At 47.9% G+C, this 133,031-nt stretch overlaps 33 protein-coding genes across 33 annotated transcripts; 19 read left to right on the top strand and 14 right to left on the bottom strand.

Moving 5' to 3' along the window:
- Positions 1-15,737: 15,737 nt before the first annotated feature.
- EI90DRAFT_2242868 (uncharacterized protein) lies at positions 15,738-16,495 on the top strand. Its single transcript, XM_039052745.1, has one exon. The coding sequence runs from the start codon at positions 15,876-15,878 to the stop codon at positions 16,362-16,364; it is 489 nt and encodes a 162-aa protein (XP_038911767.1). The 5' UTR covers positions 15,738-15,875; the 3' UTR covers positions 16,365-16,495.
- Positions 16,241-17,656, top strand: EI90DRAFT_2242646 (uncharacterized protein). Its single transcript, XM_039052744.1, has 3 exons — positions 16,241-16,606; positions 16,667-17,371; positions 17,430-17,656. Exons 1-2 carry the CDS (start codon positions 16,495-16,497, stop codon positions 17,218-17,220), a joined length of 666 nt encoding a protein of 221 aa, XP_038911766.1. The 5' UTR covers positions 16,241-16,494; the 3' UTR covers positions 17,221-17,371; positions 17,430-17,656.
- A 59-nt stretch (positions 17,657-17,715) lies between these two features.
- EI90DRAFT_3129676 (saccharopine dehydrogenase) lies at positions 17,716-20,290 on the bottom strand (the record flags this gene model as incomplete). The annotated part of the gene is made up of 10 exons (XM_039064233.1): positions 17,716-17,940; positions 17,968-18,241; positions 18,296-18,459; positions 18,522-18,734; positions 18,788-19,134; positions 19,187-19,286; positions 19,346-19,713; positions 19,746-19,972; positions 20,028-20,208; positions 20,263-20,290. The coding sequence occupies 10 exons, from the start codon at positions 20,288-20,290 to the stop codon at positions 17,716-17,718; spliced, it is 2,127 nt and encodes a 708-aa protein (XP_038911765.1).
- Positions 20,291-22,537: 2,247 nt separating this feature from the next.
- EI90DRAFT_2976883 (uncharacterized protein) lies at positions 22,538-26,790 on the bottom strand (the record flags this gene model as incomplete). The annotated part of the gene is made up of 26 exons (XM_039055895.1): positions 22,538-22,826; positions 22,885-22,966; positions 23,018-23,124; positions 23,203-23,343; positions 23,399-23,447; positions 23,519-23,629; positions 23,700-23,729; positions 23,792-23,825; positions 23,914-24,100; positions 24,181-24,373; positions 24,435-24,474; positions 24,530-24,604; positions 24,668-24,717; positions 24,779-24,799; positions 24,852-24,951; positions 25,014-25,143; positions 25,207-25,392; positions 25,447-25,508; positions 25,558-25,571; positions 25,630-25,713; positions 25,768-25,921; positions 25,980-26,056; positions 26,117-26,176; positions 26,238-26,276; positions 26,331-26,574; positions 26,642-26,790. 26 exons carry the CDS (start codon positions 26,788-26,790, stop codon positions 22,711-22,713), a joined length of 2,535 nt encoding a protein of 844 aa, XP_038911764.1. The 3' UTR covers positions 22,538-22,710.
- A 1,588-nt stretch (positions 26,791-28,378) lies between these two features.
- On the bottom strand, positions 28,379-29,901 carry EI90DRAFT_2976880 (proliferating cell nuclear antigen, N-terminal domain-containing protein). Its single transcript, XM_039055894.1, has 6 exons — positions 29,822-29,901; positions 29,725-29,732; positions 29,620-29,664; positions 29,326-29,539; positions 28,639-29,273; positions 28,379-28,583 (listed from the first exon to the last, which is right to left on the bottom strand). Exons 1-6 carry the CDS (start codon positions 29,871-29,873, stop codon positions 28,518-28,520), a joined length of 1,020 nt encoding a protein of 339 aa, XP_038911763.1. The 5' UTR covers positions 29,874-29,901; the 3' UTR covers positions 28,379-28,517.
- Positions 29,902-30,063: 162 nt separating this feature from the next.
- On the top strand, positions 30,064-33,336 carry EI90DRAFT_3129673 (nuclear pore protein 84/107; the record flags this gene model as incomplete). Its single annotated transcript, XM_039064232.1, has 15 exons — positions 30,064-30,332; positions 30,418-30,544; positions 30,604-30,831; positions 30,888-31,035; positions 31,091-31,212; positions 31,261-31,601; positions 31,655-31,777; positions 31,845-31,965; positions 32,022-32,106; positions 32,158-32,282; positions 32,334-32,499; positions 32,563-32,783; positions 32,844-32,928; positions 32,985-33,090; positions 33,159-33,336. The coding sequence occupies 15 exons, from the start codon at positions 30,064-30,066 to the stop codon at positions 33,334-33,336; spliced, it is 2,445 nt and encodes an 814-aa protein (XP_038911762.1).
- Positions 33,337-34,896: 1,560 nt separating this feature from the next.
- EI90DRAFT_3074843 (uncharacterized protein) lies at positions 34,897-35,786 on the top strand. Its single transcript, XM_039061528.1, has one exon. The coding sequence runs from the start codon at positions 34,901-34,903 to the stop codon at positions 35,408-35,410; it is 510 nt and encodes a 169-aa protein (XP_038911761.1). The 5' UTR covers positions 34,897-34,900; the 3' UTR covers positions 35,411-35,786.
- A 1,788-nt stretch (positions 35,787-37,574) lies between these two features.
- On the top strand, positions 37,575-39,537 carry EI90DRAFT_3019461 (uncharacterized protein; the record flags this gene model as incomplete). Its single annotated transcript, XM_039057371.1, has 4 exons — positions 37,575-37,916; positions 38,122-38,193; positions 38,255-38,266; positions 38,488-39,537. The coding sequence occupies 4 exons, from the start codon at positions 37,575-37,577 to the stop codon at positions 39,535-39,537; spliced, it is 1,476 nt and encodes a 491-aa protein (XP_038911760.1).
- A 1,385-nt stretch (positions 39,538-40,922) lies between these two features.
- Positions 40,923-41,687, bottom strand: EI90DRAFT_3129671 (uncharacterized protein; the record flags this gene model as incomplete). The annotated part of the gene is made up of 1 exon (XM_039064231.1): positions 40,923-41,687. One exon carries the CDS (start codon positions 41,685-41,687, stop codon positions 40,923-40,925), a length of 765 nt encoding a protein of 254 aa, XP_038911759.1.
- A 150-nt stretch (positions 41,688-41,837) lies between these two features.
- On the bottom strand, positions 41,838-43,498 carry EI90DRAFT_3240386 (uncharacterized protein). The gene is made up of 7 exons (XM_039066531.1): positions 43,388-43,498; positions 43,007-43,305; positions 42,757-42,948; positions 42,659-42,695; positions 42,550-42,606; positions 42,427-42,488; positions 41,838-42,370 (listed from the first exon to the last, which is right to left on the bottom strand). The coding sequence occupies exons 1-7, from the start codon at positions 43,401-43,403 to the stop codon at positions 42,287-42,289; spliced, it is 747 nt and encodes a 248-aa protein (XP_038911758.1). The 5' UTR covers positions 43,404-43,498; the 3' UTR covers positions 41,838-42,286.
- A 2,146-nt stretch (positions 43,499-45,644) lies between these two features.
- Positions 45,645-46,214, top strand: EI90DRAFT_2241513 (uncharacterized protein). The gene has a single exon (XM_039052743.1). The coding sequence runs from the start codon at positions 45,804-45,806 to the stop codon at positions 46,101-46,103; it is 300 nt and encodes a 99-aa protein (XP_038911757.1). The 5' UTR covers positions 45,645-45,803; the 3' UTR covers positions 46,104-46,214.
- Positions 46,215-46,936: 722 nt separating this feature from the next.
- EI90DRAFT_3000385 (DHS-like NAD/FAD-binding domain-containing protein) lies at positions 46,937-48,523 on the bottom strand. Its single transcript, XM_039056312.1, has 7 exons — positions 48,026-48,523; positions 47,829-47,969; positions 47,679-47,771; positions 47,558-47,616; positions 47,434-47,505; positions 47,238-47,378; positions 46,937-47,186 (listed from the first exon to the last, which is right to left on the bottom strand). The coding sequence occupies exons 1-7, from the start codon at positions 48,500-48,502 to the stop codon at positions 47,084-47,086; spliced, it is 1,086 nt and encodes a 361-aa protein (XP_038911756.1). The 5' UTR covers positions 48,503-48,523; the 3' UTR covers positions 46,937-47,083.
- Positions 48,524-48,637: 114 nt separating this feature from the next.
- Positions 48,638-49,793, top strand: EI90DRAFT_3074827 (uncharacterized protein). The gene is made up of 3 exons (XM_039061527.1): positions 48,638-49,494; positions 49,547-49,605; positions 49,655-49,793. Exons 1-2 carry the CDS (start codon positions 48,850-48,852, stop codon positions 49,568-49,570), a joined length of 669 nt encoding a protein of 222 aa, XP_038911755.1. The 5' UTR covers positions 48,638-48,849; the 3' UTR covers positions 49,571-49,605; positions 49,655-49,793.
- A 659-nt stretch (positions 49,794-50,452) lies between these two features.
- Positions 50,453-50,918, bottom strand: EI90DRAFT_2934228 (microsomal signal peptidase subunit; the record flags this gene model as incomplete). Its single annotated transcript, XM_039055104.1, has 4 exons — positions 50,453-50,542; positions 50,599-50,685; positions 50,769-50,828; positions 50,880-50,918. 4 exons carry the CDS (start codon positions 50,916-50,918, stop codon positions 50,453-50,455), a joined length of 276 nt encoding a protein of 91 aa, XP_038911754.1.
- Positions 50,919-52,025: 1,107 nt separating this feature from the next.
- Positions 52,026-53,875, top strand: EI90DRAFT_2241433 (uncharacterized protein). Its single transcript, XM_039052742.1, has 7 exons — positions 52,026-52,169; positions 52,220-52,361; positions 52,416-52,446; positions 52,504-52,533; positions 52,592-53,362; positions 53,418-53,526; positions 53,577-53,875. Exons 1-6 carry the CDS (start codon positions 52,133-52,135, stop codon positions 53,424-53,426), a joined length of 1,020 nt encoding a protein of 339 aa, XP_038911753.1. The 5' UTR covers positions 52,026-52,132; the 3' UTR covers positions 53,427-53,526; positions 53,577-53,875.
- A 1,769-nt stretch (positions 53,876-55,644) lies between these two features.
- On the bottom strand, positions 55,645-56,975 carry EI90DRAFT_3129665 (uncharacterized protein; the record flags this gene model as incomplete). Its single annotated transcript, XM_039064230.1, has 4 exons — positions 55,645-55,844; positions 55,918-56,184; positions 56,304-56,567; positions 56,642-56,975. 4 exons carry the CDS (start codon positions 56,973-56,975, stop codon positions 55,645-55,647), a joined length of 1,065 nt encoding a protein of 354 aa, XP_038911752.1.
- A 98-nt stretch (positions 56,976-57,073) lies between these two features.
- EI90DRAFT_3074822 (uncharacterized protein) lies at positions 57,074-58,640 on the bottom strand. The gene is made up of 5 exons (XM_039061526.1): positions 58,276-58,640; positions 58,060-58,218; positions 57,863-57,996; positions 57,379-57,803; positions 57,074-57,327 (listed from the first exon to the last, which is right to left on the bottom strand). Exons 1-5 carry the CDS (start codon positions 58,457-58,459, stop codon positions 57,291-57,293), a joined length of 939 nt encoding a protein of 312 aa, XP_038911751.1. The 5' UTR covers positions 58,460-58,640; the 3' UTR covers positions 57,074-57,290.
- Positions 58,641-59,261: 621 nt separating this feature from the next.
- EI90DRAFT_3019455 (uncharacterized protein) lies at positions 59,262-61,851 on the bottom strand (the record flags this gene model as incomplete). Its single annotated transcript, XM_039057370.1, has 14 exons — positions 59,262-59,557; positions 59,617-59,663; positions 59,723-60,200; positions 60,257-60,354; positions 60,423-60,489; positions 60,544-60,602; positions 60,658-60,710; positions 60,766-60,859; positions 60,941-60,969; positions 61,152-61,279; positions 61,351-61,429; positions 61,487-61,555; positions 61,605-61,710; positions 61,766-61,851. The coding sequence occupies 14 exons, from the start codon at positions 61,849-61,851 to the stop codon at positions 59,262-59,264; spliced, it is 1,689 nt and encodes a 562-aa protein (XP_038911750.1).
- Positions 61,852-62,190: 339 nt separating this feature from the next.
- EI90DRAFT_3146796 (magnesium-dependent phosphatase-1) lies at positions 62,191-63,270 on the top strand (the record flags this gene model as incomplete). The annotated part of the gene is made up of 6 exons (XM_039065458.1): positions 62,191-62,237; positions 62,502-62,609; positions 62,670-62,776; positions 62,879-62,940; positions 63,001-63,046; positions 63,152-63,270. The coding sequence occupies 6 exons, from the start codon at positions 62,191-62,193 to the stop codon at positions 63,268-63,270; spliced, it is 489 nt and encodes a 162-aa protein (XP_038911749.1).
- A 916-nt stretch (positions 63,271-64,186) lies between these two features.
- EI90DRAFT_2241045 (uncharacterized protein) lies at positions 64,187-65,008 on the top strand. Its single transcript, XM_039052741.1, has 3 exons — positions 64,187-64,358; positions 64,421-64,542; positions 64,595-65,008. Exons 2-3 carry the CDS (start codon positions 64,435-64,437, stop codon positions 64,955-64,957), a joined length of 471 nt encoding a protein of 156 aa, XP_038911748.1. The 5' UTR covers positions 64,187-64,358; positions 64,421-64,434; the 3' UTR covers positions 64,958-65,008.
- A 3,024-nt stretch (positions 65,009-68,032) lies between these two features.
- Positions 68,033-68,757, top strand: EI90DRAFT_3074802 (uncharacterized protein). Its single transcript, XM_039061525.1, has 3 exons — positions 68,033-68,126; positions 68,207-68,308; positions 68,365-68,757. The coding sequence occupies exons 1-3, from the start codon at positions 68,037-68,039 to the stop codon at positions 68,689-68,691; spliced, it is 519 nt and encodes a 172-aa protein (XP_038911747.1). The 5' UTR covers positions 68,033-68,036; the 3' UTR covers positions 68,692-68,757.
- Positions 68,758-72,138: 3,381 nt separating this feature from the next.
- On the top strand, positions 72,139-74,430 carry EI90DRAFT_2934123 (sugar transporter; the record flags this gene model as incomplete). The annotated part of the gene is made up of 10 exons (XM_039055102.1): positions 72,139-72,218; positions 72,291-72,301; positions 72,366-72,442; positions 72,633-72,711; positions 72,789-72,902; positions 72,956-73,108; positions 73,174-73,264; positions 73,315-73,564; positions 73,623-74,049; positions 74,111-74,430. The coding sequence occupies 10 exons, from the start codon at positions 72,139-72,141 to the stop codon at positions 74,428-74,430; spliced, it is 1,602 nt and encodes a 533-aa protein (XP_038911746.1).
- Positions 74,431-75,230: 800 nt separating this feature from the next.
- On the top strand, positions 75,231-76,966 carry EI90DRAFT_3129660 (uncharacterized protein; the record flags this gene model as incomplete). The annotated part of the gene is made up of 6 exons (XM_039064229.1): positions 75,231-75,471; positions 75,521-75,853; positions 75,900-76,033; positions 76,109-76,198; positions 76,261-76,485; positions 76,538-76,966. 6 exons carry the CDS (start codon positions 75,231-75,233, stop codon positions 76,964-76,966), a joined length of 1,452 nt encoding a protein of 483 aa, XP_038911745.1.
- Positions 76,967-80,377: 3,411 nt separating this feature from the next.
- On the bottom strand, positions 80,378-83,170 carry EI90DRAFT_3129657 (uncharacterized protein; the record flags this gene model as incomplete). Its single annotated transcript, XM_039064228.1, has 11 exons — positions 80,378-80,728; positions 80,792-80,973; positions 81,041-81,449; positions 81,495-81,793; positions 81,847-81,933; positions 81,971-82,033; positions 82,079-82,280; positions 82,337-82,519; positions 82,568-82,609; positions 82,658-82,796; positions 82,851-83,170. 11 exons carry the CDS (start codon positions 83,168-83,170, stop codon positions 80,378-80,380), a joined length of 2,277 nt encoding a protein of 758 aa, XP_038911744.1.
- Positions 83,171-90,195: 7,025 nt separating this feature from the next.
- EI90DRAFT_3129656 (uncharacterized protein) lies at positions 90,196-92,657 on the top strand (the record flags this gene model as incomplete). Its single annotated transcript, XM_039064227.1, has 11 exons — positions 90,196-90,285; positions 90,342-90,432; positions 90,490-90,881; positions 90,948-91,081; positions 91,130-91,298; positions 91,355-91,412; positions 91,464-91,806; positions 91,840-92,027; positions 92,082-92,357; positions 92,409-92,463; positions 92,513-92,657. The coding sequence occupies 11 exons, from the start codon at positions 90,196-90,198 to the stop codon at positions 92,655-92,657; spliced, it is 1,941 nt and encodes a 646-aa protein (XP_038911743.1).
- A 1,400-nt stretch (positions 92,658-94,057) lies between these two features.
- On the bottom strand, positions 94,058-96,102 carry EI90DRAFT_3281949 (uncharacterized protein). The gene is made up of 8 exons (XM_039066865.1): positions 95,596-96,102; positions 95,435-95,549; positions 95,190-95,378; positions 94,977-95,128; positions 94,851-94,952; positions 94,723-94,795; positions 94,488-94,673; positions 94,058-94,438 (listed from the first exon to the last, which is right to left on the bottom strand). The coding sequence occupies exons 1-8, from the start codon at positions 95,645-95,647 to the stop codon at positions 94,078-94,080; spliced, it is 1,230 nt and encodes a 409-aa protein (XP_038911742.1). The 5' UTR covers positions 95,648-96,102; the 3' UTR covers positions 94,058-94,077.
- Positions 96,103-96,193: 91 nt separating this feature from the next.
- On the top strand, positions 96,194-98,057 carry EI90DRAFT_3000371 (eukaryotic and archaeal DNA primase, large subunit-domain-containing protein). The gene is made up of 7 exons (XM_039056311.1): positions 96,194-96,324; positions 96,383-96,453; positions 96,506-96,692; positions 96,750-96,969; positions 97,022-97,423; positions 97,470-97,621; positions 97,673-98,057. Exons 1-7 carry the CDS (start codon positions 96,236-96,238, stop codon positions 98,022-98,024), a joined length of 1,473 nt encoding a protein of 490 aa, XP_038911741.1. The 5' UTR covers positions 96,194-96,235; the 3' UTR covers positions 98,025-98,057.
- Positions 97,899-103,117, bottom strand: EI90DRAFT_3074788 (ER-golgi trafficking TRAPP I complex 85 kDa subunit-domain-containing protein). Its single transcript, XM_039061524.1, has 17 exons — positions 102,744-103,117; positions 102,385-102,663; positions 102,183-102,336; positions 101,824-102,127; positions 101,212-101,769; positions 101,000-101,150; positions 100,812-100,948; positions 100,543-100,756; positions 100,323-100,492; positions 99,880-100,270; positions 99,680-99,831; positions 99,499-99,627; positions 99,358-99,443; positions 99,090-99,288; positions 98,620-99,044; positions 98,471-98,563; positions 97,899-98,413 (listed from the first exon to the last, which is right to left on the bottom strand). The coding sequence occupies exons 1-17, from the start codon at positions 103,060-103,062 to the stop codon at positions 98,155-98,157; spliced, it is 4,020 nt and encodes a 1,339-aa protein (XP_038911740.1). The 5' UTR covers positions 103,063-103,117; the 3' UTR covers positions 97,899-98,154.
- Positions 103,118-104,114: 997 nt separating this feature from the next.
- On the top strand, positions 104,115-105,351 carry EI90DRAFT_3074784 (fatty acid elongase). The gene is made up of 5 exons (XM_039061523.1): positions 104,115-104,482; positions 104,606-104,696; positions 104,748-104,821; positions 104,875-105,031; positions 105,120-105,351. The coding sequence occupies exons 1-5, from the start codon at positions 104,159-104,161 to the stop codon at positions 105,338-105,340; spliced, it is 867 nt and encodes a 288-aa protein (XP_038911739.1). The 5' UTR covers positions 104,115-104,158; the 3' UTR covers positions 105,341-105,351.
- A 938-nt stretch (positions 105,352-106,289) lies between these two features.
- EI90DRAFT_2976855 (gamma-glutamyltransferase 1) lies at positions 106,290-109,222 on the bottom strand. The gene is made up of 12 exons (XM_039055893.1): positions 108,726-109,222; positions 108,564-108,677; positions 108,365-108,508; positions 108,236-108,289; positions 107,963-108,178; positions 107,701-107,906; positions 107,507-107,647; positions 107,360-107,445; positions 107,212-107,290; positions 107,128-107,145; positions 106,864-107,068; positions 106,290-106,805 (listed from the first exon to the last, which is right to left on the bottom strand). The coding sequence occupies exons 1-12, from the start codon at positions 108,979-108,981 to the stop codon at positions 106,549-106,551; spliced, it is 1,776 nt and encodes a 591-aa protein (XP_038911738.1). The 5' UTR covers positions 108,982-109,222; the 3' UTR covers positions 106,290-106,548.
- Positions 109,223-110,288: 1,066 nt separating this feature from the next.
- EI90DRAFT_3074776 (uncharacterized protein) lies at positions 110,289-110,942 on the top strand. Its single transcript, XM_039061522.1, has 2 exons — positions 110,289-110,482; positions 110,561-110,942. Exons 1-2 carry the CDS (start codon positions 110,320-110,322, stop codon positions 110,851-110,853), a joined length of 456 nt encoding a protein of 151 aa, XP_038911737.1. The 5' UTR covers positions 110,289-110,319; the 3' UTR covers positions 110,854-110,942.
- A 506-nt stretch (positions 110,943-111,448) lies between these two features.
- EI90DRAFT_3281945 (PTR2-domain-containing protein) lies at positions 111,449-113,952 on the top strand (the record flags this gene model as incomplete). Its single annotated transcript, XM_039066864.1, has 5 exons — positions 111,449-111,726; positions 111,811-112,035; positions 112,184-112,270; positions 112,345-112,658; positions 112,727-113,952. The coding sequence occupies exons 1-5, from the start codon at positions 111,719-111,721 to the stop codon at positions 113,950-113,952; spliced, it is 1,860 nt and encodes a 619-aa protein (XP_038911736.1). The 5' UTR covers positions 111,449-111,718.
- Positions 113,953-117,551: 3,599 nt separating this feature from the next.
- Positions 117,552-119,749, top strand: EI90DRAFT_3019442 (uncharacterized protein; the record flags this gene model as incomplete). Its single annotated transcript, XM_039057369.1, has 6 exons — positions 117,552-118,018; positions 118,074-118,273; positions 118,325-118,713; positions 118,790-119,374; positions 119,421-119,502; positions 119,589-119,749. 6 exons carry the CDS (start codon positions 117,552-117,554, stop codon positions 119,747-119,749), a joined length of 1,884 nt encoding a protein of 627 aa, XP_038911735.1.
- Between the last annotated feature and the right edge of the window lie 13,282 nt (positions 119,750-133,031).

Here is a 133,031-nt window from a genome sequence, read left to right as displayed (position 1 = left end):
AATTGAAAAGAGGGGGTGGTGACCATCGAGAGGTACCGAGGTGATTGCGGAATACGGGAGCTCCGAGGTTAGTGAAGAAGGAGCAGAGGTAGACCGGAGGGATCGGAGGGAGTGGAGGTCGATGGCCGGGGATGGATATGACATGTTCGGACACCTTCGTTCCAATTCGGACCCCCTTTGTTTCCTTGTGCTTTCGCCCTCTCCATTATATATATCGGCACTTGTACATACTTGTTTGAGGCCTTTAGTCCGAAATCGACCTGAAATGCCCCCAAGAGACTTCCCCTCTGCTAGATCCGAAATTAGGGACCCCCAGGACAACCAGCAATGGCACAGCGCTCTGCCTGAGTCGCTGAGGCCGAGGTCCTTCCACACTAAGTCTCCAATTCCCCTCTGGAATCATCCGCCCTCGCCCAGTTCTAACAGGTCCTGCCATTCACGGGCCCGCCCTCGCTGTAACTATATATACTTAACTTGTACATAGGTTACACCTCAGTGATAAAATCGACTAGAGTTGATCCCCCTTTAGTTCTCGTTGCCAGTAAGTAAATTAGGGCATGGACATGTAACTTGGCACAGCACTCCTGGTCTGAGTCGCTGAGGCTGAAGCCCTCCGCCATGGAGACAACTCCTTCATCTCATTCCGGTCTCTAACAGGCACAGGGCATGTGCAGGAAGCGCAACAGCTGGGTGTGGGTGTGGGTGCAGGTGCGAGTGCGGGTGTGGATGCAGGTATGGGCTAGGTCAGGGTGTATGCCCTGACAGACTAGAATCAGATTGTATTACCTAGAAGCGTGAAGCTAAAGGTAATGTACATATTGTAAGTTACAATAGTAAAGGAAATAGTAATAAAGGAATGTTATAACTAACCTCAGTCTCAGCTAATATGCATGAAGAACTGAGGGAAAAGAAATGAATTCAAAATGAATGAATATATCCGTGGCCTGGCACGGGTTAGTCCAAAATAATATAAAAGAGGTGTTGTGATTGAGTAGTCACATGGAGGATTCTGGGCAAGTTGCTCTCCCAGAATGTTCCCACGCCAATGCAGGAATGTGGCTGTTCAGGTTAACTCTGTTGGAGTACCCTCATAGCACATGGTTCCCCCAACAAAAAATATTGGAAATGGCGAGTCACCGGAGATATCCGGGACATATGTGGAGGATAGTGGAGGATGTGACTAAGCACTTGCATAAATGCCGCACATAGTAAGCCCTGGATTGCCGATGCATAGTATAAATATGGGTGCTTTAGCACCATATGTTCTTTAGTTACAGTTTCTCTTCTCATTTCTATATTACATCTGGGTTGCAAGTGAACCACTGAAGCGGGTTGCCATATATGGAATGCCGCATTTACAACAGGTTATGAGCCCAGCCTGTGTCATATCCATCCATGGCCATCATCCTCCACTACCTCTGGTCCTTCCAGATTACCTCCACTCCTTTGTCACTAACCTCGGAGCCTCCATATTCTGTAATCACCTCTGACTCCCTCAATGGTGACCACCCCCTCAATCCAATATATTACCTACACCTCCCTAAGTACAGAGTCCCAAAGGCCTCCGGACAGCTCCAACATCTGCTAGCACACTCTTGCCTCCACTGGGCAATTCACTTGCTTCCCCTGCAAGCCTACCTTCAGACCGATGTCAGGGGACGGCTCACGGGTCCCTGTGACCCCCCCACAACCTAAAGGGACACAGCCCTGTCCAGGGCACACTGCTGTGGGTAAGAAGGTGAGAAGGAAGCTAACTTCTCGCCTTCCCACAGTGGCCCAATATAATTGAAAACTTCCGGAGATATCCGGAAGTCACATGAGGCCCAAGACCCGGGGCCTGGGGCATCTGGCCACATGGAGCGTCCGGCACAGGGCATGTGCAGGGGGTGCAACAGCCGGGTGTGTGTGCGGATGTGGGTGCAAGTGTGGGTGCAAGTGCAAGTGTGGGCTAGGTCAGGGTGTATGCCCTGACAGCCGATCCCTCCTTTCCGTTTCTGGGTTATAGCCATCACTCCGCTAAACCTGTAACCCGACTTGTTGGTAATACAGTTGAAACCGTGATAGGCCATACCTGAGATAACCCATAACCTGCCATAACCCATAGGAATTTCTGGGAACCACTACGGTTCCTATCAAAAACCAGACCCTAACCCATAAACCTGCCATCCCCCATAACCCATAACATGAATGGGGATTTTTATATTGAAATTTGATCTGTAACCCATAGTATGTGACATGTAAATGTTTAGTGACAGTTAATAATCATGGAATGACACAGAAAAAGAGGGTATCCTTAATAGGAGAAATAGGATGAGTATTGTGGAACTGGTAAACAACCCATCAGAGGTCATCCACATCTTGTGTGCAGCAGGCGACTCAGAAACGATAGAGTAGCGTGGTGATGACCCCGACAAATGTTGATCTGATGATGAAATCTTAAATGCCATGTCCAAGGCCTGGAGAAACAAGGAAATGGACAGCATGGTGGAAGGGGACTGTGAGTTGATGATCCTGATGACGATATGCCAATTGTCTCATGTCAAGAAGCCCAGTTTGGATGTGAGACTCACCACCAAGCCCAATCATCACTCTGGAGCAGCACACTTGATTCCTTGTTGCATAGAGGAGCTCAATAGACATTTATGTATATACATGAATTGACCCAATCCATTGCAGAGCGAATTTCTGGCAATATTGAGATACCCCATAACCCATACTAGGATCCGGGAACGCAAGGGTATGGGTTATCATGGTTTCAACTGTATTCAGTCAGCTAACATGTAACTCCGTTAGCTCTGCACTTGGTCCCATCATTCATGGGCCCACCCCCCATGTAACTATATATACATAACTTGTAGATAGGTTACACCCTAGTGATAAAATCGACTAGAGTTTCCCTCTTTCAAGTTCTAGTTGCAAGTAAATTAGGGCACAGACATGTAACTAGGCACAGCGCTCCTGGTCTAAGTCGCTGAGGCTGAAGCCCTCTGCCATGGAGACATTTCCTTCGTCTTGCATCTGGTCTCTGACAGCCTGGGTCTAACCAGAATACTCAATCACTGCATCTGTCACTTATGTAATATGTGGAAACTGCATATAACTCCCTGGGACAGTGCTGAAAGTAATGACCTCAGCATTTCCCTTGTACTCCGGAACCAGAATGCTCGGAATCGGAATGAATGTTGACGATTCAGATCTGGCCGATGGACCAATCACATGTTTGAACCTGAAGATCAATTACCATATCAATTTCCCTGACTTCCCATGCAATTAACCCAGAAGGAGAAGGAATGGATGGACATTCTCATGGGGGAGGGAGCAAGGATGAAGATGGGGGATATTTGATGCAGGGGGAAAGAGAGGCCAATATGTTGAAGGAGGATACCGGCATCCCAGCCGAGAGAATAATAGGGAGGGCCCCAAAATGGAAACAGGAGAGGATGGGATGGATCTTGGATGCTTCAAGTTAGGGCAGGACCCTTCCCAATCAAGGAACCCATGGAGTATGTGACTCATAAAGTAAATAAGCTATACACACGGTCTCAGTCTCAAACAAGAGAACTAATTTATTGTTCCTTTACCTATACACCCGGTCTGTAAATACAGTCAGAACTCGCATACAAGGAATAAAGTAAATAAAAGGATATCACCTCAGTCTCGAACAAGAGAACTGAGGGGGTGTGAAAATTTTCCGCACACAGTGTGTTTTATACACCTAGCGCTAATATCGCTTATAGCGACTGCCTGCTATAACCAGCAATGAAGAGGACATCAAGACAAAAGGTATATACGATATCCTCAATTGATATCGCATCAGTAAAGAAAATATTAGCATGGACATTGATATTCCAATAACTCAAGGGGGAATATTGGAAATGGCGAGTCACCGGAGATATCCGGGACATATGTGGAGGATAATGTGGAGGATGTGACTAAGTGCCTGCATAAATGCCACACATAGTAAGCTCCGGATTGCTGATGCATAGTATAAATATGGGTGCTTTAGCACCATATGTTCTTTAGTTACAGTTTCTCTTCTCATTTCTATATGGCATCTGGGTTGCAAGTGAACCACTGAAGCGGGTTGCCATATATGGAACCAAGGGGTGTCGGTTTCTTGAATCCTGTACCTCATGTCCAATTTTAGGAATTGGCGCATATGAGAGCACCCTCCCCCCCCATTTAATTCAATCGGTATTTGCCATTACACCGATTACCATGGCAAGCATTACCCAATCAGGCCTTCATCCGAATTCCAGGTCACTGATTTTGAGGCAGAGGGACTCAAAGCAGTCTGGAATGGCCATCATACAGCAAACAGAGCAGAGATGAGATGGAGGAAACAACTTCTGGCTCATTTTAACATCTCAGATGCACATAGCTCACAAGTTGCACTAAGGTCTGTGATTCTAATGGAGTCCTCTGCTGTATGATGGTCCCTACTGATCAATTAGAACTTCAAGATCTACAGACCTTGAGGCACAGTCTAAATTGTCTCAATGGGTACCCAAAGAGGATGTCGAAAATATGGTCCCAAATGACATGCAACCCTCCCCCAATCCTGGCTCCCCCACTCTGAACAATAGCCTTCCTCCACCTTTGACACCTGCTAATTCCCTGAATGCCCCTGCTTCACAAATTACCGTGGAAGAAATCGCAACCATTGTTCAATGTCATGGGACTGGTTGTGAAAGAGTTTGGGTTTGTACATCTGTCATGTGCCTTCAAAGTATCTTTAACATTCTCCTTAGTTTCACCAAGCATGTCAAGGGCTCGGCTCATACATTCCTCCTGGATGGAGTTGTGGGTCACATGAGATTGTTTGCACCAATAAGTGCATAAAAAAGCATTGAATTCTCTTAGTTAAATGTAGCATATGAATTGATCTAAAATGGTATCCGAAAATAAGATTGGACAGCAGTTGTGCCACCCCCCCCCCTCCAACCTGGGGTTCAGCAATGGCCAAATCGACACCCCTTGTATGTGTCACAGCCGTGCATTCCGGCCCATCAGCCACCCGTCCCAATGCCGCCTGAGCCCATTCCCACTACGCGAGCGTGAGCGTGAGCCCCGACCTCAGCCCTATCCTCCCTGAGGACTCCCTGCTCACTCCCCTGCTTGCCCCTAGGCTCCCCTGCACCTGGCCGACTCCCCCACAGCCACACCAACCTCCCCGCCCCAAGTCCGCCTCCAGCACCGTGCCCAGCGCAACTCCTCTACTCCGCCCACTTGGCCCCTACAGGGCCACTACCATTCCCGCGCCCGACTCCGGCCCAACTCCGAGTCCAGTGCTGCTACAATACCATCACCGCTATCGCAGCCCTACACTCCTTCCTTTATTTATCTGTTATTGTTTGTTTTTACCTTCGGTCATTGCCAGCCACTGTGCGGCCAACCCCGCTCTTTGTCCCCTTTTGCTTCCGGACCCTTCGGCCTTCGGCCCAGGTCCGCTTCCATTCATTCTTTCCCCATATATATATCCTGTATGCTACTTTATTGTACCTTAGCTCTAATATCAATGTGACCACGACCCCTAAGTCCTGACCCCAACAAGGCAACCCCAGTGAGTCTGAAATGAGGGCCAAGAGACAGCTAGGGGGCACAGCACTCCCTTTAGAGTTGCTGAGGCCAAATGCCCTACCCTCGGGCCTTGTTCGAGGCATTGCGGCCATCGCGGCCATCGCGGCCATCGCGGCCCGCATCGGCGACCTTCGGTGCCGACCCCGGACCAGTGTCTAACAGTATGGAACGCTGTCAGGGCACGCTGCCACCTCCTTTCCTTTTGCCTCATCCTCTCATTCTCTCTTCTTTCCTTCTTCTCTTTTTCTTTTTCTATCTTTATACAGACGACCTCTCTTTCTTTCCTACACTTGTAGCACGGACGCGTCCAACACTGAGCACCCTGTAGGGGCACCGCAACGCCGGACACGCTGCACACTCCTACTTGTATCTCCCCTCCAACACTCGGGATCGACCGCGGACCCACCCGCAGTAACCCGGCTTCGTCTGAGGGTGACGTGGCACCTCCATGTGACCCGTTCACACATGTATATAAACTAAGCCGAAGCAGGACCGAAGAAGTAACCTTCTTCTCATTTCCCGCTTCAGGCAAGTACCCTAGTTCAGTCTAGCTTCCCACCCTAATAACAATACATTTCCCGCTTCAGCCTAAGAAGCCACACAGGGACGTAAGCCTGAGTGAGGGCTGCCCACTATATGGTCTCACCACCCCGCCACCATCCGGGCCGCTAGCGCCGAGTGCTACGCCACTACCCCTGCCTTCCTCAAGCCATCCCTGACAAACGCCACGTTTACAACAAAAAATACTCATGTAGCACATTGGGTGTTTGTTGGGATGCAGTATAAGTGCCATTTATACCATGCAAAATGGATTTGCAGTCCCATTGTAACAGGGTGCCCAAGCATTGAGATGCATTGCAACCAGTGTTGGCATTGACACAATCAGACCACCAATCAGACCATTTGTGGTCTGATTGTGCTTCTGACAAGGGTCCATTGTCTCAAAGTCCGAAATACGGAAATAGCCGGTTTCCAACCAGACAAGGAATAACCCGAGCCTCATGTGATCACTTTGCGGCTATTTCCGCGAAACTCGTTGCCGACACTGCCGACATTGAACTAGCGAGGTCCCAGCTTCAGCTGACAGACAACTGATGGGACAATTCGGACCATGGGAAAGACGTTGTCTACTGAATCAGACCTTCGGACTTCGGACCATGCGACCATTTGGGACCATGTCTGCCCAACACTGATTGCAACTAGAGTGCTTGCGTTGCTTCGCAAAAACCCGCCCAGCATGTACACATTATTACAGAATCAAGAAAGGAATTTGTATTACAAAATGTAATTAAGGCTTTGAGACAGGTGAAACTGAAGCTGATTTGGATCATTTTATAGCCCAACTCCAACAGACAGAGGAAATGTTGCATCGGCAGCATGCAATTGAAATAACGAACAAACGGAGGATCTCGGGAGAAGAGGTGTGGGCAGCAACAGGCAAGGATATGCACAGGTTCGTGATGTGGTGGCGGGGGATTATGGGTGGGAGAAATGAAGCGGTAGCCCAAACGACTCAGGGATCAAGCTCGATGGAGCAGGTATGCGGAGACGTACCATCGAGTATTTAGGAAGCGCGTGTCAGAGACCAGACTCGAGACGAAAGAATGTCTCCGTAACGGAGGGCTTCGGCCTCAGCGACTTCTGCCAAGAGCGCTGTGCCTAGTGACATGTCCGTGCCCTAACTTACTGACTGGCAATTAGAACCTAGGGGGTAACTCTAGTTGATTTTTCTACTGGGGCGTAACCTATGTACAAGTGGGATATATATATGGTTACAGCGGAGACGGTTCCGCAATTGGCGGAGCCGAACGGAGCGGAGCTAACGGGGTTTAACCATTAGCCGACTGAATATTACCGACGAGTCGGTTCACGGGGTTAGCGGAAAGGCAGGCGATAACCCAGAAACGGAAAGGAGGGATAGGCCCGAAGGTGGGCTCTGCAGGGCAGGCGAGTGTATTGCCCAACGGAGGCGGGGGTGCGCTAGCGGACGTCGGAGCTGTCCGGAAGTCTTCGGGGCTCCGTACTTAGGGAGGCGTAGGTAATAAATTGAAATCAGGGGGTGGTGACCATCGAGGGGTACCGAGAGGATTGCGGAATAACGGGGGCTCCGAGGTTAGTGAGGGAGGAGTGGAGTTGGAATGGAGGGATCGGAGGGACCGGAAGTCGATGGCCGGGGATGGATATGACAGCGCAGAAGGAACTGCGGAACCCATAGATGTGTCCAGTTTCCATGAGGGACAGCTGCGAGCATATAGTATCATTTGGCTGAAAAGAAGAGCCACGAATGATTTTGATAGGAGAAGGTGGCACTGGGAAATCACGAGTGATACATCCAGTGATGGAGTATTCCAAACACATAACGCTGCAGATATGTAAGATTGCAGTGGGAGCTTACACAGGGATAGCAGCGAGTTTTATTGGTGGTAAGACGCTGCATGTCCTTTTTGAATTAAGTGTGCAGGGAGTAAGGATGCCAAGTGGGCGGAAGATTGAGGAGCTTCCACAAGCATGGTAGCCAATGGAATATCCAATTATCGACGAGTTTTCGATGGTGTCATGAACGCTATTTGCACAAATGTCCATGATTCTGGGGCTAATCCGTCAGCATAATAAGCAACAACGAAATCTCAGGGAGGGTTGGGTGTCATCATCTGTGGGGATTTCCATCAATTCAAAGCAGTAGGACAAGTGGAGGCGCACCACTTTACTGCAGTAGTTTGCTTAACACAAGGTCGAAACGTCAAAGAGGATTGGCACTTGTCATGGAACTGGCAGTTGATTGCAAAGTGATAATCACGACGAACATCAGCACCGACATGGATATCGCGAACAGAGCAAGGGGCGAATCTTGGCAGATCAATGTGAAGTCATGCCTGAAAGGTGGGAAGAAATGAAGGTCTGAGCTGCATGTTGGTCAGTATGAATTGATTCTGCGGACCAAACATTGAAGACCTCAGCGCTAACACGATCCCATTGTTCCCGGTAACAAGCACATTTGAACTGTTCACACAGAAGCTAGGGTGAAGTTCAATGTAAGGTCGGTTGAGGTTCCGACCTTGGTGTTGACTCCTGCTATCCTCAAGCTGTCAGGAATTAGGCAGTATAGAGCTGTAATTTCGACAGGGGAGGAGAAGAGTGAAAACCTGTTTCACCCTTCCCCGCAATTTATATACATTGTTTACATCGAGAAATAAAGAGTAATAAACAATGAATAAAGAAAGCGTGCACAGCACGCATCACCACACATCCATTCCCTACATTCAACCTCGACAAGTGACATTGTCGGACTTAGCACAGAGACTACAAGGGCAAACATTCAACACTTATGAGATGGTAACGTGAAAGCAACGTGATGAGGAGAAGAAGTAACCGATATAACCGATAAGTGTGCGAGAAAATATTCACACGTTTTCAGCGTCAGAAGTTACGTAATTGTGGGCTGGGGAAGTGACTCTGTGTCAGGGCACATACCCTGACTTAGCCCGGACCCGGACCCGCATCCGGACCTGCTCCACTTCCCATGCACTTCCCATGCACTTCCCGCGCCGCACGCTCCGTGCGCCGCATGATCCGACCCCGGATCCCACCTCATGTGACTTCCGGGTATCCCCGGAAGTTTTCGCCATATTGGGGCCACTGTGGGAAAGTGAGAAGTTAACCTTCTTCTCACTTTCTTACCCACAGTAGGCAAGTGTATCTACTTGCCCCTTTGTTTATATCACTTTCTTACCCACAGTAGTTGTGCCTTGAGACTAGGCTGTTTACAGTTAGGTTGTGGGTTGTAGAGAGAGGGGTCATGGGGACCCGGGGTCCATCCCCTGACACTCTGCTGTGCAGGTAACGTGTCGCAACGGATATCACGTGACGTTACCGATCTCCGACATCGGTAATACATACCCCCTTCTGACACATGACACCACCTCGAAAAGAGAGGGCTAACGTTGGCCATAACAGAAGCACACACACACACACACACACACCCTAGCACCCTACCACTCACCTACTAACATATCCAACCCCCAACCATGGCCAAACGTCAAATTTCGGACCCAGGAGGGACACCCGAAAGCCACCCGATGCCGACACACCAAACGCCCAACAACTGGCCGAACCTCAATGCCATACAGCTCTCTCTCCACAGCCAAGCAGACATAGTAATGGAGACTGACACCCTCTGGCATAGAACAGACCCCACAGAAGACAACTACCAAACCATCGGCAACGTCACTGAAATGATGCGGGACACACTAGACAGGCTCGCCATCATCAGAGACACAGGTATATGGAACCACCTGCACTACTTCAAGAGCTGGCTCCAGGAGATACTGGCACTGGACACTGAGAACACGAAACCGGGTGCAGCTGAGTCCAACCCTAATAACCTCACCATATTAAACGACATACTCTCAGAACTAACACAAAGAGTCCATACACTAGAACTAGGACAAAGCGCACACCACACCGCACCGCCCATTGCCCTGCCCAGAGACCCAGAGACAGCAGCCACTCCCATGTCGGCACCCAAAACAACATGGGCGAGCGTGGCAGCCAGACCCCCCCGACTGCCCATCCCAGCTGACCTGGTCAACCAAAACAACATGACACCGCGCTCAACTGAACCCACCTCAACAGTGGACCCAAGGTGCCTTATCATCCAGGTGAACCCCCCGATCAAACTAGAAGACCGCCTGAGCGGCATCGTAACATGAGAGAAAATCAACAATCTCCTAGAGAAGAAAAACATCCCACACTACCTGAGAGTTATGGCCATTGGCTACTCGGTAGCAGGTAACATCAAAATTACAACAGCCCCGACATGCAAAGCCTCCGACCTCATCGCCTTCGGACATGAGATGGCAGCCACAATCACCCAGAACGAGGTAACATCTGTATTGCCAGATGTGGAACACTACCGTGTCAAGATCAACAAAATCTCGACACACAACAATGATGACCCAATTTCCTCAGGAATGGTGCACGAGGAACTTTCCACCTATGTGCCACAGTACAATGGCCTGAAGCACTGGAGACTTCCAAAGTGGCTTGGCTCAGATGAGACTATCCACGCTAAGAACCATGCCTCAATCGTTATTGATTTCTCTAACAAAAAAGACAGAGACACCTTTCTTAACCTTAGAACGGTCTACCTATTCAACTCCAGATGCACCATCACACCATATGAAGACTGCATACAAGTACACACATGTAGCAAATGCGGTATGCTGTCCCACCACACCGCTGTATGCAAACAAACCAGATGCCTGAAATGCGGTGCAAAAGACCACAAAACCACAGACCACCCGGAGGACAACAACCTTCACTGCATCAATTGCAAGGGCAACCACAATAGCACACATAAAGAATGCAAGGCCAGAAGAAGCCGCATGGGACTCCCCCCAACCCCGAAACGCGCGCCCACACCTCAGCCCCGAGTGCCTGCAGCCCAAGTGGAGAAACAGACAAAAAGGAAAGGCAAAAGTAAGCAAAAACAACCTACCCCTCAGTCCGTGCCAGATGAAGCCCCAGACCTTGGCCTATCGGACCAAGACCTAAGCAACATCTTGAGTCAACAACAATCCCCGGAGGCCCAAAGAGCCTCAGTGGTGAAGATGGTAAGCGCAAGGGCAAGGGGAGGCGTAGCATCAATTCCCCCCATCAGAATCTCCAGACCAAAACCCAATCCTACCAACCACCAGATGGAAATCGAACCGTTGAGCCAACCTGAAGGGCCACCTCAATGATTCGACAACCTAAACTACCAGCGACATTGACAGTGTGCAGCCTAAATGTCAACCGCTCCAACGCAGCCACCCAGGCCGCCATGCACAACATCTCCAAGTGGAGAAAACCCGCAATTGACATCCTTCTATTACAAGAGCCCTGGTGGCATAAAGTAAATGACATACACATTCCAGTCGCCTTCAAGGGGTGGCAAACCATCCTCCCCAAACAACCCATCGCTGAAGGCTATAGGCCTAGAACTATGGTGTACTTCTGACAGGGAGCGAACATAGAGCTAACACTGAGGAACGACCTAGCATCGGACCTCGACTACATGATATTAGATGTGAAGAGAAATGGTGCAATGCAACAACCAGTAAGACTCATCAACATATACAACCAAAAACCACTTGCTGCAAACCAAACAAAAGAATACACAGTGGACAGACTGGCAGAAACTATGATGGACGCGGATATTCCATCCATCCTCACAGGTGACTGGAACATCCAACACCCAGACTGGGATGACCACGTCAACGCACCATGCCCCAGAACCCTGGACACTCTGGAATGGCTAGAAGGTGGCACATATACACTCTACAATGAACCTTATGTTCCAACCTGGGAAGACAACAACGGCCACTCATCCGTGATTGACCTAACCTTTGCCAACCTGGCAGCCAGTGGGGCCGGGGCCATCTCTGGACACTACATCGACACGGAAATTGGCTGCCTCTCAGACCACCATGCTACAATCTTCCAAATCGGCCCCCCCAGGGAGATGGTCATAAACCCCTGCGAATCTAAACTAAACTGGAAGCACGCAAATGAGGAGGACTTCACTAAAGCACTAGTAGAAGAAATAACGCATGAAAACCAAAAAGTAGAAAGCCTAAAGGGCAACCTACTAAACATAAACCGACGCACAGCAACTCCCGAGGAACTTGAAGAAGCCACGGCAACCATCCACAAACTAGTGGAAAGTGCTGCAGCAAAATCCATCCCTCTCAGACAACCCAGCAAGGCCTCAAAACCCTGGTGGAATGAGGACCTAACTAAAATGTACTGTGAACTAAGATCAACCAGAGAATCACTAAAAGGATGGGTGAAAGACTTCAACCGTCCATCAGTATACCTCGCAGACAAAGTAAAATCCCTGCATAAAGATATACGCACACATATCAGAAAAGCAAAACAGGAACACTATCGTAAGCTCACAGAAGAAGCCAACCCGAGCAACTTGTGGGACTTCCGAAAGTGGACTAAATGCCAAAGAACATATATTTCACCCCCAATCATGAGCGATAAAAACCACCCGGCAGTAAACCACAAAGACAAATGCAATATACTACATGAAAACCTCTTCCCCCAACCACCCCAATTACCTGACGCCCCAGAAATCAACCTCACCCCCTCCAATGAGGATATGGAGTATGTCAGTGTAACCAAAAGAGAAGTCTGCGTTGCCATATTCACAGCCGCCCAACTCAATGCACCAGGTATATCAGGCCTGACGGGCCGAGCATGGCAATGGGCATGGCAAACAATGGAAAATGAGATCTACCACCTCCTGAGACTATGTGCCGACTCAGGATACCACCCCAAAATATGGAGAACCGCCATCACGGTAGCCCTGCAGAAACCCAACAGGGACTATGCACTCCCCCAATCCTATAGACTCATCCAGCTTCTAGAGGTCTCAGGCAAAGCCTTGGAAAGAGTTCAAGCATGCAGACTAGCCTTCCTAGCCGCGAAACACCAGCTATTCCCCAACACCCAGTATGGTGGCCTACCTGGAAGATCAGCGCAGGATGCTCTACTCATGATCACACATGACATAGAGGCCACATGGAACCATGACAAAGTGGTATCAATGCTTACCTTTGACATAACCGGGTTCTTCGACTTCATCCCCCATACACACCTCATCGACACCATGAGGAAACACCACATCCCCATTCCCATAGTCAAATGGACCCACAGTTTCCTAACAGACAGAAAGGTGGCCATCTGTCTCGACGGTAAACGTGACAAACTCAAACCGATCACAACAGGCGTCCCACAAGGATCATGCGTCTCCCCAATCCTCGCCGCATTCTTCACCTCCCCGTTGTGCAGAGCAGTAGCAGAGGAGACCATGGAAAAGCTGGCTGCAGACCCAGAGCTAAGCCCGCAACTCAACAAGGGACTAATAAAACTATCGCCGCTAACACTATATGTAGACGACGGCTCACTGGCAGCATCAGCTCCATCAAGAGCCGAAGCATCAAAAGTAGTTCAGCTGGCATTCACAGCAGCCCACGGCTGGCTGAGGAGGAGAGGACTCAAAACCGACCAAGTAAAGAACGATTTGATGCACTTCACCAAATCCAGGACTGGCAGAAATGCAGGCCCCGGCCCATCGATTGGCACCATACCCACGAATGAGGAAGGCACAACCAGAACGATAAACCCCTCCAGCCTAATGAGATACTTAGGCATCTGGTTTGACCCACAACTCAAGTTCACCGAGCACGTAAAGAAAACAGCTGTGAAGGCCGCAAGCGCGGCACAGGCACTGAGAATGCTGGGAAACTCAGAGAGAGGAATACACCAAACACATCTGCGCCAGATGTATATAGGGGCCGTCCTCCCAATCGCCCTCTACGGGCTCCCTGTTTTCTGGCGCTCCAGACCCGGACTCATACTAAAGACTTTGTCCACCTTACAGAACAAGTGCCTCAGAATGCTAACTGGAGCATTCCGCACAACCAGCATCAACGCCATGGAAATAGAAGCATCCATCCCTCCCATTGACCTATACCTAGATTACAGGATGGAAATGGAGGCCACCAGACTCGCCCGCCTCCCCGATGACCACCCAGTCATCAATAGACTGTACCCACACCAAAGAAGATGCACCACCCCCTCCACCCCACCACCCCTCCCAGTCTTCGACCCCAGCAAAAGACACAAGGCGGACCCGAAAAAACGATTTTCCACCTGCATAACCCGGATCGCCAACAACATCATCTCAGGGACAGAAAGGATCAACCCCCTCCTTGAAAGCCCCTGGGCCATCTCCGAACACGACATCTCCGAACGCATACAACTCTTTACCCCACCCAATAAACCCGGCGACTCAGTAAAACAGGAATGGGCCAATGACCACTCGGCATTCACCACTGAATGCGAAGACGACCCAGACCTCCTCTTCGTATACTCGGACGGCTCCCGATACAAAGAAGATGGAAGGATCAAAACCGGCTACGGCACAGTAGGATATACCTGCGGAAAAGTCATATTCGAGGAAAAAGGTGCCATGGGAGAATACGTGGAGGCCTACGACGCGGAAATGATGGGCCTAAAGACGGCCGCAGACAATATCAGACGAGCAATGGATGACGGTAACGTCACCAAAAAACCCACACACATTGTCATATACGCAGATAACACAGGGGCACTGAAACGCGTATTCCAAGGCAAACCACACAAAGCACAGGAGACGGCGAGAGAATTCAGGAAAACAGTATGCAAAATACTAACCGAATTCGAAGACGTCAAAATCGCGCTGCACTGGTGCCCAGGCCACTTCGGGATACCAGGCAACGAGAGAGCGGACCAACTAGCCAAGGAAGGTGCCCGCCTAAGCCCAGCCCGGCCAAAATTCAAATCCCTATCTTACGTGGAAAGCCTACGCAAGAGAGAGATGAACGAAGAATGGACGCACCGATGGGTGAACGCCCCAAACCCCCCGAGGTCAGGTTTCTACGAAGCGAACCAGTTCGCACCAAAACTCAAGCCCACCAAACGATTCCGCAACCTCGACAGAAAAACCTTCAGCCGAGTCCTCCAATTCCGAACAGGACACGCCCATATAGGCGAATACTATCACCGATTCGGCATCACAACGGAGAGTAGTGATTGCCAGTGCGGCAAACCCAGACAAACGAGGACCCACATCCTTGCGGAATGCCCCCGAACGAGCAGACACAGGCACCTACTAGGACGCGGCAACCAGACCAGGTTCAGAACCCTCGTAGGCAGAGTGAAAGGCGTAGAGAGACTCTCGTCCTTCATCAAAAAGTCCAGAACAGGCGACAAGCCCAGATCCGACAATCGACCCAGGGAAAACATTGCGACTCCTGAGATAAGGGACGCAGGTTAGACCAGGAAGCGCAACGGACTCAGTAAGGAAACACGGCACAGCTGGAGAATGGAGATGGATGAAGGGAAGAGGCGATCGAGGTACTGAGGCGGGCAGGGTGAACAGACGGACGAGGGGATGAGAGCGTCAAAATTTTTCTTTCTTTTTATCTCTATTATCAACAACACGACAACACCCACAGATACCACAAACCCCGAGGATCACTATCACCCGACGATACCACCCAGACTACCCACACACTATGTATAGAAAGTCCCTCATGTACGCCACGGTGTACCGATGGGACAGCCGCACTGCCACGTCATCACGAGGCCGCGGGGTATTAAGATAGATTTATCATCATCATCATCATACCCCCTTCTGAAGCGCAGTACCCTTCCATCTCACCCCCCATCTGAGCACCCCTTTCTTCATACTTTTCGAGTCCATGTCCAGGATCGACCAGCCCATTCTCGTCGGTGCAGAGGACCCAGAATATTACGCAGAGCTTCTCTTCAAGATTTGGAGAAACAACCCAAATCGGCGCCTGTCCGATGAAACACTTTGTTCAGACATCTCCGGTGTTCGGGGTATCGATAAGAACCTCTCCGGGCGCCTACGGACACTTCTCGATGTAGTCGCCGCTATCTCACTCCCTACACGAGGAAACGTTTCCGCTACGATGGCCTGCGTAAAGGACCATCAAGGCACTCTAGAAACGCAGGTATACATCGCTTTCAACCACGAAGATGATGACGCAGCCAGTAGTTGTCCTGATCACCTACGGTCCATCTTTGATATGCTTTCTCAAATCCCCTACAAGCCACTCGGAACAGACGGCTCCCCGAATGACATCTCGAAGGAGTTAGATGGGAGCTTAACCAGAGTCTGCAGAGCCATTCACAACTACTCATTCCGACATTCGGAGGTACATTGAACAGGACAAGGTTGAATTCGAAGCGGAGCAGCGTTCCACGTTGTTAGGGTTCCTTCGGCATGTGGAGTTGATTATCAAGGCCGTCGTCAATGCACAAGCAACGAAGCAACTTTCCCCCGATGCTATACGCATGCTTCTAAGAATCTATTGGCTCTGGACGCACAATGACCTTCTTCCCAAAGACGGGCTTGCCGACGATGCGGTTACATTGCTTGACTACGCGGATACGTGGCTGACTGAAAGTGCGTGATATGACACCGAGATGGTCTCACTCTCACCTGAATCTACATCTCTTTTTTTAGAACGCGGCATACATGTCAAGCTTCGGCGTTGGGCGGTGAAGATCATGTCGTTCGTGATCTCGGCCAACAGGCTCGTTATTTTGACCCAGTCGCACCACCTCCGCAAAATTATAGAAGGGAAATTCGCAATTCAACCCCTCCCACGTCCAACCACGACTCCGTATCGTTGCAATTTTTCTTCAGAGAACGTACGAGTGGCTCTGGACGCCACGCTGGCCGGAACCACATACTGTACTGCGGAGTGGAATGAGCAGCGCGAATCGTTCATTGCGCGGCTTCGGAATGGGCTGAAGGATTCTGTGGACCGCTTGAAACCCACAGTCCATGCCGAGCTAGCCATGATCATGGCAATGTTTAAGGGCGAAGTCCAGCAAGTCTTACCCTACATTGGGGTTTCTAAACTTTCCTGCATTATGTGTACCCACTATATCCAGGCCTTCAATGATGTTACGGGGCAAAAGATCGTTGTCAAATGTACACATGGGAAAGCCTACCCTGGGTGGTTCTGGCCTAATCTTCCTCCCGTGACGGAGAAGTTCGTGAAGCCTTTTTAGGACTTATCAGACAGCAGCTCCAGAGTGACTTCAAGCTGCATGTATTAACCACTAGAGGGCGACTCAGTTCCGATAGCACCGTGGGATCTGGCGCTCCGGAACTGGAATTATCTGCCACTATGGATGAGATTGAAGAACTCGGCAATCGTGTGTACGTGGTAGTTGCTCATTCCACTACAGTAGTACCATCTCATTGTGTTCCATGATAGGTGATCAGAGGCATGTGCATAATTTTGCAAATGACTGTACCTGACACCGAAGTCAAGAGCTGGGGGACGCATCCAAACCGAACACCTCGGATTCCATGCCCCAAGTACGTGTGGTATTGAAAATCCCCTAAACGAAACAAATTGCTGGTTGTGGTGACGACTCTAATGCAACAATTACAAACACATAGGGATTGGTATCTTAATATGACGAAGCAGGCTAAATTTCCGTCCAAATCACATACAACCAAGCCTTTCCTTTTTCCTACCGCTTATCCAAACCTAGTGCTCACAACACACATTCAATCATAGTGATGCCTTCTTCCTCCAATTTCAGACGCAGAGGATGGCATATTTCTTTCGTGTAAGGCACCAGGATACCTGGGGTATTGATACTACCATCAAGGATAGCCTGGACGGCAATACCGCAGGGAACGCCAACGAGCCGTGACATAGCCGAGTCACCTCCAATGAGGGGCGAGCCGTACTCTTCCAGTGTCGAAGTGATAGTTTCCTGGTTTTGAGACAGTCAGACATGCACGGTGCGCAGGTGGGATGCAAATGCCTTCTTTCCACTCTTCCATTCAACAACAAATTTGTGTTGTAACATGACCAGATCCGTCTCGCCTGGCTTGAACTTCATAAGACCTTCCAATCGACCACATAGAGTGTCGAGAAGATTAACAGGGGATCCTTTTGGAATGACCTTCTCCGTCCTCGAAAGAAGGCCAATCCACCTCAGACCCGAGATGATGCGGGAAGCCTCAGCTTCAGATGGGAACCCCACGATTTGGCGAATGTGCTCAACAAGGGCACTGACGATGACCCAGATTGGGGAATGGATTTAAACGAAGGGTGAAATCACTCACGACTCGTCCGACGCTCGCGCACCGCTCGCGAGTTGTGTGGCCTCCATAAAGGAAATACCATCCTTCAACCAACCCTTAGCCTTATCATCAAGCCAACCAAGCTTGACTAACGTTGCCACAAACTCAGGGAATCCCTGGTAACGTAGAGTTCCACGGATAACAGTCTGGGCCTCCGGAATATTGTACCACCCCGGAATGGTGTCGAGTCTCGGTTAGGGTAACCTACGAAAGCGTACGCTGGGGAAATGTAGTACGGTTTGGCATGCTTCATGAGCTCGGAGCCAGGGATTCTGGTTACCTGACCATCTTGATAAAACGATGCATTGTTAAGAAGCGCCAACAAGACCCCACGAGATGACCAGGAAAATTTGTAACCCAGTGGGTTGTGAGAAGCGGGCGCACTAGGAAGGCCGCCACAGAAGGACAAGAACTCCACAACCTGCAAATATAGTCAGTGCAGTAGAGAAATCGAGGCCAAATGGCTAGTCACACCTTGCCCCCCTTCTCGTGGACTTCATCGATGGTCTTCACAGCATACAAATGGTCGATACCAGGGTCTAAACCAATCTCGTTCATGACCACAACGCCTGCCTTCTTGGCCTCTTCATCAAGCTCACGCATCGCAGGACTGACATAGCTGGTGGTGACGACGTGGGTCCTACCCTTGATAGCGGCTTTGATGACGGCAGCATGGTACATGTAAGGGATGAGTGATATCACAACGTCGTACTTGGCCACCTCCGCTTCCAGCGCACTGGTGTTATTCACATCGAGAGAGATGGCAGTCGTGCGAGGCAAATCCGCGGCGAGGCTTTCTGCTGAAGCAAGAGTTCGGCAGGCTGCAAGACGGACATTGTGAGCTTCTCGAAAGCAAACCAGTAATGCAATTACCGATAGTGAGCTGATTGATGGGTCCACGCACGATGTACTCTGCGGCTGGCTTCGCAACGAAACCACTGCCCAGTAGAAGAATCTTCTTCGGAATTGTTCCCTGGGCGACAACACCACCAAGTACCGGCCTAATGTCCTTGCCTTCTTCTAGCAAGGTACGAGTGAATTTGGGAGGATGAAGGCTGACTTGTGAACCTCCTGAGTCCAGTATCTGCAGTTGGGTACATCTCGGATTGGGACTTTAAGGTCTCGGGCATTATCTTTAGTGGCAACAACAAATCCAATTTGGCCCGAGGGATAAGTGGGAATGGTGGTGAACGCGTACTCAGTCACCGGAAAAATAGTCTTTGTGGAAACGTTGATCTCCTTGATGAAAGGCAAGTGAAGCCACTGGCATTCCCCTTGAGTCGATATAGAGCCTCCGTCACGCAAGGCGTCATGCAGAAGCTGAAAATATGGTTTTTCGAAAAGAGCCTGGGCAGGACCAACGGGATCGGACGAATCGGTGATAATAACATCATATGACTCTGTATTTTCCTGAGAAAGGCGAATCCGTCACCAACGTGAACTGTGACTCGTTTATCCTCCAGCAAGGAGGACATATGAGGAAGATATTGCTTGGAGACCCGAATAACAGCTTCATCGATGTCACACAACACGACGTGCTGGACAGTGGAGTGCTTAAGCACCTCCCGAACGACACCACCATCGCCACCACCAATGACAAGAACTTTGTTAGGGTTAGGGTGAGATGCAAGTGGTATGTGCGCGATCATCTCTTGATAACTGATAGCATGGTAATGAGCATAGTTCTGTCATCTGAATCGATCGTGTCACATACGAGAATTCATCGCGCTCGGTACATTGAATAACACCATCGAGAACGAGGACGTTTCCGTACGTCTCTGACTCGAACACAAGCACATCTTGGAATTTGGATCTCTCAACATGGAGGATCTTTCGGACTTTTAAGCTCATCGCCTGCCCTGGCCATTGAGCCGAAATTTCCCTGAACCAGCCATCTAGAATAAGGGTCAGCAAATATATCCTCACCTCCCCTAGAATAATAGATTCACCTGTGATTGAAGGATGAGTGAGGACCATGACGAACGAAGGGGTTCCCTTGGTGGTAGAAGTGATGAGATGGAAGGTTTTTTTTTAAAAAAGTAAGCGATCAGGGAAATAAATTACTGCAATCGACGAACTTGCGGAATTTTCCGCGCTGCCCCGCATCATCAGCGGAAGCTCTGATCACTATCGCCGCCGTCATAAATGGCGCAGATCAAGTACTTTCTCCCAGCTTGTAGCCTATGTGAGAGATTGATGGCTATAGAGGTCATGCAGTTCGCTGTTCGAGTGTATTAGAATGGTAGACTGGCGATGTTCTCGCCCAGTCCGCCGTGCGCGTATGCGTGAACTAAGATACATGATCATGATATTCTCGCTGGTATATAAACGAGTGTACGATAACGGATACAATAAAAGAAGGGAAAAACTCTGACTCACCTCAGTTCGCTGTGCGTGAACTGAGGAGAAGTACGTCGAGTGGAAAATTGGTGTTTTATAGTCAGACGCTATGAATGCGCACTGACTTGCAGCGAGTATTCCAAGAAAGGAAACAAAGTGATTATGAGCGCCGCAAGATGTACTCAACATCAACAAACATGAGTCGGCCTCAGCGTACGCTACGATCCCAAGAATTCTAATAGAGTGCATGTGCATGTGGCCCTCAACGCCAAATTCAAGTTGCATTACAGTCCTCAAACAGTCAAACTTAAGCCTGACATAGCAGTACTAGATATCCCTACCGCCTTTTGCTTTTTCAGCTGAGGCTCATTGCATGATGGATATTCCTAACTTCATACGCCACAGTACCTCAGATAAAAGCGCTCAGAGTGCTCAGTGCGAGTATCTTCTCCATGTAAAAACGAACAACATATCGGTCTTGTTCACCATCTTGCGGAATGGGGGGATTTTTGTTCATCAACACATGCAACATATTGGAATACGCAGAGCCCCATATAAACCATAAGATCAGGAATGGCATTGGGCCACAGGTTGGTTCTTGCAGGCTGCAAATGCACATCTGTAGAGTGTTGATGTGCCGACTGCGCTGAGCAAAGCCAGGAGACTAAAGTTCGGCTTCCATTTCCTCATTCTATTCCGGGGGGGCCTTGCTCAAAATTTTCAACTTCCGCGGTTTCTTTGACGCGGACTATCCTTCGAATTGGCGGAGTTGACCCACAAAACAATTAGTCAACGTTAGATTACACAGCGAGTCAAGGCATTTCCAGACATCACAGGGTTTCGCCAACCCGGCTAGTCAAGCAGCTCAGGGAAGACTTGGGCGAACGGGAGCGTGAAGTCGAGCTAGAGCGCGATGTCTAAAGCACGATGTCAAGCGTAGATATAAGTGTGTAAACCTCTATGTACAATCTGTTGGGTCGAGACTTACCTAGAGCGCAATGTCCAGCGTAGTTTAGCATCGCACTCAGGTAGTCTTTACCGTGACCCTTTTATTATCTAACTGTGTGAACAACAAACGTGAAACTGAAGGTGAAACTAGCGCCTCTGGTGCTCTGTACGACTAAGGATTCGCCACTCGGCAACGCTTAATTTGCCTGCAGCTCTGCTTCCTTGTCCTCGTGTGGCGTCGGGCTGCCACATCAACATGGGCTACCCTATTGGAGGCATTTTTAACCAACAAAATTAAAATTGTTAACTGCTATGGTTGCTGACTTTATTGATACCATGCCCGCTTCGAAGCCACAAGAGCTACCAACGAGTTGTGCCCCGTAATTCCACAAAGGGTATGTTTTTTCTTGTCGATCCAATGACACGGATCCAGCGATGTTTCACCATCTCGCAGATGCCCGAGCGATCCCGCACCGCCTTTCACCACAGAATACTCATGACACTGTGTTTTCCGCAGATCCGATGGGTGCAAAAATGGGTTGAGCAACCTTTGCGATTGTGCGATGTTTCGCATATTGTCTGAACAAGGGGGAGTCTCCGCTAATTGATAATCAAGCTCAAAGATCGGGCTTCAATTACCCGATGCGACACTGGTTCACGGACACGCAGTGCTGACGCACAGACACGTTGCGTTAAGTCCCAATGACGGGCGAATGTTACGTTAATGTTAATTACACTGGCCGGGGTGCCGGGCCCGATTAATACCCTTCACGGCACTTGCAAATCATTGTCATTAACGCCCAGCACATGTGTCCATAGTAGCCATCGATGGGCAGCGTGGCGCGGAGCGGGACATGATCACCAGCCGAATCTTTGGTAATATATTAAAACGCCACTTTCCAAATTTAGGCAGCTTATCTCATTCACACAACTCCAGACACGACTGGGTGAAACCCAACACAAGTTGAATCCTTATTGGACCAGTCCCGGTGCAAATACATGTTAGTACATCTGCAAGGCTCAATTTCGTTTACAAGCGGACAGCAGTGGCGTGATCCCGAACCAGAAAGTGTCCAATATCTCTCATAGTGCCTCAGGCCTGGAATGCGCTAGATGTAGATGGGCAACGTGGGATTGAGTCCTCGCCAATCGAACGAATCGTCGCTAGTGAGTTCACGCTCATCGGCCAGGAAATCAAGTGGTGCGGTGACGAGGTGTCCTCTCACTAAACAAGTGCAGCTCGCGTCAGGTCAAAAGGACTATAGGGAAAACGGGACACTCACCTTCAGCAAGCCGATTCTTAATCTCATACAAACTCAACGAGTCGTTCGCAACGTGGCAGGGCTGAATCTTGGGCAAGTAATTCTAAAAACAGTTGAACGTTAAATGAAAAATTCCCCAGGCAGACAGACACACCTTGAGCTGCTCCCAAGTTCGGACTTGGTTAGTAGGCACCGGTCTGAAAATATCGTGGAAAATCTCTGCATTCTTCTGGGCAATGCCGGTCCATTGGGAATAGAATTCTGAGTGAAACAACAATATGATTGGAGGATGAAGTGTTGGTGTCAATCTGCTTAAGATCGCGCACGAGGCAATCGTACCGTCATCTAAAGGATCAATGACAAATTCGTTGTAGGGGTGTTGGGACTCGTCCTTTTGGGGAATTGGAGTTGGTCTCATGAAGAGCGTAACGGGATCATTCGGACCGTTGCATTCTTGGGGTTCAATCAGTCCAAGATGTTCTGGAGAATGCATTTATCAGTAGGAGCGCATGCTGCCGAGGTGGAATTAACTCACTCCTGAACAGCTTCCTGCGTAGAGTCGCTGCAAATCGGCTTGCCATGTACTGGGAAGTGGCGCCAAGAAGTCAAGTCACCGCTGAAACTTGGGTTCCCGTGAATCTACCACTCCACTCACATGTTGACCGTCCATCCTAGATGGAATCAGATCCGTATCTTCAACAACAAGGCAAATCTCTGAATCTCCATTACCCTTCTGAGAACGTTCGTTGAGATTTGCAGATCCCAGCTGTGCATTACCCAAAGTCAGATGGATGAGCACGACATAATGACGGAGTTGTGTGAAGTGGAAGACACACAATGACACGCCTATCATCGACGATCAAAAGCTGGACGATATCATATAATCAGAGATGATGTCCGAATAAAGTCACCTCAACCCATCACTAACCTTCGTATGGATATAGAGAAGCTCTGAAACATAACTACGAGAAAGAACGACCAATGTTAGCCGATCACCACACGGGTAAAAGAAAAGAAATTAGAAAAGATGAAACATTGCAAAAATCTTACGCATTCCGTTCTTCTTCTGCTGTCCCAAGCCATTGCTCCCGTCTTAAATCAGTAACGTCCAGCTGAACATGCCGGTTAACACTATCCGAAACGGCCGTATCCGCCCGAGGTGCACCGCTTTGGAACCTGGCGATAGTCTCCTGAGCCTCTTCAACAGTAGGCGGGACTCGAATTTCTTTGATTTCATCTATTATCAGTGAATCCGTTCCATTAATTACCCACCCGCAAAACTTGCGACAAATTTAGACCCGTGCTCGCCTTTCGGACCCTGTGAGACCATTTGACCCACAGCATCGAAGTCCGCCTGCTGCGGTGCCACGGACCTAATCTTAACCTTGTACTCCGGTTGTCCCTCGCGAGGTCCGAGCCAGAGTCTAGCTAAGGCAACCTGGGCATCATCAAACGTGACCCTGCTATTTCTCTCCATTTCTGAGATAAATTGCTGAGAGTTATTGATCCTCTGGATATTGTATTGAGCAACCCTCACAAACGCGAAGGAATGAAAGTGGAATCGATCTCACGTCATAGGTACGAAGATGATAGAAGCTAATATAGTCAGACCTGGAACACAACAGGATTAGTGATAGAACCTAAAAATATGCAACTAAGAGCTCACGGTTCGAATCCAGCCTTCTTGATCTCTTCGAGGATCGAATGGCCTCCACGATTGATAGTCCGATATTGCGCAGCCCTAGCACAAGATTACGAAAGGTAGGGGGAAATACTTGTCAAATTGAACACATCAGGGACTTACAGGATTGTTTTGATTGACGTAGTGTCGACAGGTCCGGTAAAAGACGGAACCTTAATGGTTCAAACCATCGTCAAGAAGACTTACGTGGCAGAGAGTCACGAGCCTTCTCACCTCGGGGAACACGACAATTACCTGAAAATTCCTAACATCAACAAAGCCAGAAATCGTTGTTTTCGCCACTCACTCGGAACTTGCGACCTTCCTTTGCAGCCGACACGATCCGGTTGACAAGCGCCTCTGCAATACGATTCTTAACAGGGCCGTGATCCCCCGTGTTCGAAATGCTACGAGAGAAACCGCGCGCCACCATAAAACAAGTCCTTTAGGGATAATCTGCTCAACGTACAAGAATTGATTCTCTGTCCATACCGACAAACGGAAATTCAGCAAACACCGCACACGCTGAGTATCGCCCTCAAACCGATAAAACGCACCAATATAGATAAAGTGATTGGCCTCATTGATGAGCTCAATATCTATCGCCCATACCCATCAACACTGGTTGGTGTCCAAAATAAAACTAAAACAAACACACTCACAAGCGTTTTGAATAGAATGTTCCGTAAGAGTCCCCATGCTCCAATCGCAAACACTTCGCACAACTTGAACATCACACGTTCCGTGGGGCCCATGTCCTTCTTCCGGCTCTGGAGGAGCGTCTTCTCCGAGCCAGCGTTGTTTGTAGTGACGGCCTCTTGCGAGCCAGGCGTCCCTAAACGGGTGTCCTGCAGATTGGGTGATTCTAGAGAAAAAGGGAGAACAGAAGGCATGAGACCTACTAGCAACTGGCTCATCTGATGCAGCATCGAGAGCATGCGGCAGCGATAGCCACTCGAATCGGCTGGGTATGTTTCAGATCCAGGCTGTGGTACAATCTAGGATTCACACACCTATCATCCTTGTACTAAACCACGCACAATCCGATGAGTTCCGGCAACTCCAAGACGAATCACTGAAATCACCTTTCGTTCCTTAACTTCATTCCACCTTTCAATAAAATGCTGACTAATATCCAAAACAGCTGGTCCCATCAAAGTCATATGGACCTGGATTCAAAAGTCAGCACTTATCCTGGATGCAGCGGCAAACATCAACCCTACATCTTGCCAAGGCATGCGAGGTTGTTCCAGGACGGAGATAGTATTGCTAACGTAGTGATCCACATCTTTGAAATCTGCGACACGAGCATCGTTGTAATCTTGTCCCGGGAAGAGTGTCTTGTACATCTCAGTAGGGTGGGCATCTGCCAGAGGACTGGGAGAGAACCAAAGCTTATTATGAGGCCGTTGTGCGAGGATATGGATTGACTTACTGAGAGGTAGTATCCCAGCGTCCGAAGCAGATATCGAGACCACCAATACAAGCACGTCTATTGTCGACTACGACGACCTAACCAGCAATAGATAGTGAGATGGCTTAATTTAACCTCCTTCATTGTCCCAATCTTACTTTCTCGTGATGACTCCAGAATTCTACATCATCCATGGTGCCGATATGGTCCGGGTGCCTCTGGAAACAGGTAGGGAAAAGAAAAGCTTAATGTAAATCTCCAAGCCAACTGAAGACGCACCATGACCGCGATATTCTGGTGAAGGTCCTCCAGTGCATGCTTTATCACGATCAACCTCGACTTCAAGCTCCGTAATTCAGACTCGGGACCGACCTTGGTATGTTTAGAACTCATTGACATAGTCGGAACGACCTCCTTATAAACGACGATATGAATTTTAACGCCCTCCCGAGCCTTCCTTAATAAAAGTCTATCGACTCTCCACTCAGGATAATACGCAGGTGGTCGACGAAGATATAATTCTGGGGAAAGCCACCAATCCAAAATGAAAATGCATTCCCTAGCTGAGGCGAGAATTTCAGATAAGGCCCAGAAATAATCATGACCTGCGATATGCCTATAAGGGAATTACCAAGACAAAGTCGTTCGTTAGTTTGGGGAGATCGAGAAGGACTCGAGGGCACCATTTCACGCAGTTATTGCTGCGCTGTTTGGCGAAACTTTGGAAGCGATGATTATCCATGATCTCGGCACGAACGCGATCGCGTTCTTTCTCATGGGCTTCATTGTGGCGGTCTTGGAAAAAAGTTGAGCAAGTGAACTTTATTCGCATGGAACAATGGAACCACTTACGGCTAGGGTTCAGTAGACCTGTTGGCACATATTCAGTTAAGTACAGCATCCACTATGGAGTGAGGAACTGGAACACTGAACCTTTGACTGGTGTAAAATTGGCAACACAAGTCGTTTAAGAAATACAAATATAGAATCATCGGCAATGGTCAGCAGATCAGCGCTGCGCTACTCACTTTCTGAGAGAGTTCGTTTGCCTCCTTCACGAAGGCGGGGCTCCTGTAAATGTGATAAGGTAAGTTATTTAAAGATCCTAAGACAAGGACCGCCCCACCAAATTTTTATGGTCCTCGACAAGATCGTGAATCTTGGTTGTATGCTCTTTGAGCTCATCCTTGAGCTTGTTGAAGAATGACATCGGAACAGCTCTTTGGTTGCAATCGTTTCAGATGTCGCAATCGATCGATTAAGCCGTGAGACGAGTCCTTTGTATCCGCTTCATGTGTATTGATGCAACGTTCGATGCTCTGAGAACCCCAATTAATCGAGAGCCATTTGTAACCCTCAGCTTTTCATACCGGGGTACCCCATATCTATAACGGAGACACCGCTTATCACTCAGCCAGTAGCAATGAGTTAAAATATCAACAAAGAGGGCCCAATCCTTGCTAATGATGCCCTGTCTTCCAGTCCCATTAAACCAGATGAACCACTAGGACCCCGAATGCAGGCATGCGGAGCCACGTTGCGAGCTACCTTGAAATCAAACTCGTGACGACCCTCGTGGGAGGCTTCTTTCGTGTCCTGTCATCAAAGACGGGCAGGACAACACATTCCCTTGACAGGCAGGCTCTCGACTCGAGCCTGCGGACCTTTCATACGATAAACCTACGAACACCTTGAGGCTCCTCATTTTTTGCCCATCTTCCCAGGCTTACAGCGTATGCTGAGATTGGTGATTAATTTCTTCCACTTGTCTAGATATTTCGACCTTTGCAGCGCCTAACTTTTCCACGCTACCCTTGATAGATATGATATTCGGTTCCTACTCTCGTCTCTTCCGACAGTATCAAATGGTATTGGATGGGAAGATCGGCCCGTGGGTTTCCAGGAGATATTCTACATGTCTCCCATGGATGTTGACGTATGCTAGCCTGTTGGGATTGGGATTCTCAGCACTTATCGACAACCTTCACCCCAAAGGGCCTCCGAAGGGACCGTTTTCAAACGAAATAGGAAGGGCTCGTGTGCTATCGAAATCGCTGAGGTCGAACGTCCCCAGGCCCCCGACGCCTGGACAGACAACGCCGAAGAAGAAGCCGGTAGTGACCCCGCTTCCTGCGATGGTCTCCGCCTACACAACCTGATCTCTGCCAGCCCGACGGACTTGCATATTGCACATCATGCGAACCTCGCTCGATTCCCCAGTCCACCTGACTGGAAATGCGCATTCTCGCCAATGACAGCGCTAACCCTAGGTTTGCGTTCCTAAGGGGAAGGTGGAAAGTGGCTTGGGAGAGGTTCAAGTGAGAAGCTGCTACTGTGAAAGTAATGGCGCCAGGGACTCAGTCTAACTGGCCTATGAGACTATGACTCTGATTGATCACCGCTGCTGTAAATGCTAAATTCGTGTGCAACGCCAGTCGAGAATATTATTAAATTGAGAATCGGAACATGAGCGGGATATACGGATACAAGAAACATTTCGAACCAGATAAACTACGGCCTGTCGTTGAATGTAAAATAATCTCATTTTCGCGAACGGGTCTAGTCGTCGCCAATCTTGGGAGCAAGATAGTACTGAATGGTCCCTTGCTCGAATTCATAGGATACCTGCGAATGAACGCGTTAAGTTGCGGGAACATTGAACATTCAGATGGACGCATACCAGCAGAGGGACGTCAGCACTCATTTTAAGCTCCACCAAGCTCGTAAGCCCGGTACTTTTCGCGAAGTTAACGAGATATTTGAGTGAGAAGCTCAATGAGACAGCCTGGGCAACAGAGATGGATACAACATCTTCATCTTCGGCTGTTTTTGTCTTTTTTGCTTTTCCACTGGACGCATCTCCCTTCCGCTTGCGTTTCTTCGAGCTCTCCTCTTCCTCTTCTCGCTCCGATGCAGGTTCTTCCTCTTCCTCCGCCCTCGATGGCTTTCGCTCCTCATCGCCTCCCTTTGTCGAACCACCTTCATCATCTTCCATCTCTTCATCTTCCCCCTTTTCCTTCTTCACTTTGTTCTCTTTCGAAGAAGAACCATTTTTTGCGTATCGTCCCGACCCACCATCTGTAGGCTTAAGAAGAACACTCCCATTGGCGATATCACCTTCGGAGTTGAAGCGGATGCCCTCTTTGGTTACTTCGATCCGAACGGATTCCCCTAGTTGCGACAGTTCTCGGCAAATACGCTGGAATTCACCAGCCGGCATGGATACCTTGGCATCGTACTCTGTGTCTGGTATACCGAGAGTATCAGTATCGATGTCCATAAGTTTCATTTCGTATTCTGCCACGCGATCCGTGTCTAATGGAAGGTCTGAGCAGCTGAGAGGATGGAGACGGGGTCATTGATTTACTTTTGGCTTCGAATTTGAGAAGAAGGACATCTGCATTGTCATCTGCCCTTAGAGTGACTTCGTCATCATCTTTCGCGCACTTGAGGACTTTAGTCAAGGACCCGAGATTGACACCTAGAGGCATGGCGTGGTCACAGCGGTACTGCTTGAAACCATCTTTTTGTAGTTTCACCGCAACAAGAGCAACATGTGAGTTATCCATAGCTTGGAGGTTCTTTAATCGAGATGGTATAATTAGTTATCGCACTCCGTGGCGAAAGCGAGTCCATGCGTCATTGGTCGAGATACACCCACCAGGCCTTCGTCATTGCACTCGAAGTTCGCGTCAGTGACTAGTTCCTACAAAGGAAAAAAGGCATTTGTGATGTGGATGGGAATATGCGAAAGAGAGACGCGTACTTTAGCGGCTGTGAACGTGGTACGACGCGACGCGATAAGTTGATAAAAAACGGCGCGTGAGATTGATGTCCAGCGTGAGGTTGTTGCTAAAACCGACCTTCAAGAACTTTTTTGATGACGTTGGCGGCCTCTAATTTTGCTTCAAACATGCTAGCGTCGAATGGTATATGGACAGAGCGTTAGGCAGGTGACCAGCCTCTTAACAGAGCGTAGAGTCAGACAGCAAGGCCACCAAAGAGTCAATTTGCTTCCGGCTATCCACAAGCCTTTCAATTTCATCCTTGAGTCTCGTCGTCCGTCCTCAGCTACAACAGACACTCCCTTGTTTTCCCATTAGCGATGAACACTGCATTGCGAAGCGGGGGGGATAACGCCGCAACGCTATTCGCCCAGTCTCTGCAGTTGTTTAAACCTTCCGCGACACTTGCTCAAGAGGATGATCCTATGTTAGACATCTCCGATGGTCTCGCAGCAAGATTCCGTCAAGTATGTGAGGATCGAATGGTAGAACTGAGTGGACCCAGTGTTGCGCCTCTTTCATCGGTGAATAGCCAAAAACTCTGGGCATTAGAAAAGGACACATGGGATCTAGTCGGAGACCTGTATCTGTATGTAGAACGCGTCGGCCAGCTCATGTGATTCTGCGCATCACTCGCTGATGACGCCCCATTTCACGACTACGTATCTCTTTAGCTCCCGCGCGTCGCCACTGATTGATGGCCTGACTCCGCATGACGTTATCACGAAAAATCCATACACCCCAGAAACTGCCTTGATTCGACAATGCATGGACTGTTCTCAAACCTTAAACGAACTTCTCGTAAGGGAACCAGTCCAGTTTCTGTGTGTCTTACCTACGTGGACTGATGGTGCGAACAGATTGCTCGAAATTGGCTTCAACGGAATGCCCCGCCTCCCGTTCCCCCTGAGCGTCGAAAAAGTTACTGGAGATTCACAAAACTCGAGCTTATGCATCAATTACGCTCCAAAGGTGCACCTTCGCATCGTCAACCAATACGGGGGTTGGTTAAAGAACTCGACCCTGATGCCGTGACTCGCTCCGCTATTCATGGTGCGGAGCCCTCCGTCCTGGAGCCTAAAGATGCCGTATGCACCCTACCCGGTCGTTTGACATCGTTCGTTAATGGAATTTATCATCCTAGGAATTCGAGAAAGCACTTTCACAGCGCCTATATACATATATCAGGGCCGGAGATATCGAGACTGCTATTGATATCTGTAAGGTCGTGGATCAACCATGGAGGAGCGCGGCCATGCGTGGTGCACATTCTTTTTCATGGCAGTTCTTGGGTATGCGTCAATCGGCAACGATCTTGCCGCCGTTGTGACCTAGATTGCTTTTTAGAAACTAGTGCGGAAGAACCTGATGATACCGCCATGGATGAGGATGCGGCCCTTATGGAAGGCTGCAGGGGGAATATACGCCGAAAGCTGTGGAGAAAGTCGTGTCAGACGGCGGCGAGATCTGTGCGTACAAATCAGTTTTTCTGCCACCGGGACTCAACACCTTCAAAGTCCACCCTTCCGTCTACTTCTCGTACTCTATTAGCCGCTTTAGCCCCATCATTAGCCACTCTTCCTACACTTTTGCCGGCTTTACGTACATGGGAGGATCATCTTTGGGCCCGAGTTTCCGCTTTGCTTGAGGAGAGAGTGGACGCTTTATTAGGGCATTACCAGAGCTTCTGGATAAAACTTGATGAATCAGGTTGGAATACACCTCGGTCCGACCAATTGGAGGAAGACGACAACACTAGCATGTATTCTGCAGCCCACGATGAGTTCAGCGAGGAATCTTTCCGTCATGACATTCATTCTTCGTTGGCTGAAATGAAGAACATCAGCTTGCATGATCAGTGGGTGCCATACGAGGCTTATATCCGTCTGCAACTCAATCAACCTTAACCAGGTTTGATTACCGTAACCATTTTCACCGTGCGCAATATAGTATCATCATGGAGGACACGGACAGATTATTCACCGAAATTTCCGAAGAATTAAGGAACAATCCGTCTCTTGATCTCCCGCCAAGGTAAGTCTTGCGTCCTTGATTTTGCAGGCTCAGGCTCAGTCAGAAACGTGATTGAATGTCACAACAGTGATCTCCACCAGACACTAAGATTTTTCGCCCATATATGCCTTTTCTTGAGGCATATTGGCCGACGAACTCCGCCTGAGGCCACTGACGTCATCATTCAAACTTACATTGCCCAATTGGAGGTGAGTTCGAGGTAAATACCAATGTATCGCCCAGTCGCACCCACGGTCTTCCATAGGCTCAAGAACGCGGTGACCTTGTAGCCCTGTATGTTGGGGCTCTCGGAGACAATGCAATCCAGCGCTACGCCCTTTATCTTTCCAGTATGCCTCTGACCTTGGACTTGCATTCTACTTAACAAACGCCATAAATAGACCTTCCGATCGAGCTGACGAAGCACGACCGATACCTCGCCCTGAATCGTGCTAAGGACCATGGCCTTGATATAGAAGCTGTTGCATTCTCCACTGCCGGTTTGGTAGCCCAGCAAGCTCTGGAGGTATGCTGTATCAGAGCAAGTGTTGGCGTGTGCCATTGAGACCCTTCATAGAATCTGCCAGCCAACACAAATGTGCTACCACCCGTACAAGATTCAAGCATACACATCAACCCAATTGAGCTTACGCTGTGCCGATCTATTGAATGGCTGACGTTCCATCAAAGTAATTTTGAACACGCATTGAGACAAACTAACGCAATCCTCCGGTACTTGCTTGGTGAGTCGTGCATCGGTGTTCCGACTCTGCAGCCAGTGACAGCCGAGTCTCCTTTGCCCACAGGCTCGGGACGTCTTTCGGTTGCCCGCGATCTGCTTATCAGCTTGCCATCGCATGTGACGAGCCACGCGGTATCTTTTGATATCGAAGGGGTTGAACTCGTGCACTTTAGGCGATTCTTCGAGGTGTGGGATGGGTGGTCGGATCTTGGGGTGGTTAGAAACTCGGAACCACAAGACCCTGCGCAGAAGTTCGAGGCTCTCGAATGGAAAAAGCTCTATTCGGTACGGGCATCTGCCATCTCGTGGACTTTTCCGTTCCTTTTACCCTCATGTGATGTGCAGGCTACGTTGGATCGCGTCCGGGAACTAGCCGAAGGTCTATTCACTTCTGGCTGGCTTGGTCACATGGAGGAGGATCAAATCGAAGGTCAGTGCGCAGGTCGTGACATGCTTCCGGCCTTCATTCGCACAAACCACTGGTAGATGAAAGAAGAGAACTCGAATGTGCGCGCATACGGCAAATTTTCATCCCAGAGCTTGTGCTGCGGCTCCATCAAGAGCTCTTCATCTCACGACGCCTCTTCCCTGGGTGAGCATCATCATCGCATGAACTCCGTGACCGCGTTCTTAAATGCCAAACGTGATCGTTTCACACAGAAACCTCAAACACATTTTGCGGCTGACAACTGTTGTAGCTGATGACCGGTACGTGTTGTATCGGGATTTCATAACACCCGATAGGAACCGGTTGCCGGAATACCTTGCTACGGTCCGAGAGGCAAGCCTAGCTGCCCTTGAAGGGGGCAGCAAAGATCCATTCGCGATCATCTCCTAAAGGATCATGATCGGGGTCATTTGATTTATACCACGCAGCCCTACATTCGGAATGCTAGCCGGTCGTGGGTGGGATCATATGTCCTCCAATCAATCTGATATTGCAAAAACTTGTGCTCGGCACAAATTGAAAGTTCTCTCCGTGCCCATGCGACCCTCACACACGCGTTTGATATTTATTGAAATGTTTGCCGCTCATTACCCTCCATCTGCACACATGAGGCGTTGTTTACATACACGGGTGGATAGATACTCAGGTATTTGCATTTGTGGTCAATCCTCGACGACCCTGTCAGATGTTTGCGATACCCTGGAAAGACTTCGGAGAATTCGCTATCCGCGGCTGAGACGTAATCATTCACAGCTGAAGGTCCTAGTGCATCCATGGGTCTTGCAGTGCTGATCCAACTACCGATGCTTTGTACCGCAAAAAGTTCACTTTGAACCCAGAAATTGGTTATCAGCACCGGTTTGCTCCAAGCGATCGCTCACAGTGATCTATTTCGCCGTGTTCGGCCAATCATGCCCCTTGAAGATCGATTTTCCTCGTGCAGGAATAAGTCTTTCATTGACATCAAAAAAGGGTTTTCGTATGATTGCAATAAAGATCACCAATTGCTTTATGGAAAGGGGGGGGGGGGGGGAAGAGGGGATTAAGTAAATGCTGCGTCGTCCCCGCGACATGATATGTAAATGTTGCTGCTACAATAATTACCTTGACGCAGTCTGTGACGTTCATCGCATCAGGTGCTGGCTATGCGAGGGGGAGGATGACTAATTTGATTCTAACTGAGACGTGGTGGTGTGACCTAAATCACCGCCTCCTCATTCCCATCGACCCTTTATGTACATAACATGGATAAAGGCAGGAGAAAATATGTACCCCAACATGAGCTGCCAGTTTCAGTTTGGGTCGATTTCACCAATTCGAAGGGGTACCTAACAGCGGTTTGTAATTGTCCCAGCATACTGGTTCTCTGTCAGGTCAACCTAATCGGGGTGGTCATGGTGCAACCGGCAGGCTGGCACCGCATTCCTTTCTTTGACTGTCAAAGTCCGTTCTTGCTCTCCCGCGGCCCGGTTGTTGACCCTGTTATGGACAGTGACCACTGATTATGATATGATGTCGACCTAATCACACAACCCACGCGTGATATCCATCATACGAAGGGGGGGCGCTAATGCGTTGGTAATTTCTCGATCAGATCAATTGAGACAATTACAATAGTTGACGCTTACATATAGCCTTCGCTCCGGTTCGAACTTCCGGAAATTTCATATCACCCTTGGAAGCCATTTGCACAGGAGAATTTTTTTCCTATTCAGCAGCGAACTGACGAGGGTACATAACAATGAAACATAATCCTAAGGAAATCGGATCTGGTTCAATGACATTGTATTATAGGAGCGGGATTTACAGAAAGGGGCATCAAAGTGAATAACACTTGAACAAAAAAAAGGGAGTCCCGACCGATCTAAATCTATTCGTTGTCTTGGCAACATCGGGCCTTCCTCCTCTGGCTTGAGCATCCGCGCACTACCAACGATGATTTTGCATGCAGGAGATGGCTGGCCTCGTGTCGGCCGCGATGCATGCAATCTCACACGTACACCTGACCCTTATCCTCTATCTTTCGCGGCTTCGTGCAATGTTGCATGTGCAACCTCGAACGAATTGCCAACCGGGCGGCAGCGGCGCGCTCGCTACAAAGCAGCCAGTCACGGCACAACATGTGCATTTTTGCAGGCTCAGCGGCTTTGTGCGAGGCTACCCCCGCCGCCTAGATAGGATGGTCCCACGCGTTGTACACTTGAGACACACACGTCGTGCCCGCCCACAACATGGCATACAAGGAGTGCGACTCCCTCCAAATACCTGGGATCCGTGTGAATTCGAAACGCTACCCTTCGCCCAACCGACCGTGTTTCTTGTTATCAGACAAAACTCCTTTATTGAGATGCTCAATTATGCAACGCGAAGGGATCAATGTGGTCCAGTTGCCAGGCAGACCCCTCGGTTACTAATGAAGCTAATAACGCTCTTGATGCGGGTCGCCATCCTCGCGCGCGCATAATGCTTCAGTGAACCGTCTCGTTGATCCAGGAAGCGTCTATCATGCTGTTCGGCGTCCTAACGCGCCGCGCGGGTCTTGCCTTGATGACACGACTTGTGAGTGAGGAGACGCTTTGCATGCGGCTAGCGGGGCTATGCAGATTGCTCGTAATGGCACTAGAAGGGATCTATCATGCGTGATCTGGTCACAGCCTGACACAGATTGTTACCGATCGCAGATCGATATGGGTTTGTGCTTTCAGCTGAGACCCGTTTGGCTCTGGTCGAATGTCGTTGGTGAAATGGAAAATTGCGGGGCTGAGTACGGGCCGCTGAGACTATTAGAGATAGAAATACAGTCCTTTCTAGGTACATGTGGCATCGAGGCTCCGCACTTTTGTTGTTTAATGATTTAATGAAACCGTATTACGCCGAGTCGAACTCGCTTCCGAGATACATGCACAGGGTGCATGGCTGAAGGGCCAATTAGTCATGGTCGATGGTGCGGGGGTGAGCTGCGCAGCGGACGCGGCCCCTGAGTTACACGAACTGGTCTGGGACCGCGTCGGTCTACGCATGTCGATGGTTGATCTTCCGATCCAAATGAGTCGGTGGTTTATGCATACATGTGGCTGCATGCATAGGTAGACACGTAAGGATGTGAAAGCGAGTGCCGACGCAAGATGTGGCATTGTCAATCAACCACATTTGGGGGTGCCAAAATAAAATAAAATGCCGACCCTGCTGTGAGATAGATGTAGCGCCACTTTCGGGTCAAGTAGCGTGGGTAAACGTATGGCGAGCGTGTGTATGACTTGGATTGGGGTGTGTGGCGGAAACCGGGTCTGGAAAAACTTGTCACAAATTTTCTGAGACGCGATGGCGGACAGGATAGTACGTGGTGCGTTGCCTTCCTCGGGGCTGGATTGGCGGGGCGGACAACAGAAGTTTATAGATCCAGCTGGATCGTATACAGCCGCATCAGTAGATGAGACATTTATTGCTCATTGTTGGAGAAATCTTAATTATGATTATACTGGTTTGCGATTGACATCAAGGAGTTGCGAATGGGAGCCGCCAAACGATAGAGAATTGTGCGCTGTCCTATGTGCGATTTCCGTGTGATGCTACGTTGATTGTCATCTTGCGTGTGGATCAATTCCTGATCTATTGCTGTATATATCGGTTGCTCTTGAAATAGTCCGTGTCTTCTGTGTACTGCTGTGACTGGCAGGGCGATGTAAGTTGAGGGGAATATTCTCTGGACCATGGCTCTTTGAAGGAGAGAACGTTTCGCCGTACGCTTCTTTCGCTTTGAACAGGTCCAAGTGGCGGAAAACGTTGGCTGGTGAATTGAGGGCATGAATGGGTACTCAACAAAGGCTGACACATACACGGGTTTCAACATATTAAACTGCAATATACAGTCCATTCATGCTGAGACTTCCCTCATCGTGCGTCCATAATTATTCTCATGTAGACGCTTGTGGTTGCTGAGGTATCTCCTGCCAATGGGCCTAATTTGCAGTTGCCTCTTTGAGAAAAATTAAAATTAAAATATCCTTTTACTCGATCTCCCAATGAATTGCGTGTATTTGTAATTGAAACAAATATTTGCAGATACATAATTCAAAACTAAATTTCCCTATTTAGCTGTAGGATTTGAAGACGCCCGTCTGGCGTGTCCTTATAGTTCTAGACAAGTTGCAGGCGACTCTTACCACGAACAGCTGCAGTCCTTCACCTACTCTCTCTGTCAGATCGTGCCCTTCTACAGTAACTGCTGCTAGTTCTTCCGTTGGTTCCCCAACTGCAGTCTGAAAAGCCGCTTTGTTCCTCGTTTCGCTTTCGCTTTCTCCCATCACCCCCTTAGTTGACTCAAAGGCTGGATTTTGCTGCTACACACACCCACTCCCACGTAGCGTAGCGGGCTCTTGCCTCGTACCTAGCTGGGTTTCATAATCGTCATTCACATTAGCGGCGCTCCTTTGGTTAGCGTCCCGACGCTTCGCTCTGCCTCAGTAAGTCGTTCTTTGCAGAACGCGTTTGGAATGGACCTTGAAGCCTGATTAGTCTTCGAAAGGTATTTATAGTTGATAACACTCCAGGCCCCAGGGACTAACCTATCTCGACCCTCAAGCAAATCCTTTCCCTGTCAATTACTCATACCCAACTCGGCTCCATCAATGACAACCCAGCCTGGTGGTTCCCGCCAACCAACTCGGGGGCGACCTCGCAGAACTTCCTTCGGTGCGGGTCAGAGGTCCGACTCACGCGGTTTCGCAGCCTCATCCAGCGCACACTATGACACGCGAGACGCGAGCAATGCCAAACGATATCCCTCAGAGTATGAGGACTGGGATGTGACCGATGACGGACGCTCCATAGAGAGCGATGGTCCCCGCGAACCTGGGAGTGCCAAGGATGGCCAGAGCGTACTAAATCTTAGTCAAGGGCCTCGTCCGCGGCGCACGCGGACCCTGATGACATCGCAGCAACTTACCATTCTTCATGCCCTGTTGGCTCAGGTGAGTAAATGAAAATTCACGTCGAAATTTCGTGTCCTGCTTCTCTGGTCTTATCTTGTATTACAATTGGAACCCTACCTTGTATAACTCCGGGCATATTCTCCGTTTTCGCTTATGCCTTGTGGTCCTCATTCAATTTTTTTTATCTCACAAATGCAATAAGACGGAGTTACTAAAGCGCTCTCACGTTTTTCCTGCTTTGTAGACTCGATTCCCAACGACAGCTCAACGAGAAGAGGCCGCTCGTCAAACTGTGTTGACCCCGCGAAAAGTTCAAGTACGTCAATTCTCATATGCGACCGTGCTATTAGTTCATGGTACTCATTTCTAATGTTTAGGTTTGGTTCCAGGTAAGGGTCTTGGAATCCTTTGGGTTTTTGAATGTGGCGAATTCATGTTTTCCGTCTTATTTCCATTTCCTCATGATCAGAACCAGCGCCAGAAACAAGTTGAGTATCAGCCTACTCCCCTTTTTACTCCTGTAATTGAAGCTTTTGCCTTTACTAACGAACTCAATTACAAATTCCAAAATCTTTTCCGCTGTTCCGTATTTTTCTTTCCTTCTCTGCAGAATGAAGCTTTGAAAAGAGCACAGAACATGTATGCCACTGCACCACTACAAGGAGATGATGGGCCTTCTAGCCCGATGCAGTACGCGCAGGAGGTTCACGCCCCCCACTCAGTAGACTCACGAAGCGGGATTCAAATGGCACATGCACCTGGGATATCGTTACATCAGCGACCCCATCAATACTCGTCCCAATCTCGCTACCACGCTGCTCCGTCTGGTCCTCCAGATACTCGTGGGGCGGTGGACTCTTCGAGTGCAGAGAATCGCACAAAGGCATGGATGGCACAGCAGCACGACCAGCATATTCACCGGCAACATTTTCAGCATTTTCAGCATCAACAGCAACCGCAGCCTGTGTTCCACCGCGACCGTGAAGCTGGTTCGAGACGTGTGGCAACGCCTCCCGCCGCTCCGCGCCATCACATCCCGCCGAGGGAGCATCCCATCATCATCATCACATTGGTACATCTTCGAGCGGTCGCGGTGGGAGCGGTGGATCTCACTACGTTATGGACGCTGATCCCCCGTGGTCGCCCGCGGACAATCAGCCTTTTGATGACGCTCCACAATCCGCAGAATCTTACCGCCTTCGTTCCATTCGTTCTTCGGGCCCTCGTCCTGGTGGTAATCAAGCTTTTCCGGATGATCACCCTAAGGAGGAGCTCAGATTGCCGCCTATCCTCAACTTTAGCGTTGGTAGACCAACTTCCCCTACCGGGAGAAGTGGGCTCAGCGGAAGAGATGCGCCTAGGCAGAGACCTGCGATACCCCCTCCTACAACTCTTGAGCCTGAACCCATCTGGGAGAGGAATCCTGCCTACTCAAGCAGTGCAAGAGCTGGTTTGTCATCAGTTCTGTACGGAGGAGCCGTCCCTCGATCAGAACATAGATCTGCGAGCCCTGCCACGTATGAACAACGCCCTGATACACACAATATTCCCCACCACGAACGACTTCACGGGTTCCTCTTCAGGGGCTGCTGCGTGCGACATCCAACTCTCCAGTTCCGGTCGTTCTACCTTCATCTTCTCGTGGTGGTGGGGGTCGTAGCGCGGTGGTGGCGACGCCTTCTCCTCCTCGTCATGCGCCCGCACCTTCACCGCCTGGTTCGGGGAGCAGAGGTTGGTCCTTTTGGAGGTTTGGCCGTGGCTCAAACTCACCCCAGCGTGAAGCTCAGGTCCATTCTTCACATCGTTAAACCCATCCCATTCGCATTTCATGTCCCGGCAATGTTCATTCGTTCGCTTGACGACGAGGCTGGACCACATCAGTCATTTCTTACGAGGTTGGGAGGGCAATGGAGTGTCTCTCTGACTGTTGGCACGGCCTTTTTTCCCTTAGCGCCGCCCTGATTTATTCGTTTGTCTTATTTAGATACCCTTTGACCCAACTTCGTCTTGGTTTTGACCATCCCATGTTTCTTATTCCTCAATTACGCGCGTCTTCATCCTCATTTTTCACATCGTCGCTGCATTTACTCAACCTCAAGGTTCGTTCACCATAATTGACCTCGTAACAGTCCATGTTCAATCTTGATCTCCGACATCCGTATACTGGATCCTACACTATTTCTTCTCCCTAATCTGATTCGTCATGTTCAATCCAATCCAATCACATCTCCAAGATTCTACATTACATCGCATAGTACCATTCTCCAACACATCATTGCATTTCTTTCTTTTCTTCTCTCATGCATGTCACAATCTGAGACAACGGTAGAAGCTATATGCGCCAATTTGGGATCTACATTTTTCTCTCACAAGCATGTAACTACGCAATCAATGCTGCGCCTAATACAATTCAGAACCCATCATGCATGCAATTGTCGCCCGTAATCCTGCCTGTCGCCGCTGGAGTCGGTGAGCGGTAACCAAGGAAACGTTCGCGTTCGCAACTGTCGACGCGTGCAGGCAATGACGCATTATTTGTTCTCTTCATCAAGGAGGTGTCCTGATTAGGCGTCGGCCCAACGCGTCGTCGAGCAGATGAAACGGTGCGATTTGGAGAAGCCTCTACTGCTCGGGTTATCTCAGTAAGTACCGTGAAGCGCGTTAGACCTCAGCGGTCGCGCGCAGTCCGGGTTTCATGTCCTCATTGCTCTGTTGACTGTAGGGCTATGTTGTTGGGGATAATATAATCATGATACTTGAGTGGTTGTGCAGGTGTGACAATAATGAATCAAATGCCTCCATTCATTCTTTGATCATGGGTGGGATGGTTTGTTGTAGGAGTCAGGCGAATTGGGGGAATAAAGGGGGATTCCGAAAAATGGGTCAAAGCACTAGTGCATTGTTGGGCTCGTGGTCAGACAACTGCTCTAATTCATGGTTTCACTCCTGACACGCAACGAACATCTGCGTACCTCCTAAGTGTGTGACTCTGGATGTGAGAGATCTGCAGAAAGCAAAAAGCCCGTCCCAGCCTCTATGATTCTGTTACAGGGCTGTGTTAGCATGCTTGCGACGACGGATGAGACGGGCTTTTAGTGCTTGCTCCTTGACCGCTGAGGGATCCGGGGAAGGGAGTGGCAGAGTTGTCACTGCAACATGCGTGCGAGTCGCTGTGATGTTAGAGTCCAGAACAGCAGCGTCCGCAAATTTCCGCTTTCGAAGCAGAGATTCTGTGTTTGTGAGCGAGGGACGAGTGCAGATAGCGGACTTGCTCCTTTGCACGCCGAGTATTGTCGTATGATTAGGAGTAAGGCCGCGGGAAAGGATGCGGGAACCAGAGAAGCCTGAAGTGGTGATGAGCGGGGGAGGGAGTACCGCAACAGATGAAAGGGTACAGCTAGGCTCCTGATTAAGACGAGCAAGCGAACGTTGTCTAAAGAAGTCTGTTGCTTCTGTTACAACCTGGTGAGAAGATGTTGAACATGGAGTAAGGGGAGCATTATTGGCAAGTCCCTCAATGCCATCCCTGGGTAAAGATGCATTTGGGACTATTAATGGTTGTGAGTGGCTAAGCGAAGGATTGTTGGTTGTCCCCGGAGCTTCAGAATCTCCATGGCCAACTTGGGATTTTTCACGTATACGCGTAGCAGCGTTCCTTAGAGACAATAAGGCAGGAGGAGGTTCAGGGAATTCATACGCTAGTGAGGAGTGGGGCGGTGAAGATAGGGGCACAACAGACCGTAGAATTGAACGCTCCATTTGGGGGTCTACTTCAGTAGCCCGTCGTACCTCATCTTCGCCGCAAGTCATGTTGCTTTTCAATTCTTCGTTAATTTGGTGAGAGTCATCGTTACTAACAGTTTTCTGCACTGGATCAGCGAAATGTGGTAAAGCATCATCTGAACAGTCATCAAATTGCTGGGACGAGAAGCTTATCGGCGACCCAATATTGTGGTATCTAGAGGGACGAACCCCAGATCTCTCTCTTCTGCTTCCGAATACGTAACCCCCCGGAGAAGTTGAATGACGCTGCCTGAAACCTGGCGATTGCATATTGTTGCTCCCCCCCCTTGACAAGCTCCTGGTTTGGCGTCGCAATGGGCTCGTACTGTGCCGAGATTGGCCTCTTCTCGAAACTGAAACCAATCCTCTGGGTGACGCAGAATGGTTGTATGAATGCGATCCGTCCTTGCGAGACGCCCCATCTGACGGGTGGCTCTCGCCGGGGAGGGAAACACTGTGGACTGATTCTGGTGCGCTTGAAAATTGGGTTGGTAATCGCACAGGAGATCCATGCCCCAACATATCATACGGAGATTGGAGGCTTCTCCGTTGGGGCTCCGGATGCACCTGCAATTGCCCTTCATTGCCCCGGGAGGAGCTAGGGGCTGTTGAGCTCGAGGGGGAACTTAGCGATGATGGATCCAAAGCGCCTGAACGCTGATTCTTCCATCTTGTTGGGGGACTGATGACAGGGAGATAGTTTCATCATACTGAGGGAGTAGCTGGATTCAGTCAGACTGATATAATGGGAGGTTCTGGCTGTTACCTGAACATAGCGGTCATAAGCAGTGAGCTCCTTAAATGGCGAACGGAGATAGGAATATAGTTCTGAACATGAAGTCGTAAGGTGAAATATCCATTTTAAAAATTTAAATGTTTGAGATCTAACCATGAGCAAAATGCTCCGCATTATGAACTGCTGCACCTGGCGTGTAGGATTTTCCACCTGGAGCATAAATTTATTAAGAAGAGGGCCGAGAGATCATTCCGGTACTTACTGAGGTCCAAGAATTCTGCAAGTGCACGAACTGCAGGCTGAGGGTGCAACAGTGGTCATCTTGACTGAGATGAGCGACTATCAAACAGAACCACTCGCCTCTGATCGAATATCTAGTCGACGAAGAAGTGAAAGAACGAACTGGGTAAAAAACTCGACGTCCAAATTCGGCCATATCCGTAATTCTCGACGAATGAAGGCAGTAGCACGGCTCTGTAATTCGTCGGACGATGCTATTTGAGATGGCGTGGGATAAGGCCTGAATTTGGTAAACGCATTCGACGCAATGTGCTGAAAAGAAATACAGGATTATGACAATCGCAAATAATTATGAAGTGCAATGACTTACTTTGGCAAATAATCGATTACGATATACATGCCTTCTTCGCTCAATAGCTCGCCCAAGTTCATCTCGAGTGTTTTCCAAGTCCTGGCGTGTGGATGATGCTACACCCCACGACACTTCGGTTCGGCGACGTCGACGGAACTGTGTTGTGTCAGAACCGCGTGGCGTGTGGGAAGTTTGGGGTGAGGGTGATCTGCGCAGAGGCGGGAGGAAATGTTTCTGGTAGTCAAACTTTGACCGGATTCCATGTATGATGTATGGCCCTATCTCGGCGGTACACAGAGGGCAGCGTCGTGACTGTTCTGTGCCGCATTAATGCGTGCCAAAATCGAAAACAATCGCAACGCTATCTTAAAGTATACCCGCGCGAGACATGGTACTCACTCAGCCATATCATCATGCACTCATAACAAATGCGTCGTGGGAGCACAACAGGAGGGCCTTGTCTATGATTCTTTGCAGGCAGATGGTACAGTGTTCCTCGCTGGAGTCATCGCTTCCCACAGGCTCGTACTCAGCCGTTCCTCTGTTTGTGGTTGCGCTTCCCATGGCTGGCTTCATCTCTCGCAAAGGCCATGTGTGCATCCCGTCTGCACCCATCATAGCTAGTTTCAAGATTGAGAAAAATTTAGGTACCCAATCACGTGCCAAGTTTGTTGTTTCGGACGCCGACCGTGCATTCTGTGCCACATATGAAGGGAAAAAAATGGACTGCAGAAAATCGCTCAACAGCTTAGGGAGGTTCTCGACAGTGCTATAAATCCTGAAGCACAACCGGGAAAAAGCTGTACTACACCTTTCATCGGATTAACGGATTCTGGTTTGTGCCGCAGCCTTGAGCATTGCTTGAACCAACTAGCCTGGGAATTATCCCCACTCAACGCTGAAAAGTCCATGAGGATGCACACAGGGGGGAGAAAGTACTTGAACTCTTGGAACTGTCAGCTTATGCGTATTACTCTTCGCGTTACCAGAAGATTGAAAACTAACCATTGCTTACTGAACAGGCGCATCCTGACTCTCAGTTCTTGTCTCCGAGGCTTAAGTAACACTATACATTAGCTCAGTTCCAGTGCTGGACTTCTGTACACGTCTCAACAACTGCGCAAAAGCGTTTTCTTAAGGTTGCAATCCCTCTTCCGGGAAAATGCTTGGAGCCTTGTTTCGTGTGAATTCAATGGATCCAAAAGTGATCCATAATGCTACACGATAATCCCTCTCTTCGAAGAGAAAGCAGCTCTCTGCCAAAAATCCCGAGTTGCTCATTGCAATTGCTGGCTCATGACTTGATACGATTTCTTGAGGTAATTTGGCCGCAAGAAGTCCACCCTCCTTTTTTTGGTTAGTGCATACATGAGATTCCAGAATTTACGATGAAGTCATTCTCGAACGATTGGACAACGTCATCGTGGACTTTCGCAACGGACTTACATACTGATCTTCTTGCCTATCCGACTTTCACGGTCTGAAGTGCTCTTGTGAGGAAGACACTTGAGCTCTAGGCTTGTTTCGACAGCCACATGTTCGCCGTTATGTGACCAAGTTATCGCATGAAATACATCCAAGTCTAGAACAATTGGGGTCTGTTGTTATTGAGTTTACAGAAAAAGTATGATTTCAAGATATCTATAATCTCGTAATTCATCCAAGAGGCTCATTCATTTCAGGTGTTCCTACCATACAGCAAGTTATTGGTGAGATCTGGTCCCTCACAGCTTCGCGCAGCAACAAGCAGCCGATGGGCTTCATACCTTTTCTATCGTCGCAGTGTTTTTTGCTGGCGTGGCCGCGTCCACCCTTCAGTTCAGTGCGGCAGGTCCGCTCCACAATACACCACACCGATAGGGCTGTTATTCCCAGGTGATAAGACCGTGGCGCAGTAAGAAGTTAGTTTTCTTTGGACATGCTCTCTTCTGTTCACTGTTGCATCTGCATCAATAGCCTGATTTCATCTCGTTGGCGATTAGCCACTTATAGAAGTCCTGACTCACGTATATCAATACAATTGCCAACACACCCTTACTGCTATTGGTGTGCAAAGTTCTCTCCTTTTCTGGCGGCCTAGTGTGCTTTTCCTTTAGTGCATATGCAGGGACGTTCATTCCAATTGCGATCACGGCTATCGGCGGGATTACAGCATCCTACTATGTTGCTGGAAATATTCACTTTCTCGCATACACGGAGCCCGATGGTGCATTGACTTATGGCCGCCCGACCGTTCGTCAGACTCCCAAGCCTTCGGGCCTGGATCTCTCCTCTCATAGATGGAAGGCGTTTGTTGCTCCTCTCCCGGGGATTGCAGAACGGTTTATTAGCACGCCACGGGTGCCCATGATCCTTCCAACCACCCGTGAACCGGCAACTCCTGCTGATGAACTACAAAGACGGCAATCCAGTCCACACAGTGCAACCCAACGGGAAGACTCCCACACACCTAGAGCACAACATCCGTTATTTCCACAGTAGGGACTTTAGGCCTGGGCAGGATCCCAGCTTCTACTACTTTAGGCCTAGGTGCCGATCGGTCTGAAAGCACTGCGCCCGGCCACTTCTTGCGTAAAAATGTTGCATACGTTGAAATGCTGTGTCAGTTACACCAGTTAAAGGTCCTAAGAAAGTACATCTCATGGGCGCTTCTTAGACTTCGGCCCCAAGGGCCCGTTTCTAGCGACCTCCACGGATCAAACCGTTGTTATATGGCTCGTTAGCGATTCTTCTTCTCCCTTAGAAGTCACCACACCGTCGTGGCTTCATTTGCCAAATTGCTTGGTCGAGAAAAGAGAGCCATGTTACAATCCGGATGAATACAATACTCACTGGACTCTGGGGCATCCATATCGGCCCCTCTGCCTTGTGCTGTCTATGTTTAATTACTGAGCTCGGTGAAAATACAAAGACGGGTCAACTACTCCGAACCATCAACCGCCCACGGGACATCAAGCAAGTGGCCTGGTTAAGACGGTTTTCTTACTGCCGAGGGAATAAAAATCCACCGCTTGGTGCAAGATTTTTTGCCCTTATCTGCTTGGTTGTGATCCGACATCCTGCCAGGAACATAAACTCGACGCATGATTTTGAATGTTCACACTTTTGCTATTAATGTGCAACGAGTCTCACACAATGCACTCGATGGCCATGAAGCTGGAATGTCCAAGACGGACACCCGCATCTTGAGTAAGCTCGTGGCTGGGAGTATTTTGCTTTCCCATTACTCATTTTCTTTAGTATTCAACTTCAAATAGAGTAGTGAGTGACTGGAAGTCGCAGTCGTCAATACAGTATTTGGCTCAGCGCGGTATACGTCGATTCATTCAGATCCCTACTTTCAGAGACATCAAGGATATCGATGTATCACCGGCCGGAATATTACAAACTGCGGTACGCAGGACAACCTTAGGTACTAGGGTATGTCTATTACTTGCGGTACCGGGCGGCCAGGGCGTCGACCCACCAATTGAGGCAAGGGGTGCGCTTATCGTTTATATACGGTGACTGTGATTTGAGACGACAACTGAAATGGCGGTTTCAGCGTCGGGGTGTCGTGCTTGAGGCGGGGGCCGGCGACGGGTGCTTGGAGCGTGTTATCGGTTAACTTCTCAACACATCACACATAAGTCGAGTATTCTCATGTCTCAAATTCTAGTCTTGCCCCCAACTATTTCGAATTGACAATCTCAAAATGGAGACGCTTGAGGATCCCTCTTGAACTCGTATCACCCTCCCAGTTATGTTGGCCTTCAAGACCGGGCATTCTTCGGTGGCACAATGAGGGATGGTGGAGGACCACAGATTGTGGTGATCGCAGGCAAAAGGTATCGAGTTTGCCTACAATGACCCATCAAGCCCGACCTAATATCCCATTGCTCGTAGGGGGCAACGCATACTTTGCTTACAGTAGGCTCCCAAAGTGGGCCGGTGAGCATATGGAGTTTTGCGCAATCGCCACCACCAAGCACGCGTTCAGAATCCGGAGAATTATTGGATCTGCCGGCAATGATCAAGCTACAGGGAAGCATGCCGAATAAGGCAACATTCAAGGCACCATAGAAAGCTTCTGATTGCTGTACCAACTCGGACGATTCATCCGCCAGTGTCATTGTCCGCTGTATCATCGATAGGCGGTTGAACAACACCACTCATCATTAAACGGCGTAACTCTGGATCGTGATGTGCTTTTGGCCCTCTTATGTTCACTCATCAGTACCATAAAGGGCCACGGATGAGGGACACGCACAGAACTAGCGAACAAACGTCCGTAAGAACAGCCCCACTTTTCATTTCTATTTTCTCAATTCGTTCAAACTTATCTGCTCGGGTCGGCCCAATGTTCAGCATCATGACTGGCTTTCCTACTTCCAATGCATGTTTGACAATCCTTATGAGGGAGATTTGGAGTGAATAAAGGGAAATTCCGAAACGACAAGACACACCTGAATGCAGAATAAGTCGCTAGAGTTGTCCCAATTACCAACAGCTTATCGCAACACTCAAGATCCCGAAATCTGATTGGTGAATTAGGACATGGTACTGTGACCAGCGGAATGCTCGGCTCACGATCGATCTTTCACGGCAGATGATATTGATTCCCCAAAGAATATAACGTCCGGCTTTATCTGTAAACTCGAATGCAAGCTGAGTGACGATAGACAATGCGAGTGGAAGAATGAGCATGTACAATTGAGGCCTCATCCGCATTTACCCCCTCGAGCAAACACAACTCGCAGTTCGGGACGACAAAGTCAGTAAAATAACGGCCCCTCAATTCGACCTAAGAGCATATTCTAAGCGCGTTGAAAGCTATGATGGCTAGATCGTCTGCACTCACATCACCATCAGGATTTGTCCGAGGTTCGGACCCTGTACGCGCGAGTTCGTCCACATACTTGCGCCAAGAGGGGTTAAGGGAAGATATTCGCTCTTGAAAAACTGCCCTAGATTGCGAGTGACCCCTAGTACAGCTAACTGTCTGTGTAAATGCCGATGAACACCACGCTGCATGAACACAGACTGACAATACGGTACCCTTAAACGTCCATGCAATTCCAGAATTCGTCTTTGTTTCTCATAAGCTCCCCAAGTTATTGGAATCGCCTTTCCATGAAGGCCGTCTACATTTTGGGTGATGAGCTTATGGACAAGATTTGAATATTGTAGAGCCCCTATAGCATAATGGGATGTTGATGGTTTTGCTTCTTTGATAGCTGGCCACCCTAGATATGATCGTGCCCAGTACCTCTGCCTAAACCGGTGGCCTTTAGGGGTTGGGTCGGCCAGTTCGTGAAAGAAGATGGGATGATAGTTTGGGTTGAGATATCGGCCGTTTTGTCCTCTGTACGCGCGTATGCCAGAATCTACACTAATGCCTGCGCCCGTCAGCACAGCGACATTTCCAGGTTCTATGAAAGACACTAGGCGAGATACGGCTTCAGTCTTGGAGACTTGAGGGAATGCCTTGGTGACAAGAGGGTCCAAAGATATGGTCGGTATTGAAACCCGCATCGACGTTGGGGAACGTGATCGTGGGACTCGGTCTCAAAGCTTGATCGTGCTCCGACATCGCGTTCAGCAATACCGTATGAATGGTGTTAAACAAATCATGCGCCATGTATAAGGTATTGCAGTGTATATAATACGCCCAAATAATAATAATATTTACATTGACTGAAACATGGAGCGAATTCTCGAAATATTTTCAAGGTGTGCGTCGGTTAATTGCCCGCCAGGTATTAAAGGTCTTGGAGGTGTATAAGTGTTGAGGTATCTTAAAAGGTACCAGCAAAAGCGGCTCCGCTCCCGCCTATGAAACCGCCCATGAAGTCCTGAGAGTTGAACGAGCCGTTTTTGTGATGTTCTATTTCGTTGGGGCATTGAAGTATAGTCGTGGCAACCACAAGGTCGGGAAGGAATGCAAGAGCGGATGGTCCAACCTCGAGACTACTCCTATTCGCCTTCTGGTGAACGGCACCGACTGGCTGACCATCGAGGAGGATCTGCAGTTTCTGAGTCCCTCATTGTCTGAATTACCCATCATTACTGACCTGCAACCCAATACCATTTTTGGCGATGAAGGTAAATCTAGTGCCTCGGAGCAGGATAGAGCGCGTCCTTTGCCGAGGAAGTCAGTACCACAGAACGTGGAGGCAGTAAGTTTTCCTCTCCTGGTCAGAGTGGTCGTAAGGGATCCAGTTCTTGAGATCTATCTCCTGCTGACGATGAAGACGAATTGTGGGAAGGGAATGCCACCCAATAACGGCAACAGTCGCGCCAGACGCGTCCGAGATGAAGGTTTTTTTCTCTTTCTTCGGGGTGGAAACGGTGAAGACTGCACGGCCATGAGCGTCCGAGATGTTCGAGTTCAAGAGCTTGTCATTCGAAGCAGAAAAAAAGAAAAACGATGGCTGGGGCTGTGCAGGGTAGCCTTTGTCCGCCTTCTGAGGGTACGGAGGGCATTGTTGTTAATTGGCCAGGCGGTGGGACCGGACCACCAACGTCTGAGCATACGTTCAGCGTCTTCGGAGCGCAGCTCAAAGCGTGTTAACTAACTCTGATAAGGATTGTATCCATTAGACGTGGGCGATTGGACTTGCTGGGGGCCCCGGTTACTGGAGGGCGTGTTAGTGTGGTGGGGTACTAATGGAGTTAAAGGCAAACCTTTGGTATTGTGGGGCGCCACCCTGAACCCACCGTGCGGGAGCTCCTCCAGTGGGACACTGAACCCAGTACGGATTGGGAGAGTTTTGGTTTTGGAAAGGAGCCTGGCCAGCAGGATCAGTGTTTTGTTCATTAGACATGTTACTAGATTTGCTGAGATGAGATGCTGAAGGAAGCAGAGCAGGCTGGGAGGTGGGATCATATTTATGCTTTCTGAGCGGGTAGACCGCTGACAACGGACTTCGCAACGGTCGCTTGCACTGATGACAGATTCGAGTCTCACGGAGTGTTGATCTGGGAATCACGGCGAGTACTTCTCCAGGGACTCTACATCAAGATGGGACTTCAAATCAATTTGAGGCAGTCCATATATAGCCACACCCGTAGTCGGGTTAGGCTACATGGTCCAACCAGCTCCAAGAACGAGATCACATCGGAGGGAGACACGCCACAATGGAATGACGACCAGTGGACGGGTGAGAGGCAGTGCTCGTTGACATACATCAATCTTTCGATCGGTACAACTACGAAGGGAGTCCCCATTGCGACGCAAAAATTGGTGGCTGCCGAACAGCTTAATACCCATGATTCATCGAGGTGGGATGCAGTCTTGAATGCATCACACGACCCACACAAAATGGGAAATTAGCACAGCCTAGATGACACTAGTGTCGTTAAGTAGTCTACGGAACACGCTTCGAATCGGAGGCATCATGCGAATGGCCGAATGCCGCCCAAGTAGTGAAGATACAGAAATGCCTTAGGAAAGTCTGGTACATGGCAAATACTGATCAGGGATCATTGTTCCTTCGTCAAGTCTTTCAATTCAAGCGCAGGGAGCCATGTAAGCTGGTGTCTCCTGTACATGGACCATTGAGGGATAGTAACCTAGCCATCTCGATATCAGCGTACGATAATGGAAATAGGACGACAAGTAGACCTACAAGGGCTATGAGTAAGGTTGCAACCCCGAGGGTCGAGAACGTCACTTGTAACGACTGCATAGCAAACCCAGCGAGAAATGACATGACCTAGCAGCAACAGATGCCCCAATAAGCTCATTCACAACGTGCAAGATCAAAATATAACGCCAGTAGTGGAAGTGGCGACGCACGGTTGACGAAATCAAAGAGACATGTAACATGCGCTCAGCTAGCTTCTGCCCTTCAAAGTCCTAAACGGACATCATCAGATAGTCCCATGGAAAGCTGTGGTTCACACTTACGATTTTTCCCTGTAGGAGTGACTGGATTCGAGCGTTCATGAGTTTGCACAAAGGTGTTGAGAATCGTGGCTGTGGCTGTGCTCAGAACCACTCAACTCAATTGATCGATCCTGGGCAGTGTTCCACGAACCGTCACTCTAAAATAGGCAGGTTACCAGCCTCTATGAACCCTGAAAGACCAACAGAAATGATGGCGGAGATGTATCTCATTGGTCCGACATTTCCTAAGGATAATAGGCCGATAAGGCGATTCCCCAGAAATTCCTCAATTGGAGTTCTAGAGGTGTTTATCATGACTACCAACACAGCAGGAACAGTGAAGTTATCGAGACGCTATGTGAGTCCCTTATTGGGGACATGGAATATGGATCCCTACAGTTTGATAATCCAGTCATCCATGTGCGCCACGGTCATTGCTTTGGCAGACCCGTATTATTCCTTCTCTCGGAATATCTGGGCATCAAAATCTTCACCTGCCTGTCTCTGATGTAAGAACTGAAATCTTGTTGGTTTTATAGGAATAGTCATGCAGGGCAGTTCTCAATCGCATCACGTTTGACCTTCTAATTCAGATCTGCCCCAGCCATGAAGAATTACTACTCCATCATTGGCATAACCTCTAACATGATCGATGGCTAGCCACGATCCATTGCGACGTGGCCTTGCGTGGGTGATGGGAATATCGGTTGCGCAGGAGAATTTACCTAAATTCCGAGTGATGTGGATAGTTTATTTTAGGATCTAAGGCTGGTCACCTTCCCTTCTACTTTAGTAGAGGCTGGGATCTTGCCTAACTTGTAAACGGCTACTATGTCCAAGGATACTGAAAAATTGCCGTCAAGCTTCTCGATATAAACATTTCCATCATGTGTTCAAATCTGTCGTAATATGTACAAGGTACTCGGGGTATGCTGAACAGGCATTGGGCATAGTTACATGCCCAAGACGAAATAGAGCGAAAGTTTCGGAAGTTGCCAGGTGACAAACAAACGCAAGGTTGATTCCGGACCACGCCTGGAATCTTGAAGGGTAGCGCATCTTGCGCGCATTTTGCGGCTACATAGGCCCAGGACCGTTTTTCCTCAGTATAGTCGACTTCCAGTGCGCCTTAGCGTCGGAATTCGAAGTTAGAGAGCAGACTGCGGAATAAAATCTCGGAGTCACTCTTCCTCAACCAGCGAGGCAACAAGTGTATTGCTTCCCCTCCACAAAAGCATCGAGATACGTTAGGTATTTAGAGAGGCCACCCTGGGATGGCCTCCCCCCCTTCAGCAAGCTCCCGCTCCGAAGGTCAGGCTTCCCCGGCCCGCCATCTCCACTCATCACTAACAACATATCAGCCGAAGAAGTCCTCGAGTCCATTCGTCTCAAGGGAATCAAGCGGGTTACCGCCGAGTATGTCAGGAACGCCCGACAGTCTCGCGTGCCCAAGACTCAGGAGGGCCACATCCCCCGACCCATGAATGCGTTCATTTTATTCACGTAAGCTGAGTGCGCTGGAATCCTTGGCGCGCCCCCCACTGAAAATCGCTCAAGGACAATTTCGCCTGAGCACGAGACACTTCAGGTAAGCGTTGATCTCCGTCATCACACTCGTTTACTGAATGTAAGTCTTGATCAGGAGTATTATCCCCGAAGAAAGGAGCTACTACGAGTGAGCAATGAATTAGAGAAGTCCACTGGCTATTGTACATGAACTGATAAGCCCGCAGCACTTGGGTGACATTTGGCGTAGTACAGATTGGAAGAGGAGAAAGCCGTATCAGGATGTCGCAACTGAGCTTACAAACGAACACAAAAGGCTCTATCCTAACTATATGTTTAAGCCTCGGCCTAGGAAGAAGTCTAACGTACCCAAGTCACCTACCGGAAAAGACCCGGGCGCTGCTCTTCAACCGATCTCTACTGATCCAAAGGTTGGGTGCAAATTTAGCATGCCTAACACCATGGAAGATGGGCAAAAAATACAGAACAATGTTCATTCATGGGATCCTTACGGTCCCCCGCCTCAGAACCTCTTGGAGTACGCTCGCGTCCCAGCCCGCTGTCTCGTGGAAGCCGGCTCTAGCCGAAGCACGCCAGGCGACGTTTCTACTACCAGAACCCTAGATACGGTCCGAGAAGAGACATTGGGGAACGAGTTTCTCTACCAGTTCCATGAAACCCTACAATCACCTCAACAAGCTTGTTATGAAACCAGTCCTGCGGACTTGACTTCTCCTACATCGCCCTCAAATGACGGTTCTTCCGACGAACTTCGGACACCATCAACCCAGAGTACTCTGCAGATAAACCCTCAGACCAGGCCATTTAATGAGTTCCGTATCTCTCAAACCCTGGGAAAGGTGCATTGTGCGGCCAACTCCACGCCCTCAAGAGTCCTAAAACCGTCGGACTTGCAGGCGGCGACGAGTCCCCCTGACAATGATTTGGTGGAATATTTGGACGATTATAAGACTCACAATTCCGGCAATGCGTATCAGGTCCCCCAGATGATGTTGTTTCTGCCCATCCTCACACTTCCTATTCCGATGGTAGGACAGATGAGCAGGCTTGCTGGAATAAGATTAACAAAGACCTAAAGTATGGAAGTCGTCAGCACGACTCATTTTACGCGCCATTGTATCGCGAGTTATCATCATCTGATGTGCGTCCACGATCCATCTACTCAATTCTTCGAGCTCATGCAGGAAACAGGATACCGACTATTTTGTCCCAAATGGTCATCGGCACTATAGGCCCAGTCCCAATAATATCGATCGCGATCCGTTATGCTTCGAGGACCGAATCCTCATTCCTCCATCTAGTCACTCCTTCAGCACCCACCTGAACGATCCCTCCAGTTTCCGCTCCCCGCTGAGTGCCCCATACACTGAACGGCCCTATCCGCCGAGCCCACTATCAGGGACACCAGACCAGCAACAATTCCTGGCTCAAGGGTCTGATCAGGCCCAATTCGATCAATACCCCTTCGTTGACCCAAGTTTAGGGTACTCCGTCCATTCTGATCCCTACCAGTCAAGTCAATACCGTTCCGATCTGTTTAATTATCCGCTTTCATATCTTCCCGCCGGCGAAACCAGCATCTCCTCGCATTATGCCCCTAGTTCGCACGCCGCATTTTCTGATGCATCAAATCTGCAATGAGCCTGTTTCTGTCCATACTTCGACATTCCTTTGGTTCTATTTTGTTATTATCTGGGGCTAGTTCTCTGTTCAAGTCAGCCTTTTCCATCTCTTTGATTTAAGTCCTGTGAGCCAGACATGTCTACGACGCATCCGTATGATCTTTAACCAAGATGCAGAGTGCACATCTCACTCGTTGAATCTTCTTATATGCATAGTTCAACCTTGTACGATACTTACAACCATTCCATGATTCTGGAATATGGGACGTCGCTGGGAACATTCTTGTGAGTCCCGCTAGTTGCGTCGGGGACAATCTTTATGGTTGGTTTGCTCTGCCGAACCTGTGCACCTTTGGACGCCCTGTGTACATCAGGATGTTGCACAGACAATCGAAGGAAATGGTTCCCGCGCCCCCTTGTCGGAGTTCGGGATAAGGGAATTCAACTCTATAATACGATACACTTCTCAAAGCAAGCGATGCTTCTTTTTCCACCCCGAAGTCCAAGAGCAGCCGCACGATCGTCAGTGCAAACTCCCCTGATGGACGGTCAACGTTCAGGAGCGGCCACAAATTCATGGGGTGCATTCATGGAGTGCATTATCAATGTATTGGAACAGTGATGCACAGTGGAGAGCAGACCCGACTTCCTATGGCTCATTGTCCACCAGCAATGAAAAGCGTACAATCGAAGTGGGATTCAACCGTGCCGCAATGCTCAGTCTTCGGAGAAGTGAGTATTCCGGTCCGTCGTCCGATGCGCCGGGAAATAAGCATGCAGTTTCAACAGAGGCCGGCCACCTGCCTACGGTATTGGTAAGGAAGATGCGGCCAAGGGAGGGTGAGGCAAGTAAGGCTCTATGTCACGGCTCTTCATGGGTTATGCCAGCCTCTCAACAAAAAAGTACCGACTCGAATCAGAATTTTATAATAGTATATACTATATAGCATGCAGATGGTATATACCGTTAGCTCGATGGAGCCGCCCCAATCAACTCCCAAGTCTCTCCTAATTGCCGCCACGCAAATCACAAATCGTCATTCACTCCCACCCCGGACCGACACCGGACCCCATCAACGCACCTGTGAATGGGATGAAAGAATTGGTCAAACTGCGAAGCATAAGCACTGCTGGAAACAATCGATCAAGGCTCGGATGGACAAGCCACTGATCGCGCGCGCAACAAACGATCAGACCCCTAATTCCTTGAGGCAGTTGTCCAAGGAATAGTCTATTGGCACACTTCCTGATGTTGGCCGTGTAGCGATACCTAGCTTAAGATCCGGCGATGTCGAATTGTAGTGTGATGCCGGAGCTCTATGGTTACTGGCCGTTACGGTCCAAGCACAATCATGGACAATTCCTCAACTGCATGGAGCAGCCTCAGCTGATAATTTGTAGACATAGCCCCAGTCGTTGTGGTCTTAGGTACATTTGAACAAGGAAGCATATTTCTGAAACGTGCAAAGCAATCCATTCAATTCACGGCCATCCTAGCTTCACGCTGGTATTCTCGAGTAAAGAATTGAATTCGTAAATAAATAGTAGTAGAGAGTGGGGGCTAGAAGATTGAAGGTTTGAGATCAGTAGTTTCTTGGAAGCGAGAACTCAGTTCTTCACGAGCCCTTTTGGGTTGGTTAAGTCGACTTGAAGCGTCCCTCTCTAATTTGTTTCTTGTCGTTGTCCTTTCTGATGTTGGCGTATTCCAATCTCAACGGCACGCCACCGATTAACGGCTTCTCCGTTAAAAGCGTGTCCATAGCTTGCATCGCGTCAGCTGTCGTCTCGAAGTCCATCCACCCATAACCGCGTGGCTGGTTTGTAACAGGTTCAGTAGCTAAACGGAAAGGGAATAATGAGCCTAACAATGCTGGGGGGGAGGGGGCAACACCAGAGGTATTCGAACTGACCGACTTTGAAAGATTTTACTCGGAACCGCTTGAATGCATCAGCAACCTCCTCGGGAGGATGTGCACCGAACCCGGAGACGAAAATTCGCTCGTTGGGCTTTTTCTGAGGAGAATCGCGGTCGCGGTCTTTATTGACCGCATAGTCGAGTCGGACTGGGTCACCATCCGGCTCGATAGGTTTCCGCTGTAGTGCATTGAGAGCCATTTCGGCTTGACTCTCGTTCGAGAACTTGACCCATGCAACTGTACGGTTGCCTTCACGTCTGGCTAACATAAAATTGGAAGTTAGCCACAGAAGGAAGAAAGCGAGGAGCTGTATTATTCCCAATCCATGAGAGCATTCAACCGCATGCACAGGGGTTTGGGCAGTGTGAAATATAGCTCACCAATATGGACCTGCACAATATCTCCAAACTTTGAGAAAGACTCTCGAATTATGTCTTCCGTAACGGTTGGGCTCAAGTTTGCAATGAACACAGTATTGCTGATAGGTTGGGTGATAACACTTTTATTCTGGTTTGAATAATAAAACCTCAATGGACGTCCGCCAATTGTTGGTGGGTCGAGAGTAAAGCTCTGGTATGCAGCTTTGGCAAGATCGAGAGATGAAAAGGCAATGAACACATATCCTTTGCTCCGCCTGTCAACAGCTAAATGCACCGCCAGCCATAAGTAGGAGAGACGATATGGAGGGTGGCTATGTTGATAATCTGAGAGGACTCACGGGATTTCATTTCCACGAACCCAGGTGTATTCTCGAAAAGCGCCGCGACTTCGCGGTCTGCAATGTGGAAGGGTACATTCCCGACAAACAGCGTCGCGGACGGCTCAGATGGCGAAGTCCTAGATGGGATACTATTGCTTGCAGTAGTCTCTGTGACGGTGTCCAAGGGAGAAATTTGGTTGAGACGAGAAGCAGTACTGGAGAGCGCCTTGGGAGCAGAGACCGTTCTTAAAGCATTGCATGATCGGGATGTGAGTGATGCGCGTGTGGTTGTTGATGCTCGCCAAGAACGGGCAACGCTGAAGACAGTTGCCTTGCTAAAATATGCGAACATTGGAGAATGTCTGGGTGGAAAATTTCCTACGGTTCTCACGACCCGTTACATACAGAAGTCACACGCCGTTCACTCAATGACATCTCTTAGCGGAGTTGGCCGAATTTATTGCCCACAGCACAACACTAATGAACAACAGTGACATACGCATTGAATACAGCCCCAGGAGTAACAAGAAAGTTCAGGAAGGAACATGTAGATAGGGTATACGTGAAATAGTTGGGTGATACAATACTAATGCAAGGTGAGATGGTCCCAAAACCCAAATATAAAGCGATGCCGTCAGATATTCCCTAAACCCAATATGCATATGGGCTATATCTGTGGTAGACGTCGTATACCAGAAGACCGCCTGTGACGAGAGATGTAAGAATTCCCTCTGATGGTGCCATTGGCTACATACCCTGTTGCTTCCTCATAACTTGGCACGGGGGCGTCGAAGTAATCCATGTCCGTACCCGCCAAACTGATTTGATCTGATTGTGGTGATTGTATTACCTGGGGTTGGGGAGCATGAGGAGGGTAATATCGGGGACCAATTGCGCCAATATCAGAAACAACTGGATATAGCGATAAATTGGTGTTGCTAAGGTTAACGCCATTGCGCATGGATGCCACTTGCTCCTTCAGCTGAGCATTTTCTTGTCGTAGACGGGCGATTTCCAGGCTTTCCGAGTTTGGGTTGTTCGCATTTGGGGCATACGATGGGGTAATGGACGAATGGATGGAGGGGGCCGTATGGTGGGATGGTGTGGCAGTTCTGGGTTTAGGTAACCGGATGCACCAGGTTTCGTATTGCGTGTAGCCATCTCTTTCAATGTGGTTCCACTGCGAACGATGAATGTATGAGTGGAAAAAAGGTCGCGAATTGTCATGAGGCCACCCACTATGTCCACAAGATTGTGCTCCCCATATCTCCGCAGCAGTCGCGGAGGAACGAAGGTACTCTTGACTAAAAGTTTGGGAGATTTCCTCGATGGTGGTTTTTCTTGAGCATTTTTAGAATCCTCGTCTTTCCGAACTAAAGGAATTTCAGGCGAAAGGATTTAGTGGGAAACATCAAGGGAATTGCGAGGGCACTCACCCTGGACCGAGAGCAGATCTCCAGGCATCAGCAGGCCGCGGTTTGGCCGGACATAAACATTGTGCACATTCACCATCATTTTAAAGATGATGGGGTCGGTGCCTCTGGGGTTCTGGTTTTTGATAGTGATGGCTGCACGATATGAGCCGTTCGAGTCCGCTGACAATGAAAAGGGATGTTAATACCGGGTGTCAGTGGATGTGCGTTGAGACCTACGCCGACAGTTCTTAGTGCCATCATGGATCACCTGCAACCCGTTGAGCTGAGCGCCAACCATCGTGTTTTCTGGGGAAATCGGTCTCAGAAGGTGGTTTGCAGGGATTGGAGCATCATGAGGAGTGAGAGGAGCAGAACGTTCTCCGCATAGCCCGCAGGCCAATTTATGAAAGAATGATGGCATTCTTCAGGGAGGAAGCAACTCAGCGGCTAAACACGCTAAGGTAACGGGCAGTGTGATCGCGATCCGGTGGTTGCACCGTGACCAGCTCAGAAAAAAGTTTCACAACGGCCCCGGTCGATGTGCACCTCCTTCCGAGTGGGCAGGAATAACGTACGAGCGTGAAGGCGGTGCAGGGGGCACCAATGGCTCAGCAAAATGACCTAAATGACAGAGATCGTTCACTGTTGGTGTGAGCCGAGTCTCACACAGCTTTGCAGGACAAAAGAGCGCCCAACGCGATTTGCATCGCCGCTACACGTGACCAGCTTGGTCAAACCGAAAACTGCGGTATTGCTGAGAGCTGTACATTCCGCCCTGGTCTTCAGGGACATCGTTGGACTGCCATCGACTCCGAAGCGGTTAGTTTGCGACGACGCTTCTTCAAGGAACATTATTGGTAATGATCGCTAATTTTGGTTTTGATTCATAAGATTGAATGACACACTGACGTACGACGTCAATGGCTCCGATCCCATGTCTACCTGCACACGTTCTACTAGCTGCCACAAAAGACGCTACAGGGCAGCCAGGTGGAATCCTTTACGAACCGGGATTCGTGATTCACGCTTAACGAGACCGGAGTCAGCCGAGTTACCCGAAGAGGTTTAAAACGTTTCATCGAGTCTCAGTTTCTGATGCGGCTTCGCGTATGTTATACCTTTTACATAAGCACAGCCCCCCAATTCAACGGTCAAACATGTAAGGACGTTGCGATCGAACGCCGGAGCTGAAATGCCAAATCATGCGCATCACTAGGAGCGCATCACAACTTCTCCCCATCCGCATCCCATCCGTACTCCTCATACTCCGCCACCCACATTTTCTCCTCAACCTTTTCCCTCACTTCATCAACACCCCAATCGACGTCCGCCAATCCATCCTTGATCGCTTGAGTTGCCACGGCCACCGCGACTTCAGTATTGGCGGCGCGCGCATCCTCGAAGTCTGGAAGTAGTGAGAGATCAGGGTCTCTAAGGGCTGGGGATAATTTAGCAAGGGCTTGTGTCCCAGCGACGATCATTTCATTCGACATCTGTCTGGCCTTGCTGATCATGCTGCCTAACGAATGCCCAACAACCAATTCAGTAACTTGGATGAACCAACAAATAAATCCTCACCGTATCCAAGACCTGGATAGATCAGAGCATTGTTGCATTCTGCTATCCTGTTAAATGTCCATGCGTCACCAATCCTTTTCGGGGGGCTACTGGATTCAGCACTCACTGGTATTCTTTACCACTCTTCATCTTAACCGCCGGAAATGGTGACCCCGTAGCCAACAGCGCCTTATCGTCGCTCCATTCATTCGCATCCTTCGGATCAACTTCAGCCAGGCGACTTGGGTTCGAAAGCGGGAAGATGATCGGCCTCTCGACACCTTCACTCATGGCTGCCACTATGTCTCTCGTGAAGGCTCCCCCGTGCGTGGACGTTCCGATCAAGACTGTGGGCTTAATTTTTTTGACGACTTCGAGAAGTCGGATTGCACCATTATCGTCCTTCTTCACATCGGTCCATTCTGTGTCCGGGCGGACGAAATCCAAAAGACCTCTTCGAAGGTGCGTTTGACGTGCCACAGACTCGGTGATAAGGCCTGCCTTGTCAATAAGATAGAATCTTTTGGAGGCTTCTTCATGGGGAAGGCCGGTTTCTTGAATAATTGCCTCACGAAGTTGGTGCGTAATTCCTAGACCTGCAGATCCTGGAACAATACACATCGGCAAAGTTCGTAGTTATGTTCAGACGAAGTTAACACACCAGCACCATAGACAACGATCCTTTGATGAGAAAGCTTTGACTTCGTTACATGACATGCAGCCGTGAGAGCGGCAAGTGTTACTGCTCCAGTGCCTTGTCTGATTGTGTGAGACATGTGATTCACCATTCTTTGTGTCGAGGCATTGGTGGATGGGTGCGAACTTACACGTCATCGTTGAATACTGCATGTGTCTCACGATATTTCTCCAACAGCCTCTCAGCATTTTCTACACCTGGGAACCATAATTCAGTTGAGGATGATTGAGAAAGGCACTATGACGGCTTACCGAAATCTTCAAAGTGAAGCAGGCAGTGTGGATGATGCCTTCTAACGAGTTGAACGAATCTACATGGAAAGTGGAGGCTCAGAACATAGACATCCCAGCGCTGGGTTAACTCACTTGTCGACAAAGTCGTCATACTGGTCTCCGGTCACTCGCCGTTCCGGCCAACCCTTTCATCGTAAGCATTCATCCTGTCCACCATAAAGATGACTGAGCAACACTCACGACATACAGAGGGTCGTTTAACAGATGCTCGTTGTCTGTCCCGACGTCGAGGACAACGGGAAGGGCTTTGGCAGGATGCACACCTCCGACCAATCTAAGAAAGTTTTGTTCAGCCCCAAGCAACAATGAAGAGGGTACGAGCAATGGCAATTTTGTTGGGAAAGAACAAACGCACGTGTATATGGCTGCTTTGGCCGTGCTGATCTAACCCAGCGTGTGTCAAAGTGTCGTGTTCAGCAGGGTTTTAGGTCAGGGGCATGTACGTACTCCGATCCCACCCACACCTTGATCTCCAATACCCAATATGGCTTGAGAGTCGGTTACGACTGCTCAAACTGCGTCAATTCGTTCAGCAACACCAAAAGGGTCCTGAGGCACTTGCCGACCAACTCAATCTCCATGTTTCTGGTCTGGGATAGATAATCTTCTTCCATCCGGTGAGCATTGGGGAAAGAAAGATACAATCCTTCAGACCGGCGGAAAAGGGTACTGTAGTTGGAGATGGCTTCGGCCTCTGCAAATAACGCAGTCAGTGCCACAAGTGGAAATTTGCAGAAGCCGAGTCAGGGATAGAGCGGAATTTACCAGTTGGCGTGTATATTATGGGTATGAGTTCCCTCAGGTGGCGCAAGATGAGGGCATAGTAGAGCACCCAATTTTGAGCCTGCAAACGATACCATCGGCGACAAACGTCAGCAGTGGGATGCGCAGCAATGCGCACCTTCAAACTCTGCAAGAATGAATTCTTTCGCATAGGTGTCTCGCGAATTTCAAGTTGTCTCCAAGCGCGCTGCAGGCCAAGATCACTACGATAACAACTGTTCACATGTTAAACCCACCTCGCATTGCTGGTCGAGTGTATTGACACGATAGGGGAGCCTCCCGATAAGATCAAACTCCTCACGCTCCTTGGCTGTGAATGCAGTTCCTTTATTCCAATAAGGTCTACACGCTACACATGAATGCCTGGAGGGCGATGGCGACACAGCGTGTAACCCACGTTTCGAGAAGAACATCTCCTTTCACACCAATCTTACGGCGTGAATCGGGTTCCGTTATGAGTTCGTTGGGCAATGAGGATGTCATTGTTTGATATCTTGCTCGTGGGATGGTCGAAGACAGGTAGATGTGTATCTTAGTGGGAACTTGGGTGAAGAGCAAGAGGATATATGGCCATGGAGCTTCTCGTGTTGATGCCGCGACAGATATCAACGTCATACAACGTGACTGCGGGGCTGAGTTTAGAAAGATAGCACCATGAAGTTAACATGTGAACAAAGACTGATTGAGTGTAAACTGTTTGCAGTGTTGGCCGAATTTATTCGTAAACTGAAAGCGCCGTGACTGCACTAGTACTTTAGGCCTGTGCACGTGCCCGTGTTTGGCTGTCAGTCAGTCATTGGGCGGCTTCGAGTGTGCACCAATATGCAGGACGACAGACAATTTCCAAAACTAATTGCATTCGATTTAGAGTGTGTACTTCTCTTCGGTCATCCTCGTACTGTTCATCATCGTTGATCAAATGACTCGTCCAGCTTCACCCTATGGGGCCTTTATATCGATCAATTCGACGGCATGTTGAGGCCGATGTAGCCTTCCGTACCAGTGCATTGGCATCATGCTTATTTACTCGCAGGCCCAATAAGTCCCTCTGGCGACAAGCTCAATCTCGTTTACGACAGGTATGTCATTCTCCCAAACACCGACACAGGTGCCTGTGTCATTCTCTAAACAAGGTACAAATCACCTATATCGTTCTATCTCGATGTCCCCGAGATACTATACGCGCTACAGGAGCTTTCGATAAGTGTGGCGCTTTGCTCGCGGACGTCTGCCGTCGATCTGTGAGGTGTTCCCTCGGAACACGCTTGTGATTTACCTTGACTGAGATCTATTTACCATAGCGCACATGATACTATTTCAAAACTCCTGCTGCCACCACCGAAGGCACAGCCAGATAGCCCTGCCCGACCAGCGATTGCATTTTTCGATCAAAGAGAGATCTACCCAGGTGATTTCTCTTGATCCAAGTTATCCTTCCATACCTGCTCCCATCTCCTTACGCCTCATTCGCTTGTGCCTCCATCGTCATCCTCCCCACCGGATTTCACAGGCTCGAAGACTCGTCACTTCAACCAATTACACGCCAATACAGGGATAGCGTATCAAGATATGGTGCGAATTCGAGATGCTCGTCAACCTTCCTTCTCCCATTCATTTGGTATCATTTCCTAGCTCTTCTTTGACGACGAATATCGGAACAAAGAAGTCGAAGAACTTGGTATGTGTTCTTCTCAACTTCTCAGCCGAACTGACCATGACGGGAGGGATATACTTTCGCTGTTGACATCCATACAACCATATCATCGCATTGTTTCTTTCTTAGGTGTAACTTTTATCCTGGTTGAGCGGGGAATGGACCACGCAACGTTCAAAAGAGGGGTTGACGAGTGGCGTAGACGGCACCCTCCCGAAGAAGGGGTTAGCGCCAAATCGATTGAATGACGCACCATGCGGGCGCGCGCTAATCATCTCGACTATGGTTTTGCCGAGACAAACCGTTGTTTAGGTGCTTCTTTTCTCTTCGTCTTTTCCCGGGATCGTTCTTGATTGACAGCGGCCATAACGCCACGAGCAACGGACACCCGATCTGCCTATCTGGTAGTGATTTTCTCACTTCTTATGTTCTCACTCTCGAAACAATACTTTTATTTTACGGAATGCTCGCAAAGCATCTTAGTTCCACACGTGTGCTGAATATGGCTGTGATGTGGGGCGCCCATTGAAGATATGACCTTGCTCCAATCCCACGGGCCACGTTATACCGATCGCCATTCCCAGGCTCTTTGGGATCCTTTTGAGAAAGGGTGGCGGCGCTGATGGCCGTGGCCGTGTCAGCTGATTATCGTTGCTGGATGCGCCTACCGGGCTGATGAACACCGGATTGCCTCTGATTCCAATTCATGAGCTCTCTTCTATACATTCTAGGACGTAAAGCAGTTTCCGAAGATTTGGGCGCCGTCATATTGGCAAATCCCAGCTCTTTCATACATATGCGAGAAGACTGCAACATGAATCGAGGGAGATAGAACTTACACGCCGCTGTACAGCATGTATGTTTTTGGAAGCTCACGCCTGCATGGCGACGAAGGGCGCCTACCCGAGCGCCGAAGCGGAAACTCAAGAACTCCTCAAACGCTGAGGTGGTAGTTTGAGAATATTCTGGATCCCACATCCAGATTGCTGAAGGGGCTCAACCTTATGCTCGAGGAACGCCTCAGCCGTTATTTAGCAGTACTACTCATAAATGAGATTGGACCTCTCCCGGTTTGGTTACGGTCTCGCATGTCTGACAAGTCGAAAAGTTATTCCTGCTTGTATTGGCTGCCCACACAACGCATAGCCTTACCTCGCGCTACACGAAATAGGTTTTTGAACTACGGAGCGGCGTGGCTATCGATATAAACCCACTGACACGGTGTCTCCCAACTATGACTGAAGCCCTTGTCCAGAAAGCCGGCATGACCAGTTCCGACCATCGTCCTCGTAATCAGACCTACCAAGGTTGTATCCCCTGTCGCATTCGAAGGAAGGTGAGTAAACCTGCATAACGTCTCTTCCTTCCCCGGTCGCGCTGCACGGCGTGGTCTCTGAGGTGTTTGTCTTTTCATGAAGAAATGCCCCCTCGATCCCGATCTCCTTGGAAGTTGCAAAGAATGTACAAAATTTGGAATTAAATGTGAAGGCTTTGACTCCAGATTTCCTTCATGGACAAAGGTTTGTATTTTGCTTCCCAGCTGTCATATGTGCTTACGACTACGCTTTACAGAATCCGGAGCAACTGAAGCAGTACAAAGAAATGCTAAGAGGAAAGATTGCATCCAAGTCCACTCGCTGGACTGCGCTTCGGACGGACTTGGGGAGGTCACATCCCAGCGGCGAGCCACCTAACCATGCCGGGTTATCCGTAGGAGACATTCCCGCGCCCTGGAACCCTCAAAATCTCATGGGCCATCCTTGTCCTGGGACTATAGAAATTCCCACGCCGGCCGCTACCTCCACCGTGTACCTTTGGGAAGCGAGCAGCGCATTTTCAACCTCGAGTCCGGCGGGACACAGCGACGTGGCGGTCAATATGAACGCATGGAACGCTCAACAGAACGCCCAATACGCTCATTATTATTTCGCTTAGAGGCGTCCCGCTCGCTAACTTGAAGATCCATGCCGGTGGAGAATATTTGGGTTAATTCAAGTTTGGGCGCAGTCTCTTTTATAAACTTCGTCTCCGCTCTGTCACCTTCCTTTTTCCATCAAACTTTGCATTCTGGTTTTGATATAAACATATGAACCGATTGATTGATTCTGGACGTTCTGACCCGCTGACTGGGGGCTGCTTTTTGGAGCCCCAAGGGCGTGTAACAGCGTGCGGATTATTTGTGGCGACACACTTGCTGTATATCTGCCATGTAAAAGAGTGGCTGACACTGCCATTTCACTCTCTTGAAATTGCGAACCGTACCATGTGTCTCTTCAATCGAACTCGGCCTGTGCTCTTAATCCATACATCTCGAGAGAACTCCGGACATCTCTCTGACGGGTAAGTACTCGCTAAAACGTCGGTCTTCGGAAGTCCTCTTAGCGAGATTCGTCTGTTGAACAAGTCACATCATGAAAGTACGTGTGGCTTGATGGTGGTTGAGCGACAAATGGACTCATCAGTCACTGGCACTCACAATCAATCACATTGATCCTAAAGCTGGTTATCCAGTCGACAGCATCATGAGTCTCCATTTTTGACAGTAACAAGCTGATCCGGGCTTGTCCGGGGTGTGCGGCATAAAGACTACAATGTAATGGTGCTTCAGGACCCACCAGGAGGCTTGATAGCAGCCATAGTTGAAATTCGGTCTGAAATTTACCCCCCGATGAGCCTCATTCTACACTACACCCTTTACATATACATCTATCCGTCCTCTCTGCATTGTCTACACAATTCCCCCGGAATTTCCACTGTTGCCACTGATATAGCCACCCCCTAAAGATGTGGCTAACGGTCGAAGGAAACAAGGCCAGAATTTGGAGGCTGGTCACACTCCCTGGCTAGGATCGTGCGGCATGCCTTGGGAGACCTCCGACCTTCTCACCGAGGCCCAGTTACTACGTATAGCGGCGACTTGCACCGTGGATATCACCCTCAGCAATCGCGAAGAAGCCTCACATCGCTTCTGCTGCCACTGTTTCTCTGCTCTGCCCAATTGTATGGACCATTTCGCGGTGCCACCAACCGGCCCATCAGGTATTTCAATGATTGGCCGCACAATGTCCGGTCTTGTGGAATTTCGGCGCTTGATTTTTCCCAACGGAGACCAAAGTTAGGCAGGTGACCAGCCTCTGTAGTAATAGCCAAAGTCCTGCTTAACAATAAACGCACATGTGTCCTGCACGCAGCAGGTGACTAGCAGGTGACTCCCCGTCCATATCGAACGCGATGGTATGGCAACGTTCTTCGAGCAAAATCATCGAAAACGTTTTGCCTCAGGATTCGTTCCTGTGGGCCCGGCGCCCCTCACACAGGAGAATCTGGCATAACCCTTTGGTCAGCCTTCTATATAGAGATTGGTGTGGGTTAGCTTGAGCGTTGGCGGCACTTATTATGGCATTTGAAAACTGCTTATGTCTTGGGTTATTTTGCTTGGGCTGTTGTTGAGGCAAAAATGAAACCCTTCTCCCTTGCCTTAATAACCGCACTCTTGGTCACTGTCCAACTTCGTCTGTGATCGGAAGAAATACCTTGCACTTCGTAATCTCTGATGTGGGAGATACTCCTATGCCTCTACATTTACTGACATCCAGCGCGATGTCTGTGATCGTTATTTTCTGGAGCGTTGCCATCTTACTTGACTCCGGCACCTCGTCTCCGGTCGGATGAGTAATTTAGTCTGAGTCTGGTCTGCTTCTCAAGCAGCGATGACTCATATCGCCAGCGCTCGGTCCGTCTTTTCTTCTTTGGTGGGTCCTACCCCCAACTTATTCCGATGTGCTTCCGTGGGGCTGGTCTTTGGGAGGGGATATCTTTCCCGGGCTTGGAGTCGGCCAAACTGTTGGGGACTGCACAAGCGGGGAAGTGCATTACGCACTCGTGGCCTTGGCTAATGTGGGCGGTCGGTCCAATTTGATTCAGGGTTGCAACGAAGCCAGGACTTGCTGATGTCCGGGTGCTCGTCGGATCAATAATCCTGTGTGGCCTCAATATAAAACCGCTCGGATCGGCTGCACTGGGTCTGACACGCTTTTCGGCCTTACGGCCTTAATGATTGGCCAGGGTCCTGAACACTGGGTTCACTCTTGCACTGGAGGTGGCTGTAACAATATGGTAGCTGTTCACAACATGTGTCCCTGTTGTCGCTGACTGATACGGGGTTAATCTTGCAAATGCGCGAGGGGGTGCCTTGTCACCCTCAGAGTTCTGGAGAAGTCTGCCCTTGGCTTTGACTACCGCGTGCTGTGAGAGGTGGAACAACCGCGTTCATTGAACAGCCTACTTTACCTTGCAGCAAGAAAGGCAGATGTGCGCCCGGAAGCGTTAGAGCACGCTCCTAGCAACCTTCGGATCGAAAGCCATTGAATCCCTCGAGAAATAATGAACCGTCTGATGGCGACATTACACACCCATGCATTTCTACAATCTGGGGTCGCTGCCCATAATGCACAGTATTCCTCAATTAAGTAGTGTGCTATGCTAACCATGCCCCCGCGCGCGAGGGGGGTCGACGCAACATCTATTACGCCGCATAATTCAATGGCATTGAGAAGAGTGTATGGTTGGTTTCTTGGTGCAGCTCTACATTGAAGTCCTAGTCGTGAAGCAATTGTTTGCAAGGTAAAACAATGGAAGCTCCAACGAATTTGAAAGTCAGATTAAGGAGAATCTTCAAACGTCCACTTTCGTTCATTGATGTGGAGGACCCTTGACCTATTGTAGGGTCCCATACAATACCCCTGGAGGATCGTGTTGATTGCCGAGTGCGAGCAAACACGTTTTGACATCACTATGTGTCAGACCCTCCAATGTTATTGGATCAGTTGGTCCTAACGCAAAACCCGTTTGAAAGATGAGTTGAGCCACGAGCCTTCGAGCGGTTACTGAGTCAATTTGTGGTGATTTCCGAGATGCGTTGATCTCCAACGTTACGGCACTCGGGCCCAGCCAGACTCGGACGACCCAAACTTGAGCGCTATAAAACGGATGATTTCTCCTGGACCATCCCCTAATGCTGTTAGGGGCCCCTGATATGACCAGTCCTCCTCGTCCTCGCAATAAAACAAACCAAGGGTGTTTGCCTTGCCGGATTCGAAAGAAGGCGAGTCAGTTAATGCCATCTCCAGCAGGCATGATTCCAGATAGTGGGATGAAGACTGACACCTTTGCTGGTTTACAAAGAAGTGTCCTTTAAATCCTGACCATCTTGGGAGCTGCCAGGAATGCAAAAGACTCGGGCTTCACTGCGAGGGTTTCAACTCTAAACTGCCAATGTGGGCAAAGGTTTGTCGGTGACTTCCATCTCTTCGTGGGTGATAAAGGGACAGTGCCTCTAATAGAACAAGGAGAAACTCAAACTCTACAAGGAATACCTAAAGAGAAGCATTGCATCCAACCGCAGAGTGATGTGGCGGGGGTCCCGGCCATCTTATGAACCCCCAACATACCTTTCTTTGCCTGATACAGAGGCACTTCCCTCGCACCGTTTCCAAGACTTGGGGGAGATTGGAATTGTTTACATGCACCCGACAGTCCCATCGCCAGCCGGAGAGCCAGTTTTTGCCCTCTCTGAGATGAATGGAGGGGCACTGCTTTTAGTCCCCGCGTCCGTCAATCCTGCCGTTCTTGACATGCAGTCTGAGTATGGTGCCCACCTGCGTATTTAGTGGTGCGGCTGTTGGATACATGAGGACCGTCGAAGTCGCTAGTATGATATGTAGATGTATTGTGGCAATCTTCATAATCAATTCCCATTAGCCCTCCACGCGGCGAGGTCTATTGTCGAACAAACGGCCCACCACGGACAGTCTGATTCGTTACGGACCAAAACTTTTTACCTAATTAGCTCATTCCCTTCTTAGGTGCGTGGGCGCGAGGAAGTTCAATTGGTGGATATATTTGATGCAGTTGCGCAGGCTGTGTCACCGTCACGATTCTCTGATCTTGTTTTGCCTGGTAACCTGGGAGAGAAGGTATGGCAATGCACGACTCTTCCCAACGAGCTGTCACTCGATTCTCTGCGCTTCCCTCATATCGAGAGGATGCGGCAAGGAATTACCCCTGATAAGGACGTTTCCCCACAGGGTCGGCCAATTGATTGCTTCAGGACTTATGAGATCCGAGGACCGCAGTCCCAACCTCTTCCATCAGCAAGCACATCGATCCTTGTGGGATGATGTGACCAACTCTCAACAGTCAGCATTCACTATAGAACCCGTGGGCAATTAATTTGCTTGATGTTTGGGACAGCTGTGGCGCCCCCGTTTGGGTCCTCACCCTCCAGTCTCTTGGGCATGCAGTTTTTCGGCGCTAGGCTCCCTTGAGGCTGCTCCATACCATAATCTTCGCGTAGACATGACCCAATTGAAGAAGACTTCGACCTTCATCGACTGGTCAACCTGGAACGGTTATCAGTACCGTCAGAGAACTGTACCTGCACTCTCCGCCTTCGCAAACAGAACCAATGGGATGCATTAAATCAGGCTTGGCAGCAGACGATGTCCGCCTTCGGGCCGAGTGGCGCAACGTTGAAGTAAAACGAACGAGAAAACAATGTAGTCACTTGCGTCGGACCTATTGTTCGAGTGGACTCTCTTGATACCCCCCGGCCTCGTGATCTGATCACATCCATCAATTACTACGCGCTGAACCTCGGGGAATCGTAGGGAAGCCGGGGACCAACTCACTCGATGGCACGAAAGAGGGACGAAGCTATCGGTTAGAGTGTGTTCGGGATCTGGCTGGGACGCTGGCTTTGTCATGGCCGCGCCAAGGCTGCCGCAGGGCAGCAAGCGACCGGAGGCGACCGGAGGTGTGAAATGACCGGAGTACTGGGCGGCGTCCGCCAGTTATTGGAATTTTTCACAATACTCGCATGCCAGATGCAAAGCCAAGAGCAAGTTTCAGTCTTTCCAGTTGGATCTCTAGGATAAATTTTTGTCACCCTCCATACCCAGCCAGTTATTGGTCATTACAGCACAGTAACAAGTGTGAAGCGTGGGTTGCACGTGTGTACCGAAATAGGAGCTCCAACTGCCTGATTGTTGTTCGACGCCTAAAGATTGACAAGACAGCCCCAATAAGCAAAGGCCAACGTCGGCAGCAGGGGGATTTTGCTGGTGGTAAATAAAATGTGTAGCTGTGAGAATTTCAAGTTGGTTGGGATTTGGTACGATTAGTAGCAAAAATGGGGACCCGTAAAGATGAATAGTCCACTATATTAATCAAACCCGTCGTTTCATGGTGCGAAGAGGAGGAAAAGAGGGTTGAACCCAAAACCGATGCATTTGAGAGATGAATCGGACAAAGGTTGGTAGGGATACTGCGACATCAGTGTGTTTTGTGCGTTGAGTAACTCTCGTATCGTGCTTCGCTCCTCATCTTAACTAAGCAGTTTTGGATGCATTTTGACACCAGATCGAGATCGAGACCTGAAAACCAATTTATCTCTCACCTCCTAGGTGGGACTGCGGTGGAAGGAAATGCTTTCGCGCAGGGACGAATCTGGGGTGCGGACCGCACCGGGAAGGGCTAGGTCAAGCGATGGATAGAGTGGCCATCAGTAATGACCGAATTACGCCGGCTGAACTCGAAGCGTTACGGTTTCGATGCCACTGATCCAATTGACCTATCGGCGCCCGCTCCCGTAGATAGTTAATGAACTCTGGCGGATGCCAAAGCCGAGTATGGAGCAGGCGTACGTCTGTACATCAAACGGATCGGTGGTGACGAAAGAAATACGGGTTCGACGTCGTCTCTCGTTGCTGTCAGCCAACCTAAAGGAACCATCCCACATCCCAAGTCTGTAACGAATACTCTTTGCTGTATGGACCAAGATATCTGTAGTGCTCGTCGGCATAACGACTGGACCATAAGCATACTTTCAGAAGAAGCTGGCAGCAAGTACATGCACATAACCATCACCATCACAAGAGATATACCCAATATCAAGCTGGTACCAGAATTGGCCATTCTGCTGTGCTATGCAGGTTCTACGTGCATTTCTGGACCCCACACATTGCCTGCGGGACCCTCGGGGTCCTATGTATGTGTATTAGATTGTGTAGAATCAGAGATGCAAAGAGGAGGCAGGAGATCGAGTAGAAAGGCGTTTGGGGAAAAATAACGAATCGTTGTGATCTTCCATTCGGATCGGCGTGTGGAGCCAATTCTAGTGCAGACACTTCACGAGCTTCGTGTGCATTGTGGCTTGGGGGATGCCACATGCGACATCGGGTGCGCATCACCGTGCCCGTGTCGTGGACTTTAAAAATCATAGTGCACATCTCGCGTCGCGTGTATCAAGTAGCTTAGCTGTTGTACGCTGTGGTGAGAACGCGAGATTGAACTTTATTTAAGTTTCCTTTCTTGGTACCAAAGCCAGTGGGCCGTTGAGGCAACTGCTTATAAAAGCAGAGGAAATTATTGGTTTACGTTTCCCTCAGTTCAACAACGTTCGATACTGAGGTGAGACTTTTTCTCTTTCGTGTTGGTCTCTATATGTATGACTGATGCGCAGTTTGTTCAATTGAGTTCAACAACATTTGATACTGCATGCAGAGCGTAACACGCTAGCGTAAACCGGCTCTACATACTGGCCATGCTATAACTCGGATCCAAGGGCTCTCATCTCATTCTTGTCCAAGGAGAGTTGGATAAGTGATCGCAAAGCGGACTGGGATTCCGTTGGATTTGTTCCCTTCCTTTCTGGGAGTAGTAATATAAACGAACTTCTGTAGAAGAATGTTTGTTGTGCTTCTCAATAACCGCCAACGCGCAATCGCTTGACGCGACTGGCATTCGTGCTCCGGAATTGAATCTGATACTTGATCGGCCATGTAGGTTTGCGAAACTCTACTCACAGTAGGTAAGAACGTATAATATTTCTGCACGAACGGACATGGGGCAGTAGTGGTATTGGCGACCTCGCCGCATGATGGTCAATCACCGCACACCGGATGCAAAGTAGGAAAGAACTCATAAGGGACGCGTCCCCTCTCCCCTCCCTTCCCCGAGCTCGAGAGTAGGTGAGAACGAGAAGCAGTTCCAATCGTGAAAAGGAGACATGCTGAATCGTTCCATGGCTCTCGTTCGTGCTTGACAGAATGAAAGTCATGGGTGGTAATTTGCTGTTCCAGAACCTCCACGTGTACCAACTGGCTGCGGCCGCCTACTTGGGTATCATTCTCTTTGGGTGAGCCCTGTGAGCCTCCATTCCGCTCGATAGAGTGTGTTTAACCTAGGTCATCGTTTTCCGGGCTCATAGATATGATACCGGTGCGCAAGCCAGTTTCAGAGTGCAATCCTGGACGTGCCTCATATACTTGGAACTCTCATCTAGGCGTCGCTGGAGGGATCGTGTCCCAAAAAGCATTTTCCGACAATTTTGGTCTGACTGGTGCTAGTCAAGCCCACAAGGTGTGCCCCTCCTTTACATGTTCTCACACGCATCTGACAGCGTTCTGGGTGCTTGGTCGATGCTTCGCGTCTTTCCTGCGCTGCATCTTTTCCATCCTCGGAAATTCTCACGGACCCGCCGCAATTCATTCACCACAATTCTCTTGGCGAAATGACGGCCGATTCAATTTGGGCATATCAAATTTGGTAGGATGCAGTCAGTTCAAACGTCGTCGCCGTCCTTCAGGGTGGTGCTTTTTTTGGTGCTCTCTTCAGCATTCCCGCGACGGGTAAGTGCACTTCACTCCCTCATATACAGTCGTTAACACAATCTCCCGTCTACGAATGGTGGACTTGCAATGAAAAGCTCGTTTTGGCCGCAAACTCACCTTACTTGTGTCAGATGCTATCTTTTGTGTAGGGGCAATCTTGACGACGGTCGCAGGACCAGGCCAAACGGGGTTGAACGAAATATACGTGGGTGAGTGCAAATGTTTAACTATGAAAAAAACCGTTTATCCTGATGTCTCTTAGGTCGCGTTATTTCCGGTGTCGGCATTGGGGCCATCTCAGCTGTGGCTCCGGCCTACGTCTCTGAATGTTCACCTAAGGAAGTCCGCGGACGGATCACTGGATTATTTCAGATTTTTGTCGCTACGGGCGTCATGTTGAGCTACTGGACCAACTGTGGGTAATCGTCAGGGGCTGCTTTCCGTGAGTAATGCGTAAGTTGATACAACGCAATGTCATAGATGGTGTTCAACAGCATCAGCGCCCGGGGCCCCGAATTTGGCGCATTCCGTTCGGTGTTCAACTCATACCTGCCGGACTTATGGCGATCGGGTATTGTCTACGGAGTCCATCGATGGCAGGGTCGCTGATGATTTGCACAGTCTGTTATTTGCAACTGAATCCCCTCGTTGGCTTATAACTTGGGGTCGTGAGACTGAAGCTCTCAACAACCTCGCTCACCTGCGTCGCCTCCCTGCCGACCATCCCTCGGTTGTCGCTGAGCTCGCAGAGATCGAAGCCGCTGTGAGAGAGGAGCGAGAGGCGCGAGCTGGTCTTGGATGGAAAGGGGCTTTCTTTGCTCCAGGAAACAGGATTCGATTTATTATTGCCTTAGTCATTTTCATGTTACAGGTAAGTAGGGCCATTCTTCCTATTATTGAAAAGAGAAACTGAAGTGTTGTGTTTCAAGCAATTCTCTGGTCAAAACTCGGTAGGGTATTACGCGCCGCTCATATTCCAGAGCATCGGTTACTCCAAGACAGGCGCGTCGCTCCTTGCTTCTGGTGTCTATGGCATCGTCAAGGTTGTTGCTACCGCGGTGTTTGTTTTCTTTCTCGTCGATGTTGGCGGGCGTAAATGGCCTTTATTCGTCTCCTCTATCGGTATGGGGACAGTGTTCTACATCATTGGCGCCATCCTCAAAACGCACCCACCGGACCCAAGTGCGAATAGTCCTGCAGGGGCGAGCAAGGCTATGGCCGGATTGCTCTACATTTATGTAGCGTTCTATTCGTTCGGATGGGGCCCAATTCCATGGATTTATGTTGCCGACATCTTCCCTACCCGGACGCGTCACTATGGGTTGGCTCTTGCCTCATGTTCGCAATGGCTGTTCAGTGCGTACATGTTCTAACGACATGCCTTCGATGACCGGATGTTTCTCCATTGATTACTTAGACTTTGTCATTACGAAAATCACTCCGACAATTAAGACTCACCTTGGGTACAAGATGTTCATCACCTTTGCAACCATCAATATTGGGGGGATGGCAGTCTTTTCCCTTTTGATTCCAGAGACCAAAGGCCGCTCCCTCGAAGAGATGGATATCATCTTCGGAACCGTCAATGCTGATGATCGTCAAATTGCCATAACGAAGGCTCAGACTGAGCTCCGAGGTGGTGGCGTAGGTCGTAATAGGCAGCCTAATCCTACGTCCGACTCAAAGTTCATCTACGATGAGCCGATTCAGGGTATTGAGCGGGCTCCGCGTGGATAGATTGATCGCCTCCGAGTTTCCGCTTTCAATCCTACTTAGTCTCAAAATCAGCCGCTCCCTCTGCTGTTGCGAAGTCAGTCATGCAGTGTTGTTCTATTTGTACGGTGCCTTTCTCTTGATAGACTTGTTATTGTTGTCTATAGCATCAATGCCTAGGATTCCCCACTACGCTAGACCTGGTGTTATTTGGAAGAATCTCACAGATCTCGCCTCAAATGCGGGGTAGTGAGGGTCTGCACTGTACAGGTGGAGTTGTGGTACTAGTGAAGGGGGGGAGGAGATCAAATTACCCAGGATCTCTTACTGCGTTTTGAGGGAATCTGTCAATTTCCAAGTGAATGGGGTATCAATATGTTTGTCAGAAATCAGCTCAAAAATGATCAAATTTCGGGGATTTTTTATTTTCAATACAGTTAGGTTTGTATTGCAATATAGTACGTTAGCGCTGCACTGCCATTCTCTGTTCCCCGTTGATGATGATTACATTGCTAAGACTCAGCTGTCAATCTCAGTCTTGACATCGGCCATGATCAGACTGTGTGAGGCTATTTAGTTTCCCTCTTTCATGAATTATTTCTAATATTTTGATGATGCGCCCAATGTCAAAGTGCGAGAGCCATCATGAGACAATAACGCCAGCATGTCTCTGCTGTCTTCTAGAAAGCTCAACGGCAGGACCCTCACAGAGACATATGTAGTGGTACGATGTCAAGCTAAAGAATAAATACAGGCCCTAGTGGAGGCAGAGTTGTTGAGTAGCCAGATCCGCTCTCTGAACGCAGCCTCACATTCTCAACGCTATGTTTGATCTCAACTATTATGTACAGAATAAAGACAAGCGCCCGCGCTGGAATGACGATCACATATTGGGGTTAGCTCCACGCCCACTGCCCAAAACCCCGCTGCAGGCTTTCCAGCAGTATTTCACAAGGGGTGATGCGCTCTTCTTGCCAGATAACTCCGATAGAGTCCTCGACGCTCTTGATCCCTCAGCTCATGACTTGTCTCCCTCAAGCTGGGCCATCCCATTCCCACTGAATTGTAGGAATTCTGATTCACGTAGTTCGAGAAATGCTGACTTTACATTCAGGGGAAGCACTCCAGCTTGATGATCCGACGCGCGTCCAATGTGAAACATTTATTTTGCGGAAGCAGAAAGCCGAACAAGAGTGTAAACACCATGGACAACCAGTGACCACTTCCCCCCATTCCATACAAGCTGTGACAACACAATCCCCGACTCAACACCTGTACACTGCATACCCAATCATGTACCCCCTTCTTCCCTTTCCTAGCCAACCGTCCCTCTTCCTCCCTCAACAATCTACTACTCCTTCAGGAGGCTCTCCCCCTATTGCCACGCTTGCTCCAGCACCCGACATGAAGTTGCCATCGAAATCTCAATCTGACGGAAGAGGAGAAAGTATGTGGTTCTTTTGCTCATGAACTTCACTCAATAACTTGCACAGAATTACTTGAAATCTGCTACCAATGTAATACACTAAATCCTGACAAGGCAACAACAGAAGCGAGTTTCTATCTCCCCATCGACTACTCTGCATCATTTGCACTCTGCAAGATTGAAGAAGGGATGGATGCCGATGTTACCAAGCACAAAATTGGCTATCTTCCAACCTTTGATGGAAAGCGGTGATGTGATACTCCAATCCAACTCAAGACTGTAGAGCAGATGGAAAAGGCACTGCGTGAACTTCGCGAATGCATGTCTCGAGCCCGAACAAGTAAAAAATTATACATTATCAATATTGTAAGTCCTGGAAACCATACCTACATGATGTGGCGCTTATTCTCAATACACAAACCCACCAGAAACCGGTACCCAAAGCTGAAGACCTTGGGAAACGTGGGAAAAGTCGTCGGTCTAATACTCTAAATGACACAATCTTGTCCAACCCAGCTTCTGAAAAATACACCATGCTCGAAAAACAATGGGAGTGTCATAGATGTCGTAGTTACTGTTGGCCACATACACACGCAAGGGGAAAACACCTTCACCTTAGTAATGCGATGCTGTCCTTATGGGCGCAACAGTGGGTATGTATAATTCACTGTAATCACACTGGCATTGAGCTTATGGTTATTGCAGACTGACCACATCCCCGGAGTTGATCTCCACAACCCCCCAGCCCATCACTGGTTTGATGTGGCAGCTCTGAGAAAACAGACCAAGGCTGTCAATGAGAAGCAGCATCAAGAATCTAAGAAGCGTTCACACGACACCAGTCCACCAAAAACCCCTACTAAATCCAAAAAAGTCACAAGCCCTCCAGCAAAGAAGGTCAAGGTTGATGTGATACCAGCCAAACAAGAGCCCGAAAAAGAAACCATCATCCTTTCTTCTGACCCAATAACACCAGTATTTCTCCGTCGCCGTTCATCCAAAGTCGGAACTGACTTCGTTGATCTTTCATCTTCCCCCATCCCAGGACCTTCCAAGAAGAAGGATCCCGTTATTTTCAACCTTTGCAGTGACAGTTCTGCTGATGGTTTTGACATAGAGTACACAAAATGTTAGAGGACAAGTGTGCACACGCGCAGCATGTATTTACCGTCAAAAAAGTCACCAAGTCGCCGTGTTATAGGACAGAAAATAGCATATTATTCTAACAGTTATGTACATCATCTAAGCCAAATAGCCTGAATGGCTAAACCAGCCGCGTGTTGAGACTTCAGTCACTGAGTATACCGCTTCAAAGAGTAAAACTTTGGCAGCATTCATATCCCTCCCAGACAAGACAATGTCAACGCGGTTCCTATTGAGACGAAGCCAGTGTTTGATTGTAGAAAAAGCTTCTTCAATTGGGTTCAAGTCGGGGGAGTAGGGAGGGAGAAAGATGAGATGAATGCCTCTACAATATCAAGTGAGAGCGAGTTTGGTGATTGTGGTGCACTCATACCGGTCAGCACACATTTGCTCGAGCTCATCAGACTTGTGGATCGACGCGTTGTCCATAATCAGAACAGACCGAGGGAGAGGGAACGGGTTCATGCGTGGGAAAATAGAACGGATGAAGTCGTTGAATGTGGCTGTTGTGTATGCTCCCTCCTGAATATTTGCGTGGAGTACTCCTTCAACACTGAGAGCGGGGAGTATAGAGTACCTGAGAAAGGGATGTTAGGATTGAAGCACAGATTTGGCACATGTTACATACTTAGTGCCTCGGACAAAGAAGTCCCGGCGATGCGCTCGATCACCAGATGGTGCCCAGCCATGTGAGCGTGAAGAAGTGTTACAATTGCAACCAGTTTCATCGACAAAAACAAGCTGATCTGCTTGATAGTGCCGACCCATATACTGCCTAAATGCAGCGCGGAGTTCTTCATTGCGTTCAAAAGCCGGCTTTTGCAACTATCATAAGGAATAAATTCTTCGGAATGTTGAATAAAATGTGAAAATATCCACCTTTTTGTATGTAAAACCTTGCTGCTTCAGGCCGGTCCAGATCGTACTCTGGCATACAGAGACACGATTGTATCTCTCTAATATACGTTGTAGTTCATGGAGATATAGATCTGGCTTGAGCTCGAGATGACCTTGTATCAGCTATTTGGGAGATTCAGCGAAATCAACAGATGGCTGTGATTTATCGTGCTCACATCCAAATCCCAGTTGTTGAGTTTGCGAGTACCCCCATGGTTGCCAGCTTTCTCAAAAGGAATTCCTTGCCTATGAGCTGAGATAACCCGGTGAACCGTGCGCTCACTGAGTTGGGCAGCCTGTGCAACCTCTTTGGTAGAGAGGGTTTGGGACATCAGGACAATGAGGCGCTTCATCTCTGGAGAGGTGTGTTTGGTCATGAGATGATGCGTGGAGGAGAGCCAAGCAGTATGTTTAGTGCTGCAGTCATCATCAATGAGGGCGGCATATTCATCATCAACGGGGAACAGAGAATGGCAGTGCAGCGCTAACGTACTATATTGCAATACAAACCTAACTGTATTGAAAATAAAAAATCCCCGAAATTTGATCATTTTTGCGCTGATTTCTGACAAACATATTGATACCCCATTCACTTGGATATTGACAGATTCCCTCAAAACCGCAGTAAAGTCAAATCATCCTTTGGATTGTTCATAGGTGTCGCAGAAGAATTCCCAAACGCTCTATTACAGCGGATTCCGAAATAATGGAGAAAAGGTGAATGAGAGAAGACCCTGTTCAACCCAAAGTAGTTAGTGCAGTAAATTACGTACCAATGATATCAAGTCTCTAAAGAGGAAGCGCTTGTGCTTCCCGTCAATATATGACAATATAGCTTTCGTGATGGGAGCGGAATAGTCCGAAATGAATGTAATAGGTGGCTGTCCGGGCGAGTTCCTCGCTCAGCTGTATGAAAACTCGCCCGGCTGCGCTAGTGTGAACTGGACTGAACATAGACAACATCCAACACCCCACACATCTTACCACCATGCCCTACATAAAAACTCTCAGTGATGACCTCAAGCTACGCATTCCATTTCTCTGGCTTGATGGGCTAGATGCCACCCAGATCAGTCGTACCCTTTCCGTGAGCAAATGCCTGGTCTACAGGATTCTGAAGCGATGGAGGGCTACCAACAGCATTTGGCCACCCAAGCTTGGAACACTCGGACGGCCGCATGCTCTCCCAGGGGATGCCATTACCTTCATTGAGAACTATCTTGACAATGATGGGACACTACACTTGAATGAGCTCCGAGTTCGTGTTTGCACAGAATTTGGCCTTGATGTTGGTGCAGCCACCCTCAAGTGGGCACTTGACTCTCTGCTTTTCACATGTAAGCAGGTGACCCAGGTTGCAATTGAGCGAAATGAGCTTGTCCATGCTGCTTTCAAGTGCCACTTCACAGAGCTTGTCCACAATTTGGACATGCTCATCTGTACTGATGAAAGTTCAAAGGATGAACGGACTATTTCACGCTGGTGGGGATATGCTCGCCTTGGGAAGCATTGTCCTGTCCGTGCACAATTCATCCGAGGGACTTGCTACTCAATTCTTCCCATGATGGGCATTGGTGGATATCTTGCATGTGAGGTTTTCGAGGGTCCAATCACTGGAGAAAGGTTTATTGGGTTTCTATGTGAGCATGTTGTCAGTTTGGCCATTGTTTTTGTCGCTGCCCACTGATGCATTAGAGTAATTAGGTGCCAATCATGCGGCCATATCCTGGACCATGGAGTGTCCTCCTCTTAGACAATTGTTCTATCCACCACAGCAATGAGGTCCGTTTGCTTATTGAGGTTGAAGCAGGTGTGATATGTCCTTTTTTCTCTGTTCTCTTTGATTCAACATATTTCAGGTGGCCGTTTGTTGTATTTGCTGCCATACTCGCCCAACTTCAATCCAATTGAGCTGTCATTTTCATTCATCAAGAGCTGGATGCGCTGTCACTATGACCATGCTGTCCATCATGCAACTCCCCTGTCCTTCATTTATGATGCATGTTCTCAGGTTAGCAGTTCACAGGCACAAGGATGGTATTGTGCATTGGGATATTTTTGAATTTGTTTCCATGTTCACATTGTAGTATGGCCGCGAATATATATATATGCATGTATGAGATTATGACATGGTTCACCACCACTCCTCATTGTTCATATAAAGACTTGCATTGTCAGTGAGTGGATTGAAGAAGTCACCTCGAGTCGGTGGGATTTAATGGAATAACCGCTTGCTCTAATGCTAAAGCTCAGTCTCAAGCTAATGCGCGAGAACTATAATATTACCTAATGCTAAAGCTATAAGGTAATATACAATGAGTTACAATGTATAAGAAATCAGAGTAAAAGAATGTTGTAACTAACCTCAGTCTCAAGCTAATGCACGAGAACTGAGGGAAAAAGGAAACTAATCCAAATGAATGAATATAGTTTGTGGACTTCGCAGATAGGTCCGAAGTGACCAAAATAAGTAAGAAGAAAAGTTGTTGTGACCAAGTAGTCACGCTACCGCGGGAATGTGGCTGTCCGGGCGAGTTCCTCGCTTGGATGTGGGAATGTGGCTGTACGAAAACTCGTCCGGCCTCCCATAGCACACGGTTCCTCCAACAGGATTTGCATCCAATACCCTCCTTCCGCGACCATCACATAATCTTTGACTCCTTCATCATGTAGCTTGACTTGTTCTTCAACATACTGGTCCCTCATGTCATCGATATTGTCGCTGAGAGGGGGATTGAATACTGTCAGGGTCGCGTCCGGGGTCAAGGCGGTCTGGGCGTAGCGTCCGGTGCTAAGGACCTCACGGGGGGTGGATCGGGCGTGCATACTGGCAGCCCCGATGTGGGACAGCGATCCCTGGCCACTTAGACTGAAGTGGGAATGTTGAGTTATTATTAAAAGGGGAACTATGCTACTTACCTGAAGTGGGAATGTTGAGAAGAAGGTTACTTCTTCGGTTCCCACCCCAGGTGTGTTTATATACATGCGGCTTGGGTCACATGAGGTCCGCCACGTCACCCCGCATACAGCCACAGTCACCCAGGTGTCCCCGTGGGGGATCCCGAGGGTGTATGCTGCACGTGCGCGCACTAGGTTACGCCCTAGAGCCGTCCGGGGTCATCCGGGGCTAGGCACGTCGTGTGTGCATCGCGGGTGGGTCAATAATACATGGATATAAGGGAAAGGTCGTCTGTGTGAAGTAGAAATAGAAATAGGAATGGAAATGGAAATAGAAGTGGAAGTGGGAGAGGGATAGAGGGGGAAGGGGTATGAAGGAGGGGTGCAGGGTGGGAGAAGGGGAACCGGGTGAGGTGGGCCCGGGTGGAGGCGGGTCAGGTGGGTGTGCCCTGACAAATACCAGTATACCATCGTCATAAGTTGGAGTATGGCCATCTTTGAAGTGGCGGAAATGGAATCGCTTCTCACCACCATCAGGGTACTTCCGCTTGTAGGGGACCACAACCCAGTCGTTTGGGTCATCAGGTGTCTTGCGCTTCTGTTTGGCTGAGGAAGGACCAGCTGGGTTCATCTGCGCACTCGGTGTTGGATCAGAAAAGGTCATGTGATACTGCTTGACCTGCAATTTCCAGAACTCAGATGCTGCTGCGCGAAATCAGTGAACAGATCCAAGACCAAGACCAAGAGAGTTCCGTAGCTCTTCATTGGAAAGCTTCCCAAGATAATCATCTGGATAGATCTCCTCACTTTGCATGCCATTCATGCAAGCACTCCAATCCTCGCCACGCGTCACCTTGCACCAACTCACAAATTTTTCAATCAAGGAGTGTGTGAGAATTGGCCCTGTTTTCTGAGGGCTACTAGGGGGTTGTGGTAGATCTGCCTTCTTCTTTGGTGACGGGGACTCCGGGGACTTGTCAGGTGATGCCACTGAAGGCTTCAGATTGAGCGATGACATAACTGCTGCAAGTGCCAGTGTTGTGAGGGTTTCGAGTTGGCTATTTGTCAGGGCATACACCCTGACCTAGCCCATACCGCATCCACACCCACACTCGCACCCGCACCCGTGACTGCACCTGGCTGTTGCACTCCCCGCGCGCGCCCTGTGCCAGATGCTCAGTGCGGCCGGATGGCCCGGACCTCGGGTCTCAGGTCTCATGTAACTTCCGGATATCTCCGGAAGTTTTCGATGTATTGTGGCCACTGTGGGAAGATGAGAAGTTAACTTCCTTCTCATCTCTGACCCACAGTAGGTTGTGCCCTGGACAGGGCTGGTTACACCTGGGACTGTGGACCATAGGGGAGGGTCATGGGGACCCGGGAGTCGTCCCCTGACACTATTACTAGGTGGATTCACTGGGCCTTGAGACTGGGATTTGGATCGGTGGTGAGTGGCCTGATTGAAATATTGGGTGTTGGGTGGGCTGTCTAATGATGCTAAGCCCTCTAACTGTCACAGTCGCGTAAAATTGTTATCATTACTGTGAACTCATTATGCAGACTCACCCAGCTAGATGCCCAGTGCTTTAGGGCATATGGTGACAATGGAATACAGGAGTCACCAACTTTGTGGACATAACAGTATTGTCCTCCGTGCTCAGGGTCTGTGCATATCCACCGCTCCTGAAGTTTGATGACTTTTTCGGCGCGTTCTATCTCTACCGGAGTAAGATCTGTGGCCCCAGGTGCCTAAATAACCCTAAGTACCTTATCTGCGATAACAATGTTTGTCCTTACTTTGTTTCCAGTGCCATAACCACCTGCCGAATGACTGGGCGTCTATTTGACTGTCAGTCTAATCTATCTTACAACAAAGAGGCTGCATACCATCTGAGTTGACTGCAGCATCACCTGAAAGCTGTCCAGATCAACTGCGACAACAATGCCAAGCAACATCCGGTCGCGGATGCTTTGAATCATCAACGAAAATTCATCATTTGTCTCAACTAGAAGACCCTTGTTGGCTCTGATGACGAGGATTGGTTATAATCTAATAAATATATGCAAATGAGGTACGTACGCTGCACCCTCTTTCCTCCACTTGAAATCTGGCCATTGACCGCTGTCATCACCAGGAGTGTATGTCGCGACATAGGTAGGACCCAATGCTTCAAGTGCGGACTTCCAAAAGACAGAGGGCTTGACCACATTGTTACTTCCAAGCACATCCAGTTGGAATTGCTTCTGCACGGTGTCCGGTTTCCTCGCGACCTTCCCTTTCTTGCCCTCCTTTGGCACTGAAAGTGTAACCGTGACACAGATTGGTTTGAACTGTTCACTTTGTGCATCTTCTTCGTCTGCACCCAGGGGCGTCCCTCCAAGTTGGAAGTTGGTTTGCATGTTCACGACTCAGATGGGGGATTCAGGTGGTCAAACGCAGGATGGATGGTCCCACCTCATTTTCCATTATTTTTTTCCGTGCTCATTGTGTAGTCCTTTTTGGGATTGAAATCAATATGTTTCTGCTTGACGTGCATCAAAGGTATATTGATGGGTATATTGACGGTGAAGGAGAGAACAAAGGAAAGTCAGTTGGGAGGTTCAAACGAGACCACCACCAAGCTGTTCCCTGGTTCTTTAGTTAGGATGGGGAAGTGTACTAGTGTTATTTATTGTAAATAAAGTACCAATCCGAGTGTTTTGGCTAATTCTATTTTTATGGGTTAGTTTTAAAGTTCCTGGGAATTGACTTACAGATAAACCGAGCCCTGCGGAGCTGTTTCTTTATTGAAATTTATTAATTTGTCTAGGTGTAATTCTGTGTAGCGTTGTTTAATTTGGATTTAAACTTGAATTTAATCTTCTACTTGGTGAAGTTTCAAAGATTCTATTCAGTTAATGAATTTGGATGGTGTCTGGAGTGTCCCTTGAGTTCGTTTTTATTTTTGTCTTATTTTATTGCTTGTTTTAACAGTAGCAAAATAACTGTTTTGTGTTTACACTTTGAAATCTGGAGTGTTAACCAGCTCTCCTGTTGAAATATCTACTTAATATTTCTCTCCTTATTTGCTGCCTTTTACTACAGTGGCAATCTTAACTGTATATCACTTTTTCGCACTGGAGTGACAACCAGAAATGCTTGAGAAAAATAATACTCTATTTTCTTACTTCTCTAAGGGGGGCGAAAAGTCACAGAAAGGGTCTCCCTTTTATACTCCTTGGGTCGCCTTCCTTTTTCACGCTCTACCTTCTATTTACAGGATTTATTTACAGTGTATTTTTCTTAAACTGAATAAAAATGAAATTTTCATGCTATAGTTCTACTGTGCTTTTGCTGCGCTGAACTGCGGTTCTACTGCGGTCAGACTGCGCCTAGAATTCTTATTGTCCTCCCTCGCCTAAGCTATTTTAATGGTTAATTAGAACTTGGCTGCGCTGCATTTGCTGCAGTTACCTATTTCAAATTCTATATATATACCATTAAATTTGCTATGACTCGATGACTCTGAATTCAAACTTCGCATTACTATGCGTACGGCTGTGTTGAGACCTCCAGCTGATTTATTCCATTTTTATTTAGTGACATTTAGTTAAAATGAGACTGAAATGGTAAATGAGTGAATTATTCAGGTTTGAAACTGAAAGAAAAAGTTGGTAGTAGTCAAGAATTACTCAAATGAATGTGTTATAGCTCTCCACCTCATTAGAATATCGTTCCCTAAAATTCCCGCCATGGTCCGTCGTAGTTTAGTGGTTTTCGTGAATTTTGTTCATATTCTCTGATTTCCTTTTGTATTATCGCATCCTAATCCTCCATATGTATCGTTGGTTGTTATAGTAGGTTGTCCTTGAAGATATCATATTTTTATCTATTTTATTTAGGACTCTGGACCTCTTGAAGCTGTTTTCCCGCGCATTTTCAGGTTTCTAACTTCATGTCCTTGTATCTCATTCATTTCTGGATGTTTTCTCACGTTCTTAGTATCATAAATTTTCATTTATTCCCACCTTTCCAATGGTACTAATATTGTGTCCTATTTCCTGGTATTCGTTGAGTTAGCAAAGATTCGCGCGCACATTCGGTAATCACGTGCATCGTTCGTATGCAGGAGCCGTTTTCGTTTATTTGTTTGGGATTTATGATATGCGCGGGTGTTTATTTCTTTCATATGGGCTTCTGTGATTTATTTCAGATTTTTCCCTCATGATCTAAGGTTGTTTTGCACTTTCCGTGCTTTGTTTTGACCGGGCTCTTCCTTATTTGGACGGAAATTGGTCTTCGCGATCTGCCGAAGTGCGGATCTCGATTCCGACGGCCAGTTCCCTGCGCATCGCCACCCTCACATGTCATTACACATGATGCGGATTCCTATATTCCCATCATGGGTATAACTTCACAACGGCTGGACCGTTTGGGCTGAGAATTTGCATAGCTATAGTTTCCTATTTTTCATAATTTCCGTGTAAATTTCGTTGTATGTTTTAATTATGGATCCTACGCAATCATCGTCTTGTCCCTGAGCTCGGACTTTTGATGTCGCTATTCCCGTTATTGGATTTCTCATTAACGCATGATCCTTTTATTATGGAAATTTGGGAGGATTAAGAGTAGATCCCTTCCTTTCTAATGGGCTATCAAGCTTGTCTCGGTCGTTACTAGTTAATCTTCGCGCTTGCTTTTTAGACATTGTCCTCGTTTTGCAGGAGTTTTAGTCATATCTCCGTCGTTTATGGGTAGTTTCCCCTGTAATTACTCTCATTGGTTCCGTTTGGGGGACATCTACATTTCCTATTATAAACACGACTTTGACTTTTGCATTAGTTCCTGAGGAATCTTTGTTCCATGGTACTTCCATCCTTGCTATGTGTGCGGACGTGGGAAAGTAGTTTCCGTGGAGGTTCTCTGATTATTTTTATAGTCAAATCTTGGTCGATTGTCCTAATTCTTGGTTTAATATTTGCTATAAATTCCCCCGAGAATTCCGTCTCGTTGATGGTAAGCTTGAAGTATTTTTGTTATTTTTCTTTCTTTCGATTTATCGTGTATAGTCATAATAATTCGTAGAAATTCGTAAAATTCGTTAAAATTCAGGTTCTTCTATGTTCTCATATCTACTTGTCGTATGAGGTTTTGTGATTTATCTGGCATATTTCCATAATGGGTTTCCATAGTGTGGCCGTTATTTCTCCTACAACGGGTATATTGACAAGTATATTGACGAGTACATCAACAAAATCATTAGCTCTTGCTGATTCGGGTTGAACAGGGTCTTCACTCATTCAACTTTTCTCCATTATTTCGGAATCCACTATAATAATGGGTGTTCATCAACAAGCTAGAACCAGAGTTGTTGAAATCTCTTTTTTCTTGGTACGCTGTGGACCGTCCATTGAGTCCGTCGGACCATATTTCTTGCGTACGGACATGTCCTTGAAGGATTGCCCGATGCTTCCATTTTTGGAGTCCATGTTGATGGACACAGTCGTGGATGGCTTAAAAGCCATGAGGACGAAATTTTTCTCTCTCCCTCAGTTCATGTATCTAGAACTGAGGTGAGACACTCTTGATCTAACTGCACAATGTAGTAATAGCTAACAATGTGTAAATATGTTACCAGCGCTTGCATGACGCTAGGTAACTACAATATATCCTACAGTTCACGTACTTGGAACTGAGTGCTTATACATGACTAGTTCATATCTTCAATAAGAGTGAACCGTAAAACCCCCTGCCCAAAGGGTGCCGACTATGAGCCCTAATGCAAGCAACAGCACTAAAACTCACATTGCCCACAGGGAAGGGGGGAGAAAAAACGGCAACCGACCACACCAATCTGAATCCCAAAAACGTTGGGGAACGACCAGCCAACAGGCGACAGAATCTGGATGGCAACCCTGAAAAACGGGGGAGACATTCCAACAAATGAAAGGAACTTCGTGTGGAGAACACTCCACAACGGCCATAAAATCAGCGAGTACTGGAGCAAGATTCCAAACAACAAGCATAGCAAAACCGAGGACATCCCCATATCCTGTTTGAATGCCCACACAACCACAGCACAATAATATGGAATACTGTTAGATCCCTATGTTCAGGTAAAGATATGGAATGGCTGCATAACATGAGCATTGCGCACTAGATATCACAATGGAGAGGTAAGAAGGGGGGGGCCGTTGCCTCCTAAGAATCCTGATTACTCTGCACACAGAGTCACTAACCACTCCCGATGTTACGCAATTGGCGATGCTGAAAATTTGTCATCATCTTCCCTTTCGGGTTGTTTACATGCTTTCTTTTACGTCATCTCACCTGTCCCTTCTCTCTTTTATTTTCTGCTCCCCATTTGTCCTCCTGTTCCAGAACTTCACTTCAACTTTAAACCCAACTATGCGAAATACACAGTCCAACGGAAACAGTCTCCCCTGAAGTTGGCTTACTCCACAACGTTCAACAATTACCAAGGACTCACTTTTGATTGAATAGTGATTGATTGTAGAGGATGTCTTTGCACATGGGCAGCTGTACACTGCGCTAAGCTGTGTGCGACATAGGTCTCATGTGATGCTGTTCTTGCCTGAGTCAAAGCTGGACATTGCGAATGTAGTATACAGAAGACTTTTGGGTTAACGTTAACCTGGCTTGCTACGTTACTTGAATAAATGGACAGCAATTGTTGTATGTACTTTGTTTTAATGAATGTAAACTTCTGTACAGGTTAGCCCAAGACAAATGTAGCGGGGCTTTGCTGCCAGTCATTGGCAGCAGTCCTCTCATGCTGAGAGGTTTCTGATGGTCTATCTGACCATCTATCAATAATTTTATTGGCTCCTTAGCCCAAGGAGCCACTGCTGTTTCTGGAAGCACCCTGCACTTCCTTCCTTCCTTCCTTTTCTGGGTTTTCCCTATGGAAAGCCAATCTGCTTTCCTCTCAGTCTGCGAGGCTGGAGATGGTCTAGGTGACCATCTCTCCACCGGTTTTGCACCGGTATTATAACTCTTTGAGCTCAGGAAGCGCCCTGCACTTCGTTGCATCCAGGGTTTTTTTCAGATTTCAAGTTCTTACTCTTTTTTCCACTCATTCTGAGAGGTTTCAGATGGTCTATGCGACCATCTCTCCACTGGTTTTACACCGGTATTAAGACTCTTTGAGCTCAGCTGAGAGCTGAGCTCTGGAAACACCTGCACTTCACCATATCCTGGGTGCATTGAGGATATGTCAGGGACCGCGTGTCAGTTCACGACAATAAGGGTGTTCCCAAGAATCCTAGTCGTTGTTAACGCTGAAGTGCCACCTTCAGCAGAGATAGGGCTTATATACATGGATACCGCTATCCACTAGAGTGTGGCTACAAGCGAGATAAGAAACAGCCGATAGAATGACGACATGAAAAGATAGCTATTCATTCGGATAATCGTAAGTGAGGTGTGGGAAAGGGGTGACATGTGGATGGAAGATAGAAGTGGGATGCTAAGCAAGAGCTAAGCGAGATTACCTGCGTTCTTCGGATCACTCCAGATCGTCTGACGGCAACTCCCTTCCGGCATAGGGAGTCAGGGTAGCTGGTTAGGCCGTGCCCTGACAGGATATGGCCCTTACTTCTTTCCCTTTCATTCCAGAAGGCTAGATACAGTCCCAGTGACCGTATTCCTACCCGTTTTCACTGGTGTTCTTAGCTTATGCTGAGAGCTGACTCTCAGAAGCGCCCTGTGCTTCCTCCTGTTTATGGGCCTCTTGACTCTGAGGCTCAACCAGTTCCTCTTATTCTGCAAGGTTATAGGTGGTCTATGTGGCCGCATCTTTACCAAGTTTATTATGGCTCAGCTTTCCATGGTATCATTTCAGTTTGATCAGTACCATCGTATCTGAAGGCTGCCATGTATGGCCTTCACTCGCTGCTGTGGCATCCATTTTTTTTTTTTAGATTTTCTTGAATGTCTTTCCCTGTATTGTGTTGTTGTGAGAAAGATGATCGAATTCCATTGATGGTTGCAATATAACAACATAGTTATTTGATGAGAACGGAATAAGTGGGCAGTGCAGAGTCCTGCGAAGCGCGAAGTGCAAGCACTCTAGTTCTGGAAGCAACCTGGCAAATATGGAAGCTTCGGAGCCACAGATGGGGAACAAAACAACGATGAAACGATAACACAACAAAGCACACAACACGATTAAACGAAAGACTTCAAAGCGACAGACTAAGGACTAACCTGAAAAAGTACGGGCCCAAGGCGCCGCCCTCCTATGCAGGTGACCAGCCTCTATTACCATCATCCCCGGAAAACTCATACTAGAAACATGGAGAGACACACCCAAAGATGAACACAAGCCACTGAATGACTAGTTGAAAGCCAACGGAGGTAATCCTGACCCCCCAAGTCAGCGTGGGACTCACACTGGGAAAACCCCTCAGTGCGAAAAGGCATTTCCCTGTGGTGGAGTCTCCAAGAAAATGGTAAGCGCCGATGACAGCCCAGGAGTGCAGCCCCTGCCTACGAACCCCCCAGGTAAATTTTACCCTGCAAAAGCTACGAGAGGTTCAACCAAAAAGAAAGGAAAAAGAGATCTTGACACAACTTTCGAGGTGTACAATCCTGTTGAGTCATTAGCGCTGCGTCAAGCAGCCTAGGATCAGCAGGATCGAAAATCTTGATGTCCAATCGCTGCTACAACGCCCGGCCCATAGGTGACATTGTGACCCAATGGTGGCGGCACAGACTCATGGTTCCAAACACTCTAGCCATGAGATACAACTCTAATTTAGGCCATCCCACAATTTTTCGAGTCCAAGCGACTTTAGAAAAATGCGCGCTTACATAAATGAAATATTCAATATATATATTACGGTTGCCGAGCAGGGCCAGGTCTAAGTTTGCATCCGACTCAAGCGCCGCGCGTCACGACCTCATCGCTACGTGTCTATACACAAGTCAACCTGCGTTTTAACGGCTCCAGCGTTGTTGTGGACATACTAGGCACCACATCGTCACTTTTTCTCGCTTTTTTCGAGTGAAATTCATGCCCTACATACCTGCGCTTTGAACTCACCGATACGCGTCTCTACATAAGTTAACTGCGTTTTAAGCGACTCTGGTGCTGTTGTGGACATACTAGGCACCACGCTATCACCTTTTTTCCAGCTTCTCTTCTCTGATTAAAATTTGCGCATTGCATACCACACTTCAAGTCTCTTTGGTCCGCAAACCACTGATTGATCAAGCTGTGTAGTCGAGCACATAGATTATGTATCACATAGTTTTGCATGTATACTGGTAACATTCCAGACTATTATCACCCACTGCATACGGCATTTATGACCGCAATATGGATGCAAATACATACTGTGGCTGTGCCAAATCGAACGCTCGATCATCTCTCTTGACATTGATCTCTCACTCAGCCATGCCATACTGTGCTGCATGTTCTATGCCTTTTGCTGGGCTGAAAACTGAGATATGTAATCTGTGTGCCAAGGTGGCTGAAGCTCGGGAGGAAGATCAGGACACTTTGCGAAAGGTATGTAACATGTTCCCAATTGCGTTAACATGATTCCTTATCTGAAATATTTGTAGAAGCTTTTAAAGAAGCAGTGCTGTGTTTGCTCTGCCATCTTTATGGTTGAACTGCCTAATAAAATTTGTGGGAAATGCTTAACTGAGCTTGGTATGTCCTATAAATTGCATAATTTGCATCTCATACTTACATCAAATAATTTATAAGGGAAAGATCATGGACCACTTCCAGTTGAATTAAACCTCTACCAGCAGGCCAAGACAGCCATCCTTAGTATAAGGGGACCCCCTACTCCTGTACTTCAATCTGCTTCCTCAAAGCCAAGCTTTGCTATTCCAACAGTCCAGGCAGCTGTTTCTACCGGAGCTGCCATTGATTCTTCACTTACCCCTACTGCGGCTTCTATTGTTGGGGGTGCTGTCCACTACCAAGGCCAAGCTTCAACTTTTCGGCTAAAACAACATTCACCTGCACCACCACGAGGATATTCAAGTCTCCTCAAACAGAACCAGTCAACAAAGGATGCAAAAGCTGGTCCTGTCTCCTTCAAGATATATCTTTTCCAGCGAAGTGGCGCAGTTAATACTGCATCAGTTATGGTGAGCCTACCAGATATAGCTACCGTAAATTGGCTTTTTATCAGCTATCTATGTATCTATACTTAGTTGAAGAGATTCTCGAACCATCAGCGGTATACAGCAAGCACATTGATGCATGAGGCATTCAACCATCTTCTTGTAACATCCTCAGCTGCATTTTATGCAGAATTTCAAACAGCCAAGAGAGGTGCCTTCACTAGGTAATAATCTACAAAAGTCCATATCACTTGGCTAATTCCTGGTGGAAGGCATGCATTTAAGTATGATATTCATTTTACCCCAACAGCTTTTCGGCATGTTCCAATGGAAGACCTTGAGGGTACTTCTACTGTCCTGGAATTCTATCAGAAGCATGCCAATGTAGCTCGTGGTGAGCAAATCTTATCCCTTCGGTTTACATTTGATGAAGAAACCTTGGTATGTTACTTTCTCTTAAATGTAAACTTGACAAACATATATATTTATATATATAGAAACCATTTGGTGACAATGAGGAGTTTTTTGTTGGTCAAAAGCGGGAACGTTCTCTCAGTATGTGCCAATACCACTTATGATATTAATAGTTGCTCTAAATGTGTTTAGGCTTGGCTAGTGGTCACATAGCAAGACGCCAAAGGGTCACAGTGCTTGAATCTAGCACATTTGATCCTACGAACATCAACTGCTCTTGGAAGCTTACACTCATCCCCCCAAAACCTCCTGTTGTATCCTATGCAGATTTCCAGGGACACCTTATGGAAGTTGAATACAGCTACACCACTATCACCATTGATGAGACTGGGAAACCTGAGGTTACCCACTCAAGTTCCACAAATGGGCTTTACATTGCTGGTGATTGGCGCTCTGTAAAGCATGATGTGTATGGATGGGGTATTATTGGTGAAGGTGCTACCAAGAGGGCTATCTATGTGAGGGTTCTTTTATTGTAATTTTTCAACAGCTCAACCCTAATTTTTAGGGGCGAATGGGAGATGCTCATTTCCCAACCTAAGCTTAGTACAAGTTCAAGCAATGAAGAACTCATAAGAGGAATTGAGAAAGGTTTGCAGGATGAACTCCAGCTTCTTGCATATGGAGATCATTTTGCTAAAGCATTCTTCTTGCGTGTTACTGATCTGGGAGATACTCTGGACCGACGTATTCCTGGTGTGTCAATTATTTCCCCCACTGAATTGTTATTCACATAATCAATATCATTAGGATTTTGTTTCAATGTCTCAAAATCCTTTGTGGGGAGAATTACTGACAGTACCCCTACTCATAATTCGCAACCTATCTTGAATTATCCTGTCTTTCTTGCAACCCCCTTGATTCCACACAATCCAGAGAAAGCAGATGGTCAGTATGAAAAAATCACTGGTCATGACCCTCGCAAGGATGAGCCACCCAAAACCTTGCTTTCAAAAACACTCCATGCATTTGTTCATTTTACCTACCTTTACTCTAAGAAGCACCTTCTCTTGGTTGACCTTCAAGGTATGAATGGGCATTATGATCCATATTAACCTGACTGATGGCATGGAATAGGAATTACAGATAGGGATGGGATTTTTACCCTGTTTGATCCTCAATCCCATTCCCAGTATGTGATATGCACTTCTATTCTGGAGACCCAACTCACACCTACATAGGAGGGCAGGTGATACTGGGACCTGGGATGGAGGGATGGAGTACCTCCACTACTGGGAGCTGTCTCACAAGTGCAATGAAGTATGTGTGGCATTACAACTAGAGAATATCAAGAAAATGAGTGAGGAGGCAGAAGAAATGGACTGAGTGGGTCAATAATAGCAAAGCAGTTCAACCTGCTACCATGTATCAATGTAGTAACTATAATGAAATAGGAGCTATCATGCGTAACTCAGTCTTGAAATGGAGAACTAGTATTAAGATTTTTACCTATCGCATGTAACTATAACATGAAAATACAATGAGTTATGCGCAAACACAGATAGGAAAGAAATGGTATCACCTCAGTCTCGAAATGGAGAACTGAGGGAGGGAGAAAAATTACGGTGTCCAGCGTAACTTATATGACTGGAGCCAATATCGCTTAAAGCAATTGCCAGTGACAACTGGTGATATAAGACAAAGTAAATTGGGAGTGTGTGGTACTGCGACTCTGAAACAAAAAGGTATAGTTGTTGTTAGTCACGACGATATTAAGTTAAAATAAAAACTCCCCAATCCATGCTGCAGCTCGGCTGTTGTTGATGAGCATTGATATTCCAACAAACTAGTTAGTATGGAATAATGTAAGGGATGAGTGGCAGTGGTGATGTGTGTGATATTTATTCCTTGTTGTAAACAATGTACAACTGTTGTATTTACATATGTGTGGTGCAGAATGTCAGAATGAATTGTAGGAGAAATAATATTTGAAGAATAAAACAATGATGTATCAGAATAGTCAACAATCAGGTGACAAGTTCAAATGTTTAACAGATCTCATGATCTTTATGAGACTGGATGCACATTAGAAGCTCATTGTAATTATCTGCACCCATGTAGCATGAGATTTAAGCTACTACAAGCATGCCTAGAACCTGGCAAAGGTGTAGGAAAATATAATATTCAAAGAATATATCCCTACAACAAGAAAATAGCACATAGACGGCAGAATAAGAGGGAACATTGGGAAAGAAATGTGAATATCTCGGGAACCAGAAAACCTTTGACTGTAATCTTTTTACCATCTGAAAGGACTGTTTCTTAACTTTATCCACGATTTTGTTTCATTCTAAAAGCTTCAAAACTGATGGAGATATAGCTCAAACGGTGAAACACCTTATAATTCACATATATTTATTTGCTAATTCTTACAAAAAGTAATGTGACTCAAGGGAAATATATTGGCACCTGGAAGTCTGGCAGACCAAATACCATATGGCAGAGTATCCCCCAGCATGGATGGACACTTTTTGATCACATCAGAAGAGGAGAAAATGCTAAAGTGGTGGTGGGAAGGGAGAAGGCACTGCTGCAGGACTGCAGATGGGGGTCAACTAGTGGTGCCACTGAGTGATGGATTATGGAGAAAGCTGACAGGGCAGAATAGGTGGTGAGGAAGTGGGGGAGTGATAGTGGGTGGGCACCTTTTGCAGGGCCATGACAGGGCTACAAATATGCAATCTATCTCCTTACAATTGAGTTGTGACAAAAGGCCAAATTGTCCTAATATCTTGAATCTGCTATTTCACATAGACATGTAAGACAACAGTAGCTTGAATACATCCCAAGCATTCTGCATACTGAGAGCTGGAGAGCCTATTGCCTCATATGCAGCAATTGCTTTCTGTGAAAATTCCAGGGAAACAAACTCCAAAAGTGAGTCACCACCCATGGCACTCTTCATCTCATGGACTATGTTCACATCCACAGGGATTAGGCAATTCTCCAACCCATACTTATCAGGGAAAGTGAAAACATCATATGCTGATGTGCCAGAAGGAAGTTTTTTCCCTTGTACTTTCCTCACACGTGCAGCATTCAGCTTTGACTGGACATCCTTGATATCTCTGCGCAAAATTGAGGACCAAAGCCATAATGAAAGTGTCCTGGATGCACTCAATACAATGGTAATTAAATGGGAAAATATGTGCTTACTTCTGCAGGGGATTGCTTAGGTTACAGATGCCTTCATCTATTCCATGTTGATAGAAGACAAGTACATCATCTCCCCATTGCACTTTGAGTCGATGCCATCCCCTTTCTATTGTGATATTATGAATACTTTGAAGAAACCTGTGAGCTGGTGAGTCACATGAATTTGAATCAGGGTAAAATGCATCTCTGGTTATATAGGGTAAGCTATAGGCCTAGATGGGCACATGTTCCATACCGAAGTGCATTTGCAAAACCAAACTGAACAGTGGTCTCAGAACCATGGTCTGTGGTAGACTGCTTAGGAATCCCTATTGAATCCCAAATGAATCATACAACCAGTTATCTAAGTATATTCAAACTTACCACCAAAAGTCTCAACCAAACACAAGTAAAGGTAACCAATTACCTCACCAAGGCGATTGTTTGGGATGACCCAAAGACCGAGCCACATTCCACTGGCTTTGTCTCATACTCCATAAATCCCAATACCCATCTTATTCAGTTTGTCATGGCCATCACCAGACCATTCTTCATGAATACCTGCAGATGTCAGTCCAGAACGTTTGATTTGATGGGCATCTGGTCTGCGGGCCTCAAAACCTTCTGGAGCATGACAATGCATGGTCTCACTTATGAAGTCCCTAAATAGTAATGGGGATGATTCCTTAGCACCCAGCCTGCTCAGAAGTTAGTTGCAATCACCGTGTCAATGGTATTCCAGTATTGTATGCAATTTCTTGTTGGACTGTCCTTGGACCATGACTCCCACTAGGATTAGCCTCAATGGCATCAAGTACCAGTTGGGCCTTTGCATTGTCTGGTATTTCTTTAGTATTCCTGCCACTTGCATAAATGCCAAGGGCAGCCTTTCGGCACTTTACAGTCCGTTCACTTGCCACATAGACAAAGGTTGGAAACAATTTTGGCAGGAGAGAGCAGAAGCATACCTTATTTCCCATCCATACTCCTTTTGGAGAAGTTCACTAATTGTCTTAGCATTTGTAATAAGGCGCCGATTATATTCAAGAAGTGCTTCTTCAAGCTTTGGATTATCTGCTTGAACTACCACAATGTTAGACAGAATTAATATGTATAAACAGAGTCGTGCCTTTTTTACCATGTTGATTATTCCCGGATGGATTATAGTTGCCTCCCTTCATTCTAATTGTAGGTATAGAGTGCGCAGCCAAGTGCAGGTATGCAAATGTGCAAATTCTGCTCTGAAAGGCAAAAAAAAAGGCGATAGTGCGGCACCAGTACGTCCACAACAGTGCCGGAGTCGCTTAAAATGCAGTTGACTTATATATAGACGCGTAGCAAAGTGCGGGTATGTGAGGCACGAATGTCGCTTGGAAAAAGCGAAAAGAGTGATAGTCTGGTGCCTAGTATGTCCACAACAGCGCCAGAGTCGCTTAAAACGCAGTTGACTTGATATGTGGACGCGTAGCAGTGAGCTCGAAGTGCAGGTAAGTAGGGCACGAATTTCGCTCGAAAAAAGCGAGAAAAAGTGACGATGTGGTGCCTAGTATGTCCACAACAACGCTGGAGCCGTTAAAACGCAGGTTGACTTGTGTATAGACGCGTAGCGATGAGGTCGTGACGCGCGGCGCTTGAGTCGGATGCAAACTTAGACCTGGCCCTGCTCGGCAACCGTATATATATATATCGTTACATTGTCACATCGTGTCGCGTTGTCACACACGCGTTGTCAACCTATAGACAGTGCTCTAGCCTCCACAAGGCCAATCATGTTCAACCGTACCGCTACGCGACACCAGCAGACGGCGAGTATTGGGGATGTTAACCCCCTCTTGAAGTATCCTCATCGACTGAATTTGTAAGACTTCCCCACTTTGTTTTCTTACAACCATCCTGATGCGCGGAGTTGCACCGAGCTATGAAGAAGCGCCACTTGAGCAAGTGACACTTGAACAATTTGAGACATGGGCAATAGACCGTCTTCGGGGTATGTGGGGATTTGCTCTTGTTTAGCGTTTAATTGAGTTTTACTCCACAAGTGCTTGCTGAGATCGAGGCGGCACGAATACGAGGTGGAAATTTTGAAGCATTGAAGACTGTAGTTTCCACGCAATGCGAAAAGCACCTTCAACTTCATTCAAACTCCGAAAAGGAGTACAATCTTGACGAGGAAAGATGGAAGGATCGAGTCAGCCATTTTATATTACGATTAGCTTTCTGCCGGACGTGAGTGTCAAATCAAGCCGAATTCTCAACAATGGATAACGAGCCGCCCAACGATAGTGACGAATTACGGGGGAAGTTTGTGAGAGCAGAGACAGATCTGTTCCGAGTTCGATTCGCTGAAGCAAAACAAGCTGAAAGGGACGCGTTTTTGGCTTCGAAACGATTTAGTGGGGAGCCAATATCTGACGATGAGAAGGCCCAACTTAAGCGACAGCTTATGGACACGACATTCAGTATCCGGACAGAGGAAGACTTTGCGAAGGAGAATTTCTACAGGGTATCTATCCAGATCACAATGTGCGGGTGTGTCACTGACGTTTATTCTGAAGGTACCTTGGACGAAAGTGACCGATCTCGTCGCACAACGGCGCGTATTTCTCAAACGAGGTCATGCTTATGTACCATCCACTCTCCAATCTTCAATCATATTTCAAGAGTTCCAAGCAAGGCTCGCAAACGCACTCGAACTCACGGCCCGTGCGCTACCTCGACTGGACGAAGATGACCGACTCCTTCCAATTATCACACATTTCTCTCAGGGGTTCTTAGCTGGTGTCGCTGGGGAACACGGCCGTTCGGTCGGGCAGTATGGAGATGCCGTCACTGCTGACATGATTGATGACCTCGCATGGAAGCACTTTCCACTTTGCATGCGTCATGTCCACGGCGGATTACGGCAAAATCGCCATCTTAAACATCAAGGGCGACTGCAGTACACTCTGTTCCTCAAGGTAAGTTGACTAGTTGAGTTCCATTCCAGACTCATAATTTTCGAAGGTGCTGGGATTACCTATTGATGAGGCCATCCATTTCTGGAGAGCTTCCTATGGAAACACAATGTCCGATGACAGGTTCAATAAGGAGTATCGTTACAATATTCGACATTCATATGGTCTGGAAGGCGGAAGGAAGAACTATCCGGCAAGAGAGTAAGATTCTGGTTGGAAATTTGATACTAGCTTACACCATCGGTGATTTAGCTGTCGCTGTATCATCATGGAAAATCCTCCTGCAGTTACAGAAACACACGGATGCCCCTTCAGGCACTTTTCGACAAGTAACCTCCAATCGGCTATCAATGGTTATTACGGTATTCCCATCATGTCAGAGGAAATGTCGGACATAATCCGCGCAGTGGAGATGAGGCATTATCATGTTGCATGCACGCGCGTTTTTGAGCTCACTCATGATGGAGAAGGGCTGGGAGACGGAGAAAGCGTTACACATCCAAATAAATACGTCGCAAGGTCTCGCGAGCTGGAGAAGGAGAAAGAGGCGAAGAAAGAAGTCGCAACAGAGGGGATAGGGAATACACTGAAACCCGATTCGTAGTCGTATATTGATTAATGCTGAGTTCTGTTGTACATCTAAATGATTAATAATGGTCGTATATGTTCTGTTCACGGAAGCATTCAACGCTTTGAGATGAAGCAGGGTGGCAATGATATGCGAACAATGCAGTCTAATTAGAGATGATTGGATAATTCATGGAAGAAACTTCCAGTCGTTCCTGGCCAACGCCTGACTGGACGAAGGAGGCTACCGAGTGCCAGACACCGTCTTGTTCGTATCCGACGTTTATCTTGAGTTCGCAAGGGGGCAATGAATAAAGACCAGGGCGGAAGATGATTGCCCGTCCTGTCACAAGCGTATGAGATGAAGGCACTACGACACCGTGGTGAGTCAATAACCCAAGATACTGGCATTGAGGATGCCCAATGCTGCATCATCGTCAGGATTAGGGTGAAGTCATATTGAGAACAAAGGAAAGAACGAACTGGGAAGGATTTCGAGTATTGAGTGAGAAGCGAGCGGAGAATTGAAATGAAAAATTCCGAATTCGAAATGTAACTGGTACGATGTAAGGTTTGCTTAAAGTCGCAATATCAGCACGGAGTTGGGATAATGTCACCTATGTCAAACTCACCCCAATTCGAAGTCATGTTTTTGAACGGGTTCAAATTGGAGGTCCAGCCGTAAAGGATCGTCGTTTACATTCCAGGGGGAGGCAGAGATTGCTTCGACCAGGGACTCCCTCTCTCGAGCCGTTTCCGCATACATTTCTCGGGTAGATACCTTGGTGCTGCTGGTGATGTCTGATAATAACCTATTCAGAGCACCATGTTGCACTCCAACGATGAGATTGGTGAGGTCGATTTGGCCGGAGCGAGCTGTCCCAGGTAGTCCCCATAGAACGCATATATCCATATCGGTACCACTGTAGAAGGGGAAAATTGCTTCGGCTTGTTGCATAGGTATCGTGGGGAATGTTGTAGAGATCATGTTGCGTGTTCGTATACGATGGGAAGACCACACGAAGTCGCGATGTTGGGTAGACAATTTGCTCCCATGCTGGTATAATCAATAACGGACGTGTAATTTCAGGTTGGTGCTTACTAGAAGGGTGCTACATGTAACTACAGGGCGTTTCACGCATTCTGGCGGCGAGGGTTCCTGGGCAGCAAGTATGCTGGCCAATGAGTCAATGAGTCTTCTTGTAGGTGCCACAACCTCATTCACTTCAAAGTCAGGCACTAGATGGATAGGTAGAACGAGACGCCAAAGTTGGCGGTAGGCCAGTAACGGAACCAATGGTCTGAAAATGGCCAACCAGGTAGTCATTGTCAGAAGAGGCGCAAGGGAGCTTCCTAGTATGTATACATACGTCTCTGCAGGGGTGAGGCACCATGAGGGACTAAAACCACCAACTTGCCTAACTTGCACTCCCAATGGCCCTCCTAAATTCTCAATCTAGGGAAAGGTCACGACGGAGAAAAGGGGTAGGTATTACAACACGCGCGCGTACCTCGAGCATCATCGTGTACTCCGATTCCAGTGATAAACTTGGTACCAGGTGTGTCCTGAGAGTAAGGAGTGTTTCAACCCAGGCAGTTCGTGTTGCTTTGGCCACAAACGAAGCGAGGGAATTTTCATCCTTCAGATGTCGAAAAGTAAGTGCTTAAACCATCAATTAGAAACGGCCGCACCTCTCGGTACACTACGAGAATGGAATTGGTGATTGCGCCTGGAGTCCCGAAATATACTTGGATCGGCAGCTTTATTGAAGCACCGGGTGTTAAAGGACCGGAAGATAATCGATACGGCTGGGGAGGGGCTAATGTGTTTGGACCAGCGATTTCTGTGGCACGGTGAGCTTCGCCGCAACCAAAACCGAGATTGCACCTACTCTCCAGGTGTTCAAGATCCCCATCATCTTTTATCCTAATTGAGCCGTCCCATGGCAGTACCACCCATATATCGTTCACGGTCAATTTCCCGGTATTTTCAACCTCAAAGTATTCATTACGTATTTCGCCGCAGTAAAAGGTCGTTTCATCTTCGTGATTAATAGAGGTATCATCGAATCGTGGTTCTAGCTTGGCAACGGGATGTCGGACATTGGCAACTACGAACGCATCAGGCGCGCGTACGTTTCCTTGACGCTGGGCGGGGGTATCATTTAGACGCTTTCCACGCACGGCCAGGCTTTCACAAGTACGAAGGAGAGAAAGGAATGAGTAGTGCGCATTAATGAATTTCAAGGACGTTGGGATGAGGGGGGTCGCTTTGATAGGGACCTAGGGATGTCACATCAGCGACAATCACGTAATATTTATAAACATGACTTGCCGTTGTCCTCTCCTTCGAGTTGAGAAAAACCGATTCAATGATCTCAATTTGCACAACCGAAGTCAGTGCGTCCTTCGAGGCATCCTTGCATTCAACTTCGAGCGTTAAGCCAGTGAGATTCATTTCGGTATCCAGAGGGTTGCAAAGTGCTAAGTCGATCCAGAAAGGTTCTAAAGGAATGAATTAGAGAATCGACTCGAGATTCACCCTACCCACGTACCTCCCACTTCGGCGAACTCCCTAAGGTCCAAGGCTGACCTATCGCCTCGAGTTTTCTGGTAAGCTGTCCACCTTTCTTGCATCTCGGTCCACACTGATGATTCAGAGACATCTCTTGAGGAAAATCGTACACGGGTCCTTGAGGGTAAACAGACATTCAGGGGCAATTTGGATTCTGTGAAGGAAGGGGTTTCAGGGTTGGTTGAAAGATAATGCTGAGCAAAAAGAATGAGCAGGGCACGCAGCACAACCTAATCCGGTGTTGCTCACCTCAAATGCAAGCCGAAAATCTTCTACATACATCCTATCGTTGTCGAATTTATCAAAAGGATTGCACTGTGGGCTCAGAAGCTTCAGGAAGAGTTTGATGGCTGCAGTCGTATCGCCACTGGAGTACTTTAACCTTCCTATCAAAAGATTCATAAAAAAGGCATTGCCAATTAGAACTACCGCAATACCTAAGGCATGCTGAATACAAGCTTGCGTAGGATCAATCTTCGGGTCCTGTTCTTGAGCTTCAATCTCAAAGAACGATGGAGATAGAAGCACTTCTTTCCTGAATGCATGTGCATCGCTCGCCTGCTGGAAGAAGTATATGGTCAATGGTTTCTGGGATATATTGAGAGAAGTCCGTTAGTTCATCTACCCCATTGGCCATTGAAGTACATACGACACCACTTCGTTCTAGTTTCTTGGCAGCCAAGGTGTACCATAAAGCGGCACGTCTCTTCGCACCTCGACGACTACTTAAGGAGGCAGCTCGCGCCAGAAGAAGAGCGGAAAATGGCTCTTCGGCATTGCCAGCGGCCATGGCAAGCCATCTCTCACCATCGATACTTGCAAATTGGGGAATGCCAATCTCCCATCTGACGGCATACAGCAGTGCTCTATATTGTGGCGCTGCAGAAACTTCCTCATTATTCAATCCAAGTAGTTGCAGGGCAGCGGTTGCGTAAACAGAGAGAGAGGAGGCTGGAGCAAGGATGAGCGGCAGCACGTCCGAACCTGTGGTAAAATCTTTGCGAAGAGTTTCCCAAACCAACGAGGCAAGTTTATAATCCCCTAATATAGTTGAAAATTCAGCCAAACGGCGATGCATCCATGTCTGAGACTCGAGAGAAAAAATGCCATTGGCAACAGATGAAGTAGGGGCGGGAGAAGAAGACCCGAAGATCCGACGTGTCGTCGAGGATAGTAGACGCGATGGGAGGCGTCTGGTTGAGGAAAACTATAGATTCATGGTCAGTGGAGTCAGCGTGACGCGTGAAATGTTCCACATTACCGCGTTATTCCATTCTATCACGTATCTCTCCATCCAAGGGATAAGAGAAACTGTCACAAACTCACGAACAAATCTCTGGGTATTCTGCGCGTCCGTCTCTGACATCGTGATTTCCATCACTACTGTTCGACGTTCAAGCTTTGGCCGCCGAATTTCAGGCGATCGTGAAACGTCCAATGGTGGGGATAGGCGGCTGCTCGCGAAAGGTATTCGTACGTTCACTTTCTCTAATGACGACGGAAGTTGCAAAAGATGAGTATTGAGATCAAACTGTTTCTTCACAGCGTTCAACAGAGCTACCGCCCTATTGATCGAGGATCCAGCTTAGACTGATGCCAATAATAGGAGATATTACTCACTCGTCCGGATTGAGATTCGAAGGCGTGGGATGGATAATTAGCGTGTACCGAAATAGGGTCGTGTCTACCCATGACGGAAGATCCAAGGTTCGAGCATGTAAGGCAGTAATGGCCTGCAGTGGATTGGGTGCGAGAGTAGAGGTAGCCAAAATCACTTCATGGGATTCATCAGACCAATACTCCGTATTCACAAACCACTTACACGCAACAGGGTGATTCCAGCCCTCGGTGCGGCATGGAGTTCTGTCACTGTCTGCACAAGCTTTAACATCGTCCCACCAACGCTCACGGTCCCTTGATTCGGCGTCGCCGAGCCATGTGGAAGCCCTTTGGGCGATTCTTCCACCTATCCAGTCGATTATCCGACTCGTTCGCCGCTCCTCGTCCTCGCGGCATTCTTCTTCAACGTCCACCAACGATGAGAACTTGACCTGAAATCTTGGATGAGTCACTTGAGAGAGGGTGCTGGTCCTTGTGGTAACTAGATGTGTACGGTCACAATGAGGATGCCGAACACCAGTAAAGCGCCCAAAATAATCTTCAGGCAAACTCAAGGCCTACCTTGAGAGAGGTGAGCGAATGCCGACAATAGCTCGGGAAGAGGTGGAAGACCCTTTGGGCTTAACAAGAGGTTTTCAACGTCCGGGGATGCATGTATAAGAATATGCGGGGCCAATGAATGCGGAAGGGTGGGCACGGTAGTCGACATCCAAAGGTCCGCCAGCTTTGGTTGAAATTGTGGCAGTGCAGCTGCTGAGCCAGAAATATATAAGTATGCTCCAACGTTTACGAGCAGCCTGAAGTTGCGGACTAAGTATCCAGAAATAAACAAATGTCTAAGCTCTAGATCGATTAATGGCCACACCGAAGTCGCTGGCATTTAAGCGACTTTGCTTCAAGGCTTGAGGTTCTTCGTTGAGACTCATGAGATTACCTATGAAGTTTCTTAGATTCTGGGACCGCCAATGCTGGGGCAGAATTTACCGATTCAGGCCAGCAGCCAAATTTGTACGGAAGACCGTCTCTCTGGGAACCTAGCTTTCGACCTGTTTCCTGCCGAGCTTTTGGACACGACCTCACGCCATTTGTTTAACCGCGCTTCATATCCATCTTGGAATCATATCACATATATACGTACTGATTTTTTCCGGGGGTTTCATCTTTGAAGTATGACGGTCCGCTTGGTTAAAGATTTACTATGACATGAACGTAGTACAGTGGCGCTGGGTGGGCAGTGGTTAGGACTGATTAATAAGCTAAGCAACCACCCTTGTCCCTAGTTCGGCGTTTTGGTATCTGCGCAATGATCCAATATCTGGGTATTGAGACCTAATCCCTGACAATAGCCATCGTATAGCAAAATGTGCAAGATGCTACGTCCACTTGGGTACACGCCAACACACATCTGAGGAACCTCTCGCTTAGATGGGATCTCGCATGACGGATGGTATAGTGGCATTGGGTGTTGTGAGTGAATTGACAGAACCACACTGTTGGTGCTTGCATGGCGTCTGGCGCTGATCTCCAATCTACCAGTTAGCTTGGAAAGAAGCGCCCGGACACTTTTACATGAATCATGTTTCCATACGATGAAGATGATCGATACACCTGGGGAGGAATATTTCTGTTCGGAGCATCCGCACGTCGTCCCCAACCAATGAAGCGGAAGGAGGTTGCCGGTAATTGATCAGCGGGGAAGGCCAAGCGCCAGGAAACAATAAGGAGAATACAGTATTGTTAGCGGCGCTAGAAGAAATCCCCCAAAATGACCTTCTACCTAAACGAATTGCTATATAACGCTCAGCCAAGAAACAAGCGACGTTGTGTAACAGAAATCCTCTGATTTAGAGTTTCCTGATTTAAAATTGGTTCCGCTGGATTGGCTGGCCAGGAAATTTGAGCCATTCAAAATTTCATTGACCCCTCCAAATTCTCCTCGTTCCACCTCTTCTCGTCCTCTCCCTTACTCCTCTGTAATGGGTCTCGCAGATCTTATCCTCTCTGTCGTCCCCTACCGCCTTCCGCCTTACCTCCGGCAGTATGAGAAAGGTGTCACTCCATTGAGCACAACCCCAATCGTCGTTGGCATAATTGTTGCATACCTCATCACCATCTTCGGCATTCAGGCTGCCATGAAACCTTACCAGCCTTACAAGCTCACCTTTCTTTTTCAAGTCCACAATATGTTTTTGTCCCTTGGGAGTGGGTTGTTACTCGCATGCATGCTTGAGGAAGTTATCCCGTTGTTATTCAACGCTGGCATGTTTGGCGCGATTTGCCATACATCGTCGTGGACTCCGGTAGGTGCTTTCTGATTCGGTGTTCACATCGGCGAGCAAGGCACCCGACACGCCCCACGTCTAACATACCTTCGCGGGTTCACTGACCAGTCCCCCCAAATTATATTATTTCACACCGTTTAGAGATTGGAGTTTTACTATATAATCAATTATTACTTCAAGTATATTGAGCTCATCGATACCATTTTCCTCGCCATAAAGAAAAAGCCTCTCGGTATGTCGTTGTTGATCCAAAAAAATGACTGAGCTCAATAATACCTCTTAGCCTTCCTGCACGTTTTCCACCACTCCGCCACTGCTCTTCTATGCTATACCCAGCTCGATGGCCGTACCAGTGTGGTACGTCTTCAACTGATATGCATGATCTGACGAACTCCCTGACGATATAATAGTCATGGGTCCCCATCACTCTTAACCTCGGTGTTCACGTCTTGATGTACTACTACTACTGGGCCACCGCTGGTGGGCGCAAGATTTGGTGGAAGAAATATCTCACCACGATGCAAATCACGCAGTTCGTTATCGACCTCATCGCCATCTACTTCTCCGGTACGTTTTTTCCAATTAGCTTTATTCCGGTTTTCTCACACTATGATGCCGTTTGTTTGCTCTTCGCATTGAAATGGATGAAAAACAGTCTGGCAACGTGCGGCTCATGAGAAATGGATCCCCAACATAAACTTGCCCCACGTTGCGGATTGCGCAGGAACGAATGCAGCTGCTGTTTTTGGCATGCTTCTCATCTCGTCCTATCTATTACTCTTCATCGACTTCTACCTGCGGACGTATAAGCCAGCAGCTAGTGCCAAGAAGGGCGCCAATGGTGTCGCCAATGGCTCAATCAAGAGAGATCTCTAAGCGAGTGGCCAGCAACTGCAACTGGCTGTCGTATGAGACTGCGTAGAGGTCAGAAGTCATTGCCTGTGATGCTACTCAAGGAGAGGTGTCATGGGGTTTGGGGTTTAGGGTGTTCGGAGTCGCCTGGTTCCAATTCGGGTCTCACTAGATGCAGCAACCTCAATCATGTCCATAGGCTACAGTTTGTGTTCTGAGAATGTTAAGCATATATTTAAAGTACCTATACTCGTTTTACTCATATTTATGGTGTTGTTTTCTCGAAGCTGCTCTGCGACTGGTCTGTGGTCATTCCCACGAAGAGCTGGTGTGGAGACAAAGTGCAGGCGTCATTCTTATCTCAATTCCCCAGGCCCCAAACCGTCCAACTGGGCTGCGATCTCGGCAGAGGTTGGGATGGCTGACTCTGCCTTGCCACACGCACAGGGACTTCGATGGCCAACCCCTCTAACGTACCCTGTTGCAGGAGCACTTCACCCGTGCACCCTATTCTGTGGGCACAACGGCAGGTGATCGTGAAACATACAGTAAGGCTGCTCAAATTAAGATGGCTGCGCATCGGTTATTCGTGATTTAATGGAGGAACGAGATTAAATAAGACTTGTACAGTATCCGCAGACCATGGCTCATATGCCTTTATCCTCTTCGTTTGCTGCACTTAACCTGCTGCTCTTTGCTGCCTTGTTTCCTAGTCCAGGCACTTCTTGAGTTACTTGTCCCTTCATTTGGATCTGTGTTGTGAATTTTTCGGTCTTGCAGTAGGTGAAGGGCCGGGCTTTATGGGGAGCCCGTTTATTTGCGACATTTATGGGTGTTCCCGTGATTTGTGAGTTTCTTGCTTTCACATCTCCTTCTGGTTGTACACTGTCTTCTCTGTGCGAAGTCTCAGTGCAAGTCGGGGCTGTCGTCACGCTACATCTCCTTTTGAGCCACCTCTGCATGAAGACAAGACCCGTTGTATTCTTGCTGAGTCCAAATTTACAGAAGATACATACACAGCTGATCTGAACGTAATAGCTAGCTGACAGGCATGAAGTCGTTGCACAAAATATGCCTTGCTCGAATGTGAAGGGATGGCAACGATCCGCTCCGCGTTAGCAAAAAGGAACAGGAAGGATATACGTATTATATTCCAATGTTACTCGATAGATGTCTATAACGGGGAATGAATTTTGACACCGCATCCTTCACCTCATTCACCCCGCCACTCATCAGCATTGAATAACGACATGACCAGAATTCGGTACCCTGGGATCAGCGGCGGGATCGAACACCCCATCTCTGTGTCCAATCACGGCTGCGACACTCACTCCAGGGGCTACCCAGCTAATATTATGGCCGAGGCTAGCAAGGGATGCAACGGTGGCATTATTGTAGCCCGTAACGTTCTGTGAAACAGATGTGTACTCGACAGTGGTGACTTGTGGAAAAATTTGATCATGTACTCGCGGGGCATTAACAGCTTGCTCTGTGCATAGACAAGATATATAAACATGGTAAACTGAGGAATTGAAAGAATTGCTTACGAGCTGTATAGTTGTGATCTAAGTAGTGACGCAGAGTTTGAATGCTAGCGGTGATGATCCTTGAGCCGCCCGCTGCCCCATTGGCAAAGACAAAGCGACCATGTTCATCTTCCGCAATAACTGGACTGATAGAAGAAAGGGGGCGTTTGCCGGGTTGAATATAATTTGCGGGTGTAGCGACATATCCGAACGCATTCGATGAGTCCTATACGGTTTGCGTAAATATGGTGGATCAACTAGGAGAGGTGGTGGGTATATACTTACAGGTGAAGAAAAGTCGTCCTGAGGATGAATCATAGGTCGTTACTATGGCGCACAAAACGAGTGATTTGGCCAAGTACGGCGCACCATTTCATCGTTCAAAATCACGCCCGTTTCGTGAACCATGATATGTGAGCCGAAATATAGGTTGACAGTAGTTGTCAAACTGTTCCCGGAAGCATGCGATCCATGTTGCTTAGCATATGGGCAGTATGGTGAAGTGGTGAGTACATGCCTGATAACGAGTCCACTCTCATCGGCGGCAACGATTTGACTCGTGCCTGGCGTCTGCTTGATTTCGAAGCCGGTTGGATCATACAGCTGTGGTTTTTATCATCACTCGATGCTCAATTCAAGCTTTGAGGGAAGAAGGCAAACACACCGATGGTGGCCCGGTTGAATTGCTTGGCATCACGGCCCTAATCTTCGCTCCCATTTGAGGCTCCATGAACTCTAGCTCCAGTTTGGTCACGTTCTTTACAAACTTTGGGTCACCGAGTACTGTTCTTTGTCCGTATGCAAACTGGAGGGGACACTATCAGTTTGAAGACGGTGAGTCAAGGAAATGATGCCTACCTTGAAACTCTCTACTAGTTTGTGTGCCGTCAAGTTTGAATCCACTACCAGTCCCGTGGTGGGATCCGTTGTGTAGCTCAGATCATATCCGCTCAAAATGTTCAACGCGCCAAGAACGACAGTCCCTGACGAGGGTGCCACAGTTGAGGTAAGCTTAAGGCCCTTATAGTGGATACTGGCCGGTTCTCGAATCTCAACCTTATATCCTTCACAAATAGTCGATTCAGAATAAATCAAGTTTAAACGTATGGATCTGACTCACCTTCCCAGTCTTCAAGGGTAATAATACCTGGTTGCAAGTAGCTATGTCGGGCAGCCTTGACACTCGCTCGGGCGATCCATCTATCTTTGCAGTAAAACTCATCCGCCCCGTGGTTCGCTACTGCCGTGAGGGTCTTGGCGTAAGCAGGTCGGTGGGCAACGGATCCTTGCTTAAGGAGTGTGCCGTTGGGGGCATAAACAGAAGAAAACTCCGTGTCTGGAGAGGAAACGAGCTGAGTAAAAGTAGGATTTGGTCGGGGTCGGGAAGATTCACCGTTAAGAATAAACGCAGCATTGGATGCAATCGCTCCAGCAAGTTGTCCTTGGACTAAAATGAATTACACGCACATCAGTGATGAATGCTCTTTAGAGTGAGGATCGGGGGATTAGAAGTAACACGAACTGACGAAGCCTTCCTTGGCAAGTTTGATGGCAGGTTGGAATAACCTTTTCCAGGGCAAACGGCCGTACATTTTATGAATCGACTCCAGCCCACGGAGCTCACCGGGGACGCCAACAGAGAGGCCTCCAATGGTAGATGCAGTAGCTACACCAAATACTGTCATGGGCTGCCGCTCGCTGTAAAAATGGACACGTCTCACAGTTAGTTTGAGTGACAAACATTGTCTCATTCGACGCCCTTGGTGCTGTCTCTCGGAAATCGATCATTTTGTACTTGCCCTTAGGGCTCCTCACTAGCGCGAAGCCTCCACCACCTACATTCCAGATCAGACAATGATGTAAACGCGACAAAAGGAACAAACCAATGCCGGAATGATGTGCGTCCACCGTGCCCACACAAAGCACCGTCGCAACAATGGCATCAGCAGCATTCCCACCAGCCCTGAGAATGTCACCCCCAATGCCTGAACACACAGCTGATTCACTTGCCACGGCACCATGCGTGGGCTTCCTGAGCGTGTTACCCCTTGTCTTCAGAGGCGTGCCTTTCACATAGACGAAGCACCGTAGCAACGAGACCAAAAGGAGAGCAGGGCTTGAAAGCAAGGAAAGACGCATATATAGTGTCACTGGGACGTCTAGAAACCAGACTGTTCGGCGTGTAGACTAAGTCCCGCTGCTCGGGAGTGGGGAATCTTAAAAGCAAGATGCCCTTGGACAAGGGACATACATATTATGTATTTCTGCGCGGCTACGACCTTTGCTGCCGGTTGGGATTTAATCCGGTTAAGCGGCGTTGGCCCTAAAAAAGTTGGCGCTCATGAGGATTTCCTTATTTAGAAAAGCAGTTCAGGCGCCGAACCCTCATCCTTCGCAAAGTGACTAGCGGTCAAATTGTTGGATGAACAAGCCATGACGACGCGCCAGTATGCATGCCATGCTTATATCAGTTATTTGATATTATACCAACATGTTTCACTATTTCGCCAAGTATACGCTACTACGTTCTACATGTGGCACTTATTAGCATCTTATCTTTTTATCACTTTTGTCTGATATCCCGTTATCGCTTATACCGTTTGCGCAGGTTACGATGTTATCTATACAGAGAGCGCTGAGTGTCACATACTTACTTATTAATTGCTTACATATTAATAATGAGACGGTCGTGGAACACTTCTGATTGGTTGATTTCCAAGCCTCTGATTGGTTCTTCATGTGCGTGACGTCTTCACGCGTCATACTTATTCGCCTCACGTGCCAGCTTTCAGTTATTCACTTTCGCGCTCCTCTCATTAATATTCTCCGTTGCCTCCTCACTTCTTCACATGTCCCTTATCCAGCTGACCTCTTATGGGCTTCATCACATGCATGAAGCATGCACGCACGTGAACCGTTTACCTCGTTCACTTCCGGCGCGTTCAGTGTTTCTGGAAAGCGGAGAGTTTTAGTGACTCGCTGCTATAACAGAGATATCAAGCGGGCCTACGCATTGTAACCATCGTACTGAGGCGTTCGGCTCCGTGGCGTTCGATGTTTCTGAAAAGCGGAGAGTCTTAGTGACTCGCTCGACCACCTCCCCCCCGATTTCGATTGAGAACCACGCTCGTCGCTATGTGCACGACGATCTCCTCATCTCCATCACTCAACAGCAACGAGGAACATAACGTGCTCAGGTCTTCGACAGTAACCGCGGATGGGCGTCTGCACGAGGCCAATGGAAGACCGCATGATAATAATAATAGTACTTAAGTAAAAGGAAAGGAAATCAGTTACAAAATATGATTTTGATTTAGCGCCTGAAGCTTAAAGTGGTATTCATGAACTATGTATGTATCTTTGGTTGGTTTCAAGTAGAAAATATTTCCTCATTTTCGTGATTGCGCATGTGATTCTTGTCCGTTCCACCAAGGGGTGTTATTAGGTTTATATTTTAGTTTCCACCTGGAACCATGCATGTCGAAGCGTAAACACGGGCGTGCTACTCTGCCTCTCACCTTCCCGATCACTTCTCCGCTGGCTACATCGTTCAGAATCGCCATCCCAACACCCTCGCCACCAGTCCAACTCTCGAATCACTTCTTCACCTCAATGAAGCGTCCAATGCTCCTAAACCCAAGTACGAATCCCCAATCCCTATGTATTCGAAAACTCCACACTTTTCTAAAGCATTCTCCTCTACTTCTACTGAGCTAAGAAAGGACTTGGTGGAGCGGGCCCATTCATCACCGATGCTTCTCGCTACGCATCTGCAACGCCGACTACAACTCAACCACTCCACCATTAATGACGACGGTCACTATTCAAGTTATTCTTCAAGTTCTATGTTTCAACCGCACCATCAGGCACTCAACTAATATTAGCCATGAGTCTCATAACGATGAGACTGCCGCTATCGCAAGTATGTTGATACAGATTTCTTCGAGGAAGAAAGATTGTATGGGTAAACGACCGTCTTCCCCCAACCGCATACCATGGCCCCCTTTGTGACTTACAAGAATGATCATGATACAAATGCTGTTTACACATGAGGAAGGGCAAAGGTATATACCTACAATTGATGCTCGCAAGGATCCGGGTGCCACTTTGAATCATAAGACCATCATACATTTTCGTCATATACACACAGCTTTCATATATCACGCGACCACATAAGACCCCTCAAATCGAGACACAGCCAGCTGATAGATGGACAATTTCCTGTCAACCTCTTCTATCAAGTTATTGATTGGTTCCACATTCCATCATTGGATATTTGCAGGACATCGTTGTTTCCACGTCGATGTGCATTTACATATATCGATGTCTTGAGAATCTAACTGCCAACCCGACCGAGCCGGTTTGAAGGGGCTGAGTATCGGACTTACAGTAACCCCCATCCAGAACGTCTACGCTGTGCGCTAGGTAGTCTTAGGACGTCCCAGATTTTCCCACAGGTCAGTTCTCGGCAGCAAGCCACTTCACCAGGATGTCTACGGTGAAATAGGCCATTAAGGCCGCGCAAGCAACACCCCTTGATAGGGTCTTATACTGAGCTGACTAACCTGACCCAGTTTGCCCAACCGGTTTTCACGGATTGACACTGGAATGAGAGTTGCAATGACGACCTTCGTGGATGTTAAGCGAGCTCATATATCAAGGGTTGTTTACTGGAGCCGGCCTTCCATTTATTGTACGCGAAGTCGAAGCGAAATTGGCTTCTTTGTCGTCTCCCCTACACTGCCCTTGCGGCCATGTGGTCACAATCCCACTTATAACGTTATTCTCTGCTTCTTCCTCCCCTCCCTTCCGCCTGGTTCTTTTTCATCGTCCTTGTCGTTGAAGGCGTACAATCTAGTAATCTAACAAAAGCCTGATGTCCGCGTAAGTTCCTCTGTCATTTATTTTTGACGACCCCTACATTCAACGTTTTACTGCTTTACTATTTTCCCTTCATCAACACCCCAGAACCGATATTGAAGACCAGTTGTTCGTCACCAGAGCCCGCGTCAGGGAGGAAAAAGTCATCACCGATGAAAAGGAAAACCCTCATGCAGGAGGCATCGAAACGGCAGAATGGGGCGACGTCTTACATCATCGGCCTGAAGTCACGCCGGAGGGTGAATTGTGGGCCTTGCCCACCGAGGATGAAAAGTCGGGTCCCAATAGGCTTGGGAGAGTAGCTGATAAGTTGTGAGTGTGACATTTTCCTCTCGGTCCTCGTTTTTTTGCCCAATGGGGCTCGAGCTCGAACCCGAAATAGAAATCGACGACTCGATCAGTTTCGATGCCGAGCCTGAATTTCAAATGATGCTGATGATGCTCTCAATTTATATTCTAGACCTTGGACCGCCTACACCATTGGTATAGTGGAGATGGCGGAACGGTTTTCCTACTATGGCACTACGGCAGTCTACACCAACTTCATGTATGTTTCCACCTCGTCACACCGTCACTTGACTAGTTGAACTACTTTGCATTCGACATGGACTGGACCCTCAGTCAGCGGCCTCTCCCACGCGGCTCACGCACCGGTGCAGGCGGACATGACCACGTTTCAGGAGCCCTTGGGCGGGGCATCCAAGCCGCAACAGGTCTAACCACCTTCAACCAATTCTGGGTCTATGTTGTTCCTTTGTTCGGTGCTTACATCGCGGATACAAAATTGGGACGTTATAAAACTATTTGCTGGGCTGTGATCATTGCGATGATTGGGCACGTTTTGCTGATCGTGAGCAGTGTTCCGGGTGTTATTGAGCATTCTAGTGGGGCGTTGGCCTGTTTTACGCTTGCGTTGATTGTTATGGGAACGGGAAGTAAGTATTTGTTTTTATTGCCTGTGGCCTGATGTGTTGCTCCCCTGAGCCCTATCTTTGTCCCCTAGCCGGTGGATTCAAGGCCAATATTTCGCCTCTTGTCGCTGAGCAGTATCAAGTGTCTGCCATGCGTGTCAAATCTCTCTCTGATGGCACCCGAGTCATCGTCGATCCCGCTGTGACGACGGCACGCATCTACCTCTACTTTTATCTTCTCATCAATGTCGGGGCTCTCGTCGGTCAGCTAGGGATGACCTACTCCGAGAAATACGTCGGTTTCTGGTTGGCCTACACACTTCCAACCGTCTTCTTCTTCATTTGCCCCATCATATTGTTCCTCGGCAGACATAAGTACAAACAAAGTCCCCCTCAAGGCTCGATCGTCGTCGAGGCTTTACGGGTTTGGAGGACTGCAATGAAAGGTACGGTTGTCTGGACGGACCCAGTTCGGACTTGGAGAAATTGGACCCATCCTGGTTTTTGGGAGAAGGCTAAGCCTAGCAGGATTCTGGAGTCTCAGCCTGAGGGCGGACGACCTTCTTGGCTAACATATGACGATATCTTCGTGGATGAAGTCAGGAGAGGACTCAAGGCTTGTCAAGTCTTCTTGTTCTTCCCTTGCTACTGGATATGCTATAACCCTCTCAACACTACGCTCACATCGCAAGCGGCAACGATGACAACGAACGGAGTTCCCAACGACGTCATCAACAACTTGGACCCACTCGCTCTGATCATTTTCATCCCCATCTGTGACTATGTCATTTATCCATGGCTTGCACGGATGGGGATTCGATTTACACCGATAAAGAGAATCTTCTTGGGATTTATGACCGGCGTAGCAGCAATGGTCTGGGCGGCCGTCGTTCAATATTACATTTATCAGACTTCACCTTGTGGCTATCAAGCAAATTCCTGCGATACTCCTTCCCACTTAAGCGTCTGGATCCAGTCTGGCTCGTATATCCTCATCGCCTTCAGCGAAATCTTCGCTTCCATCACCGGACTCGAATACGCCTTCACGAAGGCACCGAAAAACATGAGATCGGTTGTGATGAGTGTCTTTCTGTTCACGACTGCGATTTCGAGCGCAATCACGGAGGCATTGAACCCGTTGTCCGCGGATCCTCATTTGATTTGGAATTATGGGAGTGCGGCCATCATTGGGTTCGTGAGTGGCATTGCGTTTTGGATTTGCTTCAGCCATTTGGATAAGCAGGAGGATGAATTGAACGAGATTACTGCTATGACGGGGACGGGATTGAAGACGGTTGACGAGAGGGATAGTATTTGAGGGTGTAGCTATGTGGTGGGTTGATTTTGTGCTGCTCCCTTGATTTTTGAAAAGTTTTTGGTGTCTTAATCGTGCCAATTTGTAGCAGGTCCTACCAATCTTCCCGACGCGAACGTGCAAGAGGTCCTGTAATCATTGCCAATACGCTAGATTTCCATTGTATTCACTGCGTAAAGGGGTCAAAATTTTGGATCCTCAGTAGATACCTGTTTGGATGTACTCGGAGATTTTTGATCCGATTCTGATGTGTAAATTTTGGATACATCCGTAATTCGAGCTACACGAACGAAACTAGATATGTGAATGAATGAATGAATGAATGAATGGAAGCGTTCATGTCCGGCCAGCCGTGTTAGGAGGTAGGAAGTGAGTAGGGGGTGTGGATGGGGAAGCCGCCCGTGTCGCGGATGTATCCTACGGTAAGAGGGGTGATTTTGTTGAAACATTCACATGCACCCAGCCCGGTGGCACCTTTCCTATTCTGGCCACTCCTTTGCGCCCCCCCTTGTCGCGTTGGGGATTGTGCTCCGACACCCTTTGCCTCCCAACTTTGTCCTTACACCACACATCCCTTTGTGTTATCACCTACAGTTTTTCACCCCCCAATGAGACCGATTTCACTAATCCGCACCTCAGAGTCGCAAAACATCATGAAAAATTTCATTAAAATTGTAGAGTAACAAGAATGTGAATACCTGCCAAAATGAACCGAAATTATGAACAATATTCTATTGTGAAGTACATGTGCAAGAAGGCCTCCCAAATGCCCATGTCACCCCTCAATGATATTGCGTGACATTGTGTGACATTGTACTCAGACACTCATGCCAAACCCCTTCCACTGCTTGCTCCATGTCCCCTGATGCCTCCAATGTTGCAGGAGGCTTGTTCTGCTGAAGTTGGGGATAGTTATAAGCCATCCAGTCCCTCATTAGGATCTCGGATGGCTTTGTGGTACCTTTTGTTCCACCAGATGTGTCTTTTCTTCATGCCACCTCCCTGGCCCTCCAATGAGTTTGCATGCTGACCCATTAAAAGAAACAAGCAAGACAGAATCTGAGTTGGGGAATATAGGGATGGTTAATTGGCAGATTGTTTGGGTTAAAGTTATGAATTGTGGATAGAAACATGCTCCTGACTAGCTTCCATGTATCATCAAAACAAATAAAGCCTGGCATGTGTAATGATGGCCTTTTACCCACTGGCTGCTTGGCTAGCTCTTGGTAAGTGTTAGAACTGGGCGAGGGCAGACGATTCCGGAGGGGAACCGGAGACTTAGCAAGGAGGGACCTTGGCCTCAGCAACTCAAGCGGAGCGCTGTGCCATTGCTGTTTGTCCATTTGGTCCTTAATTTCATAGGCGGCGAGCAGGAAGTCTCTAGGGGGCATTTCAGGTCGATTTTAGACTAAAGGCCTAAAACAAGTATGTACAAGTGCCGATATATATAATGGAGAGGGTGAAGGCACAAGGAAACAAAGGGGGTCTGAATCGGAATGAAGGTGTCTGAACGGGAACAAAGGGATGACAGAAGCGGAGCGGTACTGAAGGTCATAGGGCAGAACCTGTGGTACATTCGAAAGGAGGTAAGGAGGGTGAGGCCCAGAGGGGCAGGAGGATGAGGGGAAGTGGGGATGATGACTAACTGGCTAGGATGGGAAGAAGCAGCAGTCCAAATAGGGATGAGGGGGATATGTGAAAGATACATTACAAGCAGCGAAAGTGCCGAAGATGATCCATGGAGCTCGGGGGTTGCGGAGCTTATGGAGGTTACAGAGGCAGGGTTGAAAGTCTGAGGAATATTGGCAATGGTGTTTACATAGTATGAGGTCACCAATGCAATGGACTAAAGCCAAGGTGGAGTCAAAGTCCGAGGTAGGAACTATGATGGAGTCTTGGAGTGAAGGTACGAGCGGTGTTATGGAAATGGGAATTTCCCATTTTAGACTCTTATGGGTTCTGTGTCACATGATTTGTATAGTAATTAAGTTTATCCAATCAATAAACAACCAAAAACCCGCTGTGCTAACATCTGTATAACCACATGAACCCCATTTCCCAACCTTTCCCTCTTCCTGCGCTAAGGACGGACGAAAATGGGCGCCTCCGGCCCCATTTTTGTAACAAGCGGTGTCCGAGTACGGGGTATGGGGCAGTGGTGAGAGGTCGTAACTTAGCGGAGGGCCGGCAGAAGAGAGTCAGAGGGAAGAGAGAGGAGAGAGGAGAGGAAAGGTGTCAGTGTCAGGGATCGGCCCCTGACCCCGCTGTCAGGGCACCCAACCACACCCCAGAACCACCTTCCCAGACTTCCCCCACTTCCCAGACCTCCCCATCCCTACATATCTCTCACAACTTCAGCCTGCATGTGAGCCTGTGGGAAAAATCACGTGGGTCAAGGCGAGCAACTCGCCTTAACCCACGTGACACCTTTTCCGAGTTGTGGGAACATGCTCGGCTTCTACCCGGAGTCACGTTATGAACTGTACAGTACACTTCCTTTTTATAGTAGCCAAGCGGGGAATAGGGAAACTTACCCTTCTTCTCAATCCCCGCTTAGGCAAGTTGTAGTTACCCTCTGTAATACATGACAACTCAATCCCCGCTTAGTCCCTTCAGTGAGTTTGAGGAGCTGAGGACAGGGTCTAGCGCCCAACCACCCAGAGCATCGCACACACCATCTATAGAAGAACCCGGCAAAAGGCATTTGCCACTGCACCCTTGGGATTTTCCGAGCTTGAAAAAAAGAGAAAAATCACACCTTTCTAACGGTACTAATCATTTGAAATTTAGTTCAGCGGTTGAAAAGTTATAAGCGTCGACATTTCTGCACCCTGCACCCTTGACGTGAAGCCTCGATGTTTTCTCAGTCAGTTTTGAGAATTATTGGCGGCAATAGGCATTCCAGGTAGTTGTAGGGGAGATCTACAAGATGAAAAAAAGAGCATGTGAATAGCTGGACTAGGTAAGGAGATATGGGAAAAATAAAATTTAGAGGAAAAAAATAATAAATAATTTGATAAGTGGATGAAGAAAATAGGGAAAAATGCGGGGTGTTTTGGAGTGGAATATGGTGAGGAAATAGAGTGGGAAAATATTTAATTTGGAATTTTTTGGAGAGGTTTTTTTTTGAGGGTGCACTCAGGTGCAGTGAGGGTGCAAGTTGAATTAAAAGTAGAATAAGTTTTGACTGGATGGATGAAAATCAAAATGGTTATTGTAAGGGGCATGAAGACATTATAGGGGAAAACAGCGTCAGGGTTCCGTCACCTCAAGGGTTCCGTCAGTCGAATTTTGGGAGGTACCGCCAGATGGGACACGAACAGTCTGGCGGCAAAGTGAGGTTTCCAATACTACCAAGATGTTCGCGAACATTCTGGTAACATCTTGGTAACATCTTGGTAACATCATTAGTCCACCGGAGTGGTCGCGAACATGTTGGTGGAGTAACAATATGATTATGTTGGGTACAATAAAGTGTAAAATAAAATGTAAATTGAGTCAAAATGGGAGAAGATGAGTAAATGGAAAAGTCACGGGCTGATCGATTGATCGATCAGATTCTGCAACTTGCGTGCCACAACCATCTACCTCCCAGAACAATAATGTCCACAGCACAATCAAGAGCTGGCACAACAGCGCTAGCGAATGTGGATATACGAGGACTTTCACTTGGGATGGTCATCCCAGATACCCTGCGCAACCTATCATTTGATAAAGCAATGGCAGTGACACACTCGCTTCGTGAAGAAGCATTCATCGGGATCTGCGAGCTTCCAGCTCACACTGAAGAGTCATTACCTCTTGCGTTTGGTGTCCGGAACGCTCGTCCGATTGATTGCACCGGGCTGAATGGGATCATTGAAAGCATCATCGATGATAATGGCCCATCTCGACTACGACTGGATATGCCAGTCACATTGATGATCCGGAAGCCGTGGGTAGCCAGCTCAGACTGGCCCAGAATGATTACTCCAGACAATTATGGGGGCCTCCCAACTCTTGAGTTGACGGATGTGGGCAGGCTGGCTGCAGATGCCGGAAAATTGCAGCTTCTCAATGGCCAGCATCGGTATGGGTCATCTCCAATAACTGAATTAGCCTGAATTAATAACATGTGATTGCAGGATTACAGCTTTGAGGGCCGCATACGAGGCCGTGAGCAAAGATGTGAAAAAGCACAAGGAGGCAACGAAGGGGAAGTCAATGAGTGACCTCACAACATCGGAAGACAAGCAACTGTTCAAAGAGGCTGAGAAAAGGCTCAAGGCAGCTGAGGCCACGCTTGCTGGGCTTCAGTCATGGCCAGCGGCCCTTTATGACCTGGGTGAGTATGATGCTGAGTCAACGAAAAGGAAACTGATCGGAATGTGGATAGATATCTTGGAACAGGATGAGGCAGTTGGGAGCCTCATTGTGGAGCTACTCGCACGAAACAAGGATGTTGTAGAAGTTGTGGCATCTGATGAGGAGAAACTGGTACCGATGTACCAGCATCTGTTAAGTGTTCAGGTCCAGGCTGGCTGGATGCCAACGTTGTGGCGATCAGCAAAAGCAGCGAGGACCAGGCCTGAATCAATCAATCTCGACATCACGGCATTAATGCGGCAAAAAGCTGGGTCGCAACGGAAACTCAACCGGATTGGTGCTGATGAACGATCTAATCGTGGGCTGATGGAACTTGTCCGGGTTGGCAAGTACTATCGTAATTGGAAAGGGTTCACAATAAATCATATCGCAACGAAGCTTCTTGGGACGGCATGTGCTGTAGGTGATTCAATACTTCATTAATAATGATGGTAGTGACGAGTGTTCAATCTAGTATCTGTGGACATATCTCCAGGTGCAAAATGAACGCCTGGCACTCCTTCTGACCGATTCCGATGCCGACGATGACTTTGATTATCAACGGTTTGAACAACTGCTCGAGGACCTCGATGGGAAGTTAAGTGAGAAGGTACGGGTGGAAAAAACCGAGGAACTTGATGACCTTGCATTGCACTTTGTCAAGACGTACATTGACAAAGTTGAGCGGATGCCAGCACTCGAGACATATTTCGATCTCAAGTTCTGGAAAGGGATTGAGGATGCTGAGGAGGAGTCAGGAGTGACAACCATTGAGAAAACCAAGGGTTCCCGTGGCATCGTGAAGACTCAGCGGATCTACGCTGACGATGTCTTCCAATTTTCTCACCCTGACCATTTCTCGCGCTATGTGGACTACCGATCTGGAGTGTGGAAGGCCATTGAGAAGGTGGTCAGACGTAACGAAGGCTTATTGGCACCATCGGTTGTCAATAAGTGTCAGCATCGATTTAACGTCCTATTTTCTGGTGTTATTCACCGATGGTACATGATCCTCATGACCAATGGGCTGCTGGCCAAGTTCGACGAGATTGCTTCGCAATACAAGGAATGTTTCAGAGAGGTATGTTGTATTTCATCATTTACATACTGTGGCGTGTCACTACAAGGATGGTCGTGAACATTGGTTCCAAACTACCAACATGTTCGCGAACATTCCGGTAACATCATTGGGTCAAATGTTACCCAGATGTTCGTGAACATTCTGGTAATATTGGGTGAAATGTTACCCAGATGTTCGTGAACATTCCGGTAACATAGGGTCAAATGTTACCCAGATGATCGCGAACATTCTGGTACCATTGGGCCAAATGTTACCCAGCTGTTCGCGTACATTCCGGTAACATTGATCAAATGTTACCCAGCTGTTCACGAACATTCTGGTAACATGGGATCAAATGTTACCCTATCTAATCACAGTGGGTATTATGAATCATAATACTTGTGCCATGGCGATTTTTTGGTATCATAAAAAAGAGAAAAATCACACCTTTCCAACGGTGTAACGGGAATGGAAGTCCGGTAAACGGTTCAGGAGTTATGGCCAATTCATTGTCGTGCCCAGTCGTGCCCTAGTCGTGCCCTATCGTGCCATTGGCCAGTACTCGGCCAGTTCTCAATATTATGAAATATAAACGAGTGTCCAAAGGCCGTATGGATCTCCTCTACAAGATGCAAAAAGCCCCGAGCGAATAGCTGCCACGGTTACTGAGTTATTGAGGAAACAAAGTTGTGCCCTGAGTTTCAGTGTTTGAGCTCAAGTTGAGAATCGATTTGTTTGGGGTGTATAGCATATCACAAGATAGGTATTGAAAATATATACACGATGCAGAAAACCTTGAGTGAAACGGGTCACTCGTTGTGAAGTTATTCAAGAAATAAAGTGTGAACATGGGACCAAGGGCACGAGTGGAGGGCACAAGTGTGTTTATTGAATAGCTCAAGAACGAGAGCAGCTATTGACTCAGGGTCTTTTGCATCCGGTGTAGATTATCAATACGGCCTTTGGAACATCAACGGCGCCTGATAATACTCAGAAATGGGGGAGAAAACAGCAATGGCACAAGTAGGGCACGATTGACTTGTGCCCAATCGTGCCATGGACCATTACTCGTCCATTTGTTGGTATTATCAGGCTTTAATAAATGTCCAAAGGCCGTATGGATGTCCTCTACAAGATGCAACAAACCCGGAGTGATTAGCTGCCCTGGTTACCAAGTTATCATGGAAATAAAATCATGTGCCAAGTCGTGCCCTATCGTGCCATTGGCCAGTACTCGACCAGTTGTGAATATTATGACATATAGATTAGTGTCCAAAGGCCGTATGGATCTTCCCTACAAGATGCAAAAAACCCCGAGTGAATAGCTGCCACAGTTACTGAGTTATTGAGGAAACAAAGTTGTGCCCTGAGTTTTAGTGTTTGAGCTCAAGTTGAGAATCGATTCATTTGGGGTCTATAGCATATCAAAAGGTAGGTATTGAAAATCTATACACGATGCAGAAAACCCTGAGTGAAACGGGTCACTGGTTGTGAAGTTATTCAAGCAATAAAGTTCAAACATGGGACCATGGGCACAAGTGGAGGGCACAAGTGTGTTTAATGAATAGCTCGAGAACTAGAGCAGCTATTGACTCAGGGTCTTTTGAATCCGGTGGAGATTATGAATACGGCCTTTGGAACATCAACGATGCCTGATAATACGGAGAAATGGGGGAGAAAACAGCAATGGCACAAGTAGGGCACAATTGACTTGTGCCCAATCGTGCCATGGACCATTATTCATCCATTTGTCGGTATTATTAGGCTTTGATGAATGTCCAAAGGCCGTATAGATGCCCTCTACAAGATGCAACAAACCCGGAGTGATTAGCTGCCCTGGTTACCAAGTTATCAAGGAAAGAAAATAGTGTGCCAAGTCGTGCCCTATCGTGCCATTGGCCAGTACTTGTTGAGTTCTTAATATTATGACATATAAATTGGTGTCCAAAGGCCGCATGGATCTTCTCTACACGATGAAAAAAACTCTGAGTGAAACGGGTTACTTGTTGTGAAGTTATTCGAGAAACAAAGTTGGACAATGGGCAAATGGGGCACAAGGCACAAGTGTGTTTATTGAATAACTCGGGAACGAGAGCAGCTATTGACTCAGGGTTTTTTGCATCCGGTGAAGATTATGAATACGGCCTTTGGAACATCAACAAGGCCTGATAATACAGAGAAATGGGAGAGAAAACAGCAATGGCACAAGTAGGGCACGATTGACTTGTGCTCAATCGTGCCATTGGCCATTACTCATCCATTTGTTGGTATTATCAGGTTGCGACGGATGTCCAAAGGCCGTATAGATACTCCCTACAGGGCTTAAAAGACTTTGAGTGAATAGTTGCTCTGGTGACTGAGTTATTGCAAAAAGAAAGTTGTGCCAACATGGCACAAGTCGAGGGCACAAGTCTGTTTGTTGAATAGCTCAGGAACCAGAGTAGCTGTGGACTCGGGGTCTTTTGCATCTTGTAGAGGATATCCATACGGCCTTTGGAACATCAACAGTGACTGATAATACTCAGAAATGGGGGAGAAATTGACAATGGCACAAGTAGGGCACGATCCACTTGTGCCCAATCGTGCCATGGGCCATTATTCATCCATTTGTTGGTATTATCAGGTTTTAATGACTGTCCAAAGGCTGTATAGATACTCCCTACAGGACGTAAAAAACCTTGGGTCAATTGTTGCTCTGGTGACTGAGTTATTGAGAAAAGAAGTAGGGCCAACATGGCACAAGTCGAGGGCACAAGTTTGTTTGTTGAATAACGCAGGAACCAGAGTAGCTATGGACTAGGAGTTTTTTTCATCTCATAGAGGATATCGATACGGCCTTTGGAACATCAACAACGCCTGATAATACTGAGAAACGAGAGAGAAATCATCAATGGCACGATCGACTTGTGCCCAATCGTGCCCTGGGCCACCACTCATTCATTTGTCAGTATTATCAGGTTGTAACGAGTGTCCAAAGGCCATATGGATCTCCCCTACACGACACAAAAGACCAGGAATTCATAGCTGCTCTGGTTCTTGAGATATTGAGAAAGGAAAGTTGTGCCTTTTCAGCAGGGGCACAAATGGCACAAGTACATATAGGAGATGAAATAGGCAGCTTGGACTGGACCATGTGATCAAGTTTGCTTTGGCTTGATCATGTGATCAAGCCAGCTTGAACTTGATCATGTGGTCAAGTTTGCTTTGGCTTGATCATGTGATCAAGTTTGGTTTGGCTTGATCATATGATCAAGCCAGCTTGAGCTTGATCATGTGATCAAGTTTGCTTTGGCTTGGTTATAGGCTAGACTTGGGTCGCTAGGGTCGAGAAATTTTCCCTGGGACTTGACCCCAGTACCCTAGCACTCCATGCTGTAGTACCCTTTGGGTCTCAGCACCCTGGCACCCAAGTCCCTGGCACCCCAGAGGTGGCACCTAGCACCTATGGCACCTATGGATGGAGGGACCTATGGGCTGAGGAATGAAGGTATCTCTCAGCTGGTGCAGGGCAAAATTTGCTTCCACAAATTCTGTTCCCACAAGCTCAGGTGAGATACTGAGTATCTCAACTGGTGCATGGCAATATTTGCTTCCGCAAATTCTGTTCCCACGAGCTGAGGTGAGATACTGAGTATCTCAGCTGGTGCACGGCAATATTTGCTTCCGCAAATTGTGTTCCCACATGCTGAGGTGAGATACTCAGTATCTCAGCTGGTGCACGGCAATATTTGCTTCCGCAAATTCTGTTCCCACGAGCTCAGGTGAGATACTGAGTATCTCAACTGGCACACAGCAATATTTGCTTCCGCAAATTCTGTTCCCACGACCTGAGGTGAGATACTCAGTATCTCAGCTGGCACATGGCAATATTTGCTTCCGCAAATTCTGTTCCCACGAACTGAGGTGAGATACTTGGTATCTCAACTGGTGCATGGCAATATTTGCTTCCGCAAATTCTGTTCCCACGAGCTGAGGTGAGATACTGAGTATCTCAACTGGTGCACTGCAATATTTGCTTCCGCAAATGTTCCCACAAGCTCAGGTGAGATACTCAGTATCTCAACTGGCACACCGCAATATTTGCTTCCGAAAATTCTGTTCCCACGAGCTGAGGTGAGATACTCAGTATCTCAACTGACACATGGCAACATATGCTTCTGCAAATTGTGTTCCCACGAGCTCAGGTGAGATACTCAGTATCTCAACTGGCACACCGCAATATTTGCTTCCGCAAATTGTGTTCCCACGAGCTGAGGTGAGATACTCAGTATCTCAGCTGGTGCACGGCAATATTTGCTTCCGCAAATTCTGTTCCCACGAGCTCAGGTGAGATACTCAGTATCTCAACTGGCACACCGCAATATTTGCTTCCGAAAATTCTGTTCCCACGAGCTGAGGTGAGATACTCAGTATCTCAACTGACACATGGCAACATATGCTTCCGCAAATTGTGTTCCCACGAGCTCAGGTGAGATACTCAGTATCTCAACTGGCACACGGCAATATTTGCTTCTGCAAATTCTGTTCCCACGAACTGAGGTGAGATACTTGGTATCTCAACTGGTGCACGGCAATATTTGCTTCCGCAAATTCTGTTCCCACGAGCTGAGGTGAGATACTCAGTATCTCAACTGGCACACGGCAATATTTGCTTCCGAAAATTCTGTTCCCACGAGCTGAGGTGAGATACTGAGTATCTCAGCTGGTGCACGGCAATATTTGCTTCCGCAAATTCTGTTCCCACATGCTGAGGTGAGATACTGAGTATCTCAGCTGGTGCACGGCAATATTTGCTTCCGCAAATTGTGTTCCCACATGCTGAGGTGAGATACTCAGTATCTCAGCTGGTGCACGGCAATATTTGCTTCCGCAAATTGTGTTCCCACATGCTGAGGTGAGATACTCAGTATCTCAACTGGCACACGGCAATATTTGCTTCCGCAAATTCTGTTCCCACGAGCTCAGGTGAGATACTGAGTATCTCAACTGGCACACAGCAATATTTGCTTCCGCAAATTCTGTTCCCACGAGCTGAGGTGAGATACTGAGTATCTCAACTGGCGCACTGCAATATTTGCTTCCGCAAATTCTGTTCCCACGAGCTGAGGTGAGATACTGAGTATCTCAACTGGCACATGGCAATATTTGCTTCCGCAAATTCTGTTCCCACAAGCTGACGTGAGGAACAGAGTATGCACCACCGGTTTGGTCACAAAAATTGTGACACAAGTTGTCACTGCATTTCTGGAGGAACAGAGTATGCATCACCGCTTGTGTCACAGAAATTGTGACAAAAAGTCGTCACAGATGCACTTCTGTTCCCCCTAGAGGAACAGAGTGTGCACCACCGCTTGTGTCACAATATTGTAACAAAATGTTGTCACAGATGCACTTCTGTTCTCCTGGAGGAACAGAGTGTGCATCACCGCTTGTGTCACAAAAATTGTGACACAAGTTGTCACTGCATTTCTGTTCCCCTTGGAGGAACAGAGTGTGCATCACCGCTTGTTGTGTCACAAAAATTGTGACTCAAGTTGTCACTGTATTTCTGTTCCTCCTGGAGGTGCCAACACTCCTGCTATTGCAATAGGCTTTCCTCAAGCTGACGAAAGCATAGTGGAAATTTTTGAATGGGCATGCATCACCACTTGTGTCACAATATTGTAACAAAATATTGTCACAGAGGCATTCTGTTCCCCCTAGAGGAACAGAGTATGCATCACCGGTTGAGTCACAAAAATTGTGACATGAGTTGTCACTGCATTTTCTGTTCCCCCTGGAGGAACAGAGTGTGCATCACTGCTTGTTGTGTCACAAAAATTGTGACTCAAGTTGTCACTGTATTTCTGTTCCTCCTGGAGGTGCCGACACTCTTTCTATTGCAATAGGCTTTCCTCAAGCTGACGAAAGCACACAGATCCCTTTAGAGGCACTTATTTTTACATGTGAAACCATGCTGTTAAGAGGGGGCCTAGGGTTCCAGGGTTTGAAAAATCCCTAGGGCAGGATCCCTAGCCCTAACCTGGGTCATCCTGCCCTAGGGTCAAAAAATTCCTAGGGACCAGGTTCAGCTTGCCCTAGCGCTAGGGCATCAAGCAGTAGGGCACTCTAGCAAGTTTTACTTTGGCTTGCACATTTTTGTACCCCCTGGAGGAACAGAGTATGCATCACCGGTTGGGTCACAAAAATATTGTGACACAAGTTGTCACAGATGCACTTCTGTTCCCCTTGGAGGAACAGAGTATGCATCACCGCTTGTGTCACAATATTGTAACAAAATGTTGTCACAGAGGCATTCTGTTCCCCCTAGAGGAACAGAGTGTGCACCACCGCTTGTGTCACAATATTGTAACAAAATGTTGTCACAGAGGCATTCTGTTCCCCCTAGAGGAACAGAGTGTGCACCACCGCTTGTGTCACAATATTGTAACAAAATATTGTCACAGAGGCATTCTGTTCCCCCTAGAGGAACAGAGTATGCATCACCGTTTGTGTCACAATCTTGTGACAAAACTTTGTGACAGATGCACTTCTGTTCCTCTTGGAGGTGCTGACACTCTTTCTATTGCAATAGGCTTTCCTCAAGCTGACGAAAGCACACAGATCCCTTTAGAGGAACAGAAATGTGGTGACAACTTGTGTCACAATGTTTGTGACCGAACCGGTGATGCATACTCTGTTCCTCCAAGGGGAACAGAAATGTACCACTATGCTTTCGTCAGCTTGAGGAAAGCCTATTGCAATAGAGTGTCGGCACCTCCAGGAGGAACAGAAATACAGTGACAACTTGAGTCACAATTTTTGTGACACAACAAGCGGTGATGCACACTCTGTATTGTCACAGGCCTGTGACAGAAATTTCTGTCACATTGTTATCTACAGCGGGTGCCGGAGACATCCGAAAAAACAATGGCGCCTGGAAACCAGACTGTGTAACATCCCGCTTGTGTGAGCGTAGGGTGTGTCTTGCAATGTAAAGATTCTTTATAAGGCAATCCATTACTTCAGTGGCTACACTCAGGAGACCAGAGGTACGCTTGGAGCAACTCATGTCCATACTCATCTATACACGAAATGTATTACAACGATAATATATATTGTAACAGGGAAATTGTCCCTAGGCCTAGGATCACAGGGGGGATAGTGGTTTCAGAAGGCCACACTTGATCTCACTAAAATAGATCCTTAGAGTATGGTAGTGCATGAGTTTATCCCTAGCTCTGTATTGCAGTCCCTTTCAATCTCCCAAAGGAAAACAGTCCAAATTACGAACAGAAAACAAAAGAAAATAGACCATAAAAGAAAAGAGAGTCATCAGAAAAGTCCCACTCTGCACAGTGTTGAATGCCATGTGACCTCAAAACCTTTCCCACACAATCTCACTGTGTGCACCCCATCCTGCTCAACCCCGAGGATCACTACGATACCACCCAGACTACCCACACACTATGTATAGAAAGTCCCCTCATGTACGCCACGGTGTACTGATGGGACAGCCGCACTGCCACGTCATCACGAAGCCGCGGGGTATTAAGATAGATTTATCATCATCATCATTACCCCATCCTGCTTCATCCAACCTCTCCCATAATCCCAATAAAACATCCTAAATCGTAGTGTTCCAGTGATACAAACACCATCTGTCCAGTGGAAGCCGAAATATGAATGTTGGAACCTAGTTGGTCACTTGTGATGCAGTGAGTAACTTGCTCAGAGCTTTCTCAGCGCGCGCTTCAACAACTTCTCGAATCAACCCTCAAACACCACCACCGTCAACGGGCTCCAGCACCAAACTACCCAAAACTTGGTATTGGGCTACTTTGCCCACAACTTGCATCGCGCTGCCACCCATAATTGGAGAACCACTGGTCGAATGGGAGGAGTGGGTACCGTATCCGATACGTTCGTGCTCAAAGAAGAACGGATCCCTTGCTAAGGCCGGCTCTTCTAGCCTGTGATACGCGCCATCGTGCGCTGGGCTCGGTTCATTCTCGCTCCATCGTCTCATGAATCGCTTGCTCAACTATCGCTTCAGACAAACACTCTGACGTTACAGTCTCGATCGCATCGAACTCGCGCAATCTGGGCACGTCTGCTGCCATCACGTCCGATGAACTTTCGTCCTCATACTCCGTTGTGTCAAACAAAACTCATCCTGGGGCGCCAGTGTAGCCGCATCGCATTCCTTCGTGCACTCTGATCTGACTAACGCGAACTTCGTCTAGATCTGTTGTCTCATCAATCTAATCGACAGGAAACTCTGGCGCAGGAACGATCGCGCTCATCGTGTCTCCAAATGCATGCCCACTGCCCCTCCCCGCCCGCGTATACACCTCCACATGGGACATCCCTTTCGGTCGGGTCGTCCCCGCAGCCAAACTTTCCAACTACTTTGTAGCCCATAAACGCGACCAGGTCCAAGCTTTTGGTTACAGCGAGAACCTTCACAAGGTGGCACCTTTCAGGACGATGTTGTAGGGACAAGTCCGTGCAGGCCAAAAGAGTTACGGATCCGCACAGTTACGCAAGTTTACCCGAGTTATCACAATCGTTGCCTCCTGGCAGACCTCAAGACGAGGCACAGGAGTTCCTTTTTCACTGCTCAAGTCGTCCCCGTGCCGTTTCAACTGAAAGTTGTACCAAATTGCCCTCGTTTTACCCAGTGATACGCTCATTTACCCACGTTCTTTCGATTGCCGAACATTCAAGAAGCCGTTCCAAGTTTTCGCGTGTTTTGTTAACCTTTCAAGATGGCTGCAATTGAAGCGCCGATGTTTTACACGCCAATGCCCACGCTCTAGAGAAGCCCCGAGGTTCAAGGGCACCAAGTTGAACAAGTTTTTACATGAGTTCGAGCTCCAGACAGCAGCCGCGCGCCTCGCAAATCAATTGAAACGTGATTATGTTGTGTCCTATTCCACAGAAAACTTTATCCGAACCCTTGATAGCTACGAGAACAAGGACTGGAATGCACTCGAGCAAGATCTGCTCAGTTTTACTCGGAAGATTCTGCATATCGCACAAAAGATCTCAGGAAGTTTGTTGAAAAGAGACGGAAGATCAAGCACCGTGAAGATTTTGATGACTACCGCCGCTGTTTCCAAGTTATTGCCAGACCCCTTGAGCAGGGAACGTGCTCAATGCAGGCGATAAGGACAACTTTTATCGTGGGCTTAAGCCACTACATTCCGCAGACGAGTTAAGCAAGAACTCAAGGCCCACAGCCGGTCAGCGCTGCCTTTGCATTTGCTCCATCGGGACTGGTAAGTCCTCACTTGGTTGCAACGGGGCCGGAAACTTACATGTGCGCTTCAGACAAGTTGTCTGCATTGAAGTTTCCCCTCAATCTTTTGTCGCACTGTGCATCCTAGTGAGTTCATCTCACTTGTGCTTACTCCTTGCGGAGTCTTACTGCAGCACTCGTGCTGCCTATCTAATCACAGTGGGTATTATGAATCATAATACTTGTGCCATGGCGATTTTTTGGTATCATAAAAAAGAGAAAAATCAGACCTTTCCAACGGTGTAACGGGAATGGAAGTCCGGTAAACGGTTCAGGAGTTATGGCCAATTCATTGTCGTGCCCAGTCGTGCCCTAGTCGTGCCCTATCGTGCCATTGGCCAGTACTCGGCCAGTTCTCAATATTATGAAATATAAACGAGTGTCCAAAGGCCGTATGGATCTCCTCTACAAGATGCAAAAAACCCCGAGCGAATAGCTGCCACGGTTACTGAGTTATTGAGGAAACAAAGTTGTGCCCTGAGTTTCAGTGTTTGAGCTCAAGTTGAGAATTAATTTGTTTGGGGTGTATAGCATATCACAAGATAGGTATTGAAAATATATACACGATGCAAAAAACTTTGAGTGAAACGGGTCACTCGTTGTGAAGTTATTCAAGAAATAAAGTGTGAACATGGGACCAAGGGCACGAGTGGAGGGCACAAGTGTGTTTATTGAATAACTCGGGAACGAGAGCAGCTATTGACTCAGGGTCTTTTGCATCCGGTGGAGATTATCAATACGGCCTTTGGAACATCAACAAGGCCTGATAATACCGAGAAATGGGAGAGAAAACAGCAATGGCACAAGTAGGGCACGATTGACTTGTGCCCAATCGTGCCATGGACCATTACTCATCCATTTGTTAGTATTATCAGGCTTTAATAAATGTCCAAAGGCCGTATGGATGTCCTCTACAAGATGCAGCAAACCCGGAGTGATTAGCTGCCCTGGTTACCAAGTTATCAAGGAAAGGAAATAGTGTGCCAAGTCATGCCCTATCGTGCCATTGGCCAGTACTCGGCCAGTTCTCAATATTATGAAATATAAACGAGTGTCCAAAGGCCTTATGGATCTCCTCTACAAGATGCAAAAAACCCCGAGCGAATAGCTGCCACGGTTACTGAGTTATTGAGGAAACAAAGTTGTGCCCTGAGTTTTAGTGTTTGAGCTCAAGTTGAGAATCGATTCATTTGGAGTGTATAGCATATCAAAAGGTAGGTATTGAAAATCTATACACGATGCAGAAAATCCTGAGTGAAACGGGTCACTGGTTGTGCAGTTATTCAAGAAATAAAGTTTGAACATGGGACCATGGGCACGAGTGGAGGGCACAAGTGTGTTTATTGAATAGCTCAAGAACGAGAGCAGCTATTGACTCAGGGTCTTTTGCATCCGGTGGAGATTATCAATACGGCCTTTGGAACATCAACGATGCCTGATAATACTCAGAAATGGGGGAGAAAACAGCAATGGCACAAGTAGGGCACGATTGACTTGTGCCCAATCGTGCCATGGACCATTACTCGTCCATTTGTTGGTATTATCAGGCTTTAATAAATGTCCAAAGGCCGTATGGATGTCCTCTACAAGATGCAACAAACCCGGAGTGATTAGCTGCCCTGGTTACCAAGTTATCATGGAAATAAAATCATGTGCCAAGTCGTGCCCTATCGTGCCATTGGCCAGTACTTGTTGAGTTCTTAATATTATGACATATAAATTATTGTCCAAAGGCCGTATGGATCTCCTCTACAAGATGCAAAAAACCCCGAGTGAATAGCTGCCACAGTTACTGAGTTATTGAGGAAACAAAGTTGTGCCCTGAGTTTCAGTGTTTGAGCTCAGGTTGAGAATCGATTCATTTGGGGTGTATAGCATATCAAAAGATAGGTATTGAAAATATATCTATGGTGCAGAAAACCCTGAGTGAAACGGGTCACTGGTTGTGAAGTTATTCAAGAAATAAAGTTCAAACATGGGACCAAGGGCACAAGTGGAGGGCACAAGTGTGTTTATTGAATAGCTCGAGAACGAGAGCAGCTATTGACTCAGGGTCTTTTGCATCCGGTGGAGATTATCAATACGGCCTTTGGAACATCAACGGTGCCTGATAATACCGAGAAATGGGGGAGAAAACAGCAATGGCACAAGTAGGGCACGATTGACTTGTGCTCAATCGTGCCATTGGCCATTACTCATCCATTCGTTGGTATTATCAGGCTTTGATGAATGTCCAAAGGCCGTATAAATGTCCTCTACAGGATGCAACAAACCCGGAGTGATTAGCTGCCCTGGTTACCAAGTTATCAAGGAAAGAAAATAGTGTGCCAAGTCGTGCCCTATTGTGCCATTGGCCAGTACTTGTTGAGTTCTCAGTATTATGACATATAAATTGATGTCCAAAGGCCGTATGGATCTTCTCTACAAGATGGAAAAAATTTTGAGTGAAACGGGTTACTTGTTGTGAAGTTATTCAAGAAACAAAGTTGGACAATGGGCAAACAGGGCACAAGGCACAAGTGTGTTTATTGAATAACTTGGGAATGAGAGCAGCTATTGACTCAGGGTCTTTTGCATCCGGTGGGACTTATCAATACGGCCTTTGGAACATTAACGAGGCCTGATAATACGGAGAAATGGGAGAGAAAACAGCAATGGCACAAGTAGGGCACGATTGACTTGTGCTCAATCGTGCCATTGGCCATTACTCACCCATTTGTTGGTATTATCAGGTTGTGATGAATGTCCAAAGGCCGTATAGATCTCCTCAACAAGATGTAATGAACCCTGAGTAAATAGCTGGCATGGTTACTGAGTTATTGCGAAAAGACAGTTGTGCCAACATGGCACAAGTTGAGGGCACAAGTGTGTTTGCTGAATAACTTGGGAACCAGTATAGCTATGGACTCGGGGTCTTTTTCATCTTGTAGAGGATATCCATACGGCCTTTGGAACATCAAAAGTGACTGATAATACTCAGAAATGGGGGAGAAATTGACAATGGCACAAGTAGGGCACGATCCACTTGTGCCCAATCATGCCATGGGCCATTATTCATCCATTTGTTGGTATTATCAGGTTTTAATGACTGTCCAAAGGCCGTATAGATACTCCCTACAGGACGTAAAAAACTTTGGGTCAATAGTTGCTCTGGTGACTGAGTTATTGAGAAAAGAAGTAGGGCCAACATGGCACAAGTCGAGGGCACAAGTTTGTTTGTTGAATAACACAGGAACCAGAGTAGCTATGAACTCGGAGTCTTTTGCATCTCATAGAGGATATCCATACGGCCTTTGGAACATCAAGAACGCCTGATAATACTGAGAAACGAGAGAGAAATCATCAATGGCACGATCGACTTGTGCCCAATCGTGCCCTGGGCCACCACTCATTCATTTGTCAGTATTACCAGGTTGTAACGAGTGTCCAAAGGCCATATGGATCTCCCCTACACGACACAAAAGACCAGGAATTCATAGCTGCTCTGGTTCTTGAGATATTGAGAAAGGAAAGTTGTGCCTTTTCAGCAGGGGCACAAATGGCACAAGTACATATAGGAGATGAAATAGGCAGCTTGGACTGGACCATGTGATCAAGTTTGCTTTGGCTTGATCATGTGATCAAGTTTGGTTTGGCTTGATCATATGATCAAGCCAGCTTGAGCTTGATCATGTGATCAAGTTTGCTTGAACTTGATCATGTGATCAAGTTTGCTTTGGCTTGGTCATGTGGTACAGGCTGAGGGCACAAGTTTATATTGATTGAATAACTTGGGAAGGAGAGTAGCTAGGGACTTGGGGTTTTTTTCACCCCATCAAGGATATCAATTCAGCCTTCTCTGGTGACTGAGTCATTGCAAAAAGAAAGTTGTGCCAACATGGCACAAGTCAAGGGCACAGGTTTGTTTGTTGAATAGCTCAGGAACCAGAGTAGCTACAGACTCCGGGTCTTTTGAATCTTGTAGAGAATATTCATACGGCCTTTGGAACATCAATAGTGCCTGATAATACTCAGAAATGAGGGAGAAAACGGTGATGGCACGAGTAGGGCATGATCCACTTGTGCCCAATCGTGCCATGGGCCATTACTCATCCATTTGTTCGTATTATCAGGTTGTGATGAGTGTCCAAAGGCCGTATAGATCTCCCCTACAGGATGAAAAAAACCATGAGTTCATAGCTGCTCTGGTGACTGAGTTATTGCAAAAAGAAAGTCATGCCAACATGGCACAAGTCGAGGGCACAAGTCTGTTTGTTGAATAGCTCAGGAACCAGAGTAGCTATGGACTCGGGGTTTTTTGAATCTTGTAGAGAATATCGATTCGGCCTTTGGAACATTAATAGTGCCTGATAATACTCAGAAATGGGGGAGAAAATGGCGATGGCACGAGTAGGG

The sequence above is a fragment of the Cantharellus anzutake genome, assembly GCF_015039405.1.
Source record: "Cantharellus anzutake strain C23 chromosome Unknown EI90scaffold_59, whole genome shotgun sequence".
In the NCBI taxonomy this organism is placed as follows: domain Eukaryota; kingdom Fungi; phylum Basidiomycota; class Agaricomycetes; order Cantharellales; family Hydnaceae; genus Cantharellus; species Cantharellus anzutake.
The sequence above is the reverse complement of the archived record's forward strand: the minus strand, read 5'-3'. Positions and strand labels throughout refer to the sequence as shown.

Excerpts from the sequence above, each read along its gene's own strand:
- EI90DRAFT_2242868 (XM_039052745.1), top strand. The coding sequence starts at position 15,876 with ATGTCCAGGATCGACCAGCCCATTCTCGTCGGTGCAGAGGACCCAGAA.
- EI90DRAFT_2242646 (XM_039052744.1), top strand. The coding sequence starts at position 16,495 with ATGCTTCTAAGAATCTATTGGCTCTGGACGCACAATGACCTTCTTCCC. Across the intron at positions 16,607-16,666 it reads GGATACGTGGCTGACTGAAA|AACGCGGCATACATGTCAAG; the intron begins GTGCGTGATATG and ends CTCTTTTTTTAG.
- EI90DRAFT_2976880 (XM_039055894.1), bottom strand. The coding sequence starts at position 29,873 with ATGTTTGAAGCAAAATTAGAGGCCGCCAACGTCATCAAAAAAGTTCTT. Across the intron at positions 29,540-29,619 it reads AGTGCAATGACGAAGGCCTG|AACCTCCAAGCTATGGATAA; the intron begins GTGGGTGTATCT and ends TCTCGATTAAAG. Across the intron at positions 29,274-29,325 it reads TCTCAAATTCGAAGCCAAAA|ACACGGATCGCGTGGCAGAA; the intron begins GTAAATCAATGA and ends ACCTTCCATTAG.
- EI90DRAFT_3074843 (XM_039061528.1), top strand. The coding sequence starts at position 34,901 with ATGGCTGGCCTCGTGTCGGCCGCGATGCATGCAATCTCACACGTACAC.
- EI90DRAFT_3240386 (XM_039066531.1), bottom strand. Across the intron at positions 42,489-42,549 it reads TGCGGAGCATTTTGCTCATG|AACTATATTCCTATCTCCGT; the intron begins GTTAGATCTCAA and ends CTTCATGTTCAG. Across the intron at positions 42,371-42,426 it reads CTTATGACCGCTATGTTCAG|TATGATGAAACTATCTCCCT; the intron begins GTAACAGCCAGA and ends CTACTCCCTCAG.
- EI90DRAFT_2241513 (XM_039052743.1), top strand. The coding sequence starts at position 45,804 with ATGAATACAATACTCACTGGACTCTGGGGCATCCATATCGGCCCCTCT.
- EI90DRAFT_3000385 (XM_039056312.1), bottom strand. The coding sequence starts at position 48,502 with ATGCGGGTTTCAATACCGACCATATCTTTGGACCCTCTTGTCACCAAG. Across the intron at positions 47,772-47,828 it reads GGACAAATCCTGATGGTGAT|GTCGAATTGAGGGGCCGTTA; the intron begins GTGAGTGCAGAC and ends ATATGCTCTTAG. Across the intron at positions 47,187-47,237 it reads GACGTTTGTTCGCTAGTTCT|AGGGCCAAAAGCACATCACG; the intron begins GTGCGTGTCCCT and ends AGTGAACATAAG.
- EI90DRAFT_3074827 (XM_039061527.1), top strand. The coding sequence starts at position 48,850 with ATGTTCTATTTCGTTGGGGCATTGAAGTATAGTCGTGGCAACCACAAG. Across the intron at positions 49,495-49,546 it reads TGGGACCGGACCACCAACGT|TCTGATAAGGATTGTATCCA; the intron begins CTGAGCATACGT and ends GTGTTAACTAAC.
- EI90DRAFT_2241433 (XM_039052742.1), top strand. The coding sequence starts at position 52,133 with ATGGCCTCCCCCCCTTCAGCAAGCTCCCGCTCCGAAG. Across the intron at positions 52,170-52,219 it reads AGCAAGCTCCCGCTCCGAAG|CCGAAGAAGTCCTCGAGTCC; the intron begins GTCAGGCTTCCC and ends ACAACATATCAG. Across the intron at positions 52,362-52,415 it reads AATGCGTTCATTTTATTCAC|GACAATTTCGCCTGAGCACG; the intron begins GTAAGCTGAGTG and ends AAATCGCTCAAG.
- EI90DRAFT_3074822 (XM_039061526.1), bottom strand. The coding sequence starts at position 58,459 with ATGCCATCATTCTTTCATAAATTGGCCTGCGGGCTATGCGGAGAACGT. Across the intron at positions 57,997-58,059 it reads AGATCTGCTCTCGGTCCAGG|TTCGGAAAGACGAGGATTCT; the intron begins GTGAGTGCCCTC and ends AAATTCCTTTAG. Across the intron at positions 57,328-57,378 it reads AGTTATGAGGAAGCAACAGG|GCGGTCTTCTGGTATACGAC; the intron begins GTATGTAGCCAA and ends CTCTCGTCACAG.
- EI90DRAFT_2241045 (XM_039052741.1), top strand. The coding sequence starts at position 64,435 with ATGAAGAAATGCCCCCTCGATCCCGATCTCCTTGGAAGTTGCAAAGAA. Across the intron at positions 64,543-64,594 it reads GATTTCCTTCATGGACAAAG|AATCCGGAGCAACTGAAGCA; the intron begins GTTTGTATTTTG and ends TACGCTTTACAG.
- EI90DRAFT_3074802 (XM_039061525.1), top strand. The coding sequence starts at position 68,037 with ATGCTGTTAGGGGCCCCTGATATGACCAGTCCTCCTCGTCCTCGCAAT. Across the intron at positions 68,127-68,206 it reads CTTGCCGGATTCGAAAGAAG|AAGTGTCCTTTAAATCCTGA; the intron begins GCGAGTCAGTTA and ends TGGTTTACAAAG. Across the intron at positions 68,309-68,364 it reads AACTGCCAATGTGGGCAAAG|AACAAGGAGAAACTCAAACT; the intron begins GTTTGTCGGTGA and ends TGCCTCTAATAG.
- EI90DRAFT_3281949 (XM_039066865.1), bottom strand. The coding sequence starts at position 95,647 with ATGAAGGGAGGCAACTATAATCCATCCGGGAATAATCAACATGGTAAA. Across the intron at positions 95,550-95,595 it reads TAATCAACATGGTAAAAAAG|TTCAAGCAGATAATCCAAAG; the intron begins GCACGACTCTGT and ends ACATTGTGGTAG. Across the intron at positions 94,439-94,487 it reads CTAAGCAATCCCCTGCAGAA|GACACTTTCATTATGGCTTT; the intron begins GTAAGCACATAT and ends GAGTGCATCCAG.
- EI90DRAFT_3000371 (XM_039056311.1), top strand. The coding sequence starts at position 96,236 with ATGTTCAACCGTACCGCTACGCGACACCAGCAGACGGCGAGTATTGGG. Across the intron at positions 96,325-96,382 it reads TATCCTCATCGACTGAATTT|CTATGAAGAAGCGCCACTTG; the intron begins GTAAGACTTCCC and ends AGTTGCACCGAG. Across the intron at positions 97,424-97,469 it reads AGTACACTCTGTTCCTCAAG|GTGCTGGGATTACCTATTGA; the intron begins GTAAGTTGACTA and ends TAATTTTCGAAG.
- EI90DRAFT_3074788 (XM_039061524.1), bottom strand. The coding sequence starts at position 103,062 with ATGCCAGCGACTTCGGTGTGGCCATTAATCGATCTAGAGCTTAGACAT. Across the intron at positions 102,337-102,384 it reads CTGGAATCACCCTGTTGCGT|TGATTTTGGCTACCTCTACT; the intron begins GTAAGTGGTTTG and ends AATCCCATGAAG. Across the intron at positions 100,493-100,542 it reads GGAGTTCGCCGAAGTGGGAG|AACCTTTCTGGATCGACTTA; the intron begins GTACGTGGGTAG and ends TCATTCCTTTAG.
- EI90DRAFT_3074784 (XM_039061523.1), top strand. The coding sequence starts at position 104,159 with ATGGGTCTCGCAGATCTTATCCTCTCTGTCGTCCCCTACCGCCTTCCG. Across the intron at positions 104,483-104,605 it reads ATACATCGTCGTGGACTCCG|AGATTGGAGTTTTACTATAT; the intron begins GTAGGTGCTTTC and ends CACACCGTTTAG. Across the intron at positions 105,032-105,119 it reads CATCGCCATCTACTTCTCCG|TCTGGCAACGTGCGGCTCAT; the intron begins GTACGTTTTTTC and ends GATGAAAAACAG.
- EI90DRAFT_2976855 (XM_039055893.1), bottom strand. The coding sequence starts at position 108,981 with ATGCGTCTTTCCTTGCTTTCAAGCCCTGCTCTCCTTTTGGTCTCGTTG. Across the intron at positions 108,509-108,563 it reads GTTTGTCACTCAAACTAACT|CTACTGCATCTACCATTGGA; the intron begins GTGAGACGTGTC and ends TATTTGGTGTAG. Across the intron at positions 106,806-106,863 it reads AGATCACAACTATACAGCTC|AGCAAGCTGTTAATGCCCCG; the intron begins GTAAGCAATTCT and ends GTCTATGCACAG.
- EI90DRAFT_3074776 (XM_039061522.1), top strand. The coding sequence starts at position 110,320 with ATGTCGAAGCGTAAACACGGGCGTGCTACTCTGCCTCTCACCTTCCCG. Across the intron at positions 110,483-110,560 it reads TCCAATGCTCCTAAACCCAA|AAAGGACTTGGTGGAGCGGG; the intron begins GTACGAATCCCC and ends TACTGAGCTAAG.